General features: G+C 38.1%; 1 long non-coding RNA gene across 2 annotated transcripts; it reads right to left on the bottom strand.

Moving 5' to 3' along the window:
- Positions 1-36,352: 36,352 nt before the first annotated feature.
- LOC120757293 (uncharacterized) lies at positions 36,353-132,715 on the bottom strand. 2 transcript variants are annotated; one of them, XR_005702453.2, is made up of 3 exons: positions 132,618-132,715; positions 130,857-130,940; positions 36,353-36,452 (listed from the first exon to the last, which is right to left on the bottom strand). It is a non-coding gene; the product is annotated as an uncharacterized LOC120757293 (long non-coding RNA). The 2 variants fall into 2 exon arrangements; XR_005702454.2 differs by lacking the exon at positions 36,353-36,452 and adding an exon at positions 129,199-130,079.
- Between the last annotated feature and the right edge of the window lie 11,464 nt (positions 132,716-144,179).

Here is a 144,179-nt window from a genome sequence, read left to right as displayed (position 1 = left end):
TGGATTGAAAGTGGTTGCTGTGTACTTATCAGAGATCTGCCTATTTTTTTTCTTTCTTATTGAAAATAGTCCAAATTTGACCATGTTATGGATTTCAGTTCACCCATGTCCAATAAAGACTTGACAGAGGTTGACATACTCTGTAATTTTATCATTTTATGTTTCAATTAACTTAAAATTAAATTTACAATATAGCATATTTCACACATTTTTTCTCTGGCCTCTGAACAGAGTATCCTCTGTCTACCTATGCAAGGATGAAATAAAATGTAATATTTGCAATGAATAATCAGGGGGCTTTTAGGAAAAAAAAATCAAACTCAAATCATCTACATTCTCAAACACAAATAGTATACTATAAGGCATATGAATACAATTATTTTACCTGAATGAATAGTCCGTCAAATACTATGTCATACTGACCAAAAGTGTCAAGAAATGTGATCAAAATGCCCAAACATTAATTGTATTCTAGAGAAGCTCAGTTTTGGGCTTAATTAGTAGTTGCCTTCTCAGTGAACCTGCAGGTTTTGTATTCTTCTCCATTTCTATTCTATCCAAAATAAGTATATTAATCATGAAAAGAGAAAACAACTGACATAACTAATCTGTAAATGAATGAACACTGAGAGGAATGGTCATCTTTTTTTTTGTGTGTGTGTGTTTTATGGTGCTATTTAAAGTGGGTGAAAGTCGCTAATTTCCATACTGAAAGCACTGAGGTAATCACAAAAGAGTGTGTTGGAGGAGGAGAATACATGGCAAGAGTTAAGAGCCAAAATCACTCACATTTAGGGCCATTTTTCATACACGAACACACTTTCCCAGAAATGTTTATGCCAAGCGAAGAAATTATTCACCTAGAAAAAAAGTCACGTATGGTTGAAGCAATAGGAACAGGAATATATCTATCTATATCTAATCTATCTATATATCTATATCTATATCTACCTCTATATATCTATACCATCTACATATTTACCTATATCTATCGCTCATCTAAATATATGTCAATTTCACCTATATCATGTATATCTATAACATCTGTATAATCTATATCTACCTTCTTCCTATAAGGATGGAGAAAATGCAGCAGGTTTTTGTCACCTACCAGACTTTTGGGAGCCTTTTCTCACCATTTCACATCTTCTCACCTAATTCAGCCAGAGGTTTTTTGTTCTCATAGCAAAAGGAGTAAACACTTGAGGCAAGGAATGGTTTCTAGAATCACAGAATGGTCAGCCTGTCTTTCCAACCTGCCTGAGGCAGGTAACCTGCAGAGGTGGTCATTTTTCAGACACGTCTGAAAAACTGCCATGTCTGAAGAAATGAAAAAATGCCGTGTGCCAGCAGCCTTCCGAAGGCATTCCAGCTTCTCTCCCAAACCAGAGGCCGAGCCTGTAAAGACTGCCTGCAGCAGCAGTCACAGGGCTGGCGACAGCAAATTGCTGAACAGCCGGGGAAGCTGTTCCTCAAAAGGACACGGCTGCTCCGGGGTAGCTGCTGCCCCACCGGTTGTTGTCTCCTGCCAAATCTGTCCCCTGGTGTGAGCTGGGATTTACAGTTTGCTCCAGCCTCTGTGTGAGCTGATGCAGCTCTGACCAGATGATTCCTCAGGAAGGGATTCCTGCCTGGCCGCTCTGGCTGGCGGCCAAGCCCTGCTCCTCTGGGTGTCTGTCTGTCTGTCTCTGTCTGAAGTCTGTGGGAATTGCTCTTGCAACTCGGCATCAGCAGCTCGTCCCAGATGTTCCTCTTGTGCTCCTGAGTGGTTTTGTGGTTTGGTGTGAGAGGAGGCAGAAAACATAAAAAGCCAGCAGCTCTGGAACTGCTCTCTAACAGCATTTAGGTATTTGATAATACTTGAATTATTCTTTGCTATCTGTTCGGGTTTTTTTCCCATAAAAATAATAAATAACCAGAGTGGTAAATTGTATTCCTGAACTATTACATAGAACTTCCAGGTATGCTAAAGTTTTGGTTACAGCTCAAAAAGCATTTCAAAAAATACCTTTTGGACAATGTTTTTTCCCCTCCTAGACCAATTCAGGTCTCTGTAAAAAGCATTTGACAATCCTTTTAGACAGCATTTTGATTCTTTTTCTTTTTCTTTTTTTTTTCCCTAAAGGAAAATTAAAGATCTAATCAAATAATTTTTATTCAACTTAGATGATGCGCAAGCCACTCCACCTCTGCAATGACAAAGGGGAAACATCATACCCAGAGAAAATTTGTTGTATAAGTTCTCTGTATCTCACCACCTTCACACTTTTTATTTGTTCCAAATTTACGAATGGGGTACAAGAACAAAAACATGTTGCAATTTCACAGCCAATCTCAGCTTATTCAGCTGTTGTAAGTAGCTCTTTTTTTTCCCCTATTTAATTCCTATCCACCTCCTTGGAAAAACAGTTTAATACACCTGTAGCAGAATACCTCTAGGCTGTGTCTGTAGGATTCATATTAAGTCACCCTGAGTGACCCCTCTCAAAGTATTTGGGCTCTGTTGTATCATCCGTTGCATTAGCACTGCCCTGGTTCTTGTGGACTATTTAATTTGCTACAACAATTGAATTCTCCTATAAATATGTGACTAATCAAATTCTTAAGGAAAGATTGTTGCAAGCATAGCAGACCTTGCAGCAGATACCAAAATGCAGACATTTTTCACAGAAATGGCAAATACAGCACTAAATCAGACTGTCATGTACATATTTGGTCACTGAATGAAACATTATATAAATTATATATGACAGATATTCCATGGCAGTTCTCAGGTAAAGGTAATTCACAGATTCCATCACTGGCTGAAGTCGAAAGATCTTCAAGTGTCATATGAATATGCAAAAAAAATACCAAACAAACAAAAAACCCCAATCATTTTCCTGCTATTTTTGCATCTTTCTGATGGGGAGCTGAGAATTCTCCCCGAGTAGCTTTATTCTTAGCTATAAAATTTGGGTATCTGGAATACAGTGAGCAAATAGCTGGCTGCTGAAGTATGCAGATGAGCTGAATCCCTGTGGTCTCTACAGGTGTCCCTATAAGGCAGATGGATCTGACTAAAGGTAAAATAACAGAAAAATCAAAAACCTAGTGTAAATGAAAGAGATTTCTATTTGTTGAGCCATGATTTGCTTAAACTGCAAGTGCAGTGCTTTAAAAGCATGCTGAGCAAGGTGCTATTTTTTAAGAGCTCTAGGGCATTCTTCCAGTCATTTGAGGAGAGTGCACTAAGTATTCTAAAAAAGAGTATTGTATCCATTCTTGTAATGCAGGCTCATTAAGCATCAGACTGATTTATTGTATTGTTTCCTTTATAAATTATTTTCATTATGTTTTATCACAGTACATGACTACTGCCCTAAGGGAATATGCAGGAATGAGCTGAATGGCAAGTGTAATAGACTGTTTTAATTAAAATAGTGTAATGCATATTTCAGCGCTATTAACAAAAACAAAACTGATTTTGTTTTCTGGGTAATTGAATATATTAAGGCCCAGGTGCTCTTTTTCTACTGTTTAACCCTCTAAATTCAACTTAATTTGATGCTTGGAGCAGGAATTCTTGGGAAAGAGGAAAGCATAAATAGGAATTTCACCAGTGAAACCTCCTTGATGCTTTCCAGTGTCTTTGAGTGAGCTCCAGACAGTGAGGAGACTGATCCACGACAGAGAAAAGCCCATTACTCCTCTGCACTTTTTAACCTGATGTTCTGTGGAGACAGCAGTCACTTGCCACCATAATTCCATTAGTTAATGAACATCTCAGGAATTTGTCAATCATAAGAAAGACCCTTTAAAATTACAGTCAATCAATGACACCTACTCTTCTAACTGGCTTTCTTTTCCCCCTTTTCCCTTGATTTATGCTGGCTATGAGTCTTTTTTATTTCCTTTTCCCTTCAGATACCAAAAGTTTACCTTTTAGCAAGAAGATGCATTGTGCCAGACCGTGACAGACACAAAATCAGGTTAATGAGTTCTGAGCAGAGAAGTCAGATGAAAACAACCTACCAGCCTAGAAAATGAACAAAAAACTGGATTATATGACCCATCTGGATTAATGACCCATCTGACCTCAAAAAGAACCATTTTGCCTAAAGATTTTTATCTACCATACTCTAAACACCAGAACCTCCCTCCCTTTCATCAGTCGAGTTTTCACCAGAAACTGCTACTTTGCAATAAATATTGTAAAGGGTGTTTCTAATTCAGCTATTATGGTCCCCTGGATTTTTGTCACATGGCAGGATGGAAGGTTGTATCAGTTCTGAGGGGTATCTTCTTACAGCAGAGACACAGTGGATATGGAAGATCTTATCTCCCATTTTTATGGGGTGAAAAATGGTGGTTTTCCAAGTAAATAGTAAAATTCCCAGGAAATTGTTCACCATTTGAAAATCCTGCCCTATTTCCCAGGGGCATGCAACTTGCTACAAATGAATGATATTGTGAAATTAAGAAAGAATAACTGTAATTTTAGCTATGTCTTTTTAAAGGAAAAAGCAAACCAAACCCACTCCACCCATCCTGAAGCAGTATGAACTATAGAAATGTCTGTCTGGGATATATATAAAATTTAGAATTAAATCAAACGGCTGAACTGAAAGATAAGTCAGAAATTCAAAATAAAGCAAAGCCAGACAGCACAAGAAGAGTTACTGCTGCTCCATTTGGTTACACTGGGGATATCCAGACAACACTAATCATTGTAGTAGTCTGAAGATGTTCCCTATAAATCTTATAGCCTTTAAAATAAAATATGGGTATCTTCATTTCCCTATCAAAGATTTTCTGTTGGAACTCATTTACTCAACAAGAGCCTTTTACAAATGATGGTCCTGCTTTTACAAGAGAAGAAGGCCGTAATTAAACTGGTGAGTCATCACTCCACTGGGTTTCACAGGAAATCCCTTATTACTTTAAAGCACCTGCTGTAGCTCTTCGACTCATTTCCCAGAGAAGAGTTGCAGATACAGATTGGTTCCAAATAGTTCCCATAAAAGAATAGACCAGTGAACTGGTTTTACATAAATTTCAGTCTTTATAGTTTCTCTTCCTCTGCAATTAATGAGATCTGGCTGAATCCCCAGTTACTTCTGGGTCGTGATTTATAAAGAACAAGTCGAGATTCAGACTTTTCGAAAATGATTTCCCACATTTTTCTGTTATTAACTCATTTCTTAAAGTGCATCTCTCTATGTTTCTTCTTCTTGGAAGTGGTCACCTTTAATCCGTTACAAGATGTTTTTTATTATTAACAAGAACATACGAAACTGTACTAAAAAGTATTTAGATACTACAACACAACAAAATCTTGTGTACATTGGCTATTTCTCTATTTTAATAAAATGCTATTAACTATTTAACTTTTCAATATTCAATATTGAATTTAATCAATGCATTAAAACATTGTAAACCATAACATTCTAAGATCAACACATTATATACTTCAGATGCTAACATTAGATGCTCATTTGCTATATAAAATTTTAAAGAGAAAATATATGCACAAGCAAGAGAAATCAAAGCAATTAATTTAGATTCAGTAAATTGATTACATCAGAACAAAACAGAAAATTTCATTCTGAAATACGCCCAAATATTCCAAATATGTGAGAGATTTTGGGAATTATTTTTAAGTGCTGCTCTAAACTCTAATGATCAAATAATCCTAAAGAAGCTGTGATAATTTAGGCAGACAAAAAATATTTCAGAATAAGGAAACCAATATTTTCATAGAAAGGATATTATAGAATCAGGATGTAGACAGTTTAGCTTTGGAAGAAGAAATAAGTCTTTATTATTCACGACCAAACACAGTTTGTATCCTCATTTCAGTTGTGGTACTTTGCTCAATACAAATGTTTTGTGAAAAAAGGATAAAGCCCAAACTTTGAAGTAATTACTTAGAAAATAACATGCTCTTACTGTGCCAATAAATGCAAGTAGAAGAGGAATCAAAAGAGTTCCATGAAAAGAGGTAAGTTTGGAATTAATAAAAATTTAAAACAGCAAGTAACTTCCCTGGCTCATGCACTACATTTACAAAATGCAGGGTTAAAGAGTTCTTATTTAGAGTATAACATTTCACTGCACTTTGGAAGTAAAATAGAAAGGCTGTTTCTTAAAGGAATAACATGAAATCGTTTCATTCAAACATGTGGACTGGGAGTTAAACTTATGCACTTTTTTTAGGTGACCCATGTTTGCAAAACACAAAAGGTAATTCAGTTTGTTCAGAAACTCACTCAAACCTTTCTGGGTGAAATCTTCACCTTTGTCAGGGAACATTCCCATTGAAGTCAACCTTTAGCACTTTCTCTTCTCAAGCATCCAGCTCTGGTGTATTCTGTGAGAAAAAAAGATCCTCAGATGTCTGTCTGCAGTGTGTTCTGTGGAGAACTGCTGCAAGGAATAAAAATGGAAGCAAATACACTGAGCATCCCGGGTTGCTTTAGCAAGCTAACAGCTTGTATCACCACTGAAAAGGAATTACAATTTTTTCAGAAGTAGCTGGCCTTTAATGTTCACCAGAAGAGATATAGCAAAAAATGCATGTTTACCGTTGACTCTTACACTTGTCATTTATCTTTTGTTTGCATTTTTACGTGTCAGTCTTGAAAATAGTTGTCCATTTGCAAAGTTCAGACTGGAGTAATCCCACCAGTCATTGTCACCAAGGGAGAACGTGCCCAGCAGAAAATGGATGCTGTCAGGTATCTCCTCGAGACTTTTCAGCATCCTTAGAGGGTAAAGTCTTCAAGATTCAGGTAATATATATTTTTTTTAATTCAAACTTGTATTTGCACAAGTTGTTCAGTGCTCAGGATAGTGAGTGTCACTTCTTTTGGAATCCCTGTATTGTGACAATTTTCATTTTTATCACTAAGACCTGCAATCAAGGATTAATAATGTAACCATTAAAGTTTCCCCTCCTAGTTGAGACATTCTCTACTAATCTGTGCCTGAACCTTGTCCTGACTTTCTTTCTGCCCTTAAAAGTCAGCCAGCCTTGCTTCTCTCAAGTCAAAATGTTTGGCAAACAGAAACGCTCTGCTGCTCTCAGATGAGATACTAATGTAACTTAATTTTCCATAAATAGCTTCTGCATCATCGAAGTTCAGCTATTCTTGTCTGCTAATACTGTCTGCACACACTGACTTGCTCATATAGAGCTTCTCTGAAGTCCAATCCACTCCAGCTAAATATGATTTTTCAGGCTGAACTTTATGCAGCAGCTTTGGCTCTGAACCAGAGCTGGAACTGGACAGCTGGAACAAGAACTGATCTGGCAGCAGAGTCAAACATAACTGCTGTGGAAACCTCTAAGATTTGTCTATATCAAATGCACACAGAACTGAAAAATAATCACAATAAACCATTTTTCCTAGAACTTAATGAAAAAATACTGTTTTTTGTTGTGTGGGTGTTTTTTTTGTTTTGTTTGGTTTGGTTTTTTGTTTTGGTTTGGTTTGATTTGGTTTGTTTTTTAATAGTCTTCTCTCTCAGTCAAGGGTGCAAATTCTTTTCTTCCACCTCTCTTTTTTTAAGGAGAGTGAATTCCAATCTTGTCTATACCACTACGGAGCATACCCTCATGAAATTAGAACATTAAAATTAATTTACCCAATATTTTGGTAATCCAGTATACCTCTGCCCCTTAATACCCCTTACAAAGGAAATCAGATCATAATGAGATCCTAAGTCCTTGTACTACATTTTACCAGTAGGATTGATTTAAAACCTCAGGCAATGAGTCTAGAAAAGACTTGGAGGATTCACTCTATGCTACACTCAGGCCAACCCCATGGATGTGTGACATTCTCAGTATTTCAGACTCATTTGCCTAACCTGTTCTTAAAGTAATGGTGGTCTCATAACCACCTCTTTGTTGCAGCTGAATATCAATTAGCCTTTCAGATGAAGTATTTTCTCAGGCTGGCCTTTATCTTATGTATTGAAGTGTTATTATTTTTATCTCATTTCCAGCACAGAGAAAAACATATTGGCATTGAGGCAAGCTGCTGTGCATGTATGTGAATTGTCCTGACTCTCCCTTCTTTTAGACAAACCCAAACCTTTCACTCTCGCATCTGTTTATATTTCTCACTTTGCTTTGAAATCTGTCTTCACATTTCCTCTTAGTATTTCCACAAGACAGCTTGTCCTCCTGCTCAAGGAATCAGAATCAGGCCAGAACCTGGATTGAAATACCTTTGCAAAATTCATTTATTGTCTGGAAGTAGTTTAAAAAAAAAAAAAAAAAAATAGATCTATGGCTTAATGAAGAGAAAATGTAATAAGAAATAAAAAAAATTCACTCATTTCTTCTTCAAACAAAGTCCATTCCTGTTTAACTGGGGAAATATCATTTATCTCTTAATCACTTTGTTTTTCAATGCCTTTATATCTTTCACCTTTGTTGTGATACTTTTACCCCTATTTTGGCTGTTTATCCCTGTAACTACATCAGAGAGATTCAGGGGACTTTCTGAGTGATCGGGAAGGTGCTGTGACAAATACTCCCCTGAAGAGCAGAAGTAGAGAAGAAATGATGTGTAAATCTGTCTACTCTGCATTATCCTGGCTATTGGTTATCTCACTGCTTTCAAGAAATACAGTGCAACAATTCAGCCAGGTTATTCTCATGCGTAGTCAAAAAAAGAAATCATACAACTTCAGGAATGTGAACCATAAGGCTGATTCCTCATCCATTTTAGAAATTCCTATGTAAATACTTAATTAATTTAAATAATATTAGGTGGATTAAATAAATTCTTGGTAGTGTAAGGTACAGAACAAATTATTTCCTTGTCTGTATGTTTAGAACAAAACTGTTTTGTCTGTTTGAGTTTTCAGAAAAAGTAACTTGTATTGTCTTTAATGACATAACATAATTTCTAATTTTTTTTATTTGATTGTGAATTTTGTTTTGCATATTGTATAATTTATATACCTATAATAATTTGTATATTTTTTGTACCGTGGTGGAAGAAGTGACTTTCACAACTGAAGAAAAAACAGGAGGTATTTAGTAAGGGAAAGGTGTGTCTGAATGTGTTATCTAGAGGCTTGGGGAAGGGATTACATTTAAATGAAATGAAAGAAAGCAAGTCTGTCAACATATCTGTGCTCTGGTGCTTCTCTGAGTCATGAAACTTCCAAGTTACTAAGGTGAGGTACAAATGAGATACTGAGAAAGAAACACAAATTCTTCTTTATAAGACAGAAATTCAAATTTTACTCCTTGATAAAATGTGATTAATTGCACACAGATTACTACCCACTGTAATAAAAGACAATTATCTTGATTGTGGCCAATCCCAGGGAAGTACTACAAGGAGAGAATTGTGCTTCAGGTTACACCCACTCCTTCTGTATTTAATGTAAAAATAGACAAAAACAATTACACACCAATAACTTATTAAATACTACACTGAATGCAATAATAATAAGATACCAGGCATGTGAAAGAATCTGATGAATGGGCAAGCACCTGTATCTGCAGCTAATGCCCATTTTTTGGGAGCCCAACACGATGTGGTGTGATTCCTAACAGCACTTGCTTTGTTTCCTCCATTTTCTCAGCTTGACCTTCAGCAGATTAACGTGGCATTACTCTCAAAAAAATCTGAAGGAATGTAAAGAGGGGCTGTATGTGTATATTGGAGTAAAATGCTGTATTGTGCAGGGATTAAAAGAAATAGATTGGCCTCAGGTGTATTTCCGTGACATTTTATCATTCCTCACAAGGCTGGAACGTTCACAGATTTTAATACTTTTGTTTTGAACCATAAGATTATAAAAAATATTAATTACATTTGAGATTAACCAGGTTTGTGCTAATTCACCTTCAGTAATAGGGAAGTTAGCCAGAAGTCATTGGAAAACAAAAGTCCCAGTCTTAGTCCTCCTTACATGTGGACAGAGACTTCTGAGAAGTGAGAATAACACCATGGAAATCACTTTCTGGATGTTCCTCCTGGTTTCGGCTGGACATTGTTCTGAACTCCTACAAATGAACATTTTATTTCATTCCCATGTTACCCACATCCTTCTGTGACTTCTGGCAGCAAATGTGTCTTGTATTTATGTACCAGATTCTTATAAATGTACACATATGTCACATAAAATCGAGTATTCCTAGGAATGGCATTAAACCAGAGAGGATCTGTGTTCCCTTCACTGCAGTGATGTGCTCAGGGCTGGCTGCTTTATAGCAAAATATCACCTTGGATCCATTTTATCTCTTGGAAAGTCATCTGAGTACACACAGGTGCTTTATGTGTACAGCTCTGTGAAGTGCATTGCTTTGGTTAAGACAGATGTGTAAACACACGATCAAAGCAAATGGAACTCGCTTTGTACCCTGTCAATATGTGCTCTGCCCTGTAGTTAGAGACCTGTGGTTTTCTCCAGCATCTCACTGACACCTGCACAGGGTAGGTAAGTCCAGCACTGCCTCCCTCACAGCTCAGGAGGAAAAGTGTCATGGTTCTACACAAATAGAAGCAAGCTTACCAGGACTGGGCACAGAAGAAGGGGATTTTTTTATCCTCTGGAAAAAAAAAAAAAAAGCCAAATTTTTGTTCAGAGCACAGAAAAAAAAAAATATTAGTAACATATACCTTTCCCATGCTCCCAGACCCAGGGAGATTCTCAGTTTGAAAGTTTTGGATGTGATGGCTTTTATTTTATACTAAGTGAAATATTTTGACATGGCAGAATTCTCTCTGGCACTTCTAAAAGTTCATCTGCATAAGGCCCAAATTAACAAATATCTTAATTCTTCAAGAATAGAATAATAAGGACTGCACTCCTGTTTTAAAGATACAGAAATCATGCAGCTGGATGGGAGTTTTACCTTCCCCACTCTTCTGTGTATTTGAAAGTAAGAGTAAGGAAATCACCCCTAAACCCTTGGGCTTGAAGACTGAGTCTCCAGTTTCTTGCCTGAATGACAATTGGATTACCATATAGGCTAATTGTAATATTATAAACAGAGCATTTATTCTAAGCTGTAAAATAACTGCTGAATCATCCTATGCATTAGTAGGGAAAAAAGCTGGTAAACTGTATTTGAAGCACATAAAACACAATTAGAGATGCAGATTAGCCTTGAGGAACGAGCTCAACAAGAAACCAAATGAATCAACTTCAGACAAGTTTCACTAAGAGCTTTATGATATTCAGACTTCAGCAGTGTAGCTCTCTAGAACAGATAATTAAAGAATTAAGTCACGGTATCTATTTGCCAACTCTGGCACTTCTTGGTCTCGTATCATGCTACTCCCATACTCATTTCTGTCCCAATATATCACCTAATTTGGCTTTCACTTCTCAAAAAAAATTGAGGTAGATTAGTAATCAGGGAGTAGGGAAAATTGCAGCAAATGCATCCTGCAGAAATTGTCTCTGAGTTTTTACAAGTACTCATATCCTAAACTGGTATCTACCATCTGTGGTTAAATGACAATGATTTATGCCAGATAAGCATTCTGCTCTTTGTTGTAAATGTCTCTCTTGCTCACAGGTTCAGGCTGAGCTGCTGTGCAGGCTCAGGCACTGCTGAAAGGGGGACAAGAGGCTAGGAATTCACTTTTAAAACTGTGCAAAATAGAACTGTAAAGAACCAACAAAGTTTTCAGCAATACCTAACATTTTGTGTGCATGCAAATTCCGTTTCAGGATAAGGGGTACCTGAATGAGCCAGGTCATCCCTCTGTCTGATCTTTCTTGATGCTGTACTGTGGACAAATATAAGTGACCAAAATGAGTGAAATTCAAAACAGGCAGGATGGAAGTTACATTATTTCCCTCCCAAAGAACCAACCCACAAGAAAGAAAAAACAACCACAACAAATCACAGTAAGAGAGACATCACAACCCAAAACTTCAATTTAACAATGCATTTAAGTAAGTGCAAGAACATTTAGAACATAGTGATTCAGCAGAGCTCTTACTGTAGATAGGAACTGCAGGTAACTACTCCCACTGTGCTGCCACCTCCTTTCAAGTTCCTAAGATGCCACCGAACAAATGCACAAGCAGTTTTATTCGTAATAATCTTAGTGAAAATTGAGTAGAACAGTATTTTTAAGCAAGTGCTCAGCAAGTGGGCATAATACTGAATTTAAGGTACTTGGCTCAGGTCTTTGTACTTTTTCTAATAAATAGTTCAGAAACAACCCTCCTGGAAAACTGAGCCCAGGCATTCCCTCACTGGCACTTCAACCTTTTCACTGGATCAAGGATGTGAGGGGTAAAAGAGAGAAGGATGAGTGTGAGCAGCAGCTTTCAGTGCTGCTCTGAGCCCCACTGGGTGGGATGGTCAATTTATTGGACAATTGGAGAGCAAGGTCATGAAGCTTAACACCATCTCCTTGGTTTTGACTCCCTTGTGAATGAGAAGACTATTAGGACTCAGGACCAAAAATTGTTCATAGTTTAAAACAGAGGAATACCTGGAATTTCCTTCTATGGAGCTGTATAAATTTCTTCTTCAAAAAAAAAAAAAAAAAAAAAAAAAAACAAAACCCAAAAAGACATTAATAAGCACTTGGCAAGATCTAAGCCTGCCCTCATTGCTGCCTTGTAATGTTTCTTATGTAATGACTTTTCTGTCAGGTACTGGTGATGGTTTTTGGAATTAAAACAAAGACATTCACAGAAACCCAGAACAGGATCTTTTACTCAGCAGTAGCTTTGTCAGAAACGGTTTAATTCCCCAATCTTTCTGAGCTAATTGTTTACTAAATGAGTCACCATACCCCCAGGCCCCTCAGGTTACTGTGCATTGCTTAAGACAGTCTGTATCTGTTTACAAATGTAATATAAATTACATAAGTGAAAATAAAAAATATATTTTGTGTAACAAATCATAAATAGAGTAACATTTTTTTTCCCTTCAAGACCAAGGGGAAAACATGAAGCGTGCAGACAGACTATATTATGAATAGAGAAAATATTAGATTATGTTACCATATTTCATTCTATGTACTTCTGATATTCTAGTCCAGAAGAAGAACTTTCTGCCTCCTCTTCCCATTGTATCAATGCCTTTTCCTGGTCCTAAAAAGTTGAGAGACAGACACGGTTAAGGGATAAGGGCTCTTTACCTCAGTATTTTAGGAAGGATCCTTATGGTGCACTGTTTTGGCAAGGTGGAATGCGTTGCAATGCACCCACACAATGGATCACATATAAAATTTATAGACTTTTACGAATCAGTATATCTAACCAGGGTGTCTAAATGGGAGGCCTGGATGAATGATGTGACATTCCCTCATCTGAGGAATTCTGCCCTGGATGGGCACAATGTTAGTTTACAGGATATATTTGAGAGAGAACCTTGGTTTCCCAACAGTGTAGGTTTTTTCTGGCCTCCAGTTATGAGGACTTTAGGATATTTGATTTCCTGGCCTAACAAAATACAATGACTATGCTAAGTTATCAGTCTTAGGGAATTACAAGTATGCATGCTAAGACTACTGAGGATACATAAAAGTTATATGAAAGGTATAGAAAAGAAAAGACAAAAAATCATCTTGACATCAATATCGTGTTAATTTCTTCTTTATTCCACACAGAAAACCCACTGAAACTACTTAACCCACTTAAACCCACTTACAACTACTAAACTACTTAAGTTTAAAGCTAAGCAAAATTGAGGTCCTTGTGACATAGGAAAATACCAAAATTTGACATTCACGTTTTAAATTAGGACATACTGTTGAAAACTTAAAATATTCCAAGGAAAAGAAATAAACAAAAATATTGCAATAATTTTTATTTTTAAGAAGATAGAAAAAACCCTAGGTATTTTCACATTGGCCTGAAATGGCTGGTATCTCAGGTACACTCACACACTCTCCTCCCATTTCAGTTTAATATTAAATTTTTTTCTAGTTATTTTCAGACAGCTTCCTGGAATATAGGATAAAGCCCTGATGCCTTTCTTTCTATTTGGTTTTTGTTGTTATTGTTGTTTTCTTTGGGAAATTTGAAAATATTTGTAGAAAACTCAATTTTGTGCCCATTAAAGATGAAAAAAAGACTAAAATAACCTAAAACTACAGTAGTTGAAAAAAATTACTGCCTTGTGTTCAAATTATAACATTTGTGTTCACTCCACAGATTCTCCTCATGGGTATCCCAAAACAAAGCAAAGGTTGCCCAGTATGCCAGATGTACCCAGGACAATAATGACAGCAAATTTATACAGTTCCCATGTGTCAAAATGGGCTCAGGCACATAATCAACAAACAATGAAAAGAGTTGTGAATGAGAAATTATTTTTTGTAAAACAGCTAATTAGTCTCCAAATTTTCAGTCCTGGTCCTCATGGACCTCATGTCCTCCTCATGTATTTTCTACACTTGGAAAATATCTTCAGAACAAAACTAAGGAACTAAAAATACATCTTTTTACTGGATATAGAGGGATGTGTTCCATAGATTAAGTAAAGGGATTGAGTTTGTGGGACATTTTAATGTTCTCTACTTTCATTTTAACTACTTCCCCACAGCTCTTGGCTGACTTCCTTTGTTCTCTACCCTGCTGCAAAGGCTGAGGACTTGATGTAAAACATTGTACCCTGAAGGAAGGAGAAGAAATGGCTCAGTCCTGTTACCACTTCTGTTTTTATACTGAACTTGGACCAATTGTTTCTAATCTTTACATAGCCAGAGGTTTGGTGCTCCTTTTCAGATTTGAAGAGGTATTTGCCAGGTATTTTTCCAACTCAAACTGCCTGATGAAAGATATTCTCCATCCTGCTTCTCTTATATCCTTGGATCATGGTCACAACAATCCTACTGTAACAGGTGGAATAAATTCTATGGCCCCTGTGTAATCACCTGAGGAAAACCAGTAGCTCAGTAAACTTTTTCCTTCTTTACTCACCCCTCTTAAAACCATGAAGACATATTGATAATGCTCCTGTAGGTCTAAAAAGCCTAAAGCCCTTGGGAGGTCTTTGCAATGAGAAGGGATAACCTTCACTTCTGATCTTGTTTACTGCAACACAGATTAGAGAAGGCCTCATAAATGAGATCTCAGATAGCATCCAGACTCAGGCACAGAGTGAAAATCAAGTATAGTGCTTGTGTTCTGTTGTCTGTCTGCAAATGGAGATGATGCATGACGGTTTTCCACAAATTATGTTCAAAATCACTGATACAGAGAAAGTCGTTCCATTGATCTCAGCAGGCTTTGAACCATGTTCTCAATAGGAAAAGAAAGAAAAAGAAAAAAATATATAAATGAACTAGCCTATGTTTAAGACAATGGGGGAACAGAGAGGTTTATTTTAGACCACTGAAAAATCTACCTGACCTTTATGCATATTTTGCTTTCTTTCAGAAAATCTTGGCCTTTCTAGCCTAAGTGTCACAGGGTTTTCTTAAGATTTAAATACCTAAGGAGTGTTGAAACAGGATCTAATCTCATAAATCACCGAGGCAGTTCTGCAAACTTTCACATCTTGTTCCTTTCACTGGGGTGAGGTTCAAGCCTGGTTAGACAACTCCAGTGTTCTGCATCCCGCAGTGTTCTGTCAGCACCTGCCCCTTGCTGCCCATCAGGGCCCACTGGTTCAAAGCTGGACAATTCCTTAGGGATGATTTTACCTGTTGAGCTCAACACCATTTCCTGATTTCTCAGCCTAGGCCCCTGCCTTCTGTTTATACTTGGGTTTTGAAATCTAATTTGCTGTACAGCACAAGCCTCATTGACTGCAGTAGCACAAGCCTGGTATTTAAGTAAATTAGTTGATAATTACTTCTAATGTGCAACAAAGTATTTATAGGAAATTTGGATTGTTTTCTTTATTCTTGCTAAAATGCTATTCAAGGAATCTAGATGGCATTAATTTTAATTAGGAGGATATTATTCAGAACTAATAAAATACATGAATAATAACATTTTTCTGCTGTTAATAAAATACATGTACTTTTGCATTTGTTCTTTTTCCTTTAAAAGGTGCTCTTAAGCTGCAATCAAATAGGTGCCACCTATTTGATTAATAACCGAGTATGTTAATTTTATTTAATTTCACCATTTTTGGACAGAATTGTCAACTCTCTTATTCAGAAAAATGAGCTAATTTGAAAAAGCAAGAACTAATTTCAGACAAGTGCTTTCACAAGATGATTTCCCCAACTTGTGCATGCCCTGTTTCCAATGACTTAGCAATCACATTAACTTTTTGTTGGCCCCATTGCATTGCTGGACAGGCTGATGGACTGATACAGAGATGTTGTTCATTCAAATTATAATCCAGCAAAGCAGTTAAGTGCATGAATACCTTAAACATATCCGTACTTCACTAAAATCCATTCAGCTGCTCACAGGTTCACCTCTGTGTGTGCTTTGTTGGATGGAAGCCACAATTACCAATCTGCTGAAGTGGAACTTAGTAAAATATATTGAGAGGAACCATCTCTGTGAATAAAAATAACACTTTGGGAATGTGTTAACCATAAAATTACTAGAATTTAATTTTCTCTATCATTATAAAAAAAAGATATTAAAAAATCTTTCCATATTGGTCTGTATAGTAATTCTGAGCTGACTCTTGAGACTTAATACATAACTCACCACCACGGCTTTTCCAGTGATGTCTGTTCTCAGTCTTTTGGTCTCTCCTCATCTGGGCACAATTCTCTCTGTCTTAACATAACTCTAGATCCACAATGTAGCGGGGTCTTCTTCTGAGACCTCTCAAAAGGTCTGTTGCTATTCACTCTCTCTGAAATGCACAAATATTGATGCTTTCATCCATGAGAGTCATCCAAGAGTTGATAACACAGCTGTTTTACTTGTTTTCCTTGAGGAGGGACACAGTAAACCAGCATCTGCTGGTGCCTTATGGGCTTTTTAATACAGTATCTCTTTTTTTCCTTAATTTTACAGCAGTCTCCTGGTGATATCCCATACCTACCATGCGTGGAGCCGGTGCAGTGGAACAGAGAGCAGCCTTAGCAGCAGCCACGCAGTGTGCTACCGCTTCACCCTGAACTAAAGAGCAGGGAGAAGCTCTGTGAGGAAGACTGACATTTTTTTATTGGTTTGGAAACGACTTATTCAAAATCATTATAATTTGGGTAAAATTCCAATATGCTGGCTGAGATTAATTTTATGTATTTTTAAGTAATCTGATGATTCCATACTTGGTATGCACTGAACATATACTATGTTTTTCTTTTCCTATGGTTCTGTTCCTCTCTGAGCTGACTTGTAACTAAAACAAACATCTTGTATTTCACACAAGTATGTAGTAATGTAAGTATGTGGGTCAAGCAACTTTAAAACAAATAGGGAAAAAAAATTATTTTCATTACATGGGAGTTGGAAATGGTGGAGTCTTCAGATGTGCTCCTTCGGTGGACAAAAAGGACAGACTGAAATCCATACTGAAGGATATGTTGGATTTATATCAGAGAGGATGGGAGAGAAATCACAGAGTAGCACCCATGATATCATTGCTATTCTCCAGTAATAAACACACAAACAGTAATGAATTTATTTTGGTCAATAGAACTTAGGTTAAGGCACATATTTTAAACTATATCATTACATCCTCCAACCAACTGCACCTGTACTTGAGAAAGCATCATAATAACTCCAAGACTGATAGGACCATTCTACTAGATTTTAGAACGAACTTACACCTCAATTTCTCTCTGTTTTAAGTGGCTGGTTAAGTATTAGAAATTTACCGAGTTAGCAAGACTCAGAAATAAGTATGTACTTGGTTTTGCCAGAAACAGACAGCAGGGCCACCCTGCCTCTGGATTCGGTGCTTTGTCTTTCATTGATGGATATTCACTGGAGCTGGAATACCTCCAGAAATCTTGGTCACATTTTGTGTCTGGGCAGGGGGAGGAAGATGTGTTCCTTCACCAGCTCCTGCTGTAGCCTCACGCTGCAGCAGTCGGGGATATGCTGACAAAGTTGGGAGCCCGTGTGACCCTGAAGCTGTGACTCCTGTCCTCCACATGCTCGGGCACGCTGAGCCTCGGGAGCTCTGACCACAAAGCCAAACCAGGGCTTTGCTCCACACAGCCACAAAAGATGTAACACATCTCACAGGAAGATGTTATTTACAGTCAGGACAAATAGGAAGAATAAAAGGGCCTCAAATGAGCTGCTATCAACTTCTTTTGACTACTTGTACTGGCTTTATAATAAAATTGCCAGTTTTACAGATAAATTTTTCCTTTGTAGGGAAGACTGGAAAATTCTGTTAGCAGAAGAGTGACCTCCCTTAGAGTTTATGAGACAGAAAAACCCTATATAAACTATACTTCACTCCACAATAGCTCATTATATTTCCATTTTATTTAATTTAAATCAGTGTGGTTTATAATCAATGAAGTTCCTTTGCTGAAGAGAAGGAGGATTTAGCTTCAGAACAAATACACAGCATTTTTTCATTTCCTTAATCTTGTGCTGTAGGTGGTCAGTTCCAACTGCTGCATTTGGCACTGGAAATTTGTCTAGTTGAAAGCCAAGTAAAACAGGCAGAGAATACCTAAACTGAAAAATTGAATTTAATATGTTAAGTATTATGCTGCAGTTTACATAATATCAGTGTTCCCTAGAGTTATATATTATTGTTGTAACATTCTTTGACGTAGATTGCTATGAACCAGAAGTGATTAAAGGGCAGGTAGAAACATTAGGTTTGCTCTTGGGGGAAAAAAAAAAAAAATGAAACATGGTATAAAATTAATGTGGCTGAGGAAGATGCTACTACAGAGTGAGGCAGTGACAGAGGCTCCACGTGGTTGGGCAGAATTGTGGCTGGTGGGGACGCAACTTGACATTTGAGACAATAATGTGAAGATTACAGGAGGCTCCCTGCTCTTTCTTCACTGCTGACACAGACAACTCCTTAATGGCCTTTGCAGGAGAAGGAGAGAAGTATTTAGATAAAGGCCATCATTTTTAATGTTGTCTCTTCTCAGGAGTTTGAGAACGTGGTGACAGAGCCGCGTTCGGTAGCATCTAGTCCAACGCGCGCCTCAGGGGTGCTGTCCCAGACAAGGAGCAGTGCAGGCAGGCACAGCGGCACATCACAGCTGCTCCTGTGGCACGGGATCCCTCGGGGAAAGACACCATGCCCTTTCCCTGCAGTGCTGCTGTGCTGCTCTCAGGACCTGAACGTTTGTAGGTCAGTGCTGGGAGGCAGACTGAGGACTCGCTTGCACTTTGGAAGTTCTGCAGAACCTTGCACAGTTTGTCCTGGGCTGGGAGAGCTGCAAAGTGGCTTTGGTAGGACAAGCCCTGGGATGCACTTCAGTGCCCTTGGGCGGCTGGGCCCTTGCATGGAGAAACCCACACTGATCCACTGACTCTGATATAACCATGGGGCTTCCAGGAGATGAGAACCCAGCCTAGACCTTCCACCTTTTTGATGTCTCTTTAACTGTCATAATTCAGCAGAGTTTCGTGGACAAGCTGTTTGGTTTGTGAACTCTAGCAGGGGAGCTCTCACTGACCAACTCTCATCAAAAAATGTGAATGTTGAAACTTTTTTTGGTGCTACTATGTTGCTTAACGGTGGTCTATAGATAGATGCTGTATCTAAAACATTAGCATCCATCTAAGGAAACTCCCTTTCTTCAAGAAAAAGCTCAGAACTGTCCCAACTCACTGCAAAGGTCACAGCCTTGATGGAATTTTCTCCCCTTGAGCCTAGGCAACAATAAGCCTAACATGGGTTTGATGGGGAAATGGAAAGTTGACCCTGGCCCAGTTTTTAAGGAGAGCTTTGTGTGGTTCATTCCTGGAGTCTTGATGTTTGCCTTGCAGATCACATTCACAAACTGTTTAGAAAGCTCATAAACTGGAAGAAAGCACAAGATGAATGAAAATAAGCAAATTTATCCAAATTTATTATGACTAACAAGGGTTACATTTAACTGAAAATTCATGCCACCAGAACTGTAGCATAATATTCTATATTCATGTTATCTATGTGTCAAATACTAATTTCCTTTCAAACCAAGGATCTGAGTCCACTTTGAGTTCAATGACAAGTTCAAGAAGCATTTGTTCAGTGCTCCCAAGCACGTGGGAATTTTTGGGGCACCTGCACAAGGTCAGGATTTGGACTTGGTGATCCTGACAGGTCCCTTCCAACTCATCGTGTTCTGAGATTCTAGAAAAAATTCTCACCGTGAGAACTCAATGAGAGGAAAAAACTGGGCCTAAGTTTGCTATTTCTCCAGAACCATTAAAATGTTAAATGCTATAAAGCTTTTATATTTTTGACATCTAAGCAGAATAAGTAGATGAGCAAATAATTTTTTCAGTTAACTTTGAAAAATGCTTGTCTTTTTCATATCTGAAAATGACAGCTTTGAGTTCTATTCTCATTTTATCCATCACTTCTAATTGCAGAGTAGAGTGCTACCTTCTCAACTGTCTGTAACTTCTGTGGCCATGTATTCCACTGCAAAAAGGGTAGAAAAGACACTACTCAATGCTGTTAAATCCTTAAACCGCCTATGTTGAATCCTTGCCTTTTGAAAACTGGTATTTATTTTACTCTATCTGTGACTTCTATATTTTCTAATGGATATAGTTACAGAGAAAAGGAAAATTATGGTGCTAGTTAAGAATAAAAAAAAGTAAAAAATCATCATGATTTATTTTTCAGCACTCCCCATGCTAAATAAATAGTGTTGTCCACATTCAGTAAAATTCTAACAAGAAGCCTGCATTGGAGTCTGGGAAAATTATAATCCTCAAGAGTAACTTATATCTCCAGAAATCAGAAGATTCTTGAAATAGAAGCACCAGCTAGTACATGCAGAGCAGTACTTATCTGAGCTCTCTCCCCTGCCCAGAATCAAATTACTTTGGAATTAAATTTTGAAAAATGATAAGTTGCAATGTAGTTGCAAAGTAGGAAAAATGATAAGTTTAGGGGGGAAAAAAATCACTGCAGTACAGGTCAATGAAAGAAATAATGGAAGTACAGAAAGATACTCAGAATACTTTGACTGCACCAATTCACATTAGCTGATTGGTCATATATAAATATTTATGACAGAAATTATACGGCTATGGAATGCAGGGGTGGAACTGGGGAGAAAGAGATGATCAGATTTAAGTGTGTGACAGGACAGGCTTGTTCCTGCTATTCTGACTGTGCACCTTTCCAAAAGGGGGAACACTCCTGTTGAAGCCAGGAATTGAATGTATTAAGAGTTGTCCCTGGCCCACCCAGGATTTCATTTCCTGCAGAGCCGAGCAGGCTTGGGCGGGGTTTGAAAGGGTTTTTGCAGAGGGGGCATTAACTTCTGAGTTTCTCATCATGATAGGTCATGGAGAACCTGGGACAAGAGAAGGAGCAGGCAGGCGGAAATAGAGATACTCCAGCTCATAAATTCAGTACATTGGGGAACGAAAGTGGGCATGGAAGAAGTTGTAAACCACAATTTCATTAAAATTATTATATATTTGACAATTATTTATATAATTATCAATATAATTATTACTATTGAATGAATACATTTATTCCCTTTGCAGTCACATTTCTGGTGCTCTTACATTAATTTAATTCTCCACCTTTTGTGGGTTTGATCACAAAGAACATTATTTGGAATGACTGTTCTTATTGTCAAGGCTGACCACATAAATCTGAAATTGCTCAACCACTATGTTACCAAAAATGGATTGGTGTCATTCTTTGTTTCATTTTCTATGTTTCAAATTGGGTTTCCTGGATCAGATTTAGGTATATATATTTTCTGGCTTCTTTTTCTTGAAAATTGAGCTCATATTGAGCACACCATTGACCAAAACTCCCACATCCCCTTCTTCAGGGCTGCATTCCAGCCTCTTGTCCCCCAGTTCATAAGTACATCCAGGATTAAACCATCCCAGGTGCAGAATCCATCATAAATGTTCTCAGTGAAAACTGCTTTCCATAGAAATAAGCAAAGAGTTACATCAAATATATATATTCATTATTTTACACAGAACAGATTACAGTGAAAACATCTTCTTAAATTGTGGGATAACAGAGAATGAAACTTACTGTGAGAATTTTGAATCAGAGGTCCCTAGAAGCTGAGCATACCTGTTAGCTGCTGCTTCCAGATATCTGTTGATGAACTGATGTTGTCTCATCGTTATCCTGACATTTGTAATTCTCTTCTTCCAGGATAAACCACATCTTTCTTTGTTCAGCTTTTCTAAAAAAATACATAAAGTAAAGATATTTTTCTAAGTTAGTCAATGGATATGCTATGATAATGTGTTTAAAATTCACTCTAAGTCATTTTGTAGTTGTCAGTATTATAAGATACTCTATAAATTGTATTGTATTGTAAATCTGTCCAGTAGATCAATACGTATTATGATGTACCAAACTAATTTATTTCACCTTCCTCTTAAATGAAAACCTAACTGTTCTGAGACTGGATTATGTATTTGAAATAATTTTTAAAGAGAGAACTTCTTTTTTTGGATGAAATTTAAAAAAAAGGAATCAAGAAGGACAAGACAGAGATATCTGATGGATTAACAATAATTTACTCTTTTTCTAACCCTATCAGATGACGATTTTACAGTAGCAGAAGTATGTCAGGGAAGAAGGGAGATTGATACTCTGGCCCTTTGAACAGATATTCTTTGTGTGTTAGAGGTGCTGGATCTCCCCGTGTGTTAGTGCTGAGACACTGCTGACAGCCCAGGCAGCAGCTGGAGCCACCATGGAAGGATTGCACTGTTTTGTCCTAGCCAGGCTCTATGAACATTTCTACACAAGCTCATCAAGCCTGAAATGCGGGGGGGGTTAACCCACCCAGCTGCCCATCCCTGCTCTCACTGCAGGGTCTGTAAGATGCTCCAACTGAGTGCTCTGCTGCTTGAAAAATATATTAATTTAACATTTGGGAAATCAAACAAGCAGTGTGGATGTGTGTTACTTCTCCTTATACCCTCTTAGGTCTGAGAGAATTCACTAAGACCAAGAAACTTTAAACACTTTGTACCAAAATTTGACGCCCTATTAATTTCGAGGTGGGGGCTGGGATGTCTTCTGGTGGAATGCACGTGAACTCTTTTTGCTGGTTAAACGTAGAATGCATTTATCAGGTCAGTTCAGGCATATTGACAATTCTATAGTCAAATAGCTGCCTGCAAACTTCTAACTACCACAGGTGCGGCCTCCTGTGCTGCTAACACAGCCACCTTGATTTACCAGACCAAATACTTATAAACATTTGAACTACAGTCACTGTATTAGACCAAAAGCTGCTGCTAGATTGGATCTCAGATTGGCATGGTACTGCTACAGCTTGCTGAAATGAAAAATCACGTTTGGGAGCTCTCTTTTTAAACAGCTCAGTTTTCAGACCTCTCAGATTGGGTGATTGCCCCAGAAGAACTTTGAAATTATCTAAACCATTTGCAATTTTGATGTACTTTGGCAGCACTGTGATAAATGTATGATTCTTGCTAAGTCATAGGATACAATGTTTATTCTGAGATGTCTTGCACTTTCCATTTCAGAAAATCACATTGTTTTTTTTCTGGTGTTTGAACTGAACATGGAGTACTAATTTATGTCAGGAAAGTCCTGAATTTGGTTATTAAATGAGAGGGCACCTGGATGGTTCTTACTTATGTATACATATACTCAAAAAAACATGCATTAAAAAAAATCACATTTAATCCTTTTTCCTGGAGTTGCAAGTGGGTGGGAAAATGGTTAGAGTCTTCACAGTCCTTCCTTCCACAAGCAACAGCAAATTAATTGTGAAAAGTCAAGTATTCAAGTTACTGTATCTTGCTCTTTCAGCTTATTTTTATTTCCATGGTTATGAGCTAGGAATTATCTTTTCCCATTCCTTCTCTTACACATCTATGTTGTTTCTCTAGGCTGTGCCTAATCTGTTATTTTTCTGCTGAAACATCTATGCTCACACCTGTCATACTCTGTCATATCTTCTGTCTTTCACTGCTGCAAGATCTCTGTCTCTGGTTTCCCTAAATTTCAAAGTCCTCTATCCAAATCATTTAATTAAACCTGTATTTAAAATATGTCCCTCAGCAATTTTGTCTTGATCAGCTTGACCACTTTGAACCATCAATCACCCTTGTTTTATCAAACCAGGTTCAGGCTTCCAACCTTTATCTTAAAATATCTTAATTCTTTCTTTCTGCAATACGTCTGTTTCAGAGTCCCAGGCTGAGATCTACTAAAAGTTCTTCAGCATTTTCAGATGAAAGAATGCATCTGAGTGAATATCCACCAGCAGCAACCACCTAATTCCTGCTGGGAGTCACAGCCATCCATTCTCCTTGTCAGGATGATCCAGAGTCCAGCCTTGGAGGCTCCTTCCACACCCTCACCCTGAGTGTTTTCCTCCTGACAGGAGCCAACTTCCTTCCCCTTTGTCCTAAACACAGCTCAGTGCCATCCAGTCTGTGGAGGAAGCTTGCAGCAATTTGGAACACTGCTCCACCGAACAGTCTCTTCCATTGGGAACACAACGTTTTTTAGGTTTTTTCCAATTAACGATAGCACAGCTGAGGAGATGTAAATGATGAGCAGGTTGTAAACCCAGAGAGACTGCTACAGTCTGACAATGGCAATTCCAACAAGGGCACAGGACTAAGTGGGGAAGCCTCTTATTTTATGCTGGTTTTTTTTGAAAATCTTTTTGTATCAATCTGAAGTGAAAGTGTGCCCAAACTTTTGGCAAAAATGGGATTTTGGCCGAATGCTCATGTTTGGCTCAAGAAATTTAGGTTTTCCATCTTTTACTCTCATCTTCCAGGAAGCCTATTCTAGGGTTTAGAAATAATCCTGTGAAACTTCATTCAAGTTAATATTGTGCCCAGTTTGGGCACAATTTCAGCTGAAGCAGAAAATGTTTCATTGAAAAAATTCTGACTAGTTCCCTAAAATTCATTACATTCATTAAGTACATATGTAACAGTGGCTGAATTAGGTATCTTTGCATACATCAAGTCATCTGAAATATTATGAAGTCAAATAGAGCTTCAGGGTTGGTTGAGTAACAGAGTCATAAATTTTACTAACAATTGATCTTTACCTTGATGTTCATTATAACGCATCTGTAAAAAAAACTTAGTGAAACACTGGGGAGAGGTCAGAACTCAAATGAAAAACATTAGCAAACACAAAAAGAAGGTATTTAAATTAACTCAGAATAATGCATTAATGTGACTGGCAAATGAAATTGCTCTTTAAGTAGTAACACCCTTTTTTTTTTATTTGAGCCTATAGCGGGATTATTTATCAAATTAATTAATTTTCTGTTCATAGAAATATCAACTTTTAGGTAACACATTAAGACCTAAAAATATTTTAATAGTTTTAAGGGTTTAGGGCACCAGCATCCTGTAATCAGGAACAGTTTCAATTTATATAATTACACCATATTTGTGGTAAAAATATATACAACCTTTTTGAGATTTTTGTACTTATCTGATTTTTCTGCTGGCTCATGTAGCAGTAGTTAAGTCTTAGTCTTTGTCTGGCCTTGTGAAGAAATAATGGATGTTTTCCAGACAGCTAACCAAATAAAATATATTCATTTAAAATGTGACTAAAATGGCTTATCTGCAGTAAATTCTAATGCATTTTAACTAGCTCACTGCAAAATTTAGTTTAGCCTTAGTTAATCTGTTTCTTGCTTCTTACATGAAAGAGATTCTCATCCCAAAAAGATTCAGATTGGGAATATTCCATTTTGTTTCTCCCAGAAAGGACCTCAGGATGAGTCAGACGTACACAAGAGAAAGCAGCCAGTTCAGGAGGTCCAAGGAAATGGGACATTTTGTTCCTGCTCAACCATCCTGGGCCAAGAGCCAGTGACCCAGGACCATACCCAGAGGATCTGTGAGTATCTCCTGGAACAGAGACTCCACAGCCTCTACAGGAAGCCTGTGCTGGTCACCCTTGGTCACTCTCAGGTTAAAAAGAGGTTCTAGCTGGAGCCTCCTGTGTTTTAGTTTTTGTCCATTGCTCCCCCCATCCCTGGGCATCACCTTCAGATAGTTGCAAAAGATTTTTCCCAACCCTTTTCTCCTCTAGACTAAAGAGTCCCAGCTCTGTCAGCATTTCCTCACAGGAGAGATGCTCCTGTCCCTTCATCATCTTTGTGGTCCCTCATTAAAACCTCTCCAGTATCCACATCCCTCCAGTTCAGGGGAGCTCAGTACTGGACACATATGTCCTGGTATGGTGTTGAGTAAAAGGGATGGATCACCTTCCTCATTCCACTGGTAATGCTCCTAACGCAGCCCCCAGACGTCAGCATTCCTTACAGCGAGCTCAGGTTTCTGTCTCCTGCTCGACCAGGACCTCTGGGGCCTTTTCTCCAAAGCTGCTTTCCAATCAGGTGGCCCCCATCACGTCTTGGTGCTTGGGAATGCTCCTTCCCAGGAGCAGAAGTTGGCACTCGAGGAGGTTCCAGAGATGAGCCCATTTCTTTGCTGAGGTGTCTCTGGATGGCAGCTTGGCCTGCCCATGGTACCAGCCGTGCCCACCTTGTTTTGTGTTCTCAGCACAATCCTGGATCATTTTGTATTTCTTCCTTTGAAGCAACTTAAACCCTTATGCTAATTTTATAACTTTTTCAAACCATAACCTAAACTTTGAAATCTGAAGTACAGTTTAGAAAGTCACTTTGGTCTATGGAAACCTGTATCTCAAATGTCAGTAAAGGAAAAAATCTAAGATAGGTGTTCAAGAGCTTTCACTTGTCATAATTTTCACCACTACATATATACCTTTATAAATATTGAAAAAATCAAGTCATTTTTATATCACTCAACCACTTAACTATGAGCACTCAACAGTTTCAGCTTAGATAGTCATCCAAAGTAGATGAATTACCCTCTTGGTTATGGAAATGAGGCTCAGGTTATACAAAATAGGTGCAAAGGTCTCAGAAAAACATTTTCTTTAGTAAGCATTAGAATTTTGTACTTCAGTTCTGGCTCAGGAGAGGAAAAAAAAAGTAAATGAAACACTTTAAAATAAATGTGAAGGACTTGTTTAACAACAAAAAAAATCGGTTTGGGTTTCAGTTTTGGTGAAACACTGGACTGACTAATCTTCATTGCTTAGGCGTACACACACTTATATACATAAATATACCAAACCTCAGATGTACACACAATGTGTCTGCCAGCATTGAGACCTTAACAGACCTGCAAAGTCTTAAACAATTTGCATAAAACCTGAGGAACCTTGTATGACTTTCCCTTGCTTCTGATGCCTTCAACTCCCACTGCTGGGGAGACCCTGCCTTTCTCCCGCTCTAAGACCAAGCTGGGCACAGCTCCTCACATCAGCTGTGGAGAGCTGGTTGTGTGGCTGCAGCCACCTGATCAGCTCTGCTGACACTGGAATCTCGTGTGCTGGGTTAAAAGGGGCACAGAGACACAGATCTGTGTCGCTGACACCACAGCTCCTGTCCCTGAGATGTTACACCCCACAAGAACCCCACAGAATCAAACTCCGTAGAGAGGTAATGAGTAGCTAGAAAAATTAAAAAACCTTTCTGAAGCATATTGTGAAGTATAACATAACCTTCCATCAGTCTAACTTAATAATGTTCTATTTCAAGTCAAATCTGACTGGAACTAGAGCTCACATCATTTTGCAGAACAGAGTCTGTGGCTGACGTAAACAGTGTCATGATTAACACCAATCAAAGTCTTCAGAATTCTGCCATAAATAAAAGAGAATGTTTGCCCTTTTGACCACTGCTGGTATGGTTTCCATTCCAACAGCTCCTTTATATACTAGAAATATGCCATTCTGTGTTGCGTGCTGAGTAATCAGGTGTGTTTGTTGTGGGACTTATGTGGAGTCCTTAACAACAGTGGAACTGCAGTAGGTGCAGGGCTTGGCTCATCGCAGCTTTAGCTCTTTGCTTTGGGTCTGTCAGAGTGTAAAGTGTAGCTAAATAAGAATGATAAGTTTTACTTTCTCTTTTCCATTCATTTTGCATAAACTTAAAAGAATCTAGGTGAATCAGGCCCTTTGTGCAATGGATAACTTACATGATCTCCAGGTAAGATATTTTCATGTAGGAACTTAGGTCAGCTGAAAACTTTTTAATGTAATTCCTCTTGATACATGGTAGAATTCCAGTTGCAAAGCTGAAAAAAAAAAATTATTATTTCAATGCTGTAACTGTACTGCAAGAGATTTATCTATTAGTGAAAGTGCAGATACGTGTGAGTATATAATAAACTGAAAATAAGCTACCTACCCCACCATTTTCAAAAGAACTAATCAAGCAGTACAAGCAAAATAAATGTAAATAAAATATTGATTGGGAACTAAAAGGATTCTAATTATATTACTTCCAGAAATAATTTAATTTAACCTTAAGCAGATACTTTTCCTTAGAATTTTTTAAATTGCTAATTAAAATTTTGAGGAGGATATTCAAGTTTAGTGCAGGGATTTTAAAAATAAATAATGTTTGCTTCATTTTATTATGAATTTATCAAGGTTTATGTAGTGCCAGAATGTAATATAGCATGTACATTCTTTTAAAAATAATCAGATAACATGGATGCTGCACATAATACACTGTTGGTATAAAGTAGTTTTTAATTAAGAAAATTTGAATATTGGAATGTGATTCTGGTTACGTCTATTATATGTTCTCATATAGATTTAAATCTACATTGTTTATGGAGTTGCTGGAAGATAATTAGTGTTTTGGTAGGATAAAAGCTCATATAGTGAAAGAGCACCCTTTGCGTGCCCATTCCCACTGAGTGGTAACTTTACTATTGGAAGAGAGGTGTTCTTTATTGTCTGCCATGAAGACACGATCCAAAGCTCAGGGAAGTAAGTGAGAATTAGTCATCTCTCTATAATTTTATATAGAGTTTGACTTTCAGTGTTGTTTCCTACTTTACACATTTTTTATTTGACTTCTGATTGCTTACATACAATGCCAAATGGAATGGGACCAAATAATAAAGATGCACAATACTTCAAAGATTTCCCTGAAAAAAGTTCACTGCTAGAAATTCTTCTTTATACTACTGAAATAAACTTCTTTTACCCTCTGTGGATGCAGAGGGGAAGAAAACTGTCAAATTGAAGCAGAAAGGATGCTGTTGATCTTCCTGTCCAAGAGAAAATAGGAGAAGAATAAACCTCCAGTGATATCTCCTAACACCAGATTTAAGAGCAGTAGCAGGGTGTCCTCTTTATGCTGCAGCTGGGGAGGGGAAAAGATGCAGAACTGCCCTGAATAAAAGTCTGTGGCACAGAGGACCTGTGTGCCCTTGTGCTTCCACTGGCTGTTGCGATCAGGCAGTCACAGAGCTCCTGGCACACCACTGATAGGTATTTTGAAACTGTTTTCATAAAATGGCACAGTCCATCTGTATGCTGCAAGGATCAGTTTCCCTGTGCAGTCCCTGTAAATTTTGAAGGAATTTCAAGCAACTTTTCAAACAACCTGACAAGTAGATTTGCGTGTAATTTAAAATAGGAAATTCAGAAAAACAGACGGAAATCTGTCAGAGACCCCAGTAACTTGCAGCACAGTTTTGTGTATTGTTAGATACAAGGCAAAGCAGCATTGTGAGTCCTGCAGTTTATGAAAAGCTTTGCTCTGGGCTCACTTCCCTCCAGACCAGGAACGGGTATCTGAGGTAAGCAGACATCACAACAGTGCTGCTGCTACAACCCCTACAACCCTCCACACACAGTAACTCTGCACGAGCAAGCCTTGGAAACAAAACTCCTTTGCTCTGTGTGGGCACCAAGGATGCAAACCTGCTGGTCAGGATATGAAGGACATCTCCTCAGCTGCCCTTTCTACACCTGAATGCTTCCTTCACACTTTGGGGCGGCTGCACTGCAGAAATCTCTCTCAGGATGAGAGGCAATAGGAAGCTGAAGATGGCAGTGGTAATCCTGACCCTGGGACAAACAAGGGAATAAGAGGAGATGCAGTAATATTCCCCATTTCTCATTCCAGCTGGTTACACCTCCCTGAGGAAGGCATGTCCATGCATTTGCACAACTGCCCAGTATCCAAGGACTGTGGAGGCAGGCAGAGCTCACTGGCTGTTGCTGTGTACCCAGGGCACAGGAGGCTGCCACGCCAGAAAGGGAGACACACTTTGGAACATGAAGTGTAAGCTAAAGGGAGTGTTTGTACTGCTCTGTGCCCCTTGATGTATGGAGGGGCAGAGCTGACATTTACAAATTCAAGTTAGATATCTGCTGTTTTTGTTTCTCGCCCTTGCGTGTAAAGCCATCCTTTCCCTGTCCAGCACAGAGGAAGAAGGACAGGTCACAGACAGGTAACTGCACTGGCCTCTCTTTGGTGGGCCTCAGTTAGTCTGCTCTATTAGCCTTTGCCTGCCTCCTCTGTCCAAGCTTTAAATACATACAAAACCAGGATTCATAATAATATATAAGATATTTCTCATGCTTCATTATGTGGAGTTTCACTAAAAAAAATTATTCCTGCAAGTTGTATCCAGTAATGCAAAATTAATATTGCTGTAAACTGATCTTAGCCTAGTTCAGTATCTTGTTTTCAATTAAAAACAAAGCCAGTTGGGCACCGAAATGGTTCCTTTGATCTGAACAACAGTGGTTCCCACTCCAACATTACAAGTTACTTGGTCATTTACAACATTTTTCCTCCAAATACTGCACTTTCTCCACTATAAGAACAGGAAAATTATGCCCTACCAGGTGTTGTGAGGATGAATAAATCCGAAATGTGAGATGTTGGGATCCTACAGTTAACCAGGCAGCATGAGCAGGTCAGACAGATGGTGACTGCCATAAATGAAGACTGTAGTACTTCAAGGAGTGCTCAGCAGTAAAGGATAAAATGCCATTCTCTTTTTGCCCTTTGAACCTGATCAACTACAGCATGAAGAACATTCAGAGGGGCTTGAAACATATACTCCTTGCTCAAACAAAAGATCTTCAAACATGACTGTCATACCCCTAGGGACAACCTACAGCTAGTACAGTCACACAGTTAAATTTTTATCTGTCTGAATGGAAAATAAAAGTGATCTAAATATTGTTATATTTTACCCTAAAGAAAGTGTGTTCAGGATCAAAAATGTGCCTCCAAGGGATAACAAAATAAACCCCCCATAGTTTTATCAGTCAGAGTGCAAAGTTCGTGAAACATAATTTATAAAAATATTCCAATGTATTAATCAGTCTATTCCATTTGTTTTGCAATTTTGAATAAATCTCATTTCTTATTTAGTTCCTGATTCTGTACTCCATTAAGAGAGGATGATGAATATGTATGTTTGCAATTTCCTTTGAAATCTGCACAGAAAGCAGGAGTGAACCCTAAATCCAGATAAATCACTGCAAAGACTCAGTGGCTGACAAGTATGTCTTTCCTGAATGTGCCCAGTTGCCTGCACATGTATCTATTCATTCCTGTGCTTGACAAGGAATCACCTTAACAGCACAGAGACGACAGCCTTTAAACTGTGACCCAGATGTGGGCTTTCCATAGAGGCTTTTAATTACAAGAGCTTCTTTTTAAAGTGAAGAGAGCATGGCTGCTAAAAGAAAAAAAGAGGAAAAATTATGTGGACGACATCAGTGGGGAAATATATATCCTTTACTTCCTGACATTTGTCATAAGGTTTCAGATCTTTACTGTGAGTTGGATGAATTCCACAAAGAAAGCTGGATGAATCCTACAGGACAGACATTTTTGTCAAAACCATGTCTCTCCACCATATCTGCTGTTTGACTGTTTTATCTCTGAAAGTAGCTTAATGACAGATTGAATTTTGTCAAAATTTTGACAGAAGTGAATCAGACTCATGAGGGGAAGCACAGACACTCAGGTGAGGGTTTTATCCAAACCTCCCCTTTTTCTGTGCAACACGTGCTTTATGTTTCCTCTTTCTCTGCTCAGGTGCCTTAAGCATAGGAAAAGACATCGCTATCCAGCAGCCACCTAGACACAAGCTGCCCCACGTTCACCCTCAATTCAGAGCTGAGGAGGCAAGAGGTATCCAGCCTTCAAATTCTCTTAACTGGGGCTGGGAGAAGCACAATTGCCAAAAGTGTGCCCAGAAATACTAGCAGCAGGTATTCCCCAATCCTTTGTTTGGGAATTGAGAAAATTCCCCTGTTTCCTGCTGCACAGGTAAGGTGATAGGTCAGCACCCACGAGCAAGGTATTTGCATCCTGTTACACTGAACAGAGGATGCCCCTCAGAGCAAAGAACCATGTAGGAATACAAATCTGTATATTCATTCATTAGTTATGTCACCTAGTGAGTGAGCTGACTAGATTAAATATAGAGAAAATATTAATCACGCTTTCCCTATTAGCATGAAGTAATGCTTGCCTTTTTTCATGTAGCCCTTCAGAGTGAGAGGTGGGAGGAGATGACTTCATGGTGTCATGGGATCGTCTGCGAGCTGGAACGATACTGGGTTGAGGGAGTGGTTGTGGGATAGTCACTGGGAACTTTTGATGGTAAATATTTAGCCTAGCACACTTCTGCAGTGTCTGCAAAATCCTGAGGATGGACGGAGACAGTGTGGAGATGACCTTGAAGAAGTCATCATTCCCATTGGTGGGAAGAGCTGCAGTAAGATGAGCAGGGAGGATAAAGATGTCACCAGGCCCTCTAGCCTGGAGCAATAATTGCTGAGGGCTTTGGAGACCAGAAAGATGCTGAAGAGGTTGAGCTGAAGAGCACAGTGGATTCAAGGGTGATACTAGGGTGTGGTAACAAAGGAAAGTACCAGGGCACGATATTGGTCTTGATGGTGCTGGGACGATACTGGGGGGAGCAGTGGGGAAGAAGGGCAGCAGTTCCTGGTGAGATGGGATTGCAGGCATGTGAAACCTGCTGTAACCCACATGGCTGCTGATGTTCTCTCTCTGACAGCACAGAGGTGATGATGAAATGGTCTCTGTGTCAGACAAAAGGGGTGAAAGGAGCACAGCCCCTGCACTCATGTTGACGTTGTCATAGGGCACACAGGAGGATGACAGGACAAATCTGCTGCTGCTTCCAAGTAAAGAAGGTTCCAAATTCAGGATGGAATGTGGATGACCAGTCTGCAGCCACCATTTAGCTGAGATATGCTTTCACATTTACTTTAGTGTCCCAGTAATCCCTAGGACTAACACGCCCTGTGAAGCACATAGCCTAAGGTGTTTGTCCTCCAGTGCCTTGGCGCGTGATTAATATTTACTAGCAGGTCTTGGCAGGTCTTTGTAGGTTAGTAAGTAGATTAGTAGGCTATTTTGTAGATTAGTAGGTAGACATTACTTATTAATAGATAATTATGCTGGATAATAATGATACATAATTATGGTTACTTATTGAAAACCAGAGTAATGTTTTCTAATTGCTTAATATAACAGAAACTATGTTAGGTGTATTTCTTAAGATGATGGCAAACTCCAATACCTGAAGTCACAAAAAAATGCTCATGAATGAGCAGGTTATCAGAACAATGTTTGAAAATATATACAGAGCCTACTCTCAAACAGGTTATAGATCACGGAAAACTAGAGTTTAGTCAGATACTATTTCTGAATCCAAAACCCACTGACATTCTGTGAATAAATTATTCATAAATAGTCCACCTGGTCCTGGCAGGATGCATTTGGTCATAGTTTTGCCATTATAACTGTTTGTGCTTTCCCTTCTGCTGGTGAATTTCAGCAGGCATTATGGCATGTTCTCGGATTTTCATCTTCGCGCAGCATCTTGAGGTCTGATTTCCACAGAGGGAGTTAGAGGGGTGTGGGGCAGAGGGATTTCTCAAGCAAGAATTCTCCCTGGGTGAGCAGAGTCAAACTCATGTCTGTCAGTGCCCTTCTGCTCTGCACAACTGTGCTGTACTCCTGCAGCAACTACAAACCCTTCCAAATGTTTCTGTAGTTATTTATTTCTCTTGTGTCTTCCTCAAGATGGAAGATTCATAGCTAAGCAGAAAAACTCCTTGTATGTGAGCTAAAGAGGGTGAAATATGATCTTCAAATGTATGAAGGCTAACCTAGATCCTTTGCTACTGAGACCTGTTTTTCTTCTATATGACATCTAAAAGAATGCCCTTCCTTCTTTAATTTTTCTGGCTTTTGACTGGACTGTTTATCACCTTACAGTGTGGACAGCTGTTGTTACATTTTGTCACTAAATTTTCTCTATGCTCTTATCACTGTATTTTATACTCAACAATTGTCAGCAAAATGAGTGAGATAAGAAGAAATTGATTTGAAATAAAGCAAGTAAGAGAGATACAGTACTTGTGAAATAAGGGAGTATATCAGGTAGATCTAGTAATAAAAAAACTTGCATAAGAATCACTTTCTGAATATCCACACCCTCTTGGATGAGGGTCATTGAAGCAATTTTAGCTGTCACATTTCACATTAGAGCATTACAATGGAACTGAATTCCCCACTTATGCCTGAATTATGAAACAATAGAATAATATTCTATGATGATTATTTGTATGCAGCATCTGTGTTACTAAAATTCTTATTTGCCAAGAGCTTTTAATGTTTTCTAATTAATCTTTGTCTTCTGTGTTTGTAAGAGTTGTTACAATTCAAGTCATTCAAATCACTTTGCAAAGCTTGAGACCAGTGAAGAACATCAAACTAATTCCATTTTTTATTCTTGCTCCTATGACATTACTCTGATGTCATAATCTAATGAGGAGTCCTCCAAATATGAGTCTTGTTCTTTATCCACAACAATGAAAGATTAACTCCAGTGTGACCTTATGTACATTGTATTTAGGGTATTAATAGCCCTGCTGCTCTTATTACATAAACCATTTTCTAAACTCTGTTAAACTCTGAAACCCTGGCTAGAGAAGAAAAGTAAATCAAATATCTGGATAACAACCTGGTTCAAAGCTTTTGGAAGATCACAGAACATCTTTCAGGGATTGCAGATGGTTCACTACTCAGTTTCAGAGTCCCAGCAGAGAAAAGTGGTAGACACTAACTGATGTCTGAATGTGCCACCAATTGAATAAATCAGGTACAGAGAAATAATTAATTTATTTTTTTTACTCTTAAAATCACATTAATCATCCTTTGATTTTTGTTCTCTTTGTGTTATATTGAAACAAATCATGCTGAGGTAGCCCATACACATAATTAATATCTCCTACAACATATTAGTGGGTAATATTTTTAATTCTTTGTAATCAGGTAATCTCCCCAATTTCTGTGTCTTCTTGTTGTGGAACATGGAAGCATGAACGTCTCCTTTTTTTCTAAAAATAAGTATCCTGGCACAAAGAAGACCAAAGCTGGGTGATTTGCTTGGTAGAACAGACTAACATTAAAAGTGAGTGTTAATTGCTGAAATAAAGGTTATAGAAGCCTTTTAGAACACTTCAGAATTGCCTGCTATCTGAATAATTGATGCAAAAAGTCAGCTTGTTGGAAAAATCTATCTAACTTGCATCTCTGACATAAAACCACACAAAAAAGACAAATTAAAATATTCAAAATATCATCATAACTTAGAGTAATCTGCAGAAACAGGGATGTTATGCGGTCTTGTGGGGCTTTGACTGCAGTATAATTGAAATCTGATTACTCTGAAATAGGACACTGCAGCCTATTTGATAGTATTAATTAAATGAAAACCTCTGGTGTAAAGGGGAAATTTTGAGTTCTTTCAACACATCTGAGAAGCTCAATAATCACCACTTCAACACATTCTGGAGAATTTAATTGTGCTGGTGGGCCACAGATACACTTTTGATATATTTCTCTCTTCAAAGGGCTCAGACATTCACTCTGAAGTCCAGACTAGTCTGCACACAGATCCAGGGTTTGTGGCTCGTCCATCCTGTCTAGAATATACACAGAGCTCAGAAATCCAGCCCTCAGTCTCTTATGGAGTTTGTGGGCACTTCTTGAGAACAAATAGAATATATAATACTTCTTAATATATAAGTTGCAATTATTAGTACTTTCAACACAGTAAAGTGCATATGGGCTAGAGGCAAAAGTATAAAAAAGCCCATTAATTGGATATGATTATAAAATAAAACCCCAAACACCCTAAAGGCTTGGCTTGGATGGAAGCTCTAATACACAAAGAGTGACTCTGCCCCACTTCAGCAATGCAGCCATGCAAAAGACATCTGTGGTAGTAGTTAACAGAAAATATTGATATATTGATCATGGCATAATGACCCAGAGAATGGAAAGGTTATTAGCCAGACTGACCTGAAAGGAGATAAATGGATAAGTCTGCCTTGATACTTCAGCTTGGAATGGGAATGTTCTTAAAGAGGAGCTTCCAATTACGTCCACTTCCCGTTCTGTGTCCAACTGGATTCCTTCCAGATTAATCCAGGATGTTCAGGAATGCAGGGGTGCGCTCCGGTTCCTAAGGGGTACTCAGGCCACAGGCCCAGGCTGCAATCATGCAAAGGCAAACGTAAATGTGGTGCCCAGTCTTTAGCACCACTATCACCAGCACGGCCCCAGCAAGGAAAGGCTTTTGGAGCTCTTGGAGCCCGGTGGAGTTTGCTGGTAGCCCTAAAACATTCCCACTGGTTTGGACCACGACTGCTGGGGCCAAAATTCAGGCCTCTCTCTGAATTTTATATTAAATGGTTACTTCCACTCCCACTTACAAAATGCTGAACCTATACTTGGCTTTCAAAGGCAAAAGGATGGGAAGCCAGACCAGAAAAGACGTTACCTAATTGACTTATTTAAGTGAGCTGGAACTAACACCATTAGGGATGGTTTAGCTCCAGGCAGTGGGGACAAAGCATTCTAACCAGGTTTGCGACTGGGGGCTGGACTCTTTTGTTGTTTCTTTTTTGGTCTCATCTTATAAAGTAGCATGTTTCCAGATCTTTTTCCATAGTCAGATGATTTTTCAATGACTTTGTTGTTCTGATTTTCCAGCTGGGCTTCACAACTACTTTCAATCAATCAGATTAATTAGAAAAATTAATGAATCTGAATTGTAATAACATTTAGCCAAGCTCTATGAGTACAGTGCTCCCTGGTCCTAAATGAATGTCTCATGCAAAGACCACAGTCCCCTGAATATCGCTTTATTATCAACTATAGACAGTAGAAGTTTGTTGGATTTGCTAATCAAGCACATATCAAAATCTTCAAAATCTCTTTTTAATGAACAAAACAAAAGAGTCTCTTGACTGAAGTCAGTCTGTAACTATCACATAGACTGAGGCATTAAACTTCAAAATGTAGAGATGGCTGCAATTTAAATGTTCCATGCTATCACGCAAGAGACATCCAATTACTGTTTCTTTCAAAATGTTAGATCAGTATCTATTCCAGTTTTAGAAATATTGGGGAACGATTCATAGAAATTTGAATTCAAAGCAGAATATGTGCATAGACAGTGTAGTTGAAATCCTTATATGCACAGGAATATTTACAGATGTGGGGAGGAAGAAAAGAGAATCCCCTCACTGGCAGATGAACTGCACCTCGGTGCAGAGAAAAAAACGTATCTACAGTCTTGTAGATTTTCGATACATATAAACACCTTTAGAACAACCATTTGATTAAAATCTTTTGAAGTCTATCTGGGAGAGTTTGAAGCATTGCTCATTTACAGATCACAGAAAAGAATTCAGTGCAAGCATGACCAAATCCCAGGGCAGAGCTGCTCCTGGGCTCAGATTCCTGCGCTCCTGTGCAATAGCTTCATTTGAAGGCCACGGTTTCCATAACAATGGCACTTGGAGAAGCCTAATTTACACATCGCCACTGTGACACATTGTGTTATTCCTTGGAACACCAGGGTGCATTGCTCATGTCACATTACATTTGTGATACAATTAAAGTCACTGGCTGAGTCTGACACAGTTTTATATGATTGTCACACAGGAGATTGTGTGCTGAATGATCTAAAAAGGGTTAAGAGAAAAAAAGTAGTCCCAAAGCTGGCCTGGGAGTGAAATAGGTGTTAAAGGTTAACTTCCTAACTATGATTTGTACATGTATATTGTCTATATATCAACATACTTAAAAAAACCAAAACATGTCTGAGCATAAGGCTTGTTACAAAGAGGTTTTTTAAGTCTTCTCCGTTTGCCTGTTGTACCCACATGGAGCATTTCCCTTGGAGCCCCTTAAAGACATAAATTAACAAACAGCCGAGTGTAATCTGGCAGAATAAAGGCAGTGAATTACCATTAAATATTAGACAAAACTGGCAATCCCATGCCTGCCGTTCATGGCATTTGAAGGCATACTGGCCACACCATGATACTTTCACACAGTCAAATTTAAAACCTCTCCTGTACTGCAGTGTATTTTAGAGGAAAGCTCCCTATGCACTTAACATTCCCCAAGGAATGAATCAGAACATCTCTGCAGAAGTACATTCTAAACAATGATTACCCAGGGAAGAAAATGTCCCTATTTTAGGCACTTTCATTATATGCCTCAAAAACCTGGTATGAACATCATCAACACGAGAAAATTATCTATTAAGAAAATCTTGTTCTCATTTAGAATGATTTTTTATGTCAGCTTCTGAGGTGCAAAAAAGTTTTACCAAACATTAATGTAAAATTCTCTGAGCCAGTATTATGGCAAGTTCAAATACAATAAAGATTTTAGGAATAGTGCCTAATTAACAATTACTATTACTTAATTAATTATTATGACAGTGGCAAGGAAAGCTTTGATCCAGCCAGCGAGCTGAACAGTTCCTTTGACAAAACCCAGAGACCATCACAGTGCCTTATGGAACATGTGATTTAGATGGAGAAGTTGTTATCTGGCATAAAACAAACTCCTGAAATTTAATCCTTGCTCAGCTGAAACTGTTCAGAATTTGACATTGATGTCAGCACAAGAGAAATTTTACTTCTAATGCATATGTGACAAAGGAATCTCTTTCTCCTTTGTGTACAAAATAAACTAAAGCAGAAATTTCTGCCAGTTCTTACTTTACAGATGTATTTCATACCATTTCTATCATACTGTACTTTACTGAAAGAATATACACATTTTCAGAGGGGACAAACTAAAAAGGACACAAGTCACTGAGATTTTTTTGGCATTATTGGGACTACTTAAAATATTTTTGTTACTGTTTCTGTAATACAGAGATTAATACATGAAAACATTATGCTACTGCTTGGTCTTAAAGCCAATAGATAATTTTTGATAGTGAGAAAGCCAAATTTAACAATGCTGGCTGATGAAAACGTTTAATTGATAATGAGTAATTGATCCCTTTGGACCCCAACACAAAACATTTAATTTATGCATTTCAAACTGGTGAAGAATAAAATTATTCATGGTAAATATAATCAAATATTGTTGATAGAAAGTTGAGTATTTGAGCAGAAGTTTAATGATACTGATGCTGAACCAAACTTGAAATCCTATGTTAGTTCCTTTTCCTCTATAGCCAATTATTCCTCCTGAAATAGACACCACTGTGTGCTTTGTGAGAATTTACTGTTCATGTATTTTATGGTATTGGTATAGCTAGGACTGATCAGAAGGAGACCCACCATAGAAACTCAATTTATAAAGTTGTTTGAAACAGGAGTAGTGATTTGTGTATATCCACGTATTTCTTGTGCTCTGTGTACCTTGAAACCGTCCCAGGCGCGCCCCTGGCTGCTTGCAAAGGTTAGCTTTGGTTCCCCTCCCCGTGAGTCCAGCCTGGCCATCCCTGAGTTCCTGCTACGCCAGGCCAGTCTCTCGCACACAGCACAGTCTCACACAGATGGGCCAGTTGGAAGCAATAAATCTCCACTCGGGAAAAAAGTATTGGAAGGAATTCAAATATTGGAGGCAGTAGATCTTCTTGCACTCAAGCTGTACTTGAGCTAATAACCACGGACAGAGCTTAGGAGGTTGGAGAGGGTGGCTGGGGAAAGGCACTCTGCCTCAGGAAAAAGTATGGATTAGTGAAGCATGGGCGCAAGAGTGTGAGAGCTGCTGCGCTGCATCCCCCAGCACTGCCTGCTGCAGATGGCACTGCATGAAACCACTCTTGATATCCAGCCACTAAAATCAATGCTCAAATTTAGCTCCACAGGGAAATCATGGGCGATGCTGGAATCTTATGAGAATTACTGAGTTGGGTGAAGTTTAGCAACTGTAGCCAGTTTTATGATGCCTCCATTTTTAGATATAGTAATCCCAAACCATAGAACTCAGGTTGTATAACAGAGATTAGGCAATACAGAAAATAAGGTAAGTACTCAGCTCAAGACTTGTCAGTGTTACAGCTGTTGGAGGTGGCAGATTGTAGGATCAGCTATTTGGCCTCTCCCATTTTTAAAGTAGCAAAATATGCTGTCACATTAGAAATGACAAATCAGCAGATTATAAGTGATCAAATAGTAAGCAAAATTAATCATATTTTTTATTAAAACAGTGTGTTTCCAGCACAGGCCTTTGTTTTTAAAAGGAACTGAATCAATGTCATTCTTTTGAATGAGTTTCAAAGAGCAAATGCTATTCTTTCTGCAATGAATAAATACATTTTGTTTGCAGGACCAGAATGAAATATCACATTCCTAGAATGTAATAGAGCTTGCGCAGGGAGAGACTTTTAACAACTTGAGTTATTTTAATATGTATGCAAATCCCTAAATCCACTGTGCTTTCTAGCCTTATGAAAGGAGATAGACTTTACAGATATTTCAACCAATTAGTGCAGATACAGGTCAAATATGTGAACCTGCAAGACAGATGTAGGAAAAATCAGGATTACATGTACTGTAAGGCTTATCCAAGTTAATGGCTTTGTCAGAGGGAGAGCAAGTAGAAGACTGGGTTAGACACAAAACAGATCAACTCTATTAATCTAATTTAAAGGTTTTCAGAGGAAATAGAGGAACACTGATGGATTTGTTAGTAGGATACCAAATCTAAATCCCTTCCAATCCACCCCTGTTATCTTAGGTTCAGTCTTTAAAAATTATTCAGATGACTTTGGGTAAGTTTGATCATTTTTGTCTTATCTTCAAAATATCTATATTTTTACAAAATTCCTAAAGTCTGCCTCCATAAATAGGCAAATTGATGGTGTTCCCTATGGGGAATATTCACTGATATATTGTTAAAAGGTCTATTTTTATGGAAGTATATAAATTGGCATTTCTTCAGGAGCTGAGAATTCATAGGCTTGATAAGGAAAGGAAAGAAAACAACTTTGCAAAGCTGTGTAGTGTGAAAAAGGAAAGTTTTCCCTCCTGTTATTCCACAAAGTTACCTTATACAAAATATTTTAGTATCCTCACCTGCTAGCCAGGAATAAGGGCAGTGCAGGTACATTCTAGAAATGAGATCCTTGGTGGCTTGGGTTTACTGAAGGGTGAAGTACTGTTACTGCTGTGGTTGGTTCCTTTCCAAATGTGTGTTTTTATGTAGAGGCAGTGAAGGCAATCAGCCTGTGTTCCTTACAGTTTTCAGTGGTGATTTACTGGGGTTTCCTTCAGGGTAATCTGTTTTTTTCTTTGTTTCAGGGGCTCATAGGTGACTATTTTCAGGCCAGTCTAAACAGAGCAACCAGCCTCCCTTTGACAAAGACTGAAGCAGAGATGTGTATGGGAATTCAAGCAGGACAGAGCAGGAGGCTGGGAGTCCCTACCTGGTGTTTAGGTCCAGACTCAGATGCCCAAAGCCAATAATGTCTGACCAAAGTGGGTATTTAGGTCTGCCCTGAAACACCCTCTCCAGCCAAGCCACTTAAGCTGGGTTTAACTTTGGCCAGCTTGTTCACATATTAAGGTCTCATTAAACTGTAAATTATATAAATAATGTTTCCTGGTTCCCTGTTTTAAGGAATAGTTTTCAAAGCAAAATTAATACCTCCATTTTCAAGGGATGAGGTCAACCGATATGGTACGAAAGACTGTGCTTTCAAGAGCACTTTAGTTCCATTAAGTGAGATACAGTAATAGACTGGGAAAAGCTTATGAATGATTTTCCAGTTGCATTCCTCTCACTGTCACATTTTCTCTGCCAAACCTGTGATTCTCCGAAGAGGTCTTTACTGACAAGAATCAAGTCCCACTGCAAATGACAACTGCATTTTCTCGATTTCATTAGTGTCTCCAGCCAGCCAGCAAAACTGGCCACTTTGTAGTTTGTCATAGTCTTGGAAACTAATTTAATACTGCCCTGTGAAATGACCCCTTACTAGAATGTACTGTATAGCTGGCATGGCACGTGGATTTTCCATCCCAGATATGGCAGAGATCATATAATCATAGAGGAAATAGTGAGAGTAATGTCATGTCAGTCATGGAGGAGGTTATTTTAACTCACGACAAAAATGCATTGTGTCTCCAATAGAGAGAAGCATTTTCACTCTCCTTGGGCATAAAAGAGTCATTGGTTTAAAAAGAAATCAATTATACACACCCACTGCTCATCAGTTGTCACCTCATCACAGGGTGAAAATTAGTTTTAGCAGTTCACTCAAACTGGGTGGAGGGCAGGCTGCAAGGATTTGGAAAAACTAGTGAAAGTAAAACAGATTAAGGCATTAAAAGGCAATACATAGGGCCACAATCTCACTTCAGCTTGGTAAAGGTGATGCTGTTTGAAGGAAGCATATTTGCAGGGGCTGTAAATGGCAAAGTGGGACAGGAAACATGCTTGATTCATCCCTACATTTCCACAGAAATCCTGAAGCTAGCTCGAAAGTTTTTAAAATTTCATTTTATTTTCCTGAGTACAGCGTTGAAATGCGACAGTCATCTAAAGTGCTATACAACTGTGTCACTGATACAAGGAGATAGCTGGAGGATTTATCTGGAATTCCATAGACTGACAAAAGATAATTAGGCAGTAGTGTGAATATTTTAAAAACTCTGTAAGATTTGACATGTATGTGAAAATGGGGGTAGGGGGCGAGATTTAGATTTGTTAGAGATCGATTATTTGAATATCTCATGATATTGACAGTGTCATCAATAATATATATTAATCAATATTACTATATAAAATAGAATAATATAAAGTATACTATTATTTAACTTTCTGGACAAGTTTTCAATAGAATCTTGAAAACCAACAAATTAAGCATCTATTTTTGTCTTGTTTTGTGTCTTTTTATTTTGTTATTAGGGGGCCACAGAGGAAATATTCCATATCTATTACCTGTTCCCCTGGTGGAAAGGGAAAGCCCCATGTCAGAGTCACTGCTCTCTGCACAACAGGTGACTGTATATGGCTAAGGCCCTGTAATGTTAATTCTGTATTGCTCCCAAACAAATCCTGGACTGAAGCCCTAGACTTTTCAGATGATGTGGAATCACTGGGTTTGTACTCTATAAAGGACAATTGATCAAGTTATTCCAGTGGAAGGGAGAACTGCTGCACTCCTCTTGTCACTGCTATTTCGTGGGTCCTTCAGCAGGTATTACCTTGTAAAGACGTGCATTTTATTAAATAAGCATTTCACACAGGATGTGTTGCACTTTCTAAAAGGTCGAGGTGGTGAAGACACAGTAAAATGCCAGCCATCTTTTCCCTGAAAGCTTTGCTGATACACACGTGTGTGTGAGCCTACACTTACCACCGAAGGAGAGAAAGATGGTAAGTGGAAGCACATCTCAAAATGTTCAAAATGTTAAGAAGCAGACGTGTAAACCTGTCCTAATGATATAATTTATACTAGAAAAGAGAATGAGGTAGGTAATAATAATAATTTCCTCTCCACTTGAAAAATGAGAAGATCTTAATGAAGGTGAAATAAATGCTAACTTGATGAGGCCAAGATTATAAGTATTTTGACAGATTAATAATAGAAACTTAAAGCCACTTTGGAATGTTTACCATTCACGTAGATAGCAGCAAGGCAATAATAGGAACTGCTTAGCAATCCTTTCCTATAAGCATGTAAAGGAGTATTGATTGCTGTCCAGGTATTATCTGCAATTTTGCATCAGCTTGTCTGATACTATGTTTGTACAACAAATTTTAACCCCAGGGCACTGTGGTACTGGGAACTGCTGATACTTAACAGGGCAAGGGAGGGGGGAAAAGGAAAGCACAATATATTTTCTGTGAGCTTTGGGAGGCAGAAAATTCTGACTGTAGACGACGGAGCAAAAATATAATTGCAGCTGAAAAAAAAAGAAAAAAAAGAAAAAGAAAAAAGAAAAAAGGCCTGAAACTGTTGAAGGTATTCTATTCAAATACAGTTGCAAGGCTGATGCATTCAATCGAGTTTGATTCTCACGGAGAGCCGGTACACCCACACTTCTAAATCACACGAGTGCTTTTGAATGCCCCCACTCCTGCGCGTCCTGATTTCTCCCTGATCCGCCCGAGGCTTCACAGGAACTTCTTTAACTTTCTGAGCAGAGGGCGAGTCAGGCCTCCCTCTGACGAGAGGTGAACTCCTTTTAGACGGGATTAGAGAGCTCTGCTGGCAGGAGCTGAGGAGCGAGCGGTCCCACCCACAGCTCCTTTGGTTTTGCGCTGTATCTGCCCCAGGGGCTGCGCCGGGGAGCAGCCACCGAGGGAACCGGCAACGAGCCCTGGCACAAACACAGCTGGCATCTCCGGCTCTTTTGTCTCGCTTACCACCCTTCCTTGGAACTTGGTAGAGCAGAGACTTTTATTGACGAGATAATGGAAACGTTCGCACTCACAGAAAGCAGGAATCCAAACTGCGTGACACCTGAAAACTGAGTAGAAATTCACCCTGATGATTCCGCAAAGAGGAAGGATTTCTACGTAGGAATAAAGCAGACTTTATTGGTTGTTGGACACAACCCTGGAGACTATCTGAGAAGTGATAGAAATATCCACCTGATGAATTTCTGGAGAGAGCTGCTTTATCACTGAGTTAGGTCTCTCTTGCCACTTCTAACTAGAAGCAGATGCTGGGGAAGACAACGCAGGGAAGGCATAAAGAGAGCTGGAGTCAGACTTTCCAAAGGTTCATAAAGGTTGAGATCATTTATATAAAAACAACATTTTGACACACCCGTGAAGTGCTCAAAACCTTTGTATTTGTCCAGGTCTGATCTGTTGTTACAACGAAAGAGCTGAGATGATGCAGAACACACACGCCAGCGATTTATGTGAGCAAGAGGATCATTGAAAGCAAAACATTTAGGGGTTATTTTCTTTTGTTTTGCTAAAACCTCAAATGGGCTCAGTAGAATACTTCGTTTTATGGGTGCATATCACAGATGCTTCATATGGCTATAGGTTAAAGAGGATCTTACAAAAAATATGGGGAAATGGGCATTTTCTTCTTTTTGCTAATTTTCCCGAGGAAATATCAACTCAGACATTAAGGCTTAGACATCCTTACCTACATGGGAAATCCCCTCTGACTTTGGTAGCTATAGCCTTTCAAGTCTCAAGACGCAAACACTATTATGTGTGCTGCTCTTTTAAAAACTTCTTAAAACCAAGTACACATATTTGAGCCTTTAAAAAAAGGTTATTCTTAGAGTATAAATATAATAGTGATTGCTAGACTACACTAAATTTTTTCATGGCATTTGCTATACCTTGTTCAGTTTAGTTAACCTTTCCTTTATTCAGAGAAAAGCTTTTGTTTGGACTTAGCATCGTTTAACTAGCCTTTACTAATAATTCTGTATTACAAATTTTCTCTTTTTTTTTTAATCCACAGAGAATGCAAAAGTAAATGTTATCAGAGTCAGAATGTGTGCTGAGTAGTCTATGATACTACAAAGCCCAGGAAATATGCAGTTTACTCCTTCCAGACTCTCTCTTCCTTTAGCTCTGGGTTGGGGAGAAGAATTTTATGCCTTCCCTAGTCCACATTAATTCTGCTGAGGACTGAAGCTTCTTATGGACACTCAGTAAGGCAGGGTGGTGTTCACCCTTCAGCTGCTCTTTGCTCCTTAAGACCACTGGCAATTTGGTAGGCTTTTCTTTTCTTTTCTTTTCTTTTCTTTTCTTTTCTTTTCTTTTCTTTTCTTTTCTTTTCTTTTCTTTTCTTTTCTTTCTTTTCTTTTCTTTTCTTTTCTTTTTCAAATCAGTTTTGGCAAGAGTAAGAATGTGGTGTGCACCAGGTATTTCTGTGACATCTTGATCACAGCCCCTTTCACACTTAGGTGTCCCTCAAGACTGCACAGAATCTCAGCAGTGTTCTGGAACTGTGAGGAGTTTCTCTGTAAAGCAGAACTAATGCTTTGAGTTCTACATCACATTTAGGAAAATTTAGGGGGAAACTTTAGGAAGTGAGGCTTCTCTCTCTTGCCTACACACTGCTGTCACCTGGAGTTCAGGAACATCTGCTTATCTCCTCAAGGCCCGACTCAGGAGGTGTAGCGTGCCTTAATCCATTAAAATTCTGAATAGAAAAAGCCCAGAAGTCAGCATCCTAAAATGCTAACTGAGGAATTACCATTCCATGGCATAACCAGCCAGCAAAGTGGTGGATGTGTATATGAGCCTCTTGCAGGCCTCCCAGAGTTTAACCCAGATCTTTCCATTGCTCAAGAGAGGGTCCTACCTGTAGTTTAGGTCAGGCTCAGGGATCTAGGGAATTGTGGGCTGCCTTTTGGTAGCAGAAAGGGTGTCTGTTTCTGTTAAACTAGAAGAACAATCTCTGCAAGGACCAGACTCTGGTCTTTCCATGGAGACGGAATTCAGACTGTGATAACATCTAGCCTTTGCCTCACCTCACTAACATGTGAAAATCATGGGCACAGGTTTATCCTGAGTGACCTGACTGAGGAGGGACTGTTTGTGGCACTGTGATTATACCATTATACCCGGGCTGGTGTCTCTGCAATGTTTTGATGCACCTGTTGAGGCTGCCACAGGCTGCTGCACTGGCTCTAATTAGCTTCAATGGGAAGCTAATTTGATGATAATTATCAAAATATTGTCTTCTCAACTCTAAGAGCAGGACGCACTCATGGCTGCCACATGAATTACAGATCTGATCATTCCCTACCTGAGGCCTCACTTTAACAGTGTACCAGGAAATGAAGTAAAGTAATTGATAGTGCATAAATGGCATATCCAGCTCTTTAGAAATGCTCAGGTCTGTCTTAGGACAGTCCATACAATTGCTTTTCCAAAGTTGTAACCTCTACTCCCTGTGAGTGCCTCAAGGTGAAGGTGGTATTTAAATTTTACTGTGAATATGCCTTTTTCCCTGAGGCTGAATGTGTATGCCAAAATGTGTGGGTGCAGAACCAGAACTGAAAACCAAACTCCAACAAGATGATTCTCAGATCCCAAACAATTTGCAGAGCCACAGATTGGCTACAGTCCCAAGTTACTCACAGGTCTCACAGGTGACCCTGCTGTGAGCCAGAGGCTGATGGAATGTCCTGAGAGGTCCTCTCCCACCTGAACTGTTCCTGTGAGTCTAAATAGGTTTGCCATGGGATCCCTGAGGAATGGTAAATATTTACTTGTCAGAAACAGTTTCAGATTTACTTTTCAGAGTAAAGTTGCACTTCAAAGAGGTGCTGTCCTTTCCTTCAGTATAATTTCCTTGTGTCAGCAGATCACTGGGTTACTGAACTAGTCATCTACTTTCAATTAGATTCCAACCTGCTCAGTGCTCTTCTCTGGAACACAACTCAGACACAAACTGAAATTAAAACAAAATATGGGAAAACACCATTCAGTGGTGGCACAGAAGGGCAATATACTGAGCCTCCCAATCCTCCCCCTCCTTCTCCAGAGCGCTGTTAAAAGATCAAGGCATAGAACCACAACAAAATAAACAAGCACTACAGATTTTGCAGTAGGTGGGACCATCTGGACCCAGATAATGTCACCCTAAACAATCTGCCATCCAGTTGCAACTGGGAAGGAGGTAGAAGTCTTTTGTGACTCAGAGCTAAAAAGCTGAGATGACAATGTGGCCTGACTCCCTGATCCCAGTACAGAAAATAATTCTTATTTATTATTTTATTATTCCAGATAACGCCAGTGGAGATGGCCAAGCACCTTCCCCTCTGCTCACATTGTCTGAATTGTGCCATTTACTTGAAAAATGCCAGCTGAACTAACAGTTGTGTGCTGGCTTTCTCTGCTTTGTGTCTGCAGACCAAGCAGATCACCGTCCAGCTGTTTGCTTGGCTTTCATGTAGACCACTGGAATGCTCAGCATACAGTGTTCTGTGCCTCATGGTTTGTTCTGGAGACAGGGCATGGATGCACCTGCTTGTGCCCTGTCAAAATCCCTCTCTGCTTCTGGAAGAAATAAACACATAACCTTGGACAAACCTGAGTGGTAAAAGCACAGTGAAGCAAAGCAGAACAGTTCTCAGCACCCAACCACGAGCAGGATCCAGTCCCGAACAGCTGGTAGTATCTTCTGAGTTCCCATTCTTAAGATACTCTTTTAAAGTGCTGCAGTCAGAAGGGCTCTTTGAAGGGCAGATAAAGTCACTGTTGAAACATTTAAGCAGGAAGCCACAGGAGTATGACCAGCAGTAAGGCCTGCTCACACCCTGGAGTTTTAAGAGCATTTTGAAAATGTTCTGAGCAACATTGGGAAATAACACTTAACTTTCTGTGCAAGAACTGTCTTGTTGGTGTCATTAAGTTTTACCGCACAAAAAATTATTACCAATTAGGGACTAAAGCTGCTTCAAACCCCCCAGAATCCTGACTGACTAGTGACAAGGCAGGCAATTCATTTGCAGCAACAATAGAAATACTGCAGGATTTATGTGGTACCTTGCTGCACTAGTCTTTCAATTGTGTGATTCATAGTCAGAATTAGAAATCATTAAAGAAAACAGAAAGACAGAGAACAATGCCAGATATTCATCTGCTGTCAACTGATGTCAATGCACTGTGCTTCCTGCTGTGAGGTAGTGCTGCAAGAAGATAGGAATGTTTGCAGCAGAGCCACAAAATCAATGTATTATGTGAACCTGGACTGTTTCAGGTTGCAGGTCATTTGTTTGTCAGATTCTGTGTGGGTGTTTTTGGGCACAAATTAGAGATTCCAAGGCTTACTGGGATAAAGTATTCTGAAAGGAATGGGGAAGCATGGATGCCTGTGCAAGATCTTCCTGGTTGCTGCTTAGATTATTCTGCTTTGATAAAATACTTAGGCCATAATGGGGAAAGCGATTCCAAAATATTATAATAAAAAGATAGTACTTTTACCCTGAGAGAAATGGTGATAATAGGTGAAGACAGGAGGTAAAAACAGCAGGTGTCAAATATATTGCAAACAAAAAAAGATAAAACAGTCAATAAAAGAATTGAAATAAGGGCTTCATTATATTCAAATTGCAAGGGTGAAAATTTCCTTTTCTCATACAGTCTCAAGAAAAAGTCCAGTCTAATAATTTTCCCAGCTAATCATCAAAACACATTTCACTGTTTCTACCTTCTCCTTTTACTTTTTCCAGCCCAATGGCTGTTGAAAATGCACACAATTACCTCCTTGGTTACCTGCTCTAAGACATTGGATCCAGGCAGTAAGTTTTGACTGCATTCACGGTTAGAAAGTTGCAGATGCCTCTGTGCCTTGGTTGCTGCACTCCATTTGTGCGCTGGCACGCAGAGGGTGCAAACTAGAAAAAGCCAAGTGACACTTTGAAATAAAGCAGAGAGATCACAGCACAGTTGTGTCCACGTCCTGTCTCCTCTATGCTGCCCACTTCCTCTTTGCATTCAGGGATCAATATTAACTTGGATTCTTATTTTATGATGATAAATATCTAATTGGGCAAGCTTCTGTTTTGACTGCCATTTGTTATGCCTACAGTGCTCCCTGCAATTATAAACATTATTATTTTTACATTAATGACACGCTAATTTATTTTCAACAAATAAAAGGTAAGGAGGAAAACACTGTTTCATCTTAGACTAGCTAGAAATTGCGCCATGTACTCCTGCAAGGATGTTCCCTCTGTTTCCTTGCACAAATCACAGGCACCAGAAGATGCAGTACCTCTATTTTCAGTTCTCCAGTTGTCACTGGGAAAGAAACCATCTCCAAATTCCTCTGGCTGGTGCACTAATTTCAAGGTTACAGAACCATACTGGAGATCTTTTCCCTTGTCTTTTTTCCTCCTGAGAATACTAATGGCTTCAGAAGGAGGAGGAGACACAGACTGTTCAAGATCCTGCAGCAATTCAGAGGGAGTGGTGTCTAGGGAAGCGGGAGAACAGGTTTATGTCCTTATCTGCAATCAAAGAGCTAGAATATTGTACACCTATTTCATAAATCGGTTATCAGGTTAGGACAGGGGCTGTAATTCTCGCATCTTCTTGCAGTGTTGTCTTCTTTATGAAGTTCCAAAGGGGACAGTCTCTAATCAAGGCTGCTTAGGGTTTAGTGGTTGAATGTTTGAGCCCAGGGTCAAAAATATATGTTGTTTGTACATCTATAAGTATAAAATTTCAGTTTTCCTGGTGCGATCTGTTGTGGGAATCAGTCTCAGTTGCCAGCAGAGCATCAACTGGACAGACTTAGGCCTGAACATTTTAGGAACTCCTAGGTGCCTAAGTATCTTGAAGGATCTATGTTTTAAGAAAAGCTCATTATTACCTTATTTGATTCTTTAAGCACCTAAATATGCCAGGAAAATGTTTTTGTGCTTAATCTGAACCTTTCTTCAGTTGTCTACAGCTCTTGCTGGTAAGGACTAGTCCACACCATAATGGTTATTCCTTCTTCCCATCACAGATATTCCCTTACATTAATTAACCTTATATTAAAGGATAACTACCAAGTGGACTTGCAGTTTAATCATTTATCGTTTGCTTTCTGCTCTTGTCACATAAACACTTACTTATTGCATTCCAATGCATTTCTCAGAAACACCAAAACATTTTTATTTGAAACTTGGAGGGCCACATTTTTTCCCTTTGAATTTTGAGCATCAGGAAGATTGAGCATCTAAATACCCGCCAAGTTTACCTGAGAGGAGCACAGCAAGCACTAATAAATAAGGAAACTGAATTATCTTACTGCACCATCTCTGAGATACTGAAACAGTCAAAATCAGGATCAAGGTCCAAGACCTGCACCACGGTCTGTGTAATACCTGAAAACTTGTGAACACTTGAGCCTGCACATCCAGGCTTGTCTATCTGCTTTCTTTCCACTGTTGCTCCTCAGACACACCTCACCTCTAAGTACAAATCTAGAATGTTGCATAATATTTGATATAAATAATTGATATAAATAATACTTTGATTTTTTCCAAAAACAAAATATAATTAAAAATGGAAATATACAGGCTGTTGTGCTGTTGTTTTGGTGAGGTGTTTCCTCATTTTTTCTTAAAGTCAGGTACAAGAAAGATAATATAACTGTTTCCAGCCCTTCAGGGGTTGGATTTAGTCCAAACTTATGAAAGATGCAGAGCATCATTTTAGCCAAAACACTGCCTAAATTTGTCCTTTTGCTAAAATGAGGCCACCTAGAAGATAAAAAGCTTTCTTCTTTTTTTCTGCCTTAAAAAACATAATTACACCCTAATTTAAAACTCTAATTGAGTGCACTTGTATTGGTGAGATGTTCCTTTTCCCTTTAGGGACAATATTCCTATTAGTCACACAAGCTGTCTAATCATTTCATGGTCTGTCCGTTTCCCCACCCTACACCTCCATTATAAATGAGAAAATTAAAGCTTTTTTTTTTTTTTTTTTTTTTTTTTTTAAGAGTATCTCAATTATATCCCCATAAATTCAGCAACTGAACATTTCAGTTGAAATAGTAAGCCACATCTTTAGCAGGCGTAAGTAATCATTACTCTGCTGATTTCGATGAACAAAAGATAACTTGCATCAGCTGAGACTATGACCCATGAAGACAAACACACTGAGGAAGTCTAAAATTACTTTTTCAAGTAATATGTGTCCTGGTTAGAAATGCACACCAGCTGTACTATTATCTTGAATTTATTGATGTTACAATTTTATTTTTTTTTTACATTAAATAACAATTGATGAAGTTGCACAAAATAACACTACACAAAATACTATGCATCTTTTTGATCAAGGAGAGAAAATTTTTCTTTAACTAGTAAGTCATAAAGACATTACCTTTCCTTTGGTTGTGTAAGTGATGCTATTTGAACTTGGATTTTGCCATCAGATCAACGTGAATGCTTGATAGCCACTCTTTGCCCAATAAGCCCATCTTTGTTATCTTTTAGCTCAGATATATAGAACTGGTGATAGTGGGATGCTATGAAAATATGTCTTTACGATCAGATCTTAGATTTTACCAAGTGCTTTGAGGTGGTCATTTTCACTTTGAGTCACAGGACCATTTTAATGCCGGGTTTTTAGGTGACTACAAGGTTTTTCCTCTACCAAATCATCTGTAATTCCAGTAAAGCTTGGGGAAAACAAGTTTGTGAACTTCTGGTTTTCTAAAGCCTAAGAATTACTTCTGCCTCCTACAGCCATTGCAGAGTCTTTGTAAAACAAAAGACGTTTTAGCATCTAAGAAATAGCTTTTATTATTTTCCATGCTATGCCTTCAGGCCTTGATCCATAAATATTGTCTTTGTTCTAGATTTAAAACTTTTAAGGAGAAACACACTTCATTGCATATAGTGTATGGAAAACTTGGAGTTTAACCGCTAATCTGTGACTTGCAGTGAATTTGGATGGAAGGAATTCAAGGCTCTGAAGTGTCACATTTCTCACGCTTGTCGGCATTGACTAAAAGAGTTCCAGGACTTCTCAGTAAAAATCATAATTTGCTCAAATAAAAGGAAAAGGGGTGAATCTTTAAAGTTTTTGATATCTGTGTCTTTATTTTCCAAAAAAATTATCGATACATACTTCAAAGAAAAATCTAGCAATGGAAGATTTGTTGAAATTCATTGCTGATAAACAGTCATTTCTCAGTATTTTCTGCACTGGATGAATTAAAAAAAAAAAAGTCCAGATCATTGTTACTTCTATTAATCCTGCTTTCACTGGTTTTTAGGTACAGAAACAAAAGATAAACAGAAATACACTTCAGTGCAGAGGACCATATTATGTTGGTAAACATGTCCGTAACTCAGGTAACATCAGACTTCATCCTCAGTTTCCACTAGCTGAGGATCTAGTTCAGGAAAAGGTACTTTTCCAGTGCCAGTAATTATTATCCCTCTTTCTGCTCTCTCAGATTTGGAAATATTTGGTCTTATCTTAAACAAACACATCTGGTGGTGAATCGGAAAAGATGGCTTATTTCAGACCCTGAACTTCCCTTCCTCACATACATAGACCCTGAGGATGTTTAATACAATTAAGGAAAAACTCCAAGGCTGCAAGAAAGGCTCCAAATGAATATTATTTTAGAACTCTAGCCCAAGGCTGTAGTATTTAATTGAATTCATTGAATTTCAGCTAAGTAGGCAACTACCTTTCTGACCTGAGGGAGGCCTGTATGTATTAATAACAGCACTGTTATTAAAAAAAGCACCAACAGAGCACTGGAGACACCACAGAAACTTTTCTATCTGTAGATGGGAAAAGCACCTCTGATCGATGCGCCTTCTGATCAGTCATTCTCAGCTCACTCTTGTGACCCCACTGACCCACAGAGTTCTGCTGCAATAAATGAATTGTCACAGTGTGTGATTGCTCTGTGCCAATCATCACCACACCCACAGGACAGGGGCTGCTTGTCATCTGACTGTGCTTAATTAACAATACAAATCCTAACTCTACATCCAGCTCTCACTGCCTGAGTTCATGAGGAATTATTTGCCTTTTAGTTATTATGATGCTGTGCTAGTGATTGTCTGGCTCTCACATTAGAAGAACTGGCTAAAGCACGTTGGATGTTGGTAGTATGCCCCAAGAACAAACTTAGCAGAATGGTTAGTAATTAAAAATGCTGAAGTGCCACCAATTAAATATCATTTGGGCATCCAATGGCTCCATAAAAGCAATTTAGAGGAAGAGTTTAATTTTCATGTGTGAACGTGCTCCTTTTGGAATTCCCTTGAAATCCACAGGAAGTACTTTTTAGATTAAGTTTGATAGAGGGTGAAATACCAGCTGAGCTTGTGTCAGAAGCAGAACTGGGTAGGGAATTTATAGGGAAAAGATGACACGTCCTAATACTCTGGAATATTGTATTTTTTTTCCCTGTAGTTATCCACAGAAAATAAAGTTAACTACTATAGTCAGTAAGAGCACAAAAGATGAAGTCTGGGTCTCCTTTCAAATATAACTTGAAACCTTGCAGGTGCTCTCTCCCTATCCGTCCCCCTGCTCCTTCCAAACAAACTACAGTGTAAATGTGGGGCCTTGAAAAACTGCTGTTAAAAACAAAACAAAACAAAAACCACCCCAAAAACTCCTCACCAAAATTCTGAATTGATAGTAAAAGAAAACAAGAGAGAATAGCGGGAAAGCAGACACTTGTCTGCTTATATCTCAGGCACATGAAACACTGGCTCATTCAGTGTTGGACTCTCAGCCACATAGCATCAACATCTGCCTCTGCAGGGTTTTTTGACAAACAAATCTCACAGCCAAAAGTGAAAGCCATTGCACCCATACCCACAGTGCAGCCATGCCAGAGACCAGTGCACATCAGTGGTCCTCAACTACAGTGTTTCTACTACCGAAAATTAGAATTCTTAATAATATCTATAGGTATCTTGCCAGGCACACTTAACATCAAGAAAGAGATGGTGCTTTCCAATATATCCTTGGATACAACAATGAATGCTTGGCTTGGATTCCACGTGTAGGAATGTGTAAGTGAGAACAATTTGGAAACACGAAAAGCAACTTCAGGAGGGGTTTTGACACAGCCTGTTCCTATGTTGCTCCTGAGACATTAGCAACCCTTTAAAATAACCACAAATAGATTTTCAGACTTGAGCTCCTGGCAAAGAGGTGGCAGTTCTGTCATTTTTTCCCACTGAACTGGAATTCTTAAGGCAAATAAAGTTCCTGTAAGCCTGGTGATGGCAGTGGCAGAGCCCTGGAGGGGCACTGCTCCTCCCTGTGCCAGCTTCAACAGACACATCACAAACCATGTGGAACTGGGGTGTGTCTTTCTGGCATCACCTCTCTTCCCACTCTAAGCTGCTCTCAGATGGATTCAATTCACCTGGTTTACATCTATTTTTCACTGTTGTGATGGTACAGAAACACACCATCCAATTTGGCACTGACATCCTTGCTCAGCACACAATATTTGTTAAAGCCTTAAAGTCTATCGAAGGGCTTAAGCTGTTGTAGATTTGCCTCAGAAAGCAGTTAAATATATACCGTACATTTATTCTGCAAAGCAGATAACAGTTTCATAGAGCAGAATACAACTTGTCATTTATTTAAAATGCACAAGATTTCACAGGCAGAGATCATACAACTGAGATCCTAAAGGTTTATGCTGTATGTGCCAAGCTGCATTCCTGCATATCTGAAACATGACACGGGTTTATGTTCTGTGTTTATAACATCAGAATACTGCAACAGTAAAGAAAAACAGGAAGACTGTGGCATTGCCTTCACCATGTAATCTCTGTGCTTAGAAATTGAACCAAAGAATAAGGGATTACTGTGTCAAGCCTGTCAAGCAGATACAAATCTCCACCCAGGGGTGTGACATCCAGCGGAAGCACGGGCAGTGTGACTGTGTCTGCTCAGATCAACTGTCCTCTGAGGGCCTTCAACTGATGGGCAGAAGGAATGGCTGTGGAAAAACTGGGAACGAGGGTGGCTTCTGCCACAATCCACTCCATACTGCTTTGCTTTATCCTGCAAAGGGCAGCTGCTGTTTTGAACAGCATCACTAATGCAAAGTAGAACAGACACACTGTGCTCTTTTTGGTGGTGGTCGTCATTGTTGTTATTATTATTAATAATTCGGTCAAACTTTTTAGCTAACTATCAGTGAGGTTAACATTTAATATTTTATAGCAACAGTGTGCAGTCTCTAATTTTGTTCCCTTGACTGTTTGTTCCTCACGATGTCCAGCTAAACCCTGCTGTGACTTTCCTGTCACTCTGTTGTCCAGGGACAGGAAATGTGTGCAAGTGACCCACACTGTAACACACAAGGCATTTTCCAGATGGATTTGAGCCAGAATGATTCACAGCTTTGTTTAAGATGCTTTGGAGATTCAAGGCACTTTCATAAACATATGGCTGTCATTCATCTCCTATCTAACAACAAATAAGTAAACCTATAACCACAACGGCAGGATTTGGATATCAATCCTGAAAGTATTTGTGAGTTTTTCTTTGCCTTATTTAGCCAGTTATCTCTGCATGAAGTTCCTTTACAAATATTGCTTATCTAAAAATTAAGGACCAGCAGACAGTCACAACTATTTGTGGTTTTTTTTAGCTTTAGAGCACTGTCTGATTTGTGTATAGCATTCTTCCCTGCATCTGCACAGAAATATTTGTGATTCATCAGTGTACAGCAATCTGCCTCCTTAGATAATTGAAATTACTAACTCAGTGTTTCTGATTCAGTTGATAAGCTGGTTTTGCTTTGTTTATTGATATTTTCATATCTTTTGAAACAAAGACAGGCTAATAAAGTTTTTTGGGTTTGGGTTTTTTTTTTTAGATAATTGGTAACTTGTGATATTTTTTTCTTAATTTGTTTGCAGGAGCAATATTTCCTGGGAAGATCCAATTCAGCAGCTGTTTGATTTCTTCCCTTGATCTCAGGCTAGTCTACAATGCTGCCAAAACAGCATGACTGGGATTACTAATTCAAAATTTCCCTTTTCCAGTATTGCCCAGCCAGGCAATCTAGGTTCTGTAGAGCAGCCATACTCCTGGGCTGCTTGACACACTAATGTATTTTCATTTAGTTCAAACTCATGCGAAACACTGAGCCCACATGCAAGGCCACCTAGTCAAAAACTCTATGAATTTAAATAAGGCTAGAGAATAATATTTCTGAGAAGCAGGGTTTAATAACTGTTCTTTCTATGAGCAAGTAATTTTTAAGCAAAGACACTTTCTGTTGTAAAAATACTTGTATATATTTTTAGGAGCTTTGAAATAAATGCTGAAGTTTGGACTAGTTGTTAAACCCTTTTCAGTTTAGAGAGATTTTGACAAAGGTGGCAGCGGTCAAAATTTGGTCCTGATTTCTCTCATCAAGAAAAATAATTTGCATGGTACAGCAAACCATTAATTTATCTCTTTTACCTCTCCTTCTAGTGATGCCAAGAAATTACAATCTTTATTTTACTTGTGTTAATGAAAATAAAAAGCAGCAGTGCAAAATCATCATCAGCTTTCAAACTGTTAGTGAGAAACAACAATCTCATTATTATCAATATTTCAAATAAAATGATCCATATTGCGGGTTAAGAAATAACAAAATAACTACCAAGCTATAAACCCAGGTGTAACAGTGCTCTTCTTAGAATGACTCCAAACAATCTTCTAATCTCCATTTATGTATCAACATCTCAGGTATAAAGTACACCATTTACTGGCTTTTTTTCTCCTGTAAGAGTAGATTTTCTTACACTATGCTAAAGGATTCCATGAAAAACTACAAGAGAGTAGTAAAACCACTATTAGGCATTGACAGCGCTGAGAAATCTGAATATCTTTACAGATTATCAATATGTAATGTGACTGAGGGTGGAAGCAGCACAGGATGGGAAAATTGCACCAAGCAGAGGAAGAAAGATAGTTTAGACATCAAACAAACCTATCAGATTTATCACATCTAAATTCCCTAGTGAGAAATAAGCCAATGTCTTCTGTAAAAAACAGGGCATAAAATTACTTGTTTTGGTTTTACTCTTGTGTTTTTTTACCAAATTATCTTTAGTCTATATCAAATTAAAACACAGAATGAGAAAATTGCATTGAAAAACTGTATCAATACATTCTCCTGATTTATAAGACAAGCTTTCCTTCTTTATATATATTTTGGCCATTTCTCAAAACTTTCTTGAGACCTAAATTGGTACCAGCCAAAATTAATAAAACCAAGCTTGAATGTCACCTTACTAGGGTTAAATATGATTAAAATTATTATAAAATAACTTCTTAGACAGTTATTAATATATCCTTTATATCGGAATTCTGCACATCTTGTTTCTTTTCATTTGAGTTTAGGAATTCAGGGGTCGATTTCTAGAGCTACCTGGATACCTAGCTGGGCACATAAATCTCACTAGATCACATTGAATCCAAACACTGCACGTGGTTGTTGTTTTCTGTTTGCTGTGCTTCCTTCTTGTCTGGACAGAACTGTTAAAAGATTTCTAGTGACTGTAATTCCTATTACTAGGCAGGCTGCTTGTTTAAGAGGATAAACTACCAACACTGAGCAGATCTTCTCATTTCATGAACATTCTGGAATCGTTCACTTTTGTATTTTTGTTTTATGGGAGATTCCACAGTGCCTTCATTCAGTGATGTCTCAATATTCCTGCAGTTTCCTCTTTTAACTCAAGCATCAGTTAGAAATGTCAAAATATAAAAAAATCTATAAAAACCAGCCCCAGACGTATTTAATGTGTTCTGTTTCTGTCCCTCTCTCCTTGCTCTGACAGCCTCACCAAAACCTGTTGAAGTAAACATGGGTGTTTCCTTTTAGCCACTCCCCAAGGAAAGTGCGCTCTGGATAATCACCAGGATTACATTTTGGATCACAATGTGATTATTTTCAACTGACAGAGTCCCTCCCAGTCAGTATTGCCATCAAGTTGCTACTCAGCTGAAACCTCTGCTTCATTTTTAACCAGGACACTGATGCAAACTGAGCAACTCCATTAAAGTTAATGTGCACATTTAAACCTGCTTAGAATTTATTTTTGGGACCACTGTGAGGAAGAACAGTATCATGACTGAAGTCCAAGGTATGGTCATGGAAATTAGTGTGAGTGCTTCACATCTTTATAAATAACTCAAGTTAGAATTGTGTTGCTTTATAACAAACACATTTACAAACACGTATGGAGTGATGGTGTTGATTTTTTTGGTTGTTTTACTTTTTAGTCATATCTAGTGTTCAAAAACACAAATATTATATACCTGAGAAATTTTAAAATGTAGCTGCATACAGATTTTACAGCAAACTCAGTATTGGTATTGTCTGTCTTAGGTCTGGGTTCTACTCAAGGCCCTTTGGAACTTACAGATCAAATCCTTACTTTAATCAGATGTGAGCATGCAGTAGACTAACCCTATATTATTAACTATGATGTTTAGAAATCAGAAATGAAACTCAAAGGTATGAAACCGGCGTATGAGACACAAATCATTTAAATTTATGTATATTTCTTTTAGATTAGTGTTTTATATGCCCTGGCTGTGAACTGCTGAAGCCACAGGCTGTCCTATCAGGACCAAAGGACTACTCCCACACAACAGAGAGCACAAATCAGCCCTGCTCTACTCGCACAGGATTTAACCTTTTGTACCATAAAATAAACTCTGGAAACAGTAAAACCTCAATTCCATGACTATCCTATTTACTTATGGAAGAGTTCAAAGAGTTACTCTGTCCTTCTGAAGTTCTTGAGGTTTCAGCTGGATATTTTCTTTAAGGAGCAAGAGAAATTGTTTACGGAACAGATACATTAGTATTCCGTACAACTGTTTTTTCAAGTTCTATTTGTTTTTCTGTTGCTGCTGTAGAGATATCACTCATCTACAAACTACTGTCAAAATATTTTTTCTCCAGATACAGCAGTGATGAGGAGAGTGAGTGGTTTGAAGAGGCAGAGGAGAGTTGCTGCATTGCTTGGCTACATCTGCATTTGTAAACTCCTGCATACTGTGAAACTCTTTAGGCAGCTGAAGGGCTCAGTGAACTGAGAGAGTTCTGGGTAGGAGTAAAGCAAAAAACAAATAGAACCAGGAAATTCACATCTAAATGGAGATGGTTTGATAGCATAATGAATGTAGCCATCTAATGGAGATTTTATAGCGAGGGAAAAGCTGTTTGTACGAATGAGACGATAATTCTGACAGAAAAAGAATGGGGGGAAATTCTTTGTGATGAAGTGCACATATCCTTTTTGGTCTTAGCTGCTCTAATGGATTCTGAACCAGATATTAATCTCCTTCAGGGTCATGTGTAATTCTCGTGTCAGTGTGTGTGTACACACGTGTGCTTGTGCATACATACACTTCTGAAAATAAATATACTGGGCTAGAAAGTTACAATTGCTTTCCTTTATTGGTTCAGGTTGGCAGATACTTAATGTTTAAAGGTCAAGCTGCTGGAAGATATAATGTTAACAACAGCAGCAGAAACTGCTGAGATAGCAGAAGTTGGGAAAATACTTCTCTAAATGCTACTATTTGTTACCCTGCCTAATACACAAGAAGAGCTCAGGGAGATGAGTGTCCCAGATTGTCTGAAGGCAGTTGGTGTGCAGGGATGGGTGTTTGTAGCTCTCCTCTGGATAGGAGGGGACAAAGGGACGCAGGGACCGGCAGCAGAACAAAGCTCACAAGCCTGATGGGGAGGACTGATCTAGCCTCATAAACTTGTTCCTGACACACATTTTTTTTCCAGCATCTCTTCACAGCTTTAGGATGCATTTTCTTTCCCCCAGCACAATGTCTGTTCCTTTTGGATTCACAGCAGGTGCTCTAAACCCAGCTTAGGAGTGCTTAAATTCACAGAATCACAGGATGGTTTGGGTTTGAGGGGACCTAGAGGATCATCTAGTTCCAAACCCTGGCCACAGACAGGGACACCATTCACGAGCCCAGGCTGCTCAGAGCCACATCCAGCCTGGCCTTGAACACTGCCAGGGATGGGGCAGCCACAACAATTTAAATAGGTCACCAAAACTGACATATTACTGCAAGACAGTTCTTCTCTTTTAGACAATTCTTTCCTGCATATAATATAAAAAAAATCAGAACCAACCAACCCTACCTGAAGGTCTATTTCTTTTGTCAATTGTCCTGACTTTCCTTAAGATTTTTTTCTTCCTTCTTTCATAATATGACATTATTTAGATAATTAACTTGGGAAAAAAGTCACTGTTCAAAGCACAAGACTGATGAAAGTCTGAGGCTGAGGCTTTGTGGAACTAGCATTAAAGCCTTATTTCATAGTCATAATTTACAAAATAAATGTTTCAGAACTTTCTAGAGTTGATGTAGGAATATATAAATATCCACAAACACAAAATTATTGTTTTAATACAGCTGATAAACAAAATAGTTCTGATTGTTACAGAAATACTCCATGGAAGACTAAAAATATATCCAGGTCTGAATAATAAGACATAGTCATCTCTATCAATTTTGCATTTTTAAATTTATTTAGCATCTCCAGGTTTATACTTGAGAAAATTAACATTTTACTATAAATAAAACTGCATATTTTTCTCTTTCTTCTTCTGCACTATGACAAATATTGGTAGCACTGCACATTGTCAGCAACAGCTCAGAAACCCATGATCTTTGTAATCCTCTTTCTGACCTTTAAATGAATGAAGGATTCATGCTATTTCCTAGAAAATCTGGCTTAGGTATCAGATAAGTTCATAAATATTACAATGCCGTAACAGGTCAGATAGTGAATTACAGAAAAAAAAAAGCATTCTGAAACTCTGTTAGATTTCCTGGAGCTCAACAGCAGCTTTTCCTGTTGCAGAAGCCACTGAACTTTGCTTTTTAAGTTGTCCAATTTCCTTTGCTCATAGTCCCCTTTGAAAAGAACTTTCCAGCTTTTTTAAAATACCATGAAAAAATGGTTCTATTGGAGATACTTTAAAGTGAGCACAGACAACATCTTGAGAAAAAGAAAAAAAATTATTTAGCCAGTAGTAATTTTAAATATATTTGAAGACATCAAACAAGATACTTGATATGAACTTGAATGATTTCAGCAAAGTTTCCTGAAATAATAAAGAAATCCTTGTGTTAAATGGCAATCTGGAATTTCAAATTATATGTTCCTAAACAGCCCAAATTTTCCCAGTTCTAAAGCAGATTTGATTTGATTCAACCTCTAAACCAGCCAGTTTTCCAAGCACATTTTGTTCTGCTTTGGTAAGGATGGGCCTATCTATGGAGAAGAGCCAAAGATTTGTAAGATCCAACTGGAGCTAAGGGAGATACAGCTTTAGGGTGAGGGCTCTACCAAAACTGCAGAATGCTAACAAAATTGTTTTCTGATGTTGAAACACAATCTCTGATTCTGCATGCATGAATATGTATAAACTAGTCTTAAGAATACTGCTGTTCTGGGAAACTGATTTACTTCAAGAAGAAAACTATTGTTTATTTATAAAGACTGTTTAAATGGAAAAAATTCATTATTTAATTTACAGCTGGTAGAGCAAAACTCTGTTCACTACAGGTTTTTAACTTTATGTTGTCAGATTCTCTTGCACAGTGTAACAGAATTTATTTTACAGAAATCCATTTAAGTGTTCAGTATGTAAATCAAGACAACCTTTTCTCCTCTGAATTCTAAAAACAAAGGTGCTGCCCCAAGTTTTACAGTGCTGTAAATCTGAAACATGAATATGCTTGCTCTTTGATTGCAATTCTTTCACAGACAAAAACTGGTCTATTAAATAATGAAATGTATTTGTACAAACAAAGTGGAAATTAATGTTTTAAAATGGTATCTATTTACTGAGATGAAACAGATTTTATTTAATGTATATTAAAAATTTATTCCATAAACAAAACATGATAAGTTTGCATGTTTAATTATTGTGAAAAGAATGGATATAATCCTAAATCTGAATGCTGAAATTTGTTCTGAATTATTTACACTGTCCTTGAAACATTGGTATGCTGCCTTTGAAAGAGTAACACAAAAAATGACTGTCCTCTCAAGATAATTTTCCAGTTTTACAAAAATACTGATGAAATCAAATTAGCCATTCCCCAGTCATCTGTCATAAAAATATGCATGCACACATTGACACACAGCCTCTACATATGCCATAAAAAATACAAATGTCACATTGCAAAGTCTCGTATAGCACAAAGGGATTGCATTTTCAGTTGTACTGTGAAACAATGGGTTCAACAGGACAGGAATTCGGCAGCTCAGAAAGACCAGATGTAAGCTGCCGTTATCTGAGCAACTTTTCTAAAAGGTACTTGTGAAATCAGACACAACAGCCATCCCTCCCTCTAACTGGAGGATTTAGGAGACATCTTGTCCATAAGTGCCACCACTTATGGAGCATGTGCTGCAAAGAGGAGATTATTATTATGATGATGATGTTTGTTGTTTTCTCCAGCATTTATTCCAGCCTTTGCTACATGTATATGCACAGTAGATTCTCCATTTTTTGACCAAGTGCGTTAATAGTTGTTAATGAGGCAGTAACAAAGAGAAAGGGCAATGCTGAAGGTGTTCCTGTGTGCTGCAAATGGGGGCACAGCTCTGAGCACAGGATGTGCCAATGACACCCTTGCCAGAACCACAGAACGACCATGTTGGAAAAGAACTTTGAGATCATCAAATCCAGCTCTGACCTAACGTGTTTACACAAATAGGATGGGACTGCTGGGAGACGTTTCCACGAGCTTTACTGCGGCATCAGTCTCAGTGCAGGGTGAGACAATTGAGAGATGACCACAGCTCACATCTTGCCAGCAGCAGCCAAAGATCTCTTTGTTATAGGGCATTTTAAAAGTTGTCCAGCCAATATTGCTAAAGCTCACAAACAATTGTTCTAGCCAATCACTAAAAGCACACGTACACCTACTTCAAACAATGCTTGCTTGTACGCTTTCTTTAACAATACACAGTACTCCATTATTGAGCTTAAAACCTTCTACTATCTTACTAAGCATATTTTTCTGCAGTTTTAAGGTCTATTTTATCCAAACCTAAAAACTCAAACTATTGTTCCATGTCCTTGCTTGTATCTTCCCTACTTTCAAGCTTTGCAGCTGCAGCTAGCTCTAAGTTCTCTGCTCTTTCTGTTTCTGAGGCCAGCTTTCACCGGAAGTCTTCTTACCTTCTTAGTCTATTTCTCACAACCTACCGCCTCCTCATCAACTAAACCATGGCCCTGAGTGCCAGGTCAATCTTTTATCAGCACATCCAGGGACAGGGAGTTGAGGGGTTTGCTGTGCAGCCGCAGGGCCGGTGTGTGTGCATGGGCACACAGCCCGCTCCGTGACCTGATTTCCCGAGCAGAACTTGGGAGCTGCAGTTCCGCTGCTCTTGGCAGCCTGCTTTGGTTCACGGCCACCCCCTCGGAGTGGTGGGGACCAGGATCGCTGTCCAGCTGCATCTCAAGGCTCTGCAGAAGCCTGTGCTGGGGCAGTGGTCTCAGGTGCCAGGGCAGGCTCAGCTGGGTGACACATCCCAGCTTTGCTTTTGGAATCTAACTGCAGGTACAGCCTCTGACTTCCAGCAGCAAAACCCCCAGCCTGCAAGCACCCCTGAGTAATCCCCCAGTCAGCAGGAAGCTGCAGGGGTCATGAATCAAAGTGTTTTGCACTTTGGTACCTTTTCCTCAGGAGCTCAGATCCTCCCCAGAGATAAGGTAGGAAATCCCAGCGATGCCTGGCACAGGGATTGCAAACAGCAACGTCAGGAGCTCTGTACAGCCCCTGGCATTTCACCATGCTGGAAAATCCTTGCTAAGGGTATGAAATGAGCCAGTAAAAGTTAGGAAACTTAATTATGCCCTCTGTACAGACACAACATTAAATATTCTTTGACTTTCTGACCACCTCCTTAATAAATTCACAGCATAAATTCAATATTCAACAGATAATAAGAACACTAATTTATTCTTCCCCCTCAATCTCACTATTCTGATATTTCAGTTATAAGAGAAATCCACTACAGGTCATCTTCCAGTTTTCTTGCACCAATTTTTAGTGTTGTAAAATCCACTGAATGGTGTAATAAAGCACATATCTCTATAACTGTAAGCATCAGAGCATGACATTACACGCATTTTAAGTGGAATGTGCTCTCTGACAAGCAAATAAAGATCGTGTTCACTTTTCACTAACCACTAAAATGTCATTTAAGTGTATCCTATTAAAAATAAAATAGTTTTTAATGAAAGGATATTGTAAATTATTTATAGGGTCTATGGAAGAGCTCCTTGGACAGTGTAAATACGACAATTGACACAGTTTAGAGGAGTCTCTTTGAAGTACTCAAATTATTAATTAGATAATAAAATAACATATAAAATAATTACATCATATGTCATTATTAAAAATGCTTCCCTCTGCCTCCCTATTTTCCACTTCTAGAAGAAATCCTGAGAGGGTAAATTCTTTAGAGAAATAAGGAAAGCAGTGAGCACAGTCAAGTAATATCTTGGAAATGTCTGGATTTGCTCTTCTATACAGTCCCCCACTAACTCCCCTGTGAGGGATATACATCCTTCTTAATGAGGATAATTTTGATCTATAAATAAGAATGTGAGTGGCTACTGTCAGAAAGACACTTTTATTTCTCTCTCCAGATTATATCTCCTTCCCATTTCTTACAAGGGGGGGAAAAGAAAACAGAGAACTCCAAAAATAAAAATTGGTGTAGTTTTCCACAAATGCTTACCTGCTTTCTTGTCTCACTTTTTATTTACCGTTTTACCATTCTATGCTCTCCCTACCTTGTGAAGAGATTCCAGGCCTAGGTAATTATTAAAATACCAAAATGTGATTAGTTGGACCTGAGAACCCCATACTCTCCCAACATTAAGTGAATTTGAGTTCAAAGACTTTCTATTGGCAAGACTCACAGCAGTAAACTGCAAGAACATTCACAACGCTTTGGAATATATCGATTTGACTTGCAAATATTTTCTGCTGTGCAGCCTTTAACACCTTTCAAGTCTGATTCAAATCTTACTGAAGTTAATGGGAATTTCTGTACCAATATCATACTTTACATTCAGCTGTTCCTAGAGCTCACTAATCTACTGCACCTGACCCAAAGGTTTTTAATATTCTTACTCCTCTCCTTTTCATGAGCAAACATAAATTGGGGAAACTCATGCTTTAAACCTGTAATTAAGATGTCCACTTAAGTTTCATATCTTTTTTTATACAGTGGTCTCAATTTAAGAGCATTTGAGAATATTTACAAAAGAAATTTTATGAAACACATCCTTTTCTCCTTTAATTCCTTTTCTTCTTTAATTCCTGCTGAATCAATGGAGGCCAATTAAGAGAAAGCATAATTTTAATTCTTCTTTAGTAGAATTGATTCAGAAGTGAGGACTATATTTAGTGGACTAAACTTAGGATATTTTATTTTATTGCAAATCTGTGAACTTAAGGAGAGATGCACTGATTTAAACCAGTCAAGGTCTCTCTCAGTCTCGCCATTGACTTCCACATGTCTGTCAATAAAAAAGAAAATAATGGCATTCCAAAACATGGGCGTGTCTCAGACTTTTTAACTTCTCACAGGAGGCTGATCCTGATAACTCATCCAGAATATCTTCTAATCTTTACCAAATGGAAGGATAGAGTAGTGCCAATACTCCTTAGGCTTCACCTCTAAAAATGGCAATTTGCATGTAATTACAGACTTCTGATCCATGCTTGGAACTGGAAGTTGAAGAATCCTTCTGCCTTCAAGCATTTTATTCACTCACACACAGCCAGTAAGAGTCTCACTCTCAGCCCTTCTCTTACTCATGTTCATATTCTTTCATTAAATTACAAAAAGTCTTACCTTTCAATTTTCATACATACATTCTAAATTCAGGAATCAAAAAGCTTAATAAACAGCAATGGAAATGGAATTTTGGTTCCCTAAGGGTTAACATTTATGATAACATTTTTCATAAAGTGAAATTAAAATTGGTAAGATCAACTGCTTAGGGAATGATCATGCCTTTTGAACAAATATAATAGAAGTAGATTTATCATCTAATGAAAAAAATCACTGTGGTTCACTTTTTTCAATCAGGAATGTGAGAACAGGACCTGGGCTTGTGCTGACACTGAGACAACTGAGGCTAAGAACAACTAAAAAGTGAAATCAGAATAGCTAGATATAAGGGATAATACAATTAATTTGCATGTGAAACTAAGACAACTAAGAAAGAAGAATGATGTATGAAATGAAATGAAACAGCCTATAGACTGGGATCAAAGGAGTCACCAGATAAGCACTCCCCTGAAAGGCCAAAAATGCAGAGTTGAAGCATGGAGCTGATGGATGAAGGCTTGCAATGGACTGGCAAGTGCAAGATGAAGGAAAGTGAAAAGGAGAGGTAACTCAGATGGAACTCAGAAAGTTGAGTACAATAAAAGAAGAGATAAAGAGATAAAGATCAAAGAAAGGGACAAGGAGAAAGCATATTTTGGGAGACTAGGATTAAAGAATGAGGCATTAAAAGGATGACATTAAAAAGAAATGGATTAGCCACAACTCACCTGGAAAATTTAGTGACATCTAGACGTACAGATGTTTCAAGAGGAAATGACAATACATTTCTCTGAGTGACTTCCATATATGAAAGTATGGGGGAGAAGTGTAGACTGAAGAATGTCAGTGAATTAAAGACATTTCAGATGTATTGTCTAAGTGGGAAACTTAATTTGAGAACTAAAAAAATTAAACTTTAAAAAATGGGAAAACTCTAGTAATAAAATATATAATGTTGAAAAATACTAAAGAAATATGAGTTTAGTACATAAAGAATGTGTCTGTAAAACATGAAGGAATGAAAACTGGGAAGGACTGAATATGGTTGAGCAGATGTAGAAAATGTAGAGACTAACACCTCTATGAAATTTGTACAAATCTGAAAGCAGCAATAATTATATTTGAATCGACAGTTTTGGACTAGAGGAAACAAAAACAAAATAACCCCCTGCAGGAATGGGATACACAGGAAACAAAGTTCCTGTCTTGTCCAGAGTTCATATTTCATTAATACCGTGGTAAGAACATTCACCAAGATCCCCTAACAACGCCACTCATTCGTCACACTTCTACGGCTTCAGGAACAGATTAAAAGAAAAGAAATAAAGGAAAAGTATTTAAAAACCTGAAAAGTTCACATCTAACATGCTTATATCATTCAGTGATTTCCCTAGTGGCCTTTAAGTTCACTCTGGGTGGCATATTTTAAGTTTAGGGCAAGTCTTCTGCTGGAGGTCAGGGCTTTAATTTCATATTGTGGCTGAACTCAATGTTCAGTTTGGCTGCTTTGCTGTGTAATCTTCTGCTAAGAGCACTGTATGTTGTTAGTGTTAAAAAATATGTTGCTCATGGATATATAAGGAATAAAATTCCTCTATAAATGTCTCTTTTGCTAGAGGTGTTGAAAATGCAGCCCAGTTTGTCAAAAACACAGCTGCTTTCCTTGGGGTTTCAGAATGCTCATAACAAATGGACTTTTTTTATGAATTTGTGAGAACACCCTGAGGAAAACAGCTGCATTATTATAGAACCCATGAAATCTCAGACGAGTCTGAACTATTGTATTTTAAAGCAGTGCTACTTAAAAGCCTTTTTAGTTTCAAGTAATAACATTATTTTATTTGACTTCTAGAAAGATATTTTAAGGAATATATGATGGTGATTCTTTCTAGTTGACTGGAACAAAACTGTTAACACTGTAAGACCTCAAGTGTTTGAATGGAGACAAAACTGTGTGCTACACACAAAAAATAGCAGTGATCTGTGCTGCTAGGGAATATTTTTTGGCAGGCACTCAGCAGCTGGACCAGGAATGAACCAATTCAAGAGGCCCTACACACAGGTAGATTCACCTCTCAACTATTGCACTAATTTCTATCTATACAACTAAGCCTACAAGATCCAAGGCTCACTCCATAGCTGAAGTTCTCTGTGAGGAAAACTTACTACCTTCTTCTGTTTCCCCTGCATAATACTATCTTAAATAACTGGGGCAATGAGCACATTTATTCACAGGGCAACAGAACCGAGATCTGGGACATTTACCCCTCAGTTGTGCTTTGCTTTTATGTGATCTTTTCAGATACACTTGTAATTCCTTAATGCCCAGGGGCTTGTGCCTAGAGGTAGAAGAGGATGTTTCTAACCCTACACTGAACACACTCAGTCCTGGAAGGTGCTGCATCTCTGCTACAAGAGCCTTGATAGGAATTGGCACTGGATCCTACAAGAGTACCTTCATTTGCCTGGCTGCTGGGGTTTGCAGAGCCCTGTAAAACCACACTCACTGAAGCAGGAAGTGTGGGTCATATCCAGGAGTAACTCAGTACTTTGGATTTGCAAAGCTGTAATTTGCAAAGCACTTGCAGGTTCTGCAGGTAAAGAATGCTCTGGAAGTGTGAAGCAGAATTCGCAGGAAGGAATTCTGCTAAGTTTTGAAAGGAATGGTGTTTGGCTTCAGCAGTAGGCTATCACTTGACAAAGTTTGTGTTTGTGTCTGTAAATCCAGAAACACTCTCTGGCACAAGAAAAAGAATGAAGACAGAGGGTAAAATCCCTTCTTTACAAATATGTCCTATAAGATATCACACAGTGATAATCTGCAGAACCACTGAATCATTTAGGTTAAAAAAGACCCCAAAGATCAAGTCCAACCTTTGACTGAACACTACCTTGTCAACCAGACCATGGCACTGAGTGCCACATCCAGTTGTCACTTGAACACCTCCAGAGACGATGGCTCCACCAGCTCCCTGGACAGCGCATTCCAATGTTCAAGAATCATTTCCATGAATAAATGCCTCCTGATGTCTAACCTGAATCTCCCCTGGTGCAACCTATCAGCTATGAACAAGACAAAAAATATCCAGGAAACAAATCAATGTTACTTTACTTATATGCAATTTATTCAATTAATTTACTGCCAGCAGCAGAATTAAATGGCTGTAGGTCTCTCTGCTATGTCAGACATGAAACTGATTCAAGAATGGCGATCCTGAGTCTGATTGTTAAAAATGAATGAACTAGAAATCATACTGAGCTGTTACAAAGTCTGGCATTCCATGGCCTTGTTGTACTGAGGTGTTAATTTAATCTTTGATAACAAAGCTTGGCTCCCAACATTGTAGATTTGGCTGGTAGATTTTATAACTAGCACAGCTGAAAATTCCATGGCCTAAATTTCCACTGTAATTCACTGCTATTTCTTTTTTTTAAGCTTGGGTCTTTTGACCCAGACACAGATTCTTTTGTAAATATATCTCTGCAGATCATTTTTCAGTTCCTAGAATGGTTCCAGAATGCAAAATTCCACAAAGTTTCTAAAAGGAAGAATTCATTGAAGGTAAGATGGTGGGAAAACGCCGAGAAATAATTTGAATTTTCCTAGAAAAATTCTAGCTCATGGATTCTTAGAAAACATGCATAACACACAAATCTTAGAAAGTACTAAGTAACTCAGAAGGGTTCTGAACTGAAGTCCTAAGAAACAGTTTTAAAATCCTCAAACACAATGAGAAATTCATCAAAAGTGCACTGAAATTCCAAAGTTGTTCATGTTTCCAAAAAGTGTTCTGAAATGACAAATTTCTGAAAAGGACTAGGAGATACCTAGAAAAATATTAGACAGAATTTCTAGAAAACAAAGAGAAATTTTGGAAATCGCAAATACCTAGAAAAGTTATAGACTGAGGAACTCAGAAAATGCTCAGAAATTCTTAAAAAGACTCTGCATAGAAAAAAAATTCCCTTAAGTCTCTGGATTTCCAATCCCATACAGCATTTTTAGTTTCGCTGCTTCTTGATATTAGAAAACGTCTGAGAAAATCAATTACATGGAATTACCCTCAAAATTTCTATCAACTGAAGAATTTTTAAGATGGTTTATTTTTTGCACAAGGCTTTTGTACACACACATTCTCTTAGGTAGTTGAATTTAACCAGAATTTTATCAAGCAGACAATAACTATTTTGTTTTAATTATTTCTTTCCATGCTTCATTTAATTAAAGATTTATTTCCCTTATGAGATGAACACTATCGAATTGTAAAAACAGAGTAAACAGCGCTACATAAGAAAATAGAAATACCTAGGAGGGAGGAGAAAGAAGACTCTCCCAACTCTGTGCCATGGAAGTGACAATGCAGTGGCTTTGTGTCAGATCATGAAGGAAACAGCTGAGAAGAAGGTATAATTTTAGTTCAGAATGTCCAATATTTCCCTGTATCTCTTGAGCACCGTGATCAAGTACTCAGGAATGCAGACAACTTTGAACAGTTATGAGTTAAAGAACAGATTTTTTAAACTTAATTCAACCCAATCCTTTTCTGTCCTTTTCAAGAAAGATCGTCCAGCAAATTTAATTTCTAACAGTAATGAAATGCACCATTATTGCTACCTATGTCATATTTCTGCAGGCAGACTACAAACCTCAGTCAAGATCCCTGATCTCTGGCACAAAAAATGCATTCAGAAATGAAGTATTTTATTAGTTTTAATGAATTGAAGTGCAGAGAGGTGAGATGATTTAAAGTGCCATAGTGGCTTGCCTGCACAGTGAACAGCAGCCAATAACCTGGGGAAAACACTGCTCTGAGAGCTGTGAATTTAAGAATGCACTTTCACTGGTGCAATAGATGCTGCTAAATTTCTAATTCGTGCATCTTTAAGGGTGTCATGGCCATGAAATTAGACAGGTCTGACATTCCAAGATTCCCTAGACATTGTTTAGGGCTCTGGCTGTATCATTCTCTGCCTTTCATACACACTCTCTCTTTTTAAACCCCTGCATTTATGACTAAAATCCAAATGGAAGATATTTGTGCACCAGCAAGCATTCAAACTTGTATGTCTGCGATAAATCCACAACTGCACAGCACTGGGAGCCATGTCATAAATCTTCAGTGCTTTAATATCTTCCCACTCTGGTAAGGATGTGGAATTCAGCTTTAAGTCCTTGCAACAAGTTATACTTTATCTTATTTTAATACCCTTTTGTGTTGGAGTAATTTGTGTGGAGCTGCCTATTTCTTTAAATCCCAACAACTGCATGCATAACAACACTGCAAATTTTCACTATACTGAGAAACCCTGTGTGTTTTTCAAATATATAATTAGATTTCATTTATTGATAGGATATGTACTGAAGGCAGAACAGATATTAAAAAGCATGCAAACAAAACTAAATGTGGCCATTTTGCAAAGCGTTTTGTAGAGAAGCTGTGCATTGATATCCCTGTATCCACATGGGCTGATCTGTTACCAGGCTTTTCAGAATGGAAATGTCATTTTTTTAGGCACAGTTTAACTGTCTCATTTCAGCATGTTTAAATTTTTTCCTCTTCACTTTACTAAGTTGGATCTTAATGCTTTAATTGCATAATAATATTTGGTTTTAAATTTCATAAATCTGGTAGAAATGTATATTTTAACTCTCTTAATATTTTTGTTTTATCCATTGTCTGCTCTTTCTGAAATTCTTATTCTAATCAGTAAACTGTATTTTCTTTACTTGTATTATTGTATAATTTGTATAATTATATTGTTTTATGTATTGTATCATTGGTCAATGTTAGTGTATCAACTGGCATTCATTTTGGTTAGATGATAATTGTAATTGGTATTTCTAGTTTCATGGACATTTATCTATTAAATATAAATTTTACATGTATGTAAAAACCCCATAAACATAACATTAAACACATGAAATTAAAAATATGCCTTAATGTCTCTATGTAAAATCACGGTGTATATTTACATACAGTCTGTAAAAAGATGTTTCCTGCTTCCACTACAGGTACTTCTATAGGGATTGCATTATGCAAAACTTTATATACTTATATAGAGCCTTGCAATAAAAACTCTACTTGTTCTTTGGTGTATTCCAAGTGCCCAATAAGAATATTGACTATAAGGCACAGGCACAAGGCTGGAATTTGATGCATTCAGGAAGAACCTTTGGAGTTTTCCAGTGGGGGATCAAAGCACTCCATGGCAAGCTGGCCCAGGCAGTTTGCCCACTGTAAATGTCTGGAAGGTAACGAAGTGGCCTGTGTGCCTGCTTTCCATCATAAATACTAATTGATTCAACACATTCCAGTAGAAAATTTGCCTTTTGACTTTACTATACGTAGGAATCAAACGGGAGGATTTGGTAGATGCTCTGTTACTCAGTCTGAGCAGTTTCACCACAGCATTGAATATCCTCTTTTTGGCTTTTTGAGGGTTTTTTGGGTGGGGGAGGCAGGTGGTGGTGTTCTTACATTCTGTCTGTACACCTAATTCAGACAAATACTAAGGCTGGTAAACTTGGTGTAGCAATTGAAAAGAGGTTATTAGAAAAATGAACATGAGGGCAAGAGAAACGTGTTTTTTCCACCAGATCTGATGCCAGCTTTAGTCTTATAATTTCCCCCCAAAAAGTACACCTGAGACAAAAAATCCCCTCATGAATATTATTGTAAATTATGGTTATACAGAGCTTCTTTGCCTCCATTACATGTCTCATCAAAACCTAAACAACCCTTTAGAGAACAGATCATTAATAAATTAATTATGTTTTTTCAGTTATCATTCAAATAGCCATAAGGTTTCAAAATAAGAAGTTAATTAATATGAACGAAACCTACACCGCTGCTGAAGTAGAATAAAAGTAATAAACTATAAAAATGTATGCTCACAGCTCTCAGTGCCATTCTACCACTCTGCCTCACCCAGCTACAGACAAAACATGAATGTAGAATTAATTCTCACTATGAAGTTTATCTTTGGAACTCAGGGCACATTTAATCCACAGTGAGTGAAGTTAGAGGACTGGCCGTAGCTTCAGTGGGATTCTCAGACACCTGTAACTGATTTAAGGGCACAGGTCCCTTTGGCTTTCAAATGCAAGTCATGCTCTAAGTCACCCAGACTATTTTTGTACTCACCTTCAATCACACTTAGATCAAGCACAAAAAATGATGAAAACCATAAAAAACCTGCACCCAACAAAACGGCACAAGTAACTGAAAGCAGCTGGAACCTTCCATCCACTCTTCTGTTTAGTTACAGGATCTCATTTCCACTCGCAAACATGAAGAGTAAACTGGCAGACCTGCAGGCTGAGGATTGCTGACATACACGAGCCAGTTCCTGGGAAAACACTGGCTTCCAGGTCACCTCAAACTCCCTAAAGACTCCTAGTTCTAGATCTTGAATGGGATGAGAAAAAGGACCTTGTGAAATATCTTAAGCTTAGATTACATAAACCCTACAGTTTTGAACTACATTTATTCATCATGAATATAATACCATCCTCTCTTCAGTCTACTGGTTCTTTTTAAAATATGACAGCAATTCAACAGTAAACCAGAAGCACACAAAATTGATGGAAGCTGCTTTCATGGCAGAAAAAGACTTATTTGTCAAGAAATAATAGGTATTATTATTTTAAAATAATTATTAAAAATAATATATATTTTTTAAAGAAGAACCTGGTACCAGTCCAGTTTCAGTAAGCCTCTATTTTAAAATATTTTAGGAAGGAAATGAAAAAGAAAGCAAAAATGTAAAAATTTAAAAGAATCCCTCTTGAATTTTTTATGTGAAAAGCATATGTAGGCCTCAGAATGAATTTGCATTCAAAGTGTTTAAGATATATGATAAAATAGTGTTAAAAATAACATTAGAAATAGAAAAGCCAACTGAAACTTTGCTTCTCAGAAAAAGAGCTGGTTTCTTCAGTCCATTTTTTATTCACTTGCCTGATTGTTGCTCACAAAAATATCAGGATCTTTTTTTCCCCAACTTTAAAAAAAGGCAAACAGAATCTCTGACAGTTATTGCCTCCCAATATGTCCCAGTGGGTAAAAAGATGGGACAATATTTTCCACTCTTTGCTAATGTAGGTCTGTAAGCCCATTTTTGAATGAAAAGCAGGAAATTTCCTGAAATAAAGTTGGCAAAATTTAATTTTCATTTAAAAAGACCTGACTAATGGTAGCAAAACCAGGGATTGACAACAAATTATTTCAACCCAAGAAGCTCTACCAGCTCAGTCCATGCAGCGTTAGGGTGTGTAAATTAGTGTGAAACCAACAGATCCTCTCTTTTATCCTTTAAAGCCCTTCACTGAGGGCTATAGGAAGACATTTTCTCTAGGAAGAAATTGCTGCGTTTAAATTTTCTGTCTATTGTTTTCATCTTGGTCGGTATTGGTGTAAGGAACCAGGAGTTTGCAGACATTATGAGGGGTGTGACATAGTTCAGTTCTATGCAAACACATCTTTAAAAACAAAGCTTCGGTGGCAGCAGAGCCAGGGGGAACCGGCCATCGCTCTGCTCCAAAGCTGTAACCTCATCTTTTGGAGAAAACTCCTTAAGATGGATGCTGCAAAGAAATCTCAAGTCCACCAACCAAGCAAATGGCAATTTGGCAGGTGTCAAATCATCATGTGCTTTATAAAAGGCATGGACAAAGTTATTAACTAATCAGTAAATTACAGTTTTCTTGATCCAGTTAGAGAGAGGAAAGGAAACATCAGGAATTCCTAAAAAGAGATGATGAATGGGATAGAAGCCCAAATTTCAAATGTTTCAGATTTAATATCTGAAGAATGAGAGCTCCAAAGAAAGCACACTGTGTTTCCAGAGGTCTCTGTTAAGACAGGAGGGGAAGCCTGCCACTCCCCAAAAACATATTTCATTGTAATTCTTTTCAGTCCGTCATAATTATGTGACAGATGTAAGGCAAGTTCAGGGTCAGTGATCAGAAACACTCATGAGTTATGGTCCCTCTTGTGCCCTTGCTGCCCTTAATTTAACATGGCCTCACAGTCACATTCCCCAAACACTTAACTTTTAACCATCCACCTCAAAACATAGAGCAATTAGTGATTAAAAAAAGAAAAGAAGAAGAGAGAATGGATGTTCCAGAAACATCTGGAGGAGAGGCCTCTACTCAAGAAGATTTGCAGGCATTGGGAAGTCTCAAATGAAGAAAAAAGAAAAAGTATGGCTTTGATTTGCATGAAAATAAACTTTTTAACCAAACCAATTCTATTATTTAGGCAAAGTCTTTCATGTCAATCAATCATAACACTGTGTATAAAATGTTTTACATTTGAAGAGCATTTATGACTTTAATACCTATTTTCAGTAAATTGTGAAAAAAAATTACTGAATAAAGTCATATCTAATAAAAGATAAAAAACTTAGTTCGTTAAATAGCATTCTCTGCATATGGATATTGTCTTTTACACTGAAATACACTTGTCCAAATTAAATTTAAAATTTAGGACTTCCATTCTTTTTCAAGGAGGAAATATTATTCTATACTTTTCATTGCACAGGTAAGTTCTGAGATTTCTTTTTATAGCATATTTATCCTTTTCCGTTAGTAACTTCCATCAGGTTTTCTTCTCGTGTGTTACTCTTATTTTCCTCATCATGGTGCCTTATCTGAGTTCCATCCAAATTTGTATTACCTTTTTGGCAGAAATACGTCACAAATGTGTCAGTCCCGGTGTGGTGGCAACTGAAGCAAAACTGTGTGATGCTGTCTCATGTTATTATTGTTGCTGACCATGCATTATTCCTGAGAAATTCACTGACCATCTGAAAGTTCCAGCTCCTTTTGAAATGTCACTGTGGATAGTGCAGTGACCAAGAAGGTTATGGCATCACATTTTGGAATTGCCTAGGTTTGTATTTCCAACAGCTCCGTCAAGTGACATTAATTAATATCTAAAAGAAATGCTAAAAAATTCTACACAAACTCTTTTCTGGACAATAAACACTCATATAAATATGTTCTGATATGATTCCCCTGAGTATATGCACAATCCCCACAATTTAGCCTCAACTCTTTGCTCATAAAGAAACTGTTGTTTGTATTGCTATGGAAATTCGGAAAGAAAGGTTTAAGTTACTTTTTTTTTTTTTTTTTTTCTCTTTTTATTAGGGTCAGCAATCATTTAGAAAGAAGGAAATTCTAAAGGCATTGTTTCTACCTTCTTGCTTCCCTGGTTTAATCTTAATAGTTTTTTTCAACTAATAAATGCCTGGACCAGACAGGAGTAAACCAATTTCATTTAGAACCTTCATTTTTAACAGCTTCAAGTAACTGAATTTTCCAACATTTTTTTTTAAATTTAAATGATTGGAATATTCTCAACATTTTGTTCACGTAAAGCTTGGCTCTAGAGATGTTGGAAAAATATGCACCTTTTATTTTTGTGTATGCTGAATCTCAATGACAATTTTTTCAGACCACTAGAAATGCAGGGTTTTATTGCAGCTGTCTTTTGGGGTTGCAAATTGTTAACATCTGCCTTTTAGTATCATTTTTTACAATAGTCTGCTCTCTCGATATCCTGTTAATGACTGTAATTTTCTAGTCAGCTGCTATCTGTCAAGGTAGTTTAAAGGTCACTTTTTGCTGTGTATTAGAGAACCTCATGTAGAAAGTGGGCTTGGGTTCTTTACAGCAAGCGGAGTTTATGCTTGGATTTGCTTTGTGTTTGAAACTGGGAACTCAGCAGCCCCAGGTCACACTGATCTTTCAGTTTCTCTCTTCTCTGTTGCTTAATCTTTGGTCATACCCTTTTCTGTATGTATTTTTTCTAGTGACAGTTTGCTGCCTCTTTTGTTAGCTTTGTTCATTGATGAGACATTCCTTACCCATCTCTGACTGGCAGCACTGTGTTAAACCAGAGACAGACATTTCCCACCCATCTCTCCCTGCACAAGCTTGTTTTCTGGAGTTTTTAATTATATTCCAAGTGTCACATTTGTACACATGTCACAAACTGGACACATGCAATCTTTTTAGGGTTATTTACCAATGTTATGCCATAAAGTAAATAACAGGATTGTGCATTTCTAGCTTTTTTATATATCTTGAATTCAACCTTTCAGTGATTACTGAAAGAATGATTGCACATTTGCCTTCACAAAAGCATTTCCTCCACCCCAGATATTGCTAGTATGTCTCAAACTGAAAGAGTACATTTCCTCCATGGCTAAAACTATACAATAAATATGCTAAAATTATAAGATAATGAAAACACATTTGAACACATGGAGTGCAAAGACTGCCTTACATCAGGGATCTGATCCACATTTGAGGCATACTTCATTGAAGGGAGGAATCAAGATGCTATCCTGTCTTTTGGAAGCTGAAAACATTTAACTGAATCATGGGATAGTTGAGGATGGAAGGGACCTCTGGAGGTCATCTAATTCAAAGCCCCTGCTCAAGCAAGGTCACCAAGACCAGTTTCCTCAGCACCTTCTCTTCTTGGATTTAGAGTATCTCCAAGGATGTAAACTCGATAATCTCCCAAGTGCTCAATCTCCTTTCCAGTAAAAAAGTTGTCATCTGTTTAAAACAAATTTCCTGTATTTCAGTGTTCAACTCTAGAGAGTTGCAACAATTTAGAATTATGCAATAATGTAATCAGCAGTCATTAATAAACTAGGTTATAAAATACAGAAACTTAGAGCTGAAAGGACTCTATTCAGCACAATTCAGTTCCTTAAGCCTTATCAGCAGGGAGCTAATCCAGGTGTCCTTGCTCTTCAGTGAATAGAATTCACCTGGTCCCTCTGTGCAGGGACTAAGCTGTGAGAAGATTGAATCCTACAAATGAAGGACATGACAAATAAGAGAAGGCAGTGTTGAGTTTTGTTTCTTAAAAAACCCCACAAACCAACAACTTTAATACTACCCCATACTTCTAAAACTCTGCGGATGTAGTTGAAAGATGAAAAATCAATTGCTTTAACCTCTCTAGAGCAAGCTCAATAGGTACATCTTTGGCTGCAGGGCTGACACAGCAGGTTCAACCCCATACACTGAAGGGAAAAGGAAATAGAGGCCTTGATCATATTCACAGCCACACTGGGCATTCTCAGAATATTAGATTGAAATTGGAATTAATCCAAAAGAAGGTGGTGTTGGAACCATCATACTACTTTTTGGTTAAAATCCTTAAATGGGGACTATATCTCTGCCATCAAGAAGATAGGAAAAAAGATTCAATCCAAGCTCTTTGAATTTTATTCAATACCTTGGGACTTCTGTTTAAAAACTGTTTCAGAGAGTCTTTATAGAGGTGGACATGGAAATATGTCTCAACTCATAAAAGGAAAGATGTATTTGCTATCCAAACACCTCTATTAGAATGAAAGGTGTTTGCACAGGCAATTTCTAATGGAAAATCAGTCATTGTAGAAGACAATCATGGTAATGTAAGACAAATTATCACCAGAAAGCAGAATCACCCCAGTAGTGTGCTTCTGTGGGCCCATATCTTTCTAGAAGTTGATTCACGTAAGCCACTGACTAAATCTTTCAGCATAACCAACAGCAGCAGTATGCAGAATTCTTTTCCCAGCAGTTACTGGTAGTGATGAACAATAATACATTTTGCATATTGAAACTAATATATGCAGGAGTTGGTGCTCTGGGACTCAAATGAATTGCATAAAATTGCTCATTTGTTAGCAGAATGCCATTTATGCCTGACCTCCTTAATCCATATTCAGGAACTCACAGATCAGAAAGGTCATCTCTAGCCCCACCACCTATTCACATGTATATTCTACATCACCCTTACAAATGGGGTTCTTGTCTTCAAATTACAGAAAACCAACAACAATGACATCATTAATTCTGTGAATGCACTGTCTTGAGAATGATACAAGTTTTTGCATAATAATAAGCGTTTGCATATTCCTTGCAATAGCAGCTCCAGCCTGCAAAGCCCATTCAGTGGGAAGCAGTGCACTGAGTTTTGTATCACAGAATGCTCCCAGTAAAAATACCAGCTTTCAAAGGCGGCATTTTACTAGAAATTTAGGGGAAGAGACACTCATTAAAGCATCATTTGGATGTGCAATGTGAACCAGCTCTTAGTAAAACTGATCTTTTGGCTTTAATGTAGCCTTCAGTTTAGGGAGTCATAGAATTTCAAGAATAGCAAACAGACGTATCCTGAAGTTCACTGTATTACTTGATACCACTGATTATTTTACACGTAAACTAAAACAAGTTGCAAAAATGAGGAAATAAAAATAGAGATTTAAGTTATTTCATTAAGTGTTCTATATCAGTGCTCTAAATTAAAATTTTTCTCAGTAACAAAAGGAAAAGCTGCCCAATATTAACAAATTTGATGAAATCTGAACAGCACTAATAGATAACTAAGTAAAAAAAGATGGTATCTTTTAAATAATCATAGTGCATAGGCAGATTAAAAGCAGATGTTTATGGGTGAAACAACCCTTCATAAGAAGTAGCTATTAGGTTACCAAATAAAATTGAATTTACCATGGCTGTAAACTTGGCAGAAGAAGGGTTTTTTAGCAGAGAAATAGGCTGTTATTTATTGATATTTAACCTGAGAATGATAGACACTTTGTAAGGCATTAGCCCCAATTCTATAGTCTATGTACTAGAACAGTGACTAATGAAACAAATGTAGTTCAGGCTGGAGAGAATATTACAGACCTAAAAAAAGCATTATACAATTGAAAGAAGAAGTGTCCTTCAGCCTCCAGCATTTTGTCACACGAAATGGCCTCCTGAATGAATCTTCTGAGTGCCAGCCTTTCTCACAATGGTATTTGTCATAAGATGTATCAGTGATGCCATTTTGATTTTTGCCTTTTTTCCTTTTATATGTTCTCTGTGTTCCTTGCACATGTATTTGTAGTTCTGTAGCCTATTGTATTAATGGCTAGTTTTCCCAGTAATTTTCCAAGGCCTTTCCCTAGGCAAAAAACACAACAAATTTCAGAGCTCCAAGTCCCGGGGGGTACAAGGCCACAATTGCATCTTGGTTCTTCCTGGGAACCATGGCCAAGAACAACTCTTCCAGATGTATTTCATGGACAAAGTACAACTGGTGCCAAAGGGGGACTCCAGAGAAGGGGCTTGACCTGGAGGGAATTCCCTCACCACTTGTCCTGCTAATTGGTGCTTTTTGTCAATTATGCTAATTTGCTAAATGTATAAAAACTCTACTCACCCTGTGTGAGTTGGCTTTTGTGGACACCTTTCCATAACTGCCCCTGAAAGCTTTCAATAAAGATCCATTTTTTTATTACCTTCTTACAAAAATTTTCTCGAGTCTCATTTCCAAGACAGGGAAAAAGACAACAAGAGAAACTGGGATACATGGATACATAGGCTGGTGGACAGACTTTCTTCTCCAAATAATGAATTTAAACTTTAACTTTCATGCTATTTTTTTGTCCTGTGAATTAAATGATTTTGTATTAAAAGTGACTTACTAAACAGAGTAAAACAAGAATAGATATAAACCCAAGTTTGAGACTGGAATCTCTTCATTATTAGGAGTTCAGTGTAGCATGGCTGGTTAATATCTGTGGTAAGATAATACGTTGAAGAGCACTCTATAAATATAGAATTCCTTACACTCTGCCATTAAGTACTTGAATAATATTCAGCACCTTCTACAACGACATCTCGCTATATACATAGTACTCTGCTGGGGAAGAATTATATTAATCATCATTTCCAGATATAACACTTTACTTAGCTGTGCCTTCAAAATAGTTGTTATATTACATAATAATATTACCAGAGATATACTTATCATGGACCAGATCTTCTGGTTGATAAGTAAGCATGGGATGAAAAACCAGTCCCCATTTGACTTTTGCATCAAAGACAACACTAAGTGGATTCTAGAGTTGTTCCTACACAATCCCTTCTTCCAGTATTTATGCCAAGGTGTCTTCCAATAGAGGAAGCTCTCTGTGGAAAGCTTTTTTTTTTCCCTATTGAGGTCTATTATTTTTCTTCAGTAGAGTTTCTAATGCTTCTTTTCTAAGGAAAAGAAATTTGTTCCCTGTTTTACAACTACAAAAGAAACTCAAACTGTGAACATAAGTTGGCCAACACCATCTAAAGTATTTCTGAATGACAGGGGAAAGGTATTTGCTACAGCTGCAGGGTACTTACAGCGTTAAACTAGTATACCACAAGGTTATGGAATGTGAGGATAACTTCAATAAGATACAACCAGATACATAAATAAAACAACGTAGGCAAATATTTAAAAGTATTATGGACATGATAAAAGGAGGTGGGGGAAAGGGCACAAATGAATGGTGTTTGCAGGAATTTGAGTATCTCCAGGTGACTGCAACTGTTCTGTCCCTGCCCTTTTGCCTGCATTCAGAAACAGCCAGCACCAGGCACAGTCTGTCCCTGTAAAAGATTTCCCTTTTGGTTCAGAAAGAGAATAACAATCTGTAGTGTCATAATATGTTTGGCAGAGTCCCATTGTTCCAGGCTCTGCTACTTCCTACGAGAGAAATGAAGCAAGTGCAAAGGAGCATGACTATATTTTGCAGTGCTAAACAAATGATTCAGACATCAAATCACTGTCAAATTCTTCTACTTTTTTTTCAGTTCTCTGAGCAGTCCTACACAGCCTTCAAAAACCAGGAGATTTTCAAAAATATCGAACTCAAAATTTTATTTTACAATTTACTTCACTCCTTGATATTTTATAACTGATAATCAAGATTAATCAAAGGTATGCTTTGGTTTTCTTCATTGTTTTTGCGTTAGGAATGATTACCAGTATTTACTGAAAATTAACAACTTTGTCTAAAAAATATAGTGCAACAAAAGGAATTTAAAAGAAAAAAGACACCCTTGCATAAATCTTATTGCAAGTTTGAGATTACTTATTTAAAAATTTTTGAAATATTAAACAAACATCCAATCAAGCTGTGTTAACTGTAATTTTTTTTTTCTAAATGTTCAGGCAACCAGTACTGTCCAGCCCATTGGAGTAAAGCAGTAAACACGAAAACAGGATTCCTGGTTTCTACTACAATATCTATCACTCAGGCAGGTAATTGCAGTTTCCTTCACTTCTGCTGTACATTATTTATGTTGCTGATTTAAACTGATATCATCTGGACAAGAGCTGCCTTTCATCAATTGTGTCTGTGGTATACAGCAAAGCAAGGTAACAGAGTGAGCAGTTGGGACACCTCCCATTCTATATAAACCTTCAATGAAAAAGTGATAATATAAACAGAGACAAATTTCTCCAAACTGGTCATTTACCTAAGAACAATAAGCAAATAAAGATAAAACCTAATTTCTTATCATTTAATCACAGAAATATGTATATAAGACAACAGTTTCAGAATTTAAAGTACACTCCAAGCATAAAATTAATGGAGACAAGTAAAATATCCACTCCTACAGCTGGCTGAGTTACTTGCTGTAATTACTTCTTTTTAGAACAATTTTTCTTCCATATATTTTTATTTCATGACTACATCACTATATAGTTTAATATTTTCCAGTGAAAAATGTATTCAGCTATTTCACTCATTACCCAATCAATTTTTGAATAAATTATTCATGAAGAGAATTAGTATCTTTGACCTTTGTAAGACAGAAGATACATAATGACCGCAAATAATTAGGAACTACAATTAGGAATATGGCTGAAATAAGAAAGAGTGTGATTGTACTTCACAGGCAATAAACTGTTTAGAAAAAAAAGTTTACACTTGATTTCCTTTCTGCCACAGACCAATTTCACATTTCCAGGACAGTAATATTTCACTCTTCAGTGACAATTTGTAATTTCAGTACACCTTTAATTTAGAAAACCAAATCAATAATCAGTTATAATTTTTTACTTTACCAGTCAAAGTTCAAACAAATAGCTCTATTTCCCCTCTAGACTTAATTCCCAAAAGAAATGAGACTGAGGTGAAGAAGGGCGGAGTGCTGAAAGTCAAACAGGTATTTGTACTCGAAAGGTTTGTACACATTTCTCTTGTCATTCTTTGTATGTCCACCTCTAAAAGAGCGAGGATGCTAAAATGGTGATTTCTCCAATTCAACACTAATCGTGGCAAATTTTACAAAATGCACATAATGGAGAAGGTAATGGGCTACCGCAGAGACCACCTCTAAGGGTCACATTTACCAAAGAAAAACCCATGCTGCTGGTTCCTCCTCCCTTTTGCCAACTGCCCCAAATGGGAAATGCACTCAGCTGCTTCTGCAAAGCTGTATGAAACATAACAATATTAAAATACTCAACCCCTCACAGCTTGTGGGACTGGATAGCAAATAGAAGTTAAAAGTGTATAGTCCAAAGGTGCTGAAACATGAAGGCCAGTGAAAGTTTCCTGAAGGAAATGTCATCAGCATTGGAAGTTAAATTATGTGCTCCTTTTCTTGAAGAGTAGACACTTAGTCTCAATTCACTGACAGGTTTTAACATGGTTTTGAGTACCAAGGTTCTTGACTGAAAGGCAGGAGAGCATCCTCCTTGATTGTCTGGTCATTATTCCACTTGATGTACTTGCTGCAGGTTATTGTACCTGTATTGTAGATTTTGCTGCCTCCTGCTTAACGTTTAAACTGTGCACCTGTCTAATGTAAAACCAGACACAAAAAGATATGGGCACTCTTTTATTCAGATTCTAAAGCATTTTTGACTGCTGCGTTTATGAAAAGGTTTGCCTTATAAAAAAGTAAAAGGACTGAATTCATCCATGGAGTAATTCAGAGGAAAAATAATAAAAAAAAAAGAACAATGAAATTCACTTAGGTCAGAGTTTTCAGGTGTGGGGTTTTTTTGTTGCTGTAATGTATTGAAAGATAGAAAGATGACCTCAAAGGCCACAGTTGGGTTTCCGAGGGTCAGGAGCTAATCTGGCCCTCATTTGGACTAATTCTGCTATAGCTCCATTGAGGGACTAAAATTACAACTGAACTGCTGGGCTCCAGTTCTGCCAGGGCCTTAATTTTCCAGTGTCATTTTGAGCACTTTTTAAAAAAGACTCCTGCCATTTGAACAGAGATATGGTTTATGGTCAGCTGAAGGTACAGAAAGACGTTTATTTCACTAAGGACTCCCTGCTCTGAGAGTAGAAAACTCTGTGGTTAAAATTAAGGCAAAGTCCATCACTAAGATTAGCCAACAGCAGAAATGCTGGCATATCTCATTGTCATTGTGATAAGAAACCCACCCTGGAGAATCAGAATTTAATGAACAAACTCATGCCAGTACCACAGAGACCATCACTTTCCTCCTTCTCACTGTGTAAAGCGGGAGAGGTGTTAGTGGGATTGCTTGAGGATGAGGCTGAATCAGAAAATTAGACTGGGAAATATCTAAGTAAGCAACCTTGTTCTGTAGTGAATTATGTGAGATACAAGATTAACATAGGAGTTTTGTGCTGTTCTTAAGACAAAGAGGTATCCTGTGTTTATGTCATCACTCTGCTGACACCAATGACTCTCACTGTGTGAAGAGCCTGCGGGAGACTGAGGAAACTGCCAAGAGTAGAATAACAAGAGGAAAAGAGAAATATTAGAAGCAAGTGGCTGGTGGGGTTATGGTGATATTCAGAGGCACTAAGAAAAGCAGATAACAATTGCTTTGTCAGGAGAGCTAGCAAATTGCAAAATGTTCTTCTTTGCTCAAAGCCAGCCACATGGCCAGCCAGAGATTCCAAAAAGCTTTTTGCTACAAGTCTGCAGCATTTCCAAATGAATCAGTAGGTTCTGGGACTCCATTGGACTAGATTATTTGTCTGCTGTAATAAGCATGCGTGATTTTCAGGGTCTGCCATTCCAGAGGCCAAATCAAAGATATATTAACTTCTTTCAATGATGCAGCATCCAAGGCAATAGGAGAATGCAAATAAATCAATTCTACATGCTTAAGCCCATCTTCCTTTCATGCCTGCTTGATGATGGAAATTGGTGGGTTTTTTCCCCACACTGCCTTAGCATTCTGAGGCATGAAAAAAAAGAGATTTTGTTGCAGTAATGAAGCACAGGAAAAGAGAGCTTGTTATAAAGTGCTTTCAGTTTAGATTGAAGGGCAGGTTTTCATTAGCTTTGTTACATTGAGCATCATCTTTAGACTGGAAGAATTACCAGAAAAAACTTTGTAAGAGAAGATGGGTCCAATGTACAATTCATGCAAGTAAAAAGCCAAGATCTGATGATCAAAAAAGAAAACCAGAAATTCTCTCCTGACACAAAGCTCAAGTTATGCCAATAACAAACCTTAAACTGTTCTGTTAGGACACTCAGCAAGGAAACCAATGTCTTATTTGAGTAATAAAGAATTTCTTTTGGTTGTTTCTTGCTGCATTTAGTTATTCAGTCTTTGTTTTTCCTAAATGGCAGGCACATACATCTATTTTCCCATCCACAATTACTCAAGCATTTGTAACAGGGATACAAGTTACATGGGTTACTATGTGGTTTATTCAGTCAGAAGGGCAGTGCCTACAGCTAAACTTGGCGTTAGTGAAACCTCATGTATTTACTTGCTTCCACAGAGAAAGATAAACAAACTGTTACAGATTTTATTCCTTTCCTCATGAAATGACCAAACGAAAGATCCTTATTTCAAATACTTGGAAGAAAACTTAAAAAAATTTGCTTACTCAGAAATATTAGAGAATTTCCTAAAGGACAAAGTGTTCATAAAAGGAGAAGCAGTTTTCTATAAAACAGATTAAAGGCTGTAATGATGGTATCATTAATTCTCTTACAATTCAATCTCATCTTTATAGAAAGCACCGACCCCCTCCACTCTATTATGTTTTAGGACCTGATTTATGAAATAATCTCTGGATATTAATGATGCCACAGGTAACAGTTGTAATATTTCAGGTGGTTAACAGCATTGGTCCAAAGATGGAGTACATTTAGTTTGAACTCCACTGCACTTTATTGTGCAATATTTACTTTGGGGAGCACTAAGAATACATACATGGCTTCAGTTACAATACTTCATAAACCCCTTTCCTCCACAATTTATCCTCTAGCTCTTCTCTCCTGTTGCTACCTTGTAGTCTTCTCCCAATCTCCTTTCTACACGCCTTTGTCTTGCTGTATATATGTGCAGAGTCCATATGTGCATGCACCAGATGCCTCTCTAGATTCTTCACCCTAGCTCCCAAATTTCTCTTCTCTTTAATGGTCCTCCACAGCTTCTTTACAAGTCTGGTCCTGTGTGTGCAGATTTTATACTCCACATAAAAAAATTTCCAAATAGCATTTTACCCTGACTCATCTTGAAAAGCTCTAATCTTAAAGTATAGCACAGTTAAGTTTAGAACAGCTAAAGGGTTGCTCCTGATCATGTCTTGTGCTTAAACACCCTGAGAATGGCCTAAATATTCCTTCCTATGTTCTTCCCATCTCTCTTTCATAGAATGATAGAACAATCTGTTTGTTCACTGAAGAGTCCATTGAACAGAATGATTCCATTTGCTCAGCACCTGCATGTAGTTGAAGGACCCCTATGCTGGATAATTCACTTTGGTTAGGCTGCAGTCTGAACCCTTCATAACAGAAGTATAAAAGCTAAGTTGTACAGGCATTAAGAAGTCAGAAAATTTTAAAACTGGATAAGAAATTTTTGTTGTTGTTGTTGTTGCTGTTGTTTGTTTTTGTTTTGGGGTTTTTTTTGTTTGTTTTGTTTTGTTTTTTTAAAGTATACTTGTCAAAACTATTTTTTCCACTTTTTCCTCAAGACCTCTTCCAACAATATATATTTTTGTGTGAGATAAGTACTCAGGTAACTATATTCAAAAATCAACTTTTTTTTTACAGGGAGAACATGAGTAACACCAATATTGTTCAAACCTTTTGCCTGGTGAGTTAAGAACTTTATATGACTTAATTAAGCCTCAATCACTCCCACAGTTTTGAGAAGCAAAATCATATCCATGATTTGTAGTTTAGATCACCTAAAGTAAATTTAGCAAAAGAAAGGACCTCGATCCTGGATTTCTCAACTGTGATTTGTGTACTCAATGTCTAGCACAGAGGAATTTCCATCAGCTTTTGCACCCATTGGGAACTAAGTAAGACAGAGTAGCACCCTGTGAAAGTGCAGTTATGCACTTGTTTATTCCTCTTGTTTCCACTTGATTAATACCACTCTGCTTGTAAAGCAAAAATTTGAACTAATGTTGGGGAAGGATTATCAGTAAGAAATTAGGATCCTGTTTCTCACTAATATTAAAATTTGCATGAAAGTCTTTTCAAAAGACATTCTAAAATAGTCAGTGCAAATGATCACACACACAGTTGCTCTATTTTCCTTGAAAAAAATTGAGAAAAAAAGTGCAACCCATTCTTCTATTGCAAGTTTGCATGACACAATCACTGTACTGATTGCCACAGACATCCTGTTTCTTCCTGCTGCTGAAGAATCAAGTTTTCAAAGGTTTCTGGAAGAATTTAACCCCAATAGATCTTGCCATCAAACTTCACTTTTTCATGGTTTGTTATTTCTACTGTGTTTGACACTGTGAAAGCAGAGGTCAAGGCCCTATTAAGACAGGTTATCAAAAGCTGAAGGAAAGTGAATTCATACCACCATCACCATTATATGCAGTGGCTGAACTCACCTCTCACTGCTTGTTGTTTAAGTCAAACCTTGACCCGACAAGACAAAAAAATAAGAAATTTTACTGCTTTCTTTATTTCCTCTGATGGAAAAGACAGTAATACCTTCTATTTACAGTGTCATAAACCTCATATCCATTACAAAGAATATTTTGCAAAACACAGACCCTAACATTTAGGCCAGGATTTATCATATTGGGCAAAAAGTACTCATAGCCATGACAACATACTCGAGAAACAGATTCAGTGTCCACCTGCATCTTAAGAAGAAAAGGATAAAGGCTGGAATCTCTTCATCAAGGTGTCTAGGCCTGCAAAACTTGCCACTGGGTGCAAAAATGAGACGAAGTTGCATACAAGGTTTTTGCTTTTCTTCATTATAATAAATATTCTATTAACCAGTGATATGATTGCTCCCTATCCACAGTACAGCACTGAAACAGGCAGGCTGAGGATCAGCTGCTGGGCCAGTATTAGGGCAGAGGAGGAATACTCATCCTTACAAGGAAAAGGGGCAGGGTGAGGAATTTTAAGGAAGGGAATGACTCAGAGATAACCAGATCTTTGGTAACCTTCACAACCAGCTTCAGGGCATGGAAAACATACAAAGAATTTACTGTGAATTCTGAGAAAAAATAAATAAAAAAGATAATACGGTGGAAGTAGCAAGTGCAAGGAGCTTACCCAGGGTTGTGACAGGAATTACTAGTCAGCTGGAAAGATGGAAGGCTCAAAGTCTTCCTTCTGCTTCTTGATCAAGTATAGGGCACCATGCACATATTTTAATATTATACACCAGTAGGTGTTTTGAATTGCTCAATTAAACAATTCCCCCCCCCACACACAAAAAAAAATTTAAAAAAACAAATCCAACCAACCAAATTCCTTCATGAAGATCAAAAATATAAACAACTTGATGCCCTTTCATTTGAGAAAAAGAGCATTGAAAGAGCCTGGCTGATCAAGATGTGCATCTGTGAAAGATTTACCATGTACAACATAATGTCCTGACTGGGGCAGTTTTGGCAGATAGTACTAACAGATTAGTGCTTAACATGCTGATTTATTAGATATTACTTAGATAACTCTCAACGTTTTTCAAGCATGAAAGATTTAAAAAGACTCTGGACAACAAAACCACCATCATTTTACAGAGATATTATGATTTTATTATTATGTCAATGCAAGTTATCGTCTCACTCATTTTCATATGTTACTTCATATTTTCCTCTTGTTTTCTCTGCTGACATTGATTATTTTAATTTATTTTCACAGCCAGATCACTGGGAAGAGCAAGAGTGGTTTTTGTTCTTTATTATGGTACAGAGATAAAGAGCTCTGAACCCACCCTCTTCGCCAATCACTGAGTAAGGAAAATAGATATCTCACCTGATGCACTGATTATAGCCTGGGTTTATTAAACCAGCAAGAAATGTAATGACCTTTCAGCTATCTTTCACTGCAGGAGAAACCATCAAGGTCTTAAGTCTCCAGCAAACCTTTTATAAATTGTAATGTTCATTTCAGATAACTCAAAAGGCAATGCAGACAATAATCCTTAATAGACTGAGTAAATGGAAGCATATAAATCATGCTGTGTATATTTTAATTTCTAAATAATTATTTAAGGCAATTTACATAAGAATTTGGGCTCTATCTCAGTTCTTTAGTAAAATACAAAATAAATTGCCATAACATTACAGCTATTGCTATTTTAAAACCAACACTCATATTGAATTGAGGCAATCATCCTCTAGTCATCCCCAACCTGATTAAAGATTCTTCACTGCTCTAGTAACCCCCACCAACTGAGATGCTCCAGTTTGGCACAGACCATTGCTGTTCCATCATTATGCTGCATTTCACCACTCACCGAGTAAACAATTTGACATCCAGTCAGCAATTCCACTGAGAGAGACTTGCTCATGTTTCTGACCACACCACCATTTTAGGAATGGTTAGTTCCATTCTTAAACTGAAGGAGCTCCCTAAATGATCTGCTGAACTGAGCCCTACAGTAGCAAAATCATCCATGCCATGCCCTTGACCTCCTGGGCCACATTTTCTTCCCCTTAAACCAGTCTTTCCCCAGCATATTTTTCAGAGTCTCTTTAAGTTGTAATGATGTAAATCTCAAAAAATAGGGAAAGCTCAAAGATATCTGGAATAGAATTTTAAGAATATTTTCTCCTTCCACAAGAATAATACTCGCTGTACTAACTGCAATTCTGAATCCCAGCTCTTGAAACAAGAGAATGCTTTCAATTTCTCTGATAGCAAAAGAAGAGAATGCTGACTAAACCTATTATCTTCTCTGTGTGCTTATTTTCACTTTGATGTACAATAAATAAAAAATGAACTGACAATTCTAAAATATGAAGACACCATATCATTGTCGCTGTGTGCTTACAAATCTGATCCATTCATGCTGTTTAAGCTGCTGAAAGCTTTGAAGTTGGAAAATGCTGCCATGAACTTCTAGCACTGGTAATTAAGACATAGTGTGGCAAATCAAAGGAGACGTGCTACCTTGCATCTACAGTTCCTTACTAAAAAAATGCAAGCTGAGAGTCACAATAATAAATCAATTGGTTCTGCTTTTCAGTAGGAAAAGACCTGTAACTTGTTATATTATAACTCAATCCCATCTTGTATCCAAGATCAATTCCTTTTTCTCTTCATGCTTTATGATCATTGAATTTCTTTTTCTTAAGGCTAATTTTTCTTATAGAAAGCTAGGGAAATAGTGCAAGGTTTGAGGAGAAAAAGAGAAAAGAAAAAGAAAAAAGCCTCTCATCATTTGTCTTCTCAGTGGGGAGAACAGGAACATTTCCTTTCCCCTCTACTATTACATTTTTCTCCTTCAAGCTGTTGTTGTTTTCCCATAAATTTCAGCAGGTTGAGCTTCTGAGGCTATGCTAAGATTTGTGCTGGGGAAACGTAGCTTATAAAGCTTTATTAGCACAACTGGCTTAAGCAATGTGAGTGAGCGTGAGGGAGCCTTGTGTTCTGGGTAGCAGACTCCTTTCACATCTCACAGTGCATTAAAAACACAAACTATGAAATATTTCAATAAAAATAAATCAATATGTGCTCCAGTTGGAAATCTCACTGCCATATTAATTTGTTTACTGCATAAACCAAATTCTTACATACAACATATGGAATTGGCCAAGTTTAAGTCATGGGTTTCACTGAAATATTTAATTTTCCCTACCTCTATTCTATTTTATAGTTTAGTTTTTGCTTAAAAACTAAGCAGGATAAGCACTTATTAAAAATACATATATGCCTAAAGGGCACTGAGCAGTTTGTTTGATTCTAAGAAGCAAAATAAGAAAACTTTCTGCATAATGATAATATTATTCAACATTTTCAAACATGTGGGCTTTTACATGGCCTTTCCTGTCTGTTTTCATTACTGATCTAAAGTTTTTGATTCCTTCCCAGAACTGTGAGATTCTCCAGCTCCTCTAAATCTGTGCTACGCAGCCCAACCCAGCAATACAGACAAATTTTCCAAACCTAATTGTGTACGTAGGGATGAGCTCATGCTGGTCATTTCCCTTCTCCCCACCTGCTTGTGCTACAGTGGCAAAGCCTCAAGGGCAGATCTAAAAGAAACTAGACAAACTTTGACCATCTACAGCCATACATGCCAAAGGCAGATCTCACATACGTGTATTCTACCCATAACCCTGGACCGCTTCTCACATTTATTAGCAAATCGCTGTGTAACTTGTTAGATTTTTCCTACAAAACCACATAGGGGCAAGGTGCAAATTCCTGCTGCCACTCATGGCTACTCTCTGAATACTCCTGAACTTTGCTGTCGTGGCTGTGACACCTCCTGAATGATCCTGCATGAGTAATCTCTCCTCCACACCCAGGAAATCACCTTTACTGAAATCATAAGACACTCAGGGCAGACCAGGTTCCTCATTACACATTTATACAGTTTCTTTTGCAATAGAACCTGACTTAAGGGTGTTATAAAAACAAGCATGGGACCTCTGTCCCCTAATCTTGTGCGTTTTGTCAGTCCTCCACCACAAAATTTGTCTTCCCTTTCAGTACCGTCCACTTCCTTATTTATATTTTTATGCAACACCTGAATTAAATTCTCCCCAAATGGCAAAAGATTCCCATTTCTCTTGGCATCAGAACAGTGATAATACTTCCAGCCAGGTTTCTTACCTTCCAGTGTCCAAATGCTTGCTCACATGTCACATAGGAAATACCTAGAGCAGCAGCTACAGGAATCTGCTGCTAGAAATCATAAGGGGCAATAGCTGTCATCCCAATTTTAAAACATAAACATGACTTTGAACACTACTGGTATTTAAAAAAAAGTTACACTACTGTCATATATTTATACATAAAATATAGAGATCTAAGTATAAACAAAACAAACAAAAGGATTGTTTCTTTTTTTCCTGAAGCCTATCCCATTTCTGATGAGACTTCCTTAAGGAGACTGCAGTGAAATGAGCCACACAATCACACCCCATCCACAGTGTCCATCCAAGCAAGTGTGTCTACAGTAACACAGACTCACTTTGCTGGTCTGGGCTCCTCTTTCAGCCCAGGAGATCATTCCTGCTGCTCACAGAGGGGAAGTGGGTGGGACTCACTCCTCAGATGTTCCTGGATGAGCTACTTGAACATCCTCCACAGCTACTCGACCATCCTCCACAGCTACTCTTGGGTAGACAAATTTAGAATGATATTTCTCAACATAAACAAGACTATGTTCCCACTGATTTAACTAGATCTAAGGGAAAAATAAATCACATTAACTTGAAGAGACATTTTGAATTGATATTTGGAATAGAAAACTTCACCCTTTGTGCTTTTTGGGCAGCTTCCCAGCCCAGAATTAAAGACTTTTGTTTAGCCGTGAGCCTTATTCAAATAAAAACAAAACAATGATTCATAAAGAATCAGGGAAACTCACAAAACAAATGAAAGACTGTTTTCAAAATTCAGCAAAGAGGCTGTAGTGATGCAAATGTCCCCAGTTTCTGGTTAAATAGTGGCAACAGCAAGCTGGTCAGTCGAGCTTCCTAAGCTGCACTCTATTTCCCTCTAAGTCTTAAATAAACTTGTAAGGAAAATGACAGAAGCACTTTTCCGTAAATACAGCAAATACAAACAATTTTCAGCTAAAAAATTAGAAATAAATCAAATAAGGCCTTGTGATGCTCAGTCAACTAAAACAGTACTTAATAAATTAACAAAGACTTAGTAGTCCTATGTATTTTGCATTGATTACTTATTCCAGTTAAATTTTACCCCATAAAAAAACCCAAACTAAAGGGATTATGTTGTGTCTGAAGGTGAATATATGCACACACACATACAAGGATGATTGACTACACACCACTGTCATTCATTCACCAAGTCTTGTGATTTTATGAGTCAGAGATTAAAACCTATAGATAGAAATAATAAAACACCTTTAGTTTATTTCTCCACAGTAATGCCATCAACTAAGATTATATTTGTGAGATACGTTTGAATTCAGTTAGGTTAATAAGATTTAAAAAAAAAAAAAAAACAACCTAAGATTTTGACGACCATGTTTTTCTCCAATACTTGAAAAGGGTATAAAGGTAGATTTCAATACATTGAAAATTTTACGTTTTTGGTTTTTTTGGTTTTTTTGGTTTTTTTAAGAGAAAATCTTTCTAACACAAAGTACTATTAGGGTTAATTTGCATTAAAATGAAAACTTTAGTCAGATGTCTTCCTTTCTGATTTTCAGCCATGGTTGAACCAATCCTGAAATCACCATGACATAAAACCAGGCCACGTTTGAGTGCATTGCTCCAGCCACCAGCCTGATTCACTCATCACATGGGAACAACTGAGGTGGTTGCTCCTGATACTCATTTTTAAATCTTTCTAAAAAGAAATTCCATTTTCCTGATTTTTATAAATAGTTTTGGTGCAAGCCTTATGTATACAAAAAAAAAGTCAAAATGTAGAACACAGATGTCCCTTTTTGTTCCAGGTAATCTATTTCCCTCCCACTTCTAGAAAAGCATATTCTTTTTTTTCAAAGATATTGCTACAAAATACTCATATAAACAACAGAGTTATAACATGTCACAGATAATAAAGCCTCATCATAGTGAAGCTGTATTCAGCACAGTAAGAAAAAAATCCTTAGAAAAATGACTCACTAAGAAAAAGCCCAGTGAAAGTCATAAAGGTCTCTGGAAGATAATATTTGATCATAGCATGCTTTGAGAGATGGCAGCACTTGTGAAAAAAAAAAAAAAATAAAAAAAAATCAAGGCTACAAACAAGAGGAAAGAGAAGAAAGAAAAAGTCAGATTTAAATACATTTTTTAAATCCCCTAAACCAAATATGTGTTCTCACTAAATTATGTTTAATATACTATACGGAAAAAATACCTAATTCTTTAGAGAAAGATTTTCTCTGATCCCAAACCAAAAAGAGAAAAAGCCCAAAAGCACTCCAAAGCAAACAAAGTTGAGCTGTGTAATTACTACCATCAATTCATCTCAGGACTTGTAAAAAAATAATCCATTCAGAAATTGCACAAAAGGGCTTGCAGAAAAATGTTTATGCTTCCTTCCTCTCTGGTTGTGAGTAGAGTTATGTACACGCTGAGGCACTTGCAAAATCAGATTCTAAAATTAGAAACCTTTGCAGCACCAAACTGAATTCCTGTTCTGTGCCTAGTCAGCTCTTACCCTCTTAAGCAGCCACCATTTTACCTTTCACATGCCATGAGGCTTATTGTTTTTACATCCAGAGAGTCTCTAAAATGAAAAAGAACAAGAAAAGGGCATCCTCAAGATCTTCTGATCCCCTGAAGGGCTTCTCTCTTCTCTTCCCTATTTACAAACAAGTAAATTGGTTGATGTGGATATTAAGAAATATCCACATATTTCCACCGAACTTAGCGAGACCCTCTCAAAATCACAAGTTGGGATGTGCATCTCTTTCAAGTAAGTGACATGAGAGACATTAAATCTGGCAACACTCTTCTGTCTCCCCCAAAATATTCACAGATACTCCCTGCCCTAGTGATTGACTACAATTATCGGTATCTACACAAACTCTAGAGAGCCAGAGCTACAGGAAGTCCAGTTTTGTCCAGGAGTGCAACACTGCTAAGCTCAGCATCATAAAAATATTTCTATTCTATTAACACCACGTACATTTTCTGAAATACCAGTGGCTTTGTGGAGACAGGCTTTGTCTAAACTCAGAAGGATGGTTATACATTAAAGAATCAAGCTCAAGTGTGCTGGGCTACATCCCTAAATAAATTTAAATAAGAAAGTGCTCTGTTTTCTTCCCAAATCTAGAGCCTCATCAGAAGTATGATGTAGGAGGAAATCCTGCTTAACAAAACCCAACAAACAGAACAGCTTTTTTAAAAATCTTTTCCTGCACTGGATATTGATATGACATTCAGGATGTACAAACAGGAACAAGAGATCCTTTAAATGGCTTCTTAGATGCACAAGGGAAACCAGAGAAATGAAGGTAAGATAGGTAAAACTCGAAAAGAGATCAGGAACAGTGAGGATTTCTTCTAGGCTGAGGAGATAGGAGAGAAACAGAGGGAAAAGTAATAAAATAATCTGGGGAAATTAGGAGGTTTCTTTGTAATGACAATTCAAAGAGATTTGGATTATTTATTAGTAGTATTTTTATTTTAGAAAAGTAGCTTGTTTGTAAGATGTGGCTGTGAAGGTCCCACAACTCTAGCAATTAGTGCTCTGCTAATTAAATTGCCACATCAAAGAGACAGACATTGTAGGGTAGCAGGATTAAAAGACACCTAGAGCAGTGGGTTCTTTTCCAGAGGTTACCAAGCTTGGAGGATCAATTGATGAAATGTTGCAAACACCCCTGGTAAATGCTTCTCTCTGCTTCCTCTCAGTGGGACAAAGGCAGCAAGCAGAAGCGCATGTTTGAAAAAATATTAATGGTTTGGTAAGAATCTAATATTGTAAGGATGCATTATGGTGCTGAGTATTCTCTTGTAAATACAGACTCTAATTTTCCAAGCCCTCAGTTGTTACCAGCTTGGATGAGCTCCAAAATCCACTTTTCTTCCAGCATTAAGGACTATCAATATTAAATATAAAGAACCAAGTTTTTGAAACTACAGTGACTTGTTTTAATTTCATAGATTGAGCATTGATATACAATCCTATGCAGTTACTTTTATAAGCTCTGATACTTCTAGAATCCACTGCAAATTTATTATTTGCATCTCATTTCCATATGATACAACAAAATATTCCCAGTGGGAAATTCAGACAAGAAAAGGAATGGGAAAAGGCAGAAGGAAAAGGAGAGAGAAGGGAGGTGAAAATAAGCAGGAGGGAAAGAGAAAGTGAGAGCACCGAGAGGGAAGAAGCCAGTGTGTGACAGCACAAGCAAGAGAACATGAGAGGGGAGAGCAAAGAGAAACAGAGGGGGCTGAGAGAGAGAATGAGAAAACAATACTTTTTTTTGCCACATCTTGAAACGTGGCCAAGTGAAAAAGCTGGTGAAATGGACTTAATGAAACAAGCACCTGCTTTTAATGTATGAAGTAGGATGATTTTTGTATAGTTGATTTCTTGTGTCAGAATTGCTGGTAGGAAATTGTAATTAAGGGCAGATCAAAAGCGAGGGGTGGTGATTTCCTCCATTCTCCCTCCAAAGGATTACATATTTTAAATAGATTTTAATCGTTCCTAAGATAAACATGTCAGAAATGTTTAGTTCTAGAGAGGTCTCAGAGCTTCTTCATGTGGTCTGTGGTGTGAGGAGCTTCACTGAGTGTGAAGCTTCACTGGAAATCTCTGTGCACCCCAACCCTCACTTTTCCACCCAAGATTCAATCTCCTGTACCAGAACTGCCAGCTGATGTGCGTGTCCATGTCTCAGACTTTTCAGTTATCTGTTCAGATAATTGGCTCAAAATTAAATTCACTTTGAAAAATTCATTCACAACTCTACAAATTATACTCCCCCCCTTAATATAGATCCAAAATTCAATCTCTTTTTGCTAAAATCTAGTTTGACACTTTCAGAAGAATACATGCCATGATTTTGTAAAGTCTTTACCTAGGAAAAGCAGGTAGTCTGACATTTCTACCTCTGGCAGGGAAGGGTTTAGCCCTCAGAACAACCCTCAAGGGCTCCCATTTACATAATGAAACTAATATGCTGCAAGACACTCCAGCAATTCTTCTGGATCAGATACTTCACATTTATTATGGTATTTTGGTGTACTTTTAGCAGGGCAATTTAATTAGAATTATCCATGGATAGTTTAAAAACTGAATCTGCAGATCATTTATTACTGGCCTGTATTTACTGATGCAGCAACAAACCCATCTGGTTAGGGCTTATTCTTTAATTAGTTCATTTAACATTTTTGTCCAAAGTGAATCGACTACAACTTTATCCACAGCACAGGACATAAATCAGTCTCTCTCTATCACATAACCCAGTGACTTAATGGGGAGTATTTCTCATTGAGGGCAATTTTTATACATTTCATTCATTGTGCCAGAATTGTCAGTGTGAAATTGTGACAACAGCTGGCTAAAAGTGAGGGATTATGACCTTCTCACAGTGATTACATGCTAAAAATTAATTGTGTTTCCCCCCTCAGCACTGTGGCATTGTGATTACTCCGAGCCGAGAGCGTGGGTGGGTGTGGGCGCGATGCGTGCAAGAACAAATAGATTACAAGGCACACAAATCAATGCTTGTTATTGCTAACTCATAAAAAATGGTTTCTAGCTAACAATACTGAAAGAAAGAAAGAAACAACAAGCTTAATTTAATTACCAGTATATCTGTTTTGTACTCTGGAGCAACTGAACGAAGATAAATTGTGAGACTAACATCCATCTGGATGTTAGATTAAGATGCTGGTACAGCCATATCTTTCAAAGCCCTGAGTTTACTCCACCAATCATTTTTAACAAATACCTCAGTCCTTTTCTATGCCATAAGTAATATAGTAAATCTTGTTTCTTTTAATGTTACAGCATCTTTCTTCTTCATGCTACTTTTTTTTTGTCAGCATTTGCTGCAGGAAATATTGATCTCTGCTTCCTCAAAATGAGTTTTCCTTGTACCCTTCCTTATTCAGTGGACCCTACAGTCTGTATGCTTGATATTGCACATTCTCTCTCTGGGGAAAAGTGTTCTGCCACTTTGCAGTTTCTTTAAGCAGAATTCGTTTCACACTTTAAATAGCATTGCGCTGTGCCAATTGTGAAAAACAAAACCAAACAAAACCAAATCCAGCCGAAGTCTGTTTGTTTTATTGTATACATTTAGTTACACTCAAAACCATTAGCTGGGAGCCTGAAGGCCAAATCCAGCATTAAACTACCTCTGACTTAGTCATATCCTTTCCCAGAGCAGCATGGTAAGCTAACACAGAAGCTTCAAAGAAGCTTCATATATTTTTGCAATGATCAAAAGCCTATGAAACATCTTAATTTGCAAGCTTGCTCACAGTCACAGGTAGTAGAATTAATATGGGGGAAAAAAAACTTTTGGGCCAACACTATATATAAGCATTTTCCTAGTAAAGTATGTAGCTACATCTCTATGCTTTTTATGCATATATTTCTTTATTACTTTCGGCACTTCCTTCAATAATCTTTCATTTTTGGGTTCAGATCTCCAAGAGCAGTGGGTGATCTCCATCTAGGATTCACAGATGGTGTAGTTCAGCAATTTTGTAACTTCCTATGGATTGAAACTTGTCTTTTTGTTCAGTACAGGAACAGCAAATAAAAAGAACTGTAAATGATACATGTGCATTTCTTCATCTGACCAGTGTAAATATGACTCTGAAGACTTGCTTGGCTGACAAGAAAGAATTTTTTTCCAATTGCCACATCTTATTAAACAATTGTCTTTATTTTCCAATGCCTGCATGTTTATTTTCTTTGCTCCCAGCATTGCATGAGCTGCTTTCCAATATGTGACTTACTTTTAAAAAATGCCCAGTCAACACATTTTCCATGACATCAGTGAGAACTGCTGCTCTCTGAACTTTTCCATATTTGTTTTCTTTTCTTTAATCAAATTAATTAAACCTTTAGGTCCCCATTTTAGGAATGTTAGTAATAGTACTATATGTGGGATCTTTTTCCAGCAGAACAAAACAATAACAACCTTCAGAGCTCCCCTTTGAAGAGGTGTGGTCTCATCCAGCTGTATTTCCACTGGCTGTGAGCACCGTCAGTCTGTCCAAGCAGACCAGAGACAGATCCTTTCTTTCCAACTCTGAGAACTTTATTTTGCCTTTTTATGATAATTTAAAACTCAAGGTAGATAGAGCATTTTTATAAAAGCAATTAGTTTGTTTTGGGGGTTTTTTTTGGTTTTTTTTGGTTTGGTTTTTTTTTTTTTTTTTTTTTCTACCAGGCCACTAGAGCAGGGAATAGGGAAGCTGAGTTATTCCCTATGATAAAAAAATAAAAGGCCATTTTTAAAAATTGTAATTGAAAGTATACTAGAAAAAAATTCTATTAAATATTGCAAAAAAATGAAATATTTAAGCTCGCTCACAATGTTCTTGAATTTTCTATTTGAAGAAATAGTCACTTAAATTCAAAATTTTTATCAGATCCATATTCTGACATAATGCAATACAAAGAGCTTTATTAACAAGCTCTGCAATGCCATAAAACTGCCCATAAGGGTTATTTTTTTCTGCTTTAAGAAAATATAGCATACTTTAAACAACTATTCCCATCACTCAAATTTCAAACTATATTTTATTAAAAAAATATTTCCAATTGCCAGCTGGCAAACTACTACTACTCATGAGAAAATAAGTGCCCATAACAGTTATATAAAGTGGCATATTTGTACTTTATCTCATTATTTATTTTGTTGGTCACCTGCTTTTTCTTTACAATTAGTTGAATGAACATTACCAATTTGAAATATTTACATGTTTTAATATGGAGGGGTTTTTTTACTTTTCAAAATAAAATTAAATAGCTTTAGACACATCCCCTATACCTGCATTTAATGTCCACTTTTATAGCTCTAAAGTAATTTTATTTTTATATCTAGTCATTAAATTCTGAGATTATTCCACATTTAATCTTTGCTGGATTTTGCTAAGGTGAGTAGACAAAGACAAATACATGTTCCAATGTACCTCAGTGAGTCCACTCAGGCTACATGGGAAGGAATGAAAACACAAGATTCACAGCACAGACACAAGCAGTCATGTGCTCTAAGTGACATGTTCCCTGATCTCTTATTAGCAAGGTGGTGTCCATCTAAAAATTAATTTTTCCCCAACTCTAAAAAAGCAATGAGATTAAGTATTAACGGGGAGGGGAGAGGGGGGGAGAGGGGAGGAGAGGGGAGGATTACTGAAATAAAAGACTGCTTATTGGTTTATATAAAATTTTATAATGCATTTAAAAAACTACAATGTCTAAACACACATCCCCATAACTACCTATACTAGTAATACAGGAAAATAGCTACATGCCACTGATATCTGTAGGAGCCTGCATATATCCATAAGCGTGAATGGGCGTCCTACAGCCAGTACCAGGCAGATTTCCATGGGACAGGATTCGGATGCAGCCAGGTATCAAGGCCATGGCTTTTCCAGTGGGACTGTCCCTGAGCCTGGCTGTGCCTGCGGCTGAGCTGTGCCCCTGGCCGTGGCTGTGTCCTTGCCCGTGGCCATGCTCCCTGCCTGTGGCCCTGGCTGTGGCTGGTCCAGCTCCCCAGGCTGTGGCCCTGGCTGTGGCTGGTCCAGCTCCCCAGGCTGTGGCCCTGGCTGTGCCCCAACCATGGCTGTGCCCCTGGCCGTCACTGTCCCTGGCTGTGTCCAGTGCAGCTCCCCATGCCATGCCCATGGCTGTCACTGTGTCCCTAGCTATGTCCCTGTCCGGTGCAGCTCCCCGGGCCGTGCCCATGGCTGTGGCTGTGTCCCTAGCTGTCACTGTGTCCCTGGCCGTGGCCGTGTCCCCAGGCCGTGTCCATGGCTGTCACTGTGTCCCTTGGCTGTGGCCGTGTCCCCAGGCCGTGCCCATGGCTGTCACTGTGTCCCTGGCCGTGGCCGTGTCCCCAGGCCGTGCCCATGGCTGTCACTGTGTCCCTGGTTGTCACTGTGTCCCTGGGCCATGCCCATGGCTGTCACTGTGTCCCAGGTTGTCACTGTGTCCCCGGGCCGTTCCGCCCCGCCAGGATGAGCCGGCCGCAGGCAGCAGCAGGCTCTGGGGCCCAGGCTCTGGGGCACAGGCAGCAGCAGGCTCTGGGGCACAGGCAGCAGCAGGCTCTGGAGCACAGGCAGCAGCAGGCTCTGGGGCACAGGCAGCAGCAGGCTCTGGGGCACAGGCTCTGGGGCCCAGGCAGCAGCAGGCTCTGGGGCCCAGGCAGCAGCAGGCTCTGGGGCCCAGGCTGGTGTCTGTCTGCTTTATCTCCCACCTCGCCGAGGATAAATGGATGCGTGCCGGGCTCGAAGACCACACAAATCACCCCGGGCGGAATAATAATTGTACTTGTAGCTGCAGCCAAGCTATTTCACGGGCATGTGGGGTTGGCAGAAAAGTGAATCAATTTATAAAAGAGTGTGCAGCGTTAGATAAAGCCCAAGCCCTGACAGCTTTATCTGATAGGTTCGGTTTGTTTTTTTAGAAGTGAGTAGCCCTGAGGCTTTTTGCTGAGGTTTATCGAATAGTCACTTTATTTTAAGTAACAACAGAGGTTTAATAGGAAGAGGGAACATGCTGAGAGGTCACCTGTAGCCAGGTATTATCATCTGAGCAAATGCAAACTGTACATCACGGAAACCTCTCTGCAAACTGACAATAAGCATTCATCACCTAGGAGTTGTTTCGTCCCTATGCTTGCACTTAAAACACTGTTGAATTTTCTTGGTTTCTTAGATACAATTTTGATATAACTGACATGGACACGGTAAGAATATATACTATAATCAAAAAAGAGAGAATAAAAGAGTGGAATTCAGTTCACTCAGTAAAGTTCTTTTATAGAGCAATACATTTTAAGATAATCTCTGGAACAGCAAATTAAACAGACATGGAAACAAACTTCTATACATCTCAAAATTATTATGATGACACAAAGTAATTACCACTAGATGCTAATTTCATATACTGCCAGAAAATCTTAATTAAACTTTGGAGATGGTAGAAAAGAAAAGAAATGAGAAATGAAAGGAAATCTCAGAAGTTTTAGGGACTATTTTCCTCAGGTTTTTTTATCCATGCAAATGCTAAGAAGTTCAGAGTTAAAGCAAATATATTCTGCATTTATTTAATCTAACTACAGAAGCAGAAGTCCGTTGAACCAATCCACAAATTATATGAGGAGAGCTTGCAAGACAAACCACTGCAAGAGCATTCAAAGAGCCTTTCATTGCTGTTAATTTCAGTTACCCATTTCATTGCCACAACAAATGTAAAAACACTACACAGAAATGGTGGTATGGGGAAAGATAGATTTCAAGCACAAGACCACGATCTTCCCTGAATACCACAACAGCATTGTTCTCTCTATTACTTGCAGAAATAAGTCAATTAATAATTATAAGATACTCAAAGACTATGTTTTACCCAGTTTAAAGTCAGTAAACCCATCTCCTAGGCTAGAAAAATTTCCTAGCACACAACAAAAATATTCTGTAAATTATAGCAGAAGGCCAATGTTCTAAAACTTTAAGAATGCAGGGGCTTGCATCTCAAACAATATTCATGAACCAATATGAACTTACTTTAAGAAGCCACAAAATCTCTAAGCAACTAAATGGGAATTTTTAAGATTGATGAAAAATAGTGATCAGTGTTTAGGAAAGTACAGTTTTAGGGCTGGGTCCCCGGAATTGTTAATTTTGTTGCATTCTTCTTTAGAAAGTTTGAGGTTCCCATTGGTAAATATTCAACACTAATAAGTTGCTTCTGTTCGCTTGTGTTCAAGTCCCTAGGAGCCCAGAGACCAACCAGTGGGAAATCCCTTTGCTATGTTTCCTTACATATCCTTTAAAAGCTGTGATTTTGCTGGAAGAGTCCAGATTTTTATTTGTCCAGGTATCATCCAGATCTTGTCCATGTAAGAACCATATCTCCACCTCAGAGAGTTAATAAAACTGTTAATAATTAGTTCAGACCCTGTAAAAGCCTGGGGGCCCTGCCACTTAAGCAGAAAATAAACACTTCAGATTTCTATTTAATTTAATCTAAAGGTCTAAAAACATTACAAAATGTAAGAGAGTTGTGTTTTCTACTCCTCCCAAACAATATAACTGCATTTTACACATACAGAAACTAAGTGCAGATGGAGAGGATGTCAGCAGCGCTAGCAGAGCAGAAAAGTCCTGCTCTCCTCATTCTAAAGGTGCAATCTTTGCACCCCAAATTTCAGGAAACTTGAAATCTGAGCTTTGTAGTCTTCCAAGTATTCCCTGCACTGAAGAATTTTGAGCTGTGCTGCCAGCAAAGACACACAGGATCTGTACCACAAACATGTGCAAGGAGCAGCAGACAGAGATCTGCATCTCTTTTGTCAGTCACAATAAAATGAGCTTGGAATATTTTGTTTACTTAGTATCATTGTGCACGGGATTATATTTTTCACAAAATAACAGATGTGTTTTATTTTATTCATAGACAACCATAGATTTTTAGGTATCTTACTAGAAATTCAAAGTATTACATTTGAAGTACTACATTACATCAATTAAATTGATTACTATACTCAAGAACCTAAAGAGGATGAGGAGGGCTGGATTCTTAAAATCTGATTTAATACATCATTTATTCATTATTTAAATATTCATAGGAATTCTTTATCTTTAGAAATCAAATTTTTGATTGGGTGGGGGGGTGGGCGTAGAGCAGCGAGAAACACAACTAATCTCAAAACATCAAAATCCACTTTGTCAATATTTTTACCTTTTCTGCAGCAAATACATCAAGCCCGATGAATTATTTTGGTTATACGTTTTGGCCCCTGCCTCACACTTTCTCTCAGTTGCATATATTGGTTTTCCATTAGCTGTGAAACACTGCAGGACCTCTCCTGCAGTCTACCTCCATCCGGAGCCACATCCCCAAGAGGAAGGGGTGTATTGGTGCCCTGCATTCTAACAATCCCCAGAAGGAGCTCTTTCTTTCTGCAGTATTTAGGTACTGCTGTCTGCCAGGACAGGATTCCGGGCCTCAACACAACTGATGCACAAACTCAGTGTCACTGTGTGTCCTGTCAGGCCACTGAAAAAGGCAGGAGGTGCTGGCACCCAAGGGATCCATGACTGTGACTGTGCTTTCACCAGCGACCTTCTGTCTCAGCTGAAAAGGGGGAAGGAGCCCTGACTGCCTGTGTTTGTGTTTAGTGTGAGTCCTGCAGGCAGGAGATGTGGAAAGCCGCAACTCGTCCCTGGCACACTGTGCACAAGCTGTCAGCACCCCCGTGTGCTGTGCCCCTGTCTCTGGGGTGCTCAGCCTTGCTGCTGGTTCAATGGGCTTCAAGTACAGTGACAGCAGCATCCCTCAGCCAGGGCAGACACTCCCGGTCCCCAGGCACGAGGGAGGCCTGGGCTGGAGCAGGCAGCCACGCTCCTAACATCACTTCACAGGAGCCGCAGGCATGATCAGTGACAGTCTGAGAAATTCTCTGTCCGTTTACAGCGGATTCCATTATGCTGGTGCTCTAAAGCAAATACCCAGTATGAACAAGGTCATCAAATTCATCTCAAAGCATGTTTGACCCATTAATTGCCCAGATCTAACTCACTAAGTTGTCTGCATTATATATGTATTTAGATGACTAAGTGGCCCTGTTTGTTTGGAGTAGAGCCCTGGATTTTGTGATATGCCAGTGCACTAGGGTGGAAAATAAACATCTGCAACTGCTGAATAATTAATTATTTTACTGAATTAAATATGAAAATATTACAGGTCATTTAGAAATTCTTGTGCTTTTTAATAATAGTCTCTACAAAACCTATCAAATTACCCAACTTCATCTCAACATCTATCTTATTTACTCTCCATTTTTAAAATGCAGCACACTGCAGTATTTTGTACAAACAGCCATATAAAAACATCAGATGCTGTCAAGTAGGAAGTGAAGGTTTTCATACTACTGGGGTCTTGGCTCAGAGACAGCCTGGTATTGTGGGTTAGGCTTCATAGCTCAATTTCCAAAAGTGAAGGTAGCAAAATAAATAATAAGAATATTTATGTAGTAAAAGGGGGTTTCCTAGGGAAACACTTGTTTGCATATCAGTGAAAGCATATGCATCTGTCCATACTTCTCAGCATTAACAATAGGGTCCTGCTGCCTTTAGAATGAAGAGGGGAAATAACCTCACAAAACCCCTTGTCACAACCAGAGCCAGACAATACTGAATTTTTAGATTTTTTAAAAGAAAAAAGTAAGCTTATTTAAGTCTGAGGCTCCTATGCATATGCTCATTAGTCTCACAGCACAAAAATCACTTTCCCTGAATAATGAACTGTCTGCCTTTTCTCCCTAAGCTTTGCTATGGGAAGAGCTGCCTCATCCATGAATGTGGCAGCTTCACCAAGGATGGGAAGTCCTGCTTCCCTAAGCACAACCTGCTCTAAACAGAACTATCAGGACACATAGAAAGTGATTTGCTACAAATCATCCTAGAAATCTGGGCCTGTACCTTCCCCCCACCCCTAGTTTACATTTTTTGCCAATATTTGGGTTTTACAGGATGAACTGAGCACCACATTGTCCCACAACCACACTCATTCAGGACAACAGGGAGTCTCTGCTGGGGAAGATTTAGTTAACAGAACTCTTCATCATAAAATCCAAGATGAGATAAAATTCATCTCTCATTCCTGGAAATATTAAGGAGGGTAATGCCAAAAAGTAACAAAAATGTTGAGATTTGATAATATAACAGGGCCAGCTATAGCCATGCAAGTGCCAAATTTAAGATTTGAACAATATCCCATTTTCATTTGTGACAAACAGTTATTCAATATTTGCATTGGGGCAAAGATATAAATCATCTAGACAGAATCTACTACAGCAGGAGGGAGAAGAGCCTGCCTAGAACTTAAAAACTTTTCTTTGTGAAAACTTGAACACTGTAACTTACTATAAACTGTCTTCAATCACTTTCTATTTGCTTCCAGTTAATCTATTCATATTTCCATTGTGAGTTTTGAGCTTTTTATGCTGGTCAATTAAACAACTATTATAATATAGTTGTTTATGCAAATAACAAACACCAGAACAGCATGTATTTGATGGAATTCATATTATTTTCCTTTATGATCAAAAGCACTTTGTCCTTAAAAACAAGCAAAATATCTGGAAAACAAAACAGATGACGTTCAAGTGATTTTTAAAGGATGATGGTCATATTTTAACAAAAAAACCAACAATCAAACCAACCCTTCATACAGTTTTTACAATTAAACTAAAAGCAACAAAAATGTTAGCAATGCAATCCAATCAATTCAGGCTCTCTCTGCTTGAAGCTGAGAATCTGCCAAATTCATATAAAACATTTGCATTTCAAAATGAAGTATAAAATCCTTCTTTCACCTGCTTGAAATGAAAAGAAGTCCCAGTGGAGCTTGCGAAATATATGCCCATTGTTTAGTGACCTTCTAATACCAGTGAAAGAACATCCAAGAATGCTGCAGATAATTCTGGTCTAATCAGGTTAATGATGGAAGCCAAGGCCAGGACTACAGCAAGCTGTTCGTTAGCATTTGATATTTCTGGCAAATAAACTCACTGCTGTTCATCCATTAAGTTCTCATCCAACAAATGGTAACAACTGCTCCTGACATTCAGAACAGAATATTCTGCTCCCGTATCGCATCCTGCTGCTCTAAAGAAGCCGCCACTGACATGAAAGAGGAAGCCAAGCTTCTTCCAATGGCTTCTGTTAAACCAGCACAGCAGTAAAGTTCCAGCTGAACAGGACAAAAACTGATCATAATTTTTTACTTTTTCTCAGTGTGTGAGGAAGAATCTGGGGAAATTTTGTTCTTCATTGAGATGCAGGACAGGGAAAATAAATCAGAATCACATATTATTATATTCTCAGGCTTCGTACTGAGATCATGGATCTGTGATCATGTACTAAACATGATATTTTCATAAGTACTGTTCAATCTACCATGTGCAAGTTTCCAGATCTCTGCTGGCTTTTAAATCCCAGTTTTATATGTCTCTCACACTCCGTATTCACTGGTGAGCTACATGGACATAATCAAGCTTGCTCCAGCTGATTAGTGACCGGCTTTAAAAGGCCCAGAAGAGCTGTTTTCTCCAGCTGGAATGTTGATTAAAGCTATCTCAGCAAACATGGAATATATAAGCACTCAATTTCCAGCCATTCACCAAGAGACTATCCAAAATGCAAGATTTGCTGAGGTCAGGCTTGGACGTGTATAAAACTTCTTTGGCCAGAGGGATCATTTCCCTGTTCACTAAAGGGGCTCCTGCTCTGCTGGCCAGCAGTCCTCATTTAGAGTCTGGAGCTGTGAAATGCCCCAGATTCCCTCAGAGTCCTAAATCCTGCAGTCAATAGAATCCTGAAAGACATTTGTCACCAGCCACTTTGAGGCGTTGCTCAAGTAACTTGTAATTCCTAGGGCAGGGATGGAGTCGTCCCCTTTCATGGGGAGGTCAATGAGGAAATGGAACTCTCTTAAATCCATCTGGGGACACCAGTGCCTCAAGAAGCTCTGAACTGCCTTTCTTTCCCTCCCTGGAGTTACTCCCCACTGTAACAGTCATCTGACTGATCTGTCCTCAAGCATTTTTCTACTGTCCTGAAAAATACACTGGAGGTAAGCACACACACATATTCAGAAATTCAAAGGAATCTTTCTAAGAAGAATCTTAAATATTACTCAAGAGTCTGCTTGATTTTTCAAAGGAACCTGGGCTCCTACTTCTGCCCAGGTGGAGGCTGGTCATGGAATTCAGCTAAGCATGTCAAGCAGTATCTGAAGTTCAGCAGAAGTTCACAAGACTCACAGAAAAGATCAAGACTTTCAGGTCAGCTGAACCATAATCAAAAGCTATAAAAACTTACAAAAGACAACCATCAGCCAAGAGTAGATATCAAAAAGCAATAGTTCCTGTGGTAAGAAAGGAATCCATTTCCTCACAGTTGGTTTCTCCCAAAAGATCTCTATCTGAAACCTCAATTTTCCAGGAACGAGCACTTACTAGAAGATAGGGTGCAATGCTCTCATTCTGCTAAATCTCATCTACTTCCAAATCACTCAAATTTTCTGTCTCTTGCAGTTGCTTTGCAAATTGGCTGGCAAATATTAACTCAAGCTGGTCTACCAAAGCAGTGATCAACTTTTTGCTTTTCCATTTCAGTGATCCAAATAAACTCTGCGTACAACACAGACGATGTACAGGGAAGGACTGTGTGAGGAGATCCACTAGATTCCCATGGAAGGCTAGACTGAAATTTCTTTGGGGTCCAAGCTGTCACTTCTCTGGCACTAAATGAGACCATTTTTTTTTCAACTACATGATATAATTTTGGCTAGTTAAAAAGACACACTCACTTTTTTCACAGACAGTCACACAACTGCACAAACTCACAATTTCCTTTCAGGACTCCTGACTAGACTTTACTACACACTTTGAGTGGTTACAAATATGAACTCTCTAAAACTGCAATGGTTATGGAACCAACACACCAGAGGCACATAATGCAGGCAGGAGAAAGACTGGACAGAAGTTAGACTGTAAAGGTCAGCTGATATTTACAGCTCCAGCTCTCACTGAGAGCAACCTGGCTGCTCTGAATGCAACAGTCTGGCTTTGATCCTCAGGGAAATATGGTCTAGCCATCTCCTGTTTCCACTCCAAAGTGATTGATGTACTTCAGCAGTTGCTGAAGGAGAGATATGAAAAAAATTGCCAATCTATTTAGAAAAGCCCATCATGGGGTCTTTTGTGTGTAAACATTTCCTGATTTGATGACAATTTATAGGATAAATTATTGTCTCACTATGTTTTTAATTACTCAATCTAGACAAGATTAATTGCAATTTATTTCAGTTGAGGTGAGCAAGAATATCAACATCTCCTATTGAGCACAAAACTCCTATGGAGATAAGTCTGTATCTTCCCTGTCTTCTCTTCGAACTCAGTGGAGATAAATTATCTCCTGCTCAAGGTGCTCCTTGTTTATCATCCCCAGTGGCTTCTTCTAACCAGGTCCCATCAGGGCTCTAAAAGCCCTGAGGCCTAAAAAGCTCAGTCCCTGTGGGGCACTGTTCCCCCTGTTTCCACATTTGCCACCATGCCTGCACTTTGATGAAGGAGGCACCTCAAAGCCTGGAGCTCTGAAAGACTGCTCCAGTTCCCATGCCAAGGTACTGACAGTGCAGGCAGAAAGGGAGCAGCACAGAGGCAGAAAGCAGAAGTGATGGAGCTGGCACAGAAATAAGGTGAGAGTAGCAAGACACAAGATCACACGCCATTGCCATTTTAGAATGAGAGGCAGGAATAATGACTGGACTGTAAAATTAACTGATAGCAGTAAATAAAATAAGGTAGAAAAAGCAGATGGAAGTAGCAACATACTTGGGTACATTATAAGACATTCATTACAAGACTGCCTGCAGCAGAGGCTGAAACCTCATTAGTCATATGTACTTCTCTGCACCAAATGTGTGATATTTACCATTATGATTAGTTTATAGACTAGTTGAAGTTTAGACCAATGCCTTTTTTTTTTTTTTTTTTTTTTTTTGTCTTTCAGAAGCACTTGAACTATATCATAGTAAACAGATAAAAAAAACAGATAACAGGGTTAACCAGAAAAAATTATATAATGTAGAGTGGCTAAGCAGTATCTCACAGAGCAAAGACAAAAATAATCTGATATAAAGATAGGAAAACAATATGAAAATAAGAGATGGATGTGGATGGATGGCAAACACTGCAGGTGTGTGGTACTCATTCACATCCAGTCAGGCAGATAGGGAAATAACCTGTAGAGACGGGACTGTCTTTTAAAAACAAAAATTACTGCCTGATATCAGCTGAATGATTCATCCTCTAATTTGCTGGAGATTGAAGCAGAACTGAACAAAAAATAAGTCTCTTACTGTTGATTTTATGGATTATCATGAAGATATTGGGAAATAGTGGATCACATTGAGCCCCAAAGAGATTTTAGTATTGGGGAGAAAAAAAGGAAGACTTAGTTTTTAAAAAATATTTTCTTTATGTAGCTCAAAGCATTCATTCAGTGAAGAATGGTTCCAAATTATTGTTGCTAGTAGAGTTTTAGAATGCTGCTGTCACCAAACAATATATGCATGAACTGGCAGAGGGCTTCTCAGCGGCTAATGAAAAAATAATCAAGGTTGCAACTGCAGCAGGGAGAGAGTGAAAACAAAGGGGCTTTGGAAAGGTGGAATAGAAGGGGTCAAAAGGGATCATCTGGCTTCTCAGGGGAGGAATGAGACAATCATACAGGAAGTGAAGTGTGATGAGTTTTGAGCAGGATGAATATTGGGCTCTGTGTCCCTCACTCTCTCTCTCCTTCCTTGCCTATCCCAGCTTGTCTCCCTAGGGTACAAACTTGCATTTGAGAACTGAGAGCATCAGGGCTCCTGCTTTACTTCTCTTCCCCTTCAGCCTTCTCTACTCATCTCTGCCTCACTGTGGAAGAAGACACCAAGTAGGCAGCCAGTCCCTGCGCAGCAGTGCGAAAGGCAAACACACCAAAACTGGAGGCAGGGGTTAGCAGCTGAAGAAGGTTTCAGAGAAGGGATTTCTATTCTTCCTTAAAAAGGAAGCTGAAGCAGACTGTTGCTGCTGGAAGAACATGACCCTTGGAGTACAGCTAATTGTTTTTTCACTGCTGATGTGGTGCATTGAAGAATCTCACTCTGAGGCCAGCTGAGTGCCAGAGTGGCACTGTAAAAGAGACCATGGTAAAATCAAGAATGAGCCTAACTACCTCAGCAGCACTGAGTGGCTGGATCAGCTCATATTGGATCAAATGCTGTCTACCTGCACCTTAAATTTGCCTGCTGCTCCCTTCCCAAAGCTGGTGATTTGATCATAGAAGGCTACAACTGCTTTGGTGAGACCTGTCTGCGCTGAAAATCAGCTCTCTTTTGACTTTCTGATTCAATGGATTCAGCTCTTTGGATTACTGCTATTAGGAGCAATTGTCCCAAAGATTATTAACTAAAACTTCTTGTAAGTCTCAGTGAGGAGTTAATTAGTTTCTGCCTAGAAAAACAAATGTTACATTGCTAGAATCTTGCCAACCCAACACAGAGCTCAGTGCACCCTGTGAGAACAGCCATCGGTTCAGCTGGTTTTGAAAAAGACACTCTAAATTACCCCAGGTTATCCGAGTTGAATTTTGTTTTTTCCAGATTTATGGCTGACCATTATTCCCATGCATTGTTTACTTCAGCAAAAATTGATAGGTTTTTGTTTTCTCTCTCGTATTTTCCTTGGAATGCTTCATACAACAAATCTAATAAGGTGTTTAGAAAGTCAGTTGATGTATGAAGACAATAACAATCTGAGGAATATCAAATTGCTTGGAGACTGGAGAGCAAAACAAAAAGGAAAACTTCTTGGGAAGAGATAAGCACAGAAGAAAATATATTATTTGCAGAGGTCTACAACAAATTACTTTAGCACATGTGTGCATATTTATGTAATTTCCAACAGAAAATGTCAAAGGAATTTTCCACAGGTCTGCTAAATGAACACAGACTTTTCTACAGGTGAATACTTCTTAAGAGTTCGGGAGTCTTAAATAATTATGAACCCTGTTAAAACAGATGACATGTTCCACGAAATCCGGGCAGCCCTTAAGAGAACAATTACAAAGTTTATATTATCATTTTTAGGTTGTATTTGGTTTGTTCTTATTGGGTATATTCTGGATTTTTTCTCTTTAACAGTGAAGACACAGGGGGTCTACATGATACAGAAATAAATCAAATAAATACAAAATGTTTAAGCAAAAGTAAATTGGTGTTTTCTGTATGTATAACAATGAATGGACACTTGAAAGAATTGATGGGGATGTTGAAAACAAAATGGACCAGCAAATTCTGCTACAAGAAGCTACTGAAGACAGAACTTGAGACTCGAAACTACTGCAAACCTATGTGGATAGTAGATTATTATCTACAAATGCTATAACTGAGAACAATCTATATATTTTGGAAGAAAGATTGCAATTTGATTGAGCCCTGAAGCAAAATCTCTGGTGGGATCAGGAATTACACAAGTATGAAGATGTGCTGTAGGGTTTCTGCCTGTTACAGGATCTTCTGAAGAATGTGGGTTGGGTCACTTTGAGGATAGGACATTGGACTGCCTGCTTTTATCCAGCATGAAATGTCTGTATTCCCCTGAATTTCCTAACTAAATCATAACTTTTGCTTGAGGACAATATTTTTGAAATTATTTACTGCACTCTTTTTATGTCACTGTATAAATGCTACTTAAACAATTGGTACATGCTTATTTTTACAAGGGAGCTGCTTATAAACTCAGTCAAATGTAATTCATGCCAAATACTTCTTTTATTAATTGAATTCAATGTTTTTTAACTACACAAGTGCCTCAAGCAGAATTATAATTTGCAACTCTTGAGGAATTTATGATGGTCATTAATGCAATTAATTTAAAATGGCTATAGTTTCCCTATTTCATATTTTCTAAAGTCTTGCATATTTTTCTCCTGAAATCCATGTGTAAATCAGCTACCTATGCTTCTGTCTTCTTTGAAGACAAATCAAAAAACAGTGATGAGAACTTAGAGATGTACCCTAAAATGCATACTGTAGGTGCTAAAAAAACAACCAACCCAAAAACAAAACAAAACAAAAAACAACACCAAACCCAAACAAACAGAAAGCAAAGAAAAAAATGACTAATGTGAAACCTCATCATGCTGGGTTTAGGACAGTCTATTTTTTCTGAAATCTTGATCCTGAGCAACATGTGCTGTAATACTGTGAAAACGAACCTGGATCTTTCAATTTATACTTGATAATTTCCCCAAACCTCAGTCATCCCAGCAGAAGTTTACCAATAAAAATAAAGATAACTTAATATCTTCTGACATCAATTTTATGTCAACCAATGTTACCTGTGCACTGCTTCACATGGTCTCTTCCAGTGTAATTATTCCATTATCAGTTAACTTATGAACAATATGCCTCTCACTGTGGAGCACAGAATTTCATATCAGTTTTAGAAGGTCTTACATCAAACTTTTCTTTGCCTATTTTTTATTTAATATCATTACAATGACATGATTAGCAGGAAGAGCAGTTTGGCATTATGATCAGGTTGTCTTTTTTGAGCCAGAGTAATAAAAAGGGCAGGACAGCAGAGATGTGACAACATCCCACTGTCATACAAAACCTGACAAAGTGTCAGGTTTTTTTTGAAGGAAAAGAAAGCCCCAAACACCACTCTGTGGCATACCCAGTATTTCACAGATTTTTCTCATCATATAAAAGCTGCATTATCATAATGCAAGACCACTACTGAATATATTCTGTATTTTTCTAGTGACCAGACACATGTCCAAGTGATCTTCAAGCTCAAAACAGAAATTAATACTTAATTCCAAAAGTTTTACAAGCCTGGCTTAATGTTGGTGGTTTAGTGAATACACAATCTTCCACTGCCTAGCATTAGGCTCTAGGGCTAGAAGGAAAACCATTCAGCTTAACATCAGCCAGTGCTCTCATCTTACTGGAAGTTTAATGTTTGACAAATATTTCTGAGGGGAGATGGATATTTAAAGAATGGTGTGCAGTAGTTTTTGGGGAGTGACTCCCAAGTATGATGTCCCAATGAGACAAAGCCAAAACAAAGAAAGAATGATCAGAATCAAAAATGAAATAGTTTGGTGTGAACAAATGAGGATAAGTTGCGTGGGGTGACAATCTTGAAAGTGAGGACAAGTGACTTCTCTTTGATGGAATAGAAAATCACTAGAGAGATAGGAAACCTGAATGATGAATTAGAAAAATTAATTTATACAGATATGCAGAAAGCAAGACTGCATTTCTCCAGGCAAGAGAAAGGGGGTTTACAGTGATCCAGCTGTGACCTGATGAATCTAGACAGCAATTCTAGCTGTGTGAACTGACTGAAAAGTTATGGACTTAGGGCTGCAGGACAGATTGAGGCAGCATGACTAAGGCATAGGGAGGATCTGCAGAAATACCTAGAGGTGATGACTGTGGTTTTCTGAACTACAAAAACTGAAAGTCCTGCTTAAACTGAATGGATCTTAAACAGAACAAAACATATTAAGGAGGAAACTGAAGAGGGGTAGTAGACCATAAAAGATATGAGATGTCAAGTGGAATTCTGTGGCTCTTTCTTGGCACAGAAAATGCCAACTTGACTTTCAGTCAGTACTAATAGAAACATCTCTCTTTGTCCTCGAAACAAAGGATACAAGAAGATTTGATATAAACAAATTATTTTTTAAAACAACAAATCATATTTAGTATGTGCTGATGACTTGCTGCCTTTTACATATGTTTTTGCTATGGCAAGACCATGTTTTTCAATTAATTTGACAGTGTGATTCAATGTAATCCAATCGAGGTTTATAAAGAGAGCTGTGTATAATCAGAAAAGTACAAAAACAGAACTCTTCTGAAAAGGCATTTGGTGTGATGGTGAAACTTCAGGAAACTGAATCAGAAATCTGAAGCAGGAAACAGAAATCTAAAACAGTGCTACAAATCCCAGTGGGACAGCCATTTGTAGATGTGAAGTATTCCCACCACAAATCTTGGTATTTTTGAGTTATATAAAAGTAAGTGTTCTTCTGGGAACAAAGAGAGGAGAGAAAAGAACCTTAGATTGTACTGAAATATTGGAGCATTATTGTTCATTCCCATGTAGTTTAAAATTTCAGAGCATTCCTGTTTTGAACCTTTATTTTTAGGGATCCTACCATCAGGCTTGACTATGCACGTTTAGTTGCAATTTGGAATGCAAGGTGTAAGCCCAGAAGAGAAATTATTTTAGTTAATTGAAGGGGAGAATGTAATCAGTCAGATTCTTTTTCTAATTAAAAACTGCAAAAAAATAATTAATTCCAAATGCTTTCTTGCACAAAATAGCTCCAAATCAGATAGGGATTTAGGATGCATAATTCAAGCTTGAATACAGGGTTGAAATCCTCTCCAGAAATTTCCAGGGTATTTGCATCCGGATTTTGGACTGGGAGCAGTTTCTGTTCAGACATTTAAAAAGATGTAAAACAAGATGGCTATATAAACTATACATACTATATGTATGCTCTGAGCTCTTCAGGGAATTTGAAATTACAGTTTGAGTAAGAGACCCAGGGGCTTAGTTTGGATTTGAAAGACCCACAAATTACAAACATACCAATGTATAACTACTTCATCCACTTCACAGAAATACAGACCATAGCTGCAAGAAGAACTTTGAGAGGTAAAACAATTTAGTCAAATGCTCCATAACATTTTTCACTAGGAAGCTTTCCTTGGTCTCACTTAAATCTTCCTTACTATATTTTAAGATCATGTTTGTTTATTTTACCAATCCTAGACAGGAAGAATAAGTTCCCTATGGCTCTGCATACTACACTGGAAAATATTTTCACATGCCCCCCCTTCATGCTAAGCATTTCTATTTCCTTTCTTCCTTTTTTCTGTGAAAGTTGTGCTGAGCTCCTTTTCAGTTTGCTCAAGCAATTTCTATTTCTCTGCAGTGGAGCACCCAGACCTGGACACAGCTGAGTCTTTCCAATGCTAAGTACAATGGAGAACAATTTCATGGCTTTCCTGGGCTGCAAAATATACCATGGCTCTGGGCACTGCATACATGACATTATTGTGATATATTGTGGGGCTACTTGTTCCCTTGTGACACTATGATGTTTGTAGTTGTGATTTATGTGTGATTTCTTATAATTGTCAGGTCCTGTTCTGAAGGATTTCCAGTTTTGCCTCTTTTGGGGAATGAACAGCTTATTCCTATCAAAAAATAGTACACTGGATTTTAGTGAGCACAAATATAATATATTTTTAATCAAGATTTTGACTTTGCCATTTTGCCATTTTGAGCTCAAAACCAGACTAGCGCTTTCAGTGCTTTTACAGAAATTGAAGATAAGTCAACTCCTTTGGAATTTGCCTCTCCTCTCCCTTTTTTTTTTTTTTTTTTTCAAACTTACAAATATTTTTGCAAACTTGCCCTGTATAACTTATGTTCTACACATTCTCAAGACTGGGCATTCATCTAAAAAGTTCAGTTTGTCCAACTGATTAAAAAAAATACTGAAAACAAACAAACACCTTAAAAAAGACAAACAAAACCAAATAAGACCAGTGAATGGTCTGTGGAGATATTTTGTTAGAGGTATTACAGTATTAGTTCGTTCTTTCCAATCTGCTCATAGCAATTGGTTGTGATCTCTTAAGCTAATTTTCTCCCTTATTATTGATCCAGAAGTGACTTTACAGGTAAAACGTCAGAGGTATTGCAATAATTAAATCATGAGTAGAGTTTCTATCACCATTTGGTTTTATTGTACTTAACAGCATGGTGGATCAGAGATCAGTATTCATCCCTCTCAAAATTTCCTGGCTGTGTATCCCTGCAGGAAGCAGGACGTTGTCTACAATTACTTGTTTTGTGGCAGATTTTGTCTCTAAAGTCTCTAATACCAATAGACGTGCATTGTGCTGCCATACTTTGAGGAAAGTTAATGACAGACATTCTTTGTAGGTTTTTTAAATTGTTTTAAAAGTTGATAATTAATACAAGTTTGTTTCCACAAAATTATATTCTGACACATACTTTACATATCTTTCAACTGACATTTGCTTTCACCATTATTTTCAACTCTACCAGTCTTTGGAGGTGCTTACAATGCTTCCACAAGTAGGTACACTGAGATTTCTATTTTCCTTGCTCCAGTACATTTAAGAGTTCCCACTTCAGAGTCAGCACTGTCACCTGAAAATCTGTCCAAGTGATAATGTTTCTCTATAACTAAAGCCCTGCTCAGAGCCCTGGTTTTGAGGCAGGCAAAAGTATTTTGGTCATAAAATAGTATTGGTAAAGCAAGTAAACGTATTGGCAAACTCAGGTCAATGCACCAAGTCACCTGCTCTCGTACCTACAGCATTCTCCAACTGCTTTGCTCCTTCAAGTTAGATTTGGTAGTACCATATTCACAGTCATTCCCTAGATAATCCCAAATGTGCACAAATACTGACTGAATATGACCCAGCAATGCTTGAGAGGAGTTCAAACAAGGAGCCCTGGTTGTCATTCTCCGTGCTAGCTCAGAGAGTGAAGCACTGGGTAGGGGCCATGCTGGGGAGCCCATTAATTCACTAAGGATCTAGTACAGACCTCCAGCAAGATGAGAACCTGACAACCCCGGACTACAAGAAACATTGAATGAAAAGCATCCAATACTGAAGGTCCAAACTTTGAATATTTGAATTCTGAACAAAGTCCAGCAAAGGGATGTGTAAATGACCAGTTACTGTTTCAAACACAATCTTTGGAAGCATCTTGCAAGGTTTAGGAATTTCCTTGCTTTGCACACTCTGCTGAATAAGGAATATGCACTTCAGCACTAGAGGATCCCGTTGATACAGCCCTCAACGACAGTGCTAGAGAGAAACGTGCACCACCCTAGAAAATTAAATCCATGCCTGAATCAAGTGCTAGGGAAGAGCAATAGTGAAACATCCGTTGCTGAATTAGTGTGATATGCTCCAGTGTGGAGTTTTTTCCTGCTTTCCAAAGTCAAATTTTATCTGACACTTTGCTTTTAAAGCTATTTGAATTTTGAAGTCTTAAGCAGTTTGTGACTAAGGAAGTGTACCATCTTGATAGAATAGTTTTCTCACAGTTTAAAATTAATTTAGGGTTACCACAGACTGAAAAATCCGGTCACTTCAGACTAGGAAGAAGGAGAAGAACACGGTTTTGAGTTGTCTTTCAATTAAATCCTACACTGATACATTAAATAAATTCAGTACTGTGCTAACTTAAAAACACCTGTAGGGCTTTCCTAAAGCTCTGATTTACTTCTATCAGAGACAGGATTTAACTCTATTTTCAATTCTAGATGACTCGGGCACAATTTACATTTGCTCAAGATTTTAGAGGTAAATAATATAACAACCCTGACAGGTTATAATAAATGGTTGTTTCAGGTACATACACACTATCAGATGATTATACTGCAGTGACAGAAGTGCAAGGCAGGATATCTTTTAAACAGATAGATTATGATTTAATACTACCATAGGATTTTTTTTCCAGTATAGGCAATAGTTCTGTATACTTTGAAATTAGGGATTTTATAAATTTTAGTCCTTCGTGCCTTCTCAAAATGTCCCTTTCAGGTTTGAATGTCTGTTTGGCTGCTAGGAAAAAAAAAAAACAAAAAACCACAAAACTAAAAAGCATCAGTTCTACAATTTGCATGAAAATCTCATGTTCTCTCACAGTTGCCATGTAGTAAGATTAAAATATGTTCAAGTACTCATGTACCTAATTATTTAGGGGTCTCAGGGAGAAAAAAAACCAGGAGCCACCACAGTGACTTTGAGGTCATTTGTGGTTCAATCCCACATCAAGAGGCATCTGGAGGCAGTTTGAATAAAGTTGCCAAGCCTATGTAGCAGGGAGCTTTCTGTGTTCAGACAAGAGGTGTGTTCTGAGGAGCTGGGAGAGGCTCTCACTGGTGCAGAGCTGAGCCCCCATCCCACAAGGCCGGGTCTGGCAGATGAAATGCTCCCTCAAGCTGTTTGAAGAGGGACCTCAGCAGCACAGTGAACGTGATGAGCACAGCCCAGGCCCTCCTTGTGTTTGACCTTCTGTTCTTACATTTGTTGGCAGGAGAAGCTTGTTAGAACAGAAACATTCACCACATGGGATAAGGCAAAGCAAGGATTTTCTTTCTCTTCACTTCACCCCTCCTCTTCGGTTATTTTCCTCCCTCCAAAGAGAGATATTATTTAGCTTTGTAACTAAAAATCACATTGGTAATAAGCATGTTAAATATATTGCCTAATTATATTACCGTTATTTTGTGAAGAATTCTGTGCTTTTGCTCAATTTTATCTCTTTTCTTCTCTTGCCTAAAGAATATTTATTAATTATGCATGCAAACATAATTAAGAATAACAATTGGTGAATTTTACCCTAGTGACATTTTTCTTTTAGTCTTCCACACAACTGTGACTGTACTGAGTTTATGCAAGTGGCAAAGGTTCTCTGCTAAAACCAGAAGTACTCTGTCTAAGATTCATTTGTGTGCCAACAGCACTAAATGTGGGAGAGTGGTTTTGCTATCTGGTTCCTGCTTATTCCTAAGTGATTAAAAGACTGTCCTCTGTACCAGAGAAATACTGACCAGGTACATAACTGAGTTAAATTCTAGTAGGGGTGCTAGAGGTGGCTGTTTGGGGGAAAAAAAAGAAAAAAAAAAAGTGCTTCTTAGATTATAAATATCTGATCAATATAATGTTGTTAGCCTGAATTATGAACTTTTCAAACATGAAGTGAATTATTCACAGTCATTCTATTTGATATTTGGAATATCAATCCATATTTCTATTTGATATATGGAAGGTAGCTGCATTTTGAGATTCTGAATACAGAGTGTTTGTCTTTTGTCCTCTTTTTGAAGGGAATTTATTCACACACAGCCTAAGAAAAGAATTTTACTCACAGCTGAGATCAGCACCCTGAAGTTTATCATAAAACATTCTGAAAATGACAGATCTGAATTAGTCTTCCAATAACTCTTACAGTTCAACTGTATCAGAACTATAGTTCTGTTCAAGTCCTTTTATTATTGAAAGGTTGGCAACTTTGAAAGAAATCACTCCAAATGCTGGCTATGAACAATTTCTGTTAGCAAGCACGTGTAATTGAAGAATAAAAGATTTGCCACCTATGCAAGATAGGCCACTAAGAGAACTAGATTGTTTTCCCACTCTGTGTATGAAAGGGGTCTAATACCTTGCCCTTTATTCCCATTTTTTTTTTAATATAAACTTGTTTTATACTATATAAAATATAAAAGGTTATTTTCAGCACTATGGGAAATAGGTTTATTTGCTTGTAATGCATGGGATGGAGGAAACCTGAAAATAAGCTTTAAGTGCATGAAAAAGTTGCTAACACTATGCATAAAATGCAGACTTTAATTCTGAAAATGGGCCTGCATAAGTGCCCTCCTCAGATCTCTGGGGATAACAGCTCAGGGCAGGACTGGAAAATTATTTAGGACATATCAGGAAACACTGACCCAAACAATGCTGGGTTGAGAAATCTTTAGAAAAATACAGTCTTGAAAATAATCCAAGACATTCAAATACAGAGTCTTCAGTGATGTGATGATACAGAGGGATCTGCAGTGATCAGATCTGTATAAATCACAAGTCACCTTAAATCAATGCAGAAACTGCAAATTGACAGAGTTTAGTGGCTAAAGTGGTATTTTGTTTCATCACTGCATTAATCCAGCACCTCATTACTTGTGCTTTTTTTTTTGCCTTACTCATTCAAGCTCAGTTTTCTGACTACAGTTTTGAGTCAGGCCTTCAATAGAAATACAGAATGTCTATCACACACCACAAAAAGCATATATATTCCCTATATTGCCATTGCAAACAGTGGTTCAAAGTGAAAGAGAAGATACAATGCTATTAATGAAGAGCCTAGATTAGGTTATACTTCCTCCCCTATTTCTTTTATGGTCTTCCTAATCCCATGATGTCTCACAAATCTGCTTTTCTGAGCAAGTTCCTCTCGCTACAAGGAACCTACTTTAAAAGATGGTTTAAGAATTCACAGAAGCATAGGAGAAAAGTAATTAGCCTGAATTCTGAATGTAAATACATGGCTAGAATGTATCAGAACGAGCTGTGCTGTCAGCAGCCCATTGCTTCCAAATGCAAAGCTGTCTATTCGAATTGACCAAATATTTATGAAAAGAGCTCTTATTTTATTAACCTTTTGAAACAGTTTTTAACAAAGAGCTCGGCATAAGATCTAGGCGGTCACTTCAGAAACCTTGGATGGAAATATGCTCTGATGGAGTACTTTTCAATGTAGTATATTCTGTTACGTTTATCTGACTCCGTAACTCACTTTTTATTAGATGTATGCCTCTTTTTCCTCTGTTTCCTCTTCACACTCATCTTTTTTCTTTGCCTCTGACACCCATTAGAAGTACTCAATAGTGAGAATAAGACATGCAACTTTGAACCTGAAACACCCTCAAGCCTTTCACCACTTCTTAACTTGTACAGCTTAATTGATTTTTCCTCCCAGCAGTGCTGATGCCAGATTTACATTTCCTCACTTTCAATCTCCTGCTACAGCTAACCATGTTCTTCTACTATTCTGTTTTGCCTGTAAGAATTTACTATTGAAAATGTTTGAGGAGGGAAGAGAATTTGTCTTTCTATCTCTCCCTTCAATTTCAACGATTGTTTTAGAGTACTTTAGTGCCTCTTTATATAAAATGTACTGAACCAAAAAAGAAAATTACATCACGTGACTTCAGGGTTACTGTAAAACTATATTAAAAGGGAAGACAATTGCTCCTAAATGATCTTCTCATAAACATATATATACACAAATGCACACATATATCGAATTACCAATTTAGAATGCCTTCACTTCAAGGAGAATACTATGTTACCATACAGTAACTGTTACACCAGAGGCAATAACTGCTATCTTCCAGACCAAGAAGGAAGGTGAGGAAAGAAGGCAGAAGACCAATTATTACATATCTGGATTTCAATTTTTTTGGTATTGTTTGTTTGCTTTATACAGGAAATGCTAGAGCATCAAAATTTCTCGAGTTGGAATTAAAATGGATTACATTTTAATATAATAATTTTTCATCCTTCATGGCTTGAAAAACAGTAATTTGAAGAGACTTTAGACTGAATAGTTCCATCAACTTACCATCTGCCTTCCCCTGCTAAGCCCCACTTCTTTCTCTCTATTAAAATTAGGATTTTTTTTTTTTAAGTGACACACAGAGAACTTTCTCTTGATTGATGATTTCTTGTTGTCATTAAAGAGTGGCAGTACAATAGCAGAAAGAAATTTTGAAAAAGTAGTGCTATTCTGTCATAAACCACCAGCAGGAATCTATCACTCACAGACCTGTAAGGTTTACTCTGGAGAATCTGACTCTGTTAATTGACACACAGAATTAATATGAGAAAATCAGACACTACTAAAAATCTTCATGTCACTGAATGATTGCATTGAGTTGGGAATCATGAAGCTTTGGGAAAGGTCACACTGCCTCTCCTTTCTCCTTCAAAACCAGAGAACTTTGCACAGAATTATAAGTGATAAAAAAGCAAAATAACTATTTGTATTTAGATAGACAATTTTCTGATAGAACTCTCCATATGTTATTTACATAGACACAATATATATTTTATACCCAGAGGTAATATATAGAATTTGTTTCTAACAAAGAAATTGAAAATCCCTATATAGGATAAATTTCACTTATGCTTACTGGCAAAGCAGCATGACATCAAGATTTGGCATGGAAAAAGAATTTCAATGAACATCTGAGGTTTATTACATATTGATCAACAAGGAGAGTACTTGTATTGAGGTGAGAAATGTGAGCCTTCTGACTATTCTGATTTACATTAGCAGAGGATGCAGTTCACAGAGTGCTTCTTCCAGTGTATCACCTTGCTAAACAAAAGCTATTTAAAACCCCTGACAGGTAGCTCAGATATTTTTGCTTGAGAAGGATCTCCCTGACACTCTAAAAGCACACACGTCCAAAGGTAAAATTTATACGTGGCTGGAATGAAGCAGAGAGTTTACAAGTAGAAAATAGAAGCACAAATCTTTCTATACTTTCATATAATCCTTCACCAATATCAACCCACAAATCATGCATTAAACCTAAAGCCAATCTTTCAGCTTTACAGGGGCACTGTGTTGGATGCATATAAAGATCATTTTGTTTAGGTCAAAGGGGAAAACTCAAGAAACAAGAACCCTGAAGGGTCTCTTTGGGAGCCAGAGAGGAAAAAATTAGTGCATGAAAGTGCCCTTGCTGTGTTTCCAGATGATGTTTTCATCCATTAACAGAAGCATGAAAGCACAGCCCTCAAGAGTTGTTGTGAGCCCAACCTCAAACCAGAGCAGCAGAATGAATCCAGGTCCCTAGCAGCACATAGCTAAATGTGATATTCACCCATTGGTAAGGTTACACTCAAGGCAGGTCTTTTCTATCAACACTGAGCACCTCCACAGAGTTTATTGTTCTTTTTCTAAGGGGAATGTGATCTTATCCATGGTATGGCACACAACGTGCTCCATAAAATATCTTTGTGTTACTCTAATTTCTGCAGTCCCATTCTCAAATAGCATACCAAGTCTGTGAGTTGTATCTCACTGAATGTTTTCACATACTTAATTCAATTTCCAGTGAATGCTTTTATTTCTACTGAATAGGGCATGAATTCATGACACTATCAATATTTGTTTGTCAGAGTAACTGATCCCTTCAGGAATTATGTTAACAATACCCTGAGATAGGACAACAGTACAGCAGGATTTAACCAGAGCTTTCACACTTTCAATTTTCAGAGAGCTCTGGACACATTCAGGATAGGATATACCTATTTTTATTTCATATTGAGATCTCTGTTTAAAGGCAGAATATCAAATGCATGAAATATTTTTTTTTTTCTCAAAGATGGACACAGAAGCCTCAAGCACTCAGTAGTTCAAATGCAGTACATCCTATGGAGATATTCCACAACCTAGAAAAATCTTCTGAGGTCAATCTAACAGAGAAATCCAGAATGCCTTTCCTTTCTTAAAAACAATGGAGTATTATGAAGTGTAATTATAATAATTACCTGTAAGAAAGGTAAGGTACAATCAACATAAGAAAGATATCTATTATTTTCTCCCCATATGTGCTATTTGAGTAACGTGCTTGAGTATATAAGGAATCATGAATGATGACTGAGAAAACAATACAAACAGAATAATCCATCAGGGAAGAAAAAAATCTCTGAAAATCTGTGAAAATTCTTTAAAACCTCACTTTGACAACTCTTAAATGAATGAAATGGTTTTGGCACAAGACGTTGACAAGTTATCTGACTCAAAGTACAGTTTCACATACTATAATTCTTTTATCCAAAACTTCAAAACAGAACTTGCAACAGACTGTTTCAAATAATTTTTAAAAAAATTATAAAGAATAGAATTTGTTATATTTCAGAAACTGCAGTATGGCTAATTTCAAAAATGAAAATCTTCAGGCAAAACTTGCAAAGGAAAAATCATACAGTAAAGCTATTTTAACAATTATTTTTGCAAGTTTGTTTCCCTTTTTCTCACCAGGTTTTGAATCTCTCCCCTTTGCTACAAGCAGAATTACGCATTTTTGGTAATTGTCTTGTGCCAAGAAATTAATAGTTTTTCAACCACCTGCCTAAACAGGTTGAGGAAATTATTGAGTGTGTTCTAATATACAGGCAAGTCAGCAAACCTTGGTTATTTCAGAGGAGAAGAATGGAATATCTTCTTAGCACCTTCTACCACAACTGAATGCTCTACAAACTCTGTGATTTAAAGAAGACAGGGAGTAGAATTTTCTCAAACAGAGAAGATACAGAAGTCATTTTTGGTCTGTATAAGTCATTATGGACCTTTAACTTGAAGTTCAGGCAAACTGAGTTCCTTATTATGTTTTCTTGGTCTTACAAGCTTACATCTAGGAATTTTACATCGCAGTGAACACAAAACCTGAGCATCCTACAGCTTTCAGTGTGGTCATCCCTCCAAAACCTTACTTTTACTCACAATTTTTTGATGAGGGCTGTAGCACAAATGCAGCAAATAACGTGCTCAGCCAGGCTTTGAACACAGGTTTCTCAAGCCATAAACTTCATCTAGTACTAAAGAGAACTGAGAAAAAGGCAGACCTCTCCCACCTCAAAACCTTAAGGTATTAGTCATGCCATTGTTCCTGGATCAGCATAAGTTTTCTTCTCTTAATTAAAAAAGAATAAATAAAAAAATGCACAAGACAAATTCACTCCTCTACTGCAGAGAAGTGTCCAGATCCTGATTGTCATCACTGAGGAAGGCAACACAAATGTACTTGCCATGGTTATCTGAAAGCCTGATCCAACAACAGGAATGGACACAAAGTTCACCCAAAAAGGGGAAGAAGAAAGCCAGAACATGAGATTAAAAGCCAGGCAAAACAAAATAGACGTGGCCCCCACAACCCCCAAATCCTCCTGTAAATATTTTTTCCAGTTTAACTCTTTAGGTGTTGCAGGGTTCTTCCTTGCCTGGTTGTCATTGTTGTGGGGATCTTTTGTGCGTGGGAGTGGGTTTGTATTGTTTTGATTTGGGTGGCTTTGGGGTTTTTTGGGGTTTTTTTCCAGATCTTTTGTTTAGGATTTGCCTACTGTTAAATAAAAAATAGTTGCCCAGTCAGTAAAACAGCCCAGGGTCAGAATCAGTTCTGCAGAGCAGGTGACGGTCTTTTGCTTCCATGAGTAGGGATCTGATTTTTTTCCATCTTACACTTTAAAAATTCAAGTCCAGTAAAGTGGTGTGTATGAATTTTTAACTCCCTATCTCAAGCCAAAGCTCTCTATAACCCATGTTCTCTGAACTCTGACCAGCATTAAGGTTGAGCTTGTTAAAAAATATAGAACACAAATCAACATTAACCTAACCCTGACAAATCCTGTAGTTACAGCGCAGCTCTCAGATAAATGAATATTCTAGAAGTAAATACATTACATAATAAAAATGCACATACAAAATGGTGAAAGATTAATTTAGATGCCTTAATAAATTCATTCTTTCCCAATTTATGTCAATGATTTGCATATAATAAAATTGTCCTTGAGCAAATATCTGATAAAGTAATAAACCTGTCAGCTGCATAAATTGACTGCTTGCTAAGGCTATCTGGCAGTTGGTTCGTACGGAGGCAGATGCTCTGCTATGACACAGTAGCTGCAGGAAACATTTGTCTGTTATGTGATAAGAGGGGAAAACAGAGTCAAGATTAGCTTGGATTTTACTCAAGCTCAATATTCATCACAGAAGAAAGGAATATGCTCTCTAACCAAATCTGCATATGTTAAGTCCCTTGAATGAGACTTTTTCAACTCATCTAAAAAGGATAAAGGTTTTTGCTAAGTGTGAGAGGAGATTAATAAACTGATTTGCAAATGAGCATTTATTTTTTTCAGAATGCTTCATGTTGATCACATTATTTAATGAATCACCAGCAAGTAACAAAGAGCAGAAAAGGAATCTACACAACGCATTAGACTAAAAAAACCCAAACCTAAAATGTTAGTCAGGCTAGGTCATTAAATACTCATGTTTTCAGAACACCTGTTTTAAGGATGATTAAACGGAGCCATTTACCCCAATATTCATGTTAAAACTGTTGCAAGGTGTTCTGCAGTCCTTTCAGCCAACAGCATGTGTATATGAAGACGTTCTTGCTCAGAGGCAAGCCTTGAAAACAACACAGCCCCTCCTAGTATTACATGAGAGCTATTTCTTAAGGAAAAAATGGAAAAATACTTGGGAAGCACAGATGGCAATTGCAAACTACTTTTCTACCCCTTTCCTTCCCATCTTCTGTGACCACACAAACTTGGAAGACTGTTCATACAACATTATGTATAAGCATTTACTGGGTTAAATTATTCAGGAGAAAATGGTATTAATTCTGATTTGTAGTTTCCAGTGATGATCTCCCTATAAATCATGTAGAGTGAAACTAATTTAAAGGAATGAAAGCAAAAAATGCAGGGTTTCTTACACTCAAACAAATAAGAGATGTAAAATTGAGGGTATTCCTGCCTTCTTGCCTGCTCTTCCCTTTAAGGAACCTGAACAAAACAAACCAGAGGCACAAACACAAAATCCCAGTCTAACTTTGTCTTTAAGATATTGACGAAATTCAGACAAAGTTCCATACAGACGATGGAATTCTTCCAGTTAAATAGAGAACACATTAATAGAATGGCAGACCTTCGCTTTTCAAATTCTTGGGAAGTGAGACTTTTCAAGGAGTTTGAAGTGATAATTGCCATGCACGATGCCAATTATTTATATGGCTGTGTCCAGTTGGAAAAGGCAATTTTCAGCATGTCTGCTCCTGATGTACTATGAGAAAATATGCCTCACAAGCAGAAAAATCAAAGCTGCACAAGAATCTGCTCCTAGTAGAAGTGAGAAGCGGATGCTTTCACATAAGGAGCTGTCAGAGTCAACTGAAAAAAGTCACCTTATCAGCAGCAGAATGACAGAGTCACAACTGATCCTATCCCAGGTCTATTACAAGCTTCAGATTCTCTTAGTCAAAGCTTAATGCAGCATTTGTATATAAATCTATATGTTAAAAAAGTGAACACAAAACCTAAAACAACAAACTGTGTTTTTCAAGAAATAATTATTGCAGAAGAAAGATGCTAGTTATATATATATCAACCAAACAGTTATAAAGCAAGATGCATAATATTTCCTATTACCTATACTGTATGATAATTGTATTATTGAAAGTTGAACACAAAGCAATCAAGTTTGTATATGTTACTGTAATTTATCACTTCCAGCAATAATGAAAAAATTGCTCTCAGTTCTCCAGAGCTTCTCAATTGTTTTGTACATCATCAGAGAGTTTAAACAGCCACATTTCAACACATCTCTGAGAAACAAACTGTTGATATTGTCTCTTTTCTTCTAGTCATTTTACCCTGAATGCGCAGTGTATTCCCAGCAGCTGTGCCAAAGTTCTTACCCAAGGGACAGAAATCAAGTGACCTGGGGGAAGAACCAAGTACCAAGCTCCAGCACCCCAGGGCACACATCAGTATTCTCTTCTCACAGAGCACCAGCTCAGACATTACCAGTGAACAGGAAACACAAAGGCTTGTGTTTCCCTGCAGAGGACACTGCCAGCATGCTTAGGCTTTATTTGGAAAATTTCTTTCTTTGCATCAGGCTCTAGGATCACTCTTCACCAGCACTGGGATAGTGAAGTTCTAGTCAATATTTTACATGCTGAATTTCTTTTTTTCTTTTTTTTTTTTTTTAAGACTTAAAAGCACATAGTATGGGCCTCAACTTAAGAGTATTTCAGCATGCTTTTCCCATCACGGTTATGCATCTTTGAAGATCTGGCCTTCATATTATGCTTATGCTAGTTATAGAGACTGGATACCCCATAGGAGACTGGTTACTGCTCCTTAATTCCGTGCCAGACCCAAGAGGCAAATTACAAGTCTGCCTCAATCTGCAACAGCTGTCTGCAGTGCCTCTGGAGTCAGGCAGAAAATAGAGACTGCAGAGTTATTTCAGTTTTTCTCCTTAACCCTTTTGTTTCCCATTATCCCCCAAGGGATCTTTGTGTGTCAAAAGTCATCATAGCAGCTAGGGGGATTTTTTTTGTTAGGTTTTTATTATTATTATTACATTTTTTCCCACTGTTTCAGATTGCAATTTTATTCTCTGTCCTGTCAGGGGAAGTGGTGTGACACCTGAAATTCCTAAAAACTCCTAAAGTATGTTTGAACAAATTGGCACTGCAGTGAGCGTAATTTACGTAGCAGCAACAAGGATTTAGTTAAATCAAAGGGAACTGGGGTATTTCAAAAATCTTGCTAATGAAGGTGCACATAGATACAATTTCTCTAATAAAAACAATGTAGGATGTAGCTGAAGACTCCAGGGCATTTTCTAAGTAGAATAACAGAGTAGTTTCTTATCCCCATCTAGTACAAGAAAGCAAAAATTTTATTCAATTTAGGAAATTACATAGGTATGTGAAAAATTAGATCTCAGTCTATTTCCTGAGGTGCCTAAAACCCAACACTGAAAATGCTCCTAATATGCTCCTCTGTGGGCAAGTCTGCAGTTGTGAGCCATTCTCTGGGTGTTGCAGTAGCTGCAAGTGAGCAGCTTATACCAAGATTGGCTGTGGAGTACATATGGCAGGAGAGATGCAAAAGAATATGAGAAAAATCAGAGGGATAGGTGGGAGTGGGTTAAGAGTTACACCATTGTGCCTGGGCTATATTCATCTTTGCAAGAAAATACTTGGGAAAAAACAAACAAACAAACAAACCACCAACAACAAAAAAAACACACCACATAGATTCTTGCTTAATAGAAATATCATGCTTTCAGAGATCTGTCATGATGCTTTAGATGACAAAATTCCCTCTACCCTCTGGTACTGAGAAATATCTCTTCCTCAAAACTGAGGAGTCTCACATATGTTTGCAATAATGTAATAGACAGCCACACATGATTAACCGTAAGTGAATAAAATTCTAGTCATCTGTCTGAAAAAACCAACAAAGCAAACACATGACCAATATGGGTCTCCTTTCACAAATCACCTTATTGATGTGGTGTCATTCCCCCTCTGACAATAAGTCAAAAATCAGCATCAAATTATGAAGTTGGATCTGCTTCATAAAATGCAAAGAGCCCTGAACAAGTTTTCTTTCAGAGTCTTCACCTTTCCTCACTTATTCTCTCATCTGGTATACGATGGTCAGCCACCCTCATCAACAGAGAAATGATATGTCGTATCTCCTTGTGCTCCTAGAACACACCGGGGTAGGGTGAAGGGCCTGGGGAAGCACTTCCAGGGGAAGCACTCCCAGGTGTCTTCCAGCTCTCTGACGTTTGGCAGGGGATTTTCTTTCTGGTGGGTTTTAACATTCTCAAGTTCTCTGTCTTGGACAATAAAGGTTCATAGATAAATAATTACAATATGTAGAACTAAAACTCCTTACTTAGTCTCCAATGAACTTAAAGGGAAGAGCTGTTCTTCACAGATTGTTCTATGGGTTTGGGGCTCCAAAAGGCCAAGTCTTGATCTTTAAATCCCTGGTCTAGCAGGTCACAATGTCTCCTGACTACATTGAAACTACTTACACAAAACAGATTAAGTGAAATATTCATGGCAGGAAACAATCCTGATGACATGCTAAAAGGTTGGGAGTCACCATTATAGGAATGTTTTATACACACAATAACACAATGTCTCTTTTTACTAGAAACCATTCAAATTTTTGGTAGTGAAAGCCTAATAAAGTGGAGATGTTCATCGGGCCTATAGAATTCGAAGCATAAAGCACGAGTCACTCAGACTTTTAGCAATGATGGTTTCTTGGGCTAAAGGTATGAATTACAATTCCAACTTCACACAGTGAAACTTTTGCACTAACTACAGAGGCTCAGTTTATACATTCTCAGTTTATACATGTATCTATATATATATACATTCAAAAGGAAATGAAAGGCAGAATGCATCCTTCTTTCCTGTACACAGACCCTGAACTTCAGCTGCTGTACTTGAGGAATGCAAGTAAGAAAGGTGTATGGTTCACGAACTGCATCAATTCCAGCTCCTTAAAAGGCAAAAACTTACTGGACTGGGCCAGTCAAAAAGTTTCAGCATCACAAGGTTTGTAACCCCAAAGTGATAACAAAAATAGAGTTGGAACACACCCACTGATCTCCTACCGTCTCTCTCGTGCTCAGGAACAATGAACTCCAACCTCTGGCATTCCAGCAATGCTTCTCCACAGGCTCCTTAGGGAAACAAGCAAAAGTCACACTTACTGCCACTGAGATAATAGCACTTGGTTTACTTCCATGTTTCAATTGTTCTCTGAATCATGAATGTCGCTTATCATATCAAGCAAGTCTCAGAAACCAGAAGAGCTTAATCAGACAGTATAAATGGTGCATCAGTTTTGTGTTATGCTGTGCTGTATAAGAGCTGGGCCCCTACAAGCCCTTACTCAGCCCCATACACAGCCCCCTGGGTCAGAGCTTTCCTTTCAGAATGGTTTTGGCTTAGGCAGGAGGCTTGAGCTGAGTATTCCAGCAGCTGGTGGCTGTTTAATATTTTCAGAAAGATTTACCATATGAGAGTGGAGAGAAAAAAAAAAAAAACAAACCTCACCCAGAACAGTGATAACAAAAAAAAAAACCAAAACAAAAACAGCACACCCAAATGCATCCATGATCAGAAAATCCTCAACCTTCAAACTTCTTGTAGCCTGGCAAACTGCTGAAAAAACCACTCTGTCCCTGTTGCTGCCCCCCTCAGGCACCCTCCACTGGCCAGTCTGACTGACAGGGCCCAGGGTTGGGATGCTTCATCTCACCCAACTCAGCTAGTGCTGTGACGGAAACACACAGGGAGATAGCAAGACTCTAGAGCTGAACAGTAAAAAAAAAAAAAAAAAAAAAAAAGCACAGGAGAGAGGCTCAGCTGGATGGAAGATGATGCTGCAGTGCTTTACACCACTCAGGTCTCACTCTCACACATTAGTGGCCTTTAATTAGTTCATTGAGATAGCTTAAGGTAAAAGTTGAGCTCATCAGTAGAAGAGAGCAGCTTTGGAAACAATGAGCACTTTTTCCAAATCAATATTCTGGATCTTCTATCTGCTATCACAATGAATCCGTATTACATTTCTTTTGTTTTATAACCCCTCAAGTAACCTGAGATACAATTCGTAAAAATGTTAGAATGAAATAAGAATGGAATTGAGCCTACACACTGTAGTGCAGCATCCCACAGCTCTACAGTATTTATTTCTTACTATCAATACACTAATTTTTAATAATGTGGATAACCACTGTTTTAATGCTTGTTCTGTTATCTGGATATATATGTAGTGATGCCAGTGGTAAATAATGGTAAAATGAATATTGTGTTAATACATTTCCTCATCCGCTATTTTTAAGGATGAATGAACAAAGTCAGGGGTGGTTCTGTAAAGATAGGATATCTGGGGAGTATATTCTCCCATAACCTCTTTGACTTGGAATTTAATACACAGATGTAAACACACCTGGTTTCTGCCGGGAATAAAACCAGGACCATCTCACAGGGAAGGCACAGGGCCAGGGCCAATAAAGGTCTGCACTGCCTACAATTTAGGCATCACAAAGTCTGTACTTGAGGAACTTGGCTCCTGCTGCTGCAATCCTCTAGTTAGAAGGTAGAAATGAGCCAAGACACAGACTTCTTGTTTATCACAGCATGAAAAGGGTCGTGGTTTATTCCTCTTTACAGCTCAACCATCCTGACTCCAACTATTCACTGACTCGGCTGTAGCAAGCTCCTACTGTGGGTTTCCCTTGCAGCTTCTGACTGCTGGTTGTTTCCTGCTAAACTCTGACTGCAGGCTTTTACCCAGCTAGACTGTGACTGCAGGTTCCAACAACAGGCTCTGACTGCACACCCAGACTGACCTCACAGCAGTGATTCTCTCTCCCCAGGCTCCTCCTTCCTCTTCATGATCCTCTCATTCGATCCTCCTCAACCCTCCTCCTCCCCCTTTATGAATTCCCCCTCACTAGCTAACCCACTCCCTTTTATCACGCTGATCTTTATTGGCTACAGCTGTGACTCATCAGGGGTGATGCTGAATTGGGTAATTAACACTGTCTTCTCCTACAGGCTCCAAAGTGAAATCCAAAGCCATAAGATTTTTAGGTTTTCTACACATTTGGTAAAGCACCTAAATCTTCCAATGCTGGTGCTGGTTAGAGATCTCCAATATGAAATGCTGAGCACAGACATACCTCTGGATTCTAGACCATGCTATCACGGCTATTTCCCATTTTTCTCCAAGAAAATTTCTGTAAAATACAGAAATCAGTCCTGCTGTTAGGGCTTGCCAGCAAGGACTTGCTGCTTTTACTTGGGCTCTTTAAACACAAAGACGTCACTGCTGGTTGTTCCCCTTTTAAATATTGCATTGCTTGTTGCACAGTGACCTAGATTCAGCAAGATAGAAGCAGAATTGTTTTGGATGCCAAAAGTGCTTTAAAAGAATGCCCTACTTGGACCCAAATAGCTGTTAACTCTACATCAGGGCTCTCCCCTGAGAGATAACAGTGGGAATTTAAATGTCTCCGGCCTGAGGGCAATAGTGAACTGTACTGTTCAGCTTCTTGGGCAACCCATTTTAGCTACCAGAGGATGCTGAAAAGAAGGCTAATGTTTTTTCTTCGGTTTGAAGACACTACAACTGCTGGCTGAGATGTTTCTGTCAGCAGCTCCGCTGGGCTCTTAACCTCCTGTTAAATCAGACCTTTCACCAGAGGGAGGGTGGAGTTCAAGCAGGAGACAGGTATTTGGTCTGAGGCAGATTTGGGCATATGAACATAAACATCTGCTAATATTCATATGAAGTGAGGCACAGGGGAGAGCTGTCCTTTGGAGTGATGCTTGGGCTCCAAAACTGTCAAAGTTTTTATCTTGGACACCTGAAGCATGGATAAAAACCATGGTTTAAACACAGCAGAAGTGAGTGCAGTGGGACAGGGTTTGGTTGTTTTTAGTATGCAGTTCTTGCCATATTAATAATCATTAATACCAAAACAAAATTTCCTCCTCTGCAGCTGTTTGCAGGCAGAGCCTGTAGTCAGTATCTTAGGAGTTCATCTCTTAGAATTCTTCTTCATTTCTCTGAATGCTTTGATTAGGGATTTTATTGTCTGAGAAAAACAAACAGCTGTCAATCTTCCAAATCAGCTGCTCTATTTTATGTTCATCATCCATTCTTATTTAATAACATGTGTGGTCTTAATATGTACAAATGTGAACCTTCACATTTTAAAGATTGGGTGTAGATTGCATGTAGACATGCAAAAACAACAAACAAACAAACAAAAATAAAAACCCAACCAAAACTAAAAAATGATAACAACAAGAAACAAACAAACCAAAACCAATATATCTACCTAATTCTCATTCCATCAATAGCTAAGATAGAATATTTCCTAGCTAAGAACACAGAACAGATGCAGGACCAACATTATTGATTTGATGTATTTGATTATAGGATTGTGACCCAAAATTTACTCATTCTTCTGATAATCCGATAGGACTGCTTTGTTTGTCTAATTGTTTCACTGAAATATATGATTGTACAAAGTAAATTGGAATGAGAACATTCATGATGGATCCCTAAGATTTTTTTTTTTTTAATTTATAGAATCAGAAATAGCTATAATATGAAACCATGAATCAAAAGATATTAGTGTCAATGTGAATTCTAAAATCATTTAGAATTTTAGACTCTATATTACAAGAAGGTAGATACTGGGCACCTTGATAACCACAGCTTTCCCAGGTATCAAGATTCAAAAAAACCTAAATTACAATACTCCCCTCCATGAATGTAAGTTTTGATCGGTTTTTCCATGACAATGACTGTAATTCTGCTCTTACAGATCTATTCAGATCTTAATACTGGATTAGATATTTGGTAAAAAAAAAAAAGATTTCCTCAAGCAGCTATAAATGCTTTGTATCATTATCAGAAGTAATGCATGAGTTTGGTATCTTTCAAATTAATACCACCAACAATGTAAATACAAGTTTTGCAAAACATACAGAAAACTCCGAGAGCTTATGGCATATAAATAAAAATATTCAGGAAATTCAAGCACCAGTATGAGGCATAACAGAATGGCCCTGATCAGATGGAAAAAACTTCAGTGAATTGCACAGCTCAGATTCACTGCTGTAAATGTTTTCATTCCAGTTGTTATATCTCGTGATGACCTTTGACTAAGGGCACCTTCGGATTAGGAACCTAAGGCAGAGCTGAAAATGCCTGTTCTAATGGTCAGCTGCACCACCATTGAAACTCCTGCATTCTGGGAATAGTCTCAAGACCCTGAATGCTCATGGATATCAAAGGGTGAAACCCTTCCACAGTCTCTCCAGCCCACTCCACTCTGCATTTCCTCACCTTTACAATGGTAACAATGTCTAACCCAGTGCGGTTTGGAGGCAGAGCTCCCACAGGACGCCTGGCTCTCCAGAGTTTTATTTGCCAGCTGAGCAGCTTCTGTGTGGACACCAGGGAGACACAGTGCCTAAGGAGCCCCCACAGTGCAAGATTCATCCAAGTCATTTTTAGGGGTTTCCATTAAGGTTCTGTGTAATACTGTAATACATTATTACCTCCACGGTGTCTGGTAAAAGGACATGGCAAATACTCCGCAATGGAATACATCCTGTGTTTTTAAACTCGGCAGCCTGTGGTTGCCACAGTTACTAAACATACTGTAAACACTGTTTGCTATTTGCAATATGTTGCCCTTTAAGAGAAACAGAGCAATATATGCAGCATAGCTACACAGAAGACCCACTGAACGTCTGCAGTTGGAATTGATAACTTGTGTTGGCAACTTGCCCTGCCAACTTGTCTTCCCAGATGAGGGGATGGTGTTCCCTGCTGTGGAAGCAGTGCTCAAACACTTCAGGAGAAAGAGACAAGCAGGCCCACAGTGTCAAGTGGGATCATGATATCAGCTATGTAGGTAGGGAGTGTTCAAAAAACACTTGTCATGGCAGGACTAAATTGGTAAAGCAGCATTACCTAAATAAAGTCATCACATTGGTACAAAGCATTCAATTGTTCCCTGTTTTTTTCTCACTGAAGGACCGTGCATATCTCTGTATTAGAAGTATCTGTGCATTAGTTATTACTGACCAAAGTGTCTTGGCATCTGATTAAACAGATGAGCAATTCTATTCTCAACTTTTAGAAATATCCACTGAGGGCAGCTCTAACAGAGTGGTAAATGTGGAAGGCACATTCACGACTGAAGACTGCACACAGATTGCAGCAGCATTTTAAACTTGCAGCTACCATTGTATGAAAGTTTCATTTTATAGTAGCTAGAAACAGCTTTGTCAGGGCTTTTTCTCATTCTTTTGAAATCCTGATTCACATCTCTCTACCAGTCAGCGCCCACATGATTCTTGACTAGTTCCACCTCATTACATTTTTCCTTGTTAATGATCATGCAAGCATATATGGTCAGCCTTTGAAATATTTTTGCCTGATGATATGTCACAATTAGATTGTCTCAGTTAAGCTGTTGGAAACCACACGAGTTCACAGGCAGATAGAAGGAAGACAAAATTTCAGTTCATTTACAAGCCACAGTTAGAAATCAGTGTCTCAGCAGATAAAAAACCTAAATACCACAAATCCAATTTTAGTCAAATTTCGTGTGCAGTACTGTTCATTCCTATTCACCTCTTTACTGACACAATGGTTACTGCATGAGCTTTCTCCTTACCAGGAACAGGATGATCACCACAGAAGAGATATTATGAATAGCCCAGCTAGGATAAATGATTCAGAGCTTGATCCTGAACAGAAATTTAAAAAAAAAAAAAAAAAAAAAAAAAAAAAAAAAAAAAAAAAAAAAAAAAAAAAAGCAAAAAGTATAGAGAATTTCAGGTGGTTTCATCCCCCTTAAATTTGTTTTTTGACAAAGTCATCATCAGAATAGAATCGTTCTTGACCGTCCTTTCAATACTTAAAGGGCACTTATATGAAAGATGAGGACAGACTTATTTTCATAAGAAATGTTGTGGTTATGAAGGGCAATGATTTTAAAATAAAAGAGGGTAGATTCAGATTAGATACAGGGAAGAAGATTTTTGGTGGTAATGAAGCTCTGGCATGGATGGTCCAGAGAGGAGAGACATGCCCCATCCTCAACACAATCAAGGCTGGGTTGGACAGGGTTCTGAGCATCCTGATCTCGTGGAGAATGTCCCTGCTCTGTAGAGGGGGTTACAGCAAACGGCCCCTTCCAACCCAAACCACTCTATAATTCAAGATATTTTCTGGAAGTATATCTTATTTGAAATGCAATTTATAACTACTCAGATATACTGTTCCCTTTTGGCCTTGTGGAAGCCTGTGAAAAAAGCACCTTGGACAAAGCTGACATATTTCAGACTCCCAGCAAAGACAGTCTGCTCCAGAACCCTAAGCCAAGAAAATACAGAGAAGCCAGGGTTACACTGCCAAGATGTGTCCAGGGCAATATTTCTTGTCAAAGGCCTTGGTGCATCAGGGCCGGTGCTTATTATGTGGCATCAGACCAGTCCACTAAGATTAAAACTTAGAGCAGCATTTCTCTTCTGGGGGAGAATACTGCTGAAAATATCTTTGAGGGTGGAAAAATCAGAGAAAAACCTCTGTGTTTTTCTTCCCAAAAGTCTTTTTCGGTGCAGCTTTTTACATGTCTGAATGGGAACTATACAGACTATACCTGTTCTATAAGGAAAAGAACACGACTTAGTGAATTCTTTTCAAAAGCACACAGTGTGTTCCTTTTTCAGTATTTCTCTGTTCATTATGTTTCTACCTTGATGCCAGAATGAGTTCTCTGGGTACAGGAGAGTCCCTTGTGACCTAAGGGTTGTGTAGGTGCAACAGGGTCCAGGACTTCTGATGGAGCTCACTGGATGTCACTGCTACACAGGGACACCAAAATGAGCACAGCATGGTTTTAAACATCATTACTGTCACTCTGATGCTGCCCGGGGCATTTCTCATTTTAGAGAGGGCATTTTGGCTCTGTGACCAATGAAATACAGAAATAGAGAGAAGATTCAGAAAAAGTTTGACACATTTCAATAGAAAAACACCAAACCCCTTTTGCTAGATAGCAGTAAATGTATCTATTTTTATCCAATTTTTATACCACGATTTTAACTAGTGTTGGACCAGCCCTACTCATAAATACTTGTCTTTTAAAGAGGGAAAAGAGCACAGATATATCATTATATCTGCAATTTTTGACTACACAAACCAAGCACAGACCAGACCAACTAAATCCTGGCACAGATGAAATTAAACTATTATTTGTGTAAAAGACTAGAGTCTCAAAGCTGAAATCCAGAGTTAGAGCATAATTGCTGTCCCCTGGCATTCGAAACTATACTATTGTTTTGAATATTCCAATTTGTGGAATTTTTTCAATGAAATACAAATGTAACATTTCAAAGAGCTGGGGCTAAAGAACCACTCTATTACTCTGGAATAAAGATATTAACTCTGGGGTCTAGGCCAAACTGCAATGTGTATGCTATCTCCTCCCCCTGTAAAAATATCCCAGAATTTTCAGGTGGAAGTTATTACTTTCTGAGTTAGACTGCTAAGGATAGATTCTCCCTGATGATATAAGTTTTCTGATATGTAAATAAAGGAAGTGCGTACCAGGGGATTAAGGCAGATGTTGTATAAAGCCCACTGTAGTTCAGATTATCTACCATAAACTTTAGTAGTCAAAAAGAACTTTTTGATTAGGTATGAGAAATTAAACAGCAGCCAAAGAAACCTCTGAAGCATGACAACATATATCTTTTGGGTTTTTTGCTGTATCCAAGTGAAAAAGAAGTAAAACATCATGAATAAACAAATAAACTAGTAATGCGAACAGTCTCCTGAAGCTAAACTGCTTGCTGAAGTTTATATTACCTGAGATTTCCAATCATAAACTATATGGGATTTATTTGGCGATAATACAACTACAAGGCAAGGGAACGGGGAGGAAATAGTGTTTTAAATCTTCAAATAATAAGATTAAGTATTCAAGTTAAAAACATATCCTTGCTCTGGATTTGAAGAGTAAATAACCAGAATCAGTAGCAACTACCAAGATAATTTTGTGAAAGTTCTAACGCAGAGTTGGTCAAGTGCAATGCTTTCAAGTTAACCACGCATATTTTTGAAATTATCAGCTCTTCATAATCTTTTTTTATTATTAATATTTGACTAGCCAGCCCAAAATATGTCAAAATCTGTCTTCGTTTCTGACAGTGCTGAGCTAATTTAACTCTAGACAGACTTTCACTAATTTAATCCAGGGCCTGACAGGGTTCCATGCGTGGAACATGAAAGGAAGGAGGTTGAAGTGGGAATAGAGTCAATTTCGATCACTGGCTCCTGAGGACAGGGAATAATAGAAGCTGAAAGATCAATTAAATTTTTTCTTGAATGCCTTTAAAAATATTTCACCTCTAGAGAAGAGCAGCTTCAAAAATTGGTGTGGGATATGGAGCTCTTTGTTGCTTGATTATTGGTTAAAATCCCAAGCAGGTCAATAGTGAGTTGCAGTCACCTGCACTCAGCTCTGCAGAAATGTGAAATGAGCAGGTGATCTGGGCATCTCCTGCCAGACACATCCACTTCAAAAAACATGTGAGATGTGATGAATTTACTGTCATCCTTCTGGTAGCAGGACAGAAGGATTGTGGAAACAACAGAAACTGCTCCATCAGGACACATTAAACCACAATATGGGAATAATGCCATTTAAATTTACAAGTTTTATTCTCTAATTCTGCCAGTATGGCACTTTCTCAAAACCTATTTAGGGTGCAAATCTCCAAAGAAATTATAAAATAATCAAAATCTCAAAAAGATCCAATTAATGATGCTTTCTATGTCGTACGTTTGATGTCAATTTCTTGCTTACCTAACACATTCTCAGTAATTTGTCTCGTAAACCAGGATGCTTTGAAGGCAAATACTCCTGCACTGAGAATCTCTTTATCTGCCAGAAGTTTCATGTGTCAGTACATTACAATGAAGAAACAAGATTTTTTTTTCATGCAATAGTCTAATGTCAGTCATTTGAAATAGGGTTATGTCCCTTGGCATTTATTAATTACACTGAAAATTCCCTTGACTCTTTGAACACACTACGATCACTGTTTCTTATGACATTCAGATAATTGAGGCTGCGCTGCATTTTATATTGGAAAAATTGGATTTTTTTTTTTTTTTAACTACCTAAAAACTGTTTTTCTCTTGCAAAATAGTTACCTTAGGCCATATTACACTGTTTCAGGACAGAATTAATCAAAGATTTTGATAAATAGACTATCAGACAAAGAACAATGGAACTAGAGAAAACCCTTAAGAAAAACGTCTTCTCTGGGATGCCAGTGCAACACTGCAAAAAGTTATTTGGGGTAGCTGAGAAATCTCCAAACTTAGAAGCCTTCCAGACTCAGGTAGCCAAAGCAGTAACTGACCTCACCCAGTGCTGGAGATTGTCTTGCCTTCACAGGAGCACTCCAAAGGTCTCTTGGATGGTATTTCTGTCATCTCTCCTTCACTGAGCTGTTGCTGTGATTGTTGGGAGAGAATTAGTGCACAGAGGCTGCAATTCAAGGAATCTTGAGATTCCTAAGGAACCTAAGAGCAGGCAAGGGGACATGGCCATTAAGAGAACAGATTAAAACACTTGTTTAAATGATCTCATATATAAGGGCTCTTATATAGAGACAGTGATGGTTTTGCTACCACTTGTGGATGAAAAAACCCTCTAACCTCTAAAAAAGCAAAAACCAAAAACCAGAAGCATGAAAGTGGGAGACCAAATATTAAAATAGGAAATTACGAACTAAACTAGAGGGAAAAAAGGATTAAATGTTATAATGATCTGAAAAAAAAGTGCTAAGGGGCTGAGGAATGAAGACAGGCAGACAATGGATATGGGATGGGAAACCAGCTCTGTACACCACAAGTAAACTGCAAATATTAAGAGGAGAAGGAGACAGAAATGCGTGAGTGGATATAGAAGTAAACTCCATCAACAACATTTATCCTCACTAGAGGCAAAAATAAATTCTAGAAAAGTTGATTAAGGATGTTTTAACTGCAGTTGTAGGCAGCATCAGCAGGTTCAGGAGATTATTTTCCACTGCTATGGCTACATTGGTAGCAGTGTCCTGCCTAAGTTTAAGATTAATTCAGATGTTTGCACAAGTCTGCTGTATAGACAAACAGAAACAACAAAAAACACCCCAAAATAACAGACAAAAAACCAAAACCAAACCAAGCCTCAGGGAGCTGTAAATGATAAGTAAACTGAAGTTGTCATTTACTTCTTGACTGCACATTAAATAAAGCACAAAAGAAAAGACAAAAAAGGGAATGCTGTTTCATCTATGATTAAAATAAATCAGAAGAGGCTCTATGGGGACAATTCTGGTGTGCCTCTTTCCTTCCCATGGGTGGCTGCCTCCCCTTTGGGAGACAGGGTCAGGTGTGAACAGCTGAGCTCTCTGCTCACTGTTACTCTCAGCTGGGGAGGTAATACCCAGTTTTTACCCACCAGGATCTTTGCTGCTGTCCTGTTGGGAAGGTTTCTGCTTGCTTGTCCTGAGTGAGGACTCGTTCTGGCTGCACTCCACCTCTGCATTTCAGCCTCCATGAAACCTTGCCCTTTCATTGCAGGGAAAGAAACTGAGCTCTGATTTCTGTGAAGCAAGTCCAGATTTACAGCTACACATTTGTAGCTAGGAAGCAAAGCCTTGGTTCTCTTTCAAGGCTTCTGTGCAGTCCATACTGGAAGCTGTACAGTGCATTGCTTCCAAGTTCTCTTCTTTACATGCCAGGGACAAAGCAACCCTGTCCAATCTTTTGAGGATGATATGCAGAGAATAAAATATAAAGAACAGAGAATTCTATCAGGATAAGGAGTCATAAAATGACTGCTGTTCTCAGTCTTGCAAAGTAGATTTCAGCCAGATGGCTTCAAATATTTATGTTTTAGTCAGTAGAAAACTGTTCACTGAAGATGGTCAAGTATGACCAAGTTACTAGGTGTGGCTCAGAGAGCTCAGCAATGATGTTCTTGTGTTGGACTCTTTTTCTCCATCATCATCCTATGGTCCTTGGATGCATGCCCACTGCTTTTTGTTCCTCTGTTCTATAGGCATAACGCTGCAGATTTAAAAAAAAAAGAATACAGAAAAGCTGCTAAAATAATTACTGGTCCACCGAAACTACCCAAGGATCATTTTTGGATGGAAAAATATAGACATTCCAAGTCCCAAGCCTGCTTTGACCCTTGCTTGATTGAAAACAACATCTGTTTTCCAGGTTTCCAGCTGTGCTTGGCCAGCCAGGAGTAGCCAATTGCAGACATGTGTGACATTTCCTCAGCACATTATGCTGACATCACTGACATGCACCTTACTAGAACAATGAACAGCAAAACCTCTCAACACCTTTTAAGTCTCAAATAGCTCCATCCCAGGAAATTCAATTTTTTTTTCCTTTCTTTGTTTCTGTCCCACTCTCTTTGGGGATGTTCTGAGCTCCTAAAAAGAAATCCATCAGTACTCCCTCTTTCAGAGCTGTAGATTCAGAGACTGATATTCAAAAAAGCTGGCATAAGTTAACTTGTACTCACCAAAAGAACAAAGGAAACCCCACATGAATGGGCTTAGTGGGAACAATGCAAAATCAAACCACTGCAACCAGATATTGTTTTACTTTTCCTTTTGTAAACTGAGAAAGTATAACAGGAAGACAGGAGTCCACAAGAGAGAATGTTCATTGTGTAGCTGCAGAGAAACACCAAAAAAGAAGGGGGGGGGGGTGGTGGGGGGGGCGGGGTGGAGTGTATTTCAAACCTCCACTTCTGACAAATTTGAAATTAGAGCAGGAAAATAAAGATTGAAATATCAATACAATACAGACTGTTCTGAAGCCCTTAATAATAAGTAATTTTAAGATCAATACACTACTTTAACAGACTGCTGAAACAGAGGTGTCTGAATAGAACAAATGTGTAAACAGCACCTTTTCAAGAGAAGCCATTTGATAGCCCCGCCTGGGATGAGAGATACCATCAGGCAAGTCACAGAATGTGTGGTGACAGTAACTCAATTCAGTACTGAAAGAAAAATAAATGTATGAATGCTTTAACATTAATGCCAGATGAGACCAGACTCACCTTCCTCGGAGTCTCCACAGCTGCAGCCCCTGAGAAGGCAGCAGGAGGCAGCAGCCCAGATCCTGGGATACCCAGCACTGGTACCCCGGATACTCAGATTCATCTCCAAGAAAACAGTTCTGATTTACCTTACCCTGGAATCAGTAGTGTCACTTCAGCCCGTGCTGCCTGAAATTCATTGAGAGACACAAAGCCCAATTTAGTGCTGCACCAGGAATTGCTCTGCTCTTTATCCTGGAGTACCAATTTCTGCCACTACCTAATCTCCATTTTTGCAGGTAAAACTGGTGGCCACACTGCCTGGTTTAGTCTGTCTGCCTGAACAATCTGGCTCCCCTGGCTAACATTATCCTGAACAACCAACCCCTTACGTTGTAGTCAAACTGAAAAGCAAGACAGCTCATTCCCTGAGCAACTTTCACACACAGCCAGACCAAGAAAGGATGTGCTTTGTGCCTAAACTGCACACCTATGGCATGCACATAGGCAGAATCTTAAGATTTTATCTTTTAATGACAGTGCAAGTAAGGTGGGAAATTGCCAATATAGGCAGCTGATTTCTGTCCATTTAGACATTATGCATTCCACTCTCTTTAATTGTGGTGACTGGCTGATGTGGATACTTCTTTCAAGCCTTCATTGTTTCTCAAGCACGAGAGAGTATGTAAAATAGAACTGGATACAAATAATTCTTGTCACTATGCTCTATTTAGATCTGATTGCATCAATTAAAGACAACTCTGCAGTTAAAAATCAGACAAAGGAAATCTGAGTGGAGTTTCTTCTGAAAGTTGGGGCCTGGAATGAAATCAGTATTCTAAACATTTTTCACACAGACAGACTCACTAGATTCCATTTTAATTATTGTAGTACTAAGGCAAAATGGATTAATTTTTTTGTAATTCTCAAAAGTAAATACATTCAGGTATGTAGTATTTCCAAGCTTTGGATACCTATAAAATTCAAGCTACAGGATATATGCAAGGCTTCAAAAACATTACAAAACAAAACAAAACAAAACAAACAAACAAAAAATCCCCCAAACAAAGGAAAGCCATCCTAACACAAATCTGTCTTTGCTTGTATTACCATTGATTACTGAACTTAAAAGAAAGTTTTAAATTGACCTTCCATTTGATCAATAATTCTGCTTGCTTACTTCTCCCATTTGCATCAGAAGTGAAAATAAACTAGCCATTTACACATTTATTTGGACTTTTGAATTAGTTTCAG

Source organism: Hirundo rustica, chromosome 10 (assembly GCF_015227805.2).
Source record: "Hirundo rustica isolate bHirRus1 chromosome 10, bHirRus1.pri.v3, whole genome shotgun sequence".
NCBI lineage: Eukaryota > Metazoa > Chordata > Aves > Passeriformes > Hirundinidae > Hirundo > Hirundo rustica.
This window is presented reverse-complemented; position numbering and strand designations above follow the sequence as displayed.